This window comes from Medicago sativa, chromosome 6 (genome assembly GCF_051527215.1).
Source record: "Medicago sativa cultivar Bolivia chromosome 6, Bolivia_mono, whole genome shotgun sequence".
In the NCBI taxonomy this organism is placed as follows: domain Eukaryota; kingdom Viridiplantae; phylum Streptophyta; class Magnoliopsida; order Fabales; family Fabaceae; genus Medicago; species Medicago sativa.
In genome coordinates this window covers 18,575,139-18,719,317 of record NC_140754.1, presented here as the reverse complement: position 1 = coordinate 18,719,317, position 144,179 = coordinate 18,575,139, and the positions used below count along the sequence as shown (strand labels likewise).

Genomic DNA, 144,179 nt, shown 5'->3' with positions numbered 1-144,179 from the left:
CTCGTGCATACTAGGGCCGTCATAGTCTTATCTCACTGTTATAGGCTTCACTTCCTATACGTGTCATGGCGGTCGAGGGGAAACTAAAACCGCATTGCCAAGAATACGCTCTACGCATTAAGGCCTAAGTCTAACATAATCATGACACGATTCTAACCCGGACGATTAGGGAAAACCTAATATCGTCAACGGTATATCTTTCTCTATACTTGCTCTATGCATAACTATGTTGTATCTAGCAACATATTCCATCCTGCTATCATGCTAGTTTGACGATCTACGTCTATGTTCTACTATTCTTGACGATCTACGTCAAGGCTCTACTAATTCTTGACGACCTACGTCAAGGCTCTATGACATAACATAAATATATCTAACAAATATGCATAGTCAAGTTCATTCATAACGTTAGCGTTTAACAAACAAATATTATCTGAGTTCATTTTACGGAAAGCCCCGAGTGGAGTAACCCCGAGCGCAATCCCTATCTATCCGATGGAAACCTATCTAAGGTATAACCAACGGCACTCCTGCAGTGACGTGCGGGATCCTTACGGCTAACCCCGTTTCACCTAATGGAAACCCCTTGAACCAACCTAGTGTGGACACAAGAGACACGACCACTACATCTTGCTAAAGCTTCTAGGTGAAGAGATATCTAATCGCCTCACAGCTTCATTAAAATCTTGTTCTAAATATATGCATGAGTATTAAATCTATACTAACTATCTCTTTTACCTCGGATGTCTATGCGATCCGACTAGAGGTAAACTATGTGCTTGCTTAACTTACTACGTGAGGAGATATCTAATCAATTCACGTCTTGCCATACTCGTATGGCACTCTAGTTTCTATTCGAAGAGATTACTCTATGCCACTTCGCAACTAGACAAGCTTACTACTCATGCCTAACATTCTATTCTCTACTAACTATTCTAGTTCTTGACAAGCTATGTCAAGGCTCTACTTCCATCCCATGCCTAGTTCTTTGCTACCCGAATAATTCGGCTAAAACTCTCTTGAGCCATCCCTGTAATACATGCTAAGATTGCCATGATTAATGGTGCAAGGATCAATTGACGATGTGTGCAAATTTTCAATACTTTCTGAAGACCGAAAATGCCATAAACCCAAGTTACGAGCCGTTTATAAATTTCATGATTTGATAAAGCCAAGCTTGTACCAGTAGAAAGATAAGTAAAAACAGTACAAGAATACACCGAAACGATCGCTACGGACCCCCACGCGACTGCCCCCAAGCACCCGAGCGCAGAACAACGCGAACGTTGTCCTGTCTGGGGCGCCTGGCGCCAGAGGGAGGGCGCCTAGCGCTGGCTCCCTGACTTGTGGGCGCCTAGCGCCCTTGTACAGGCGCAGCGCTGCGAATTTTTGCGTTTTCGGTGCTTTCGGCTACGGGTTTTCGCCATTTTCGACCCAAAACTCGACCAATTGGACCCTGTAATGCACCAATACATCCAACAACATATATAGCTTCATTTAAACATATCTCATGGCAATTTTTAGCATGTAAACAACAAGAATTACCTTGGGGTTACTTAAATTTCATAAAAGCAAAACTAACATAAAACATGATTTTTCTACAAGATTACACAAACCCAAAGGTGGGTATTCTATCTATGGAACTCACCTAGGTTGTTTCTTGTGTTTGCCTCAAGCTTCAAGCTTCTCAAAGTTCAAATCCTAACTTGAATCCAAGCTTCTACTCATTCCCTTTGTTGTTCCTTGCCCACAAGCTTCTTTGATTCATGCTTGCCTATCCCTTGATGATCTTGGAAGAGTTTGAGGGGCTAGAGAGGAGGAAAGGGGGCGGCCTCTAGAGAGAAGGAAGAGAGAATTCTTCACCCAAAAACCTAGAGAGAGAAGGAAGTTGGACAAATGAGATATTTTTGGGCCAACAACATATAAATATCTCTCCCGTGTGCAAATACCATTATACCCTTGCCTCAAGCGTGTTAAATCCGACACTGATGCTTAAGTCCACTCTTGACTAATATTACTCATTAATATCTTTCGTCGCACTTGACGTTCTGTAACACTTAATCTCTGATATCTAACTCATACCTGACTTATGCCATTAATAGACATTTCCATGATCATTTGTCCTCTGACACATTCATCAGACGAACTTTTGATTAGCTGACAAGCGGGATGTTACACTCTACCCCCCTAAAAAAAATTTCGTCCTCGAAATTTAGAAATCATCTGCAATCATTGCAACTAAAATCTGTCTCATTTGGTTCCTGTTATACTGCATCTGATTAAAATCACTTCAAGGAGTTTGAAATATACTTTCCTTATCAACACGTAACTCTGCCTCTTCTCAGTCCGCATAAACGAACATGATCTTTTCTATCTTAACGTCTTCCTCAATCACAGAACTATCTAAGAACATAGTGATTAAAACTAACTTTTGATATATGAGGATTGCTTGTCTCGGATATATTCCTTCTCTGCTTAGCATGAACTCTGCATCTAAGTAATTTTTCTCTATCTGAAACACTCAGGATTTGCCTTTAAACTGGAGTTCTACTGATATCCAGGTTTGCTCTGCAGTGCTTACTTGTATCTAACACATCTTTTCATGCTTACATCTTATCACGCATACATAATCTTCATAGTCTCCCTGAACTGCAATTCATGCGTAGCTCGTTTAACTTGGCATAAAGAAGTGAGCTCAACTACACTGATTCATCTGACAATCTATTAACCTGTCTGGTGATTCACATGCTCTTGAAACTTTCTACTAAGTCCATTTGCACTTGCATTGGACACTCAAAGCACAAATCTGTGCATCTCGTACGACGTGAGTATCACATGGGTATTGTCATTCATAAAATTCTATCTTCTAGTATTGGCATACTTTCTAGCGCCATTGCTTGTTATTTAATAACGATACTCATTCTAGCTTTTGTTTCTAAGAGTTTCTAAACTTTGGTACATAGGCACTTGGGACGAATAGATGCATGACTAGAAAATATCATTTTAAAACTGAGTCTATACTAGTACTGCAGACCCACAGGACGAGTCTCTATATCTGAAAAAAAAAAGGTTTTATGACTCTCCTTCACACTTGTCTCTAACAAGCTGGTTCTGAAGTCTGTACGTCTTAAGTGAGCTTACCCGCTTACGACGTATCTCATCAGTTTTAACAATGTGAAATTTCATGTTTTTTTTTTAAAATAAACATCGTTCCCAAGTTCCTCAATACCAATCTTATCCTTAAAAGTTATAAAATCATGGCTTGACACCATTCTAGAAGGTATCGTTATCATTTAACAAGCATGGTATAAGAGGGTATGTACTTCGTCAGGCATAACTCATCAATCGTACTCCATTAACATAGCATATACTCTTTCTGACTAACCAACAGCTCTTCTACGAATTAGACATCACCAAAAGGCAACTCGATTAATTCATCTGTGTTAACTCTAGTCTTTCTCATCTTACCTGAGTGAAGATGCTTTCTTTAAACTTTTACTTTAATCATTACTGGCTGCATAAGCATCTATACTTACTTAACATAACGAGAACTCCTCGCTTTCCACATAATACTTCTCACTGAAATGGTATCTCTATTTCGAACATTTTTTTTCCACAAGGATTCTTACTACAAAATTCCATGTTCCATGGCTACTGTTCGCAACTTAATTAATTAATTAACTTCCGTTGCGCTACTCTGATTCCCATCGGTTGCCATCAACCATTACTCTGATCCGTCGAGACGAATAACCTTTATTCTTCTTCTATTATTACATTAATGTCTGCTTGAACTCTACTCAATACTTCTATGTTGCATGCTACTCTGCAACCTCGCTCTACTCTTTGTTGGTAAGATTGAACCTCAAGGAAACTTACCTCTGGACATATCAATGTCATACGTACTCTTATTCCTGAGCAACTTAACTCAAGGAGCACATCTTCGCTATTACATAACTACTATTCCATGAAACGCGCTTACAACATCTCATGGTAGACTCATCTTGCACTCAGACATACTTCCTTATGCATCTAACATTGTAGCTTCGTATCTCGCATACTATGTTTTGCTCAATCCTTCCTATGCTTGCTCGTTAAAATTTTTTTTTTTTCTAATAAAATTTCGTAAATTAGCACACGGGTCATTGACGTTGATGATTTACAACTATATATAAAACATATACTGAGTCTAGGTCCCAGTCGTTACTCTAAAATCCCAGGACGAGTTGATAACACGTATGTGTCATCAAATCTTAGTCCTAGTGAGTTTAGCCCAAACTACACGAGTCGTAACAAACCAGTACCTACAAAATTTCATTTTGAATTTCAAAAAAAAATATCAACTTCAATCACCCATATGCGTATGTCTTTCTAAAATCATGTAAACTTTACAACTTAGCATCCTAACGAGCCTTCGCAAGTTCATCAAGCAAAACATAGATTCGAGGAGTACTCTTAACTCTGCGAAATCCAAATCCTCGTGATTTCATATGACTGCACCACTTTAACTCCTTACTTTATGCCTTCACATCGGTAACTCCCATTCTAGATATTGGTGCCTCTAAACTCTTGGTCTAAACTCATTCTTATTTCTTGACACATTAACTTCCAAAGTCACGTTAAACCGGATCGATTTTCGTTGATGGTTGCCCATGTTTTTTTCCCTTTTGAAACTTTAGGGGGTGATATGCATTCGTCACTCGATATATAAAAAAAAAACAATTTCTCATTGCATAAAAGATGGTGAAGACAACTCTCCAATAGTCACTGCATTCCCTAGAGACGAACTGAAAAATTTTGCTCTGGGTTCGCTATTGATGAGTTTCTTCAGCTCAAATTTTTTTTTCAAAACATAGTTTGCATAAATTTTTATTTCACAAGTAATTTAATGCACATCAGTCATTCCCAACATCTAAAATATCCTACTACATATGCATGGCAAGCATCAACCTAATTCGATACAACTCTCGGCACTTCGGAAACTAATGCTTCATTCCTGTTAACATAAAACTTTCACTGAATCCTTTTTCTACTACGAGTAGCTTACTTCTTTGCGTTACTGCTTAACGTAGCTTCCCGAACACTAGAACCTCGTTCACTTTGAACATTCAAGTCCATAATCTCAATAACATAACGCTAATCCTGAGAGTCTATTAATCCCGTCAACCTACGTCGACTGCTCTCTATCTTGGAGCCTTGCGCTTACTTTCTGGAATACAATTCCGTTCTAACTACGACCCTTACTGAAGCTTCAGGTCCTGCTAAGATATTTTTGTATTCTCCACTTACGGGTATACGAAGTATCATCAACAACTTACCCAACGCTGTCTAAGCGCCCCTTCTTAACATTGCCTTACATTCCCGAAGGATTCATACTTATACTTGCTTAATTCACCGGCCACCTACTGGCACGATCAACTTTTTACTAATACTCATTCCGAGTTCTTACTTTCTGGTGCATCTTAATCACATACTTCGTTCCTCCAGGGTCCTATTCAGCTCTCAGGCATCCATTCTAATCGTCGAATGCTAAATTGAGTTGATCAGGCTCAACTAACAACAACAACTAGAACATTCACCCGGAACCCAATGGTCCCACTACCTTTGTTGTAACTTAATGACCCAAGGCACGGTCTGAATCCACCAGCTCTGATACCAAATGTAACACCCATACTAGACGTATCTAGAATGTCTAGCACGTGCGTTAAGTATAGTATTGGATACATTAAAATTCTACAACAAAACAACTACGAATGAATATATATATACAACCAAATGCGTTCGTACATAATAATACAACTCAACTTTTCTAAAGATATTATGAATGCATCCTTGATTATCCATCTCATCCTGCAGCGGGTACGAACGAACACTTGTCGTAACATCCATTCAGCTACTAGCTTGCTAATCCAACCTGTTTATCTGAAACAAATAAGGATTGGGATGAGACATAATGTCTCAGTGAGTTCCCCTAAATCCTAGGCTATAGGCAACCTCAGGGGAAACCTACGGTCACCACGTGTCTAAAATACAACCTGACGGTTGATTATACGTGTGTGGGGACTTGCATTCTTAGACGCTCGTGCATACTAGGGCCGTCATAGTCTTATCTCACTGTTATAGGCTTCACTTCCTATACGTGTCATGGCGGTCGAGGGGAAACTAAAACCGCATTGCCAAGAATACGCTCTACGCATTAAGGCCTAAGTCTAACATAATCATGACACGATTCTAACCCGGACGATTAGGGAAAACCTAATATCGTCAACGGTATATCTTTCTCTATACTTGCTCTATGCATAACTATGTTGTATCTAGCAACATATTCCATCCTGCTATCATGCTAGTTTGACGATCTACGTCTATGTTCTACTATTCTTGACGATCTACGTCAAGGCTCTACTAATTCTTGACGACCTACGTCAAGGCTCTATGACATAACATAAATATATCTAACAAATATGCATAGTCAAGTTCATTCATAACGTTAGCGTTTAACAAACAAATATTATCTGAGTTCATTTTACGGAAAGCCCCGAGTGGAGTAACCCCGAGCGCAATCCCTATCTATCCGATGGAAACCTATCTAAGGTATAACCAACGGCACTCCTGCAGTGACGTGCGGGATCCTTACGGCTAACCCCGTTTCACCTAATGGAAACCCCTTGAACCAACCTAGTGTGGACACAAGAGACACGACCACTACATCTTGCTAAAGCTTCTAGGTGAAGAGATATCTAATCGCCTCACAGCTTCATTAAAATCTTGTTCTAAATATATGCATGAGTATTAAATCTATACTAACTATCTCTTTTACCTCGGATGTCTATGCGATCCGACTAGAGGTAAACTATGTGCTTGCTTAACTTACTACGTGAGGAGATATCTAATCAATTCACGTCTTGCCATACTCGTATGGCACTCTAGTTTCTATTCGAAGAGATTACTCTATGCCACTTCGCAACTAGACAAGCTTACTACTCATGCCTAACATTCTATTCTCTACTAACTATTCTAGTTCTTGACAAGCTATGTCAAGGCTCTACTTCCATCCCATGCCTAGTTCTTTGCTACCCGAATAATTCGGCTAAAACTCTCTTGAGCCATCCCTGTAATACATGCTAAGATTGCCATGATTAATGGTGCAAGGATCAATTGACGATGTGTGCAAATTTTCAATACTTTCTGAAGACCGAAAATGCCATAAACCCAAGTTACGAGCCGTTTATAAATTTCATGATTTGATAAAGCCAAGCTTGTACCAGTAGAAAGATAAGTAAAAACAGTACAAGAATACACCGAAACGATCGCTACGGACCCCCACGCGACTGCCCCCAAGCACCCGAGCGCAGAACAACGCGAACGTTGTCCTGTCTGGGGCGCCTGGCGCCAGAGGGAGGGCGCCTAGCGCTGGCTCCCTGACTTGTGGGCGCCTAGCGCCCTTGTACAGGCGCAGCGCTGCGAATTTTTGCGTTTTCGGTGCTTTCGGCTACGGGTTTTCGCCATTTTCGACCCAAAACTCGACCAATTGGACCCTGTAATGCACCAATACATCCAACAACATATATAGCTTCATTTAAACATATCTCATGGCAATTTTTAGCATGTAAACAACAAGAATTACCTTGGGGTTACTTAAATTTCATAAAAGCAAAACTAACATAAAACATGATTTTTCTACAAGATTACACAAACCCAAAGGTGGGTATTCTATCTATGGAACTCACCTAGGTTGTTTCTTGTGTTTGCCTCAAGCTTCAAGCTTCTCAAAGTTCAAATCCTAACTTGAATCCAAGCTTCTACTCATTCCCTTTGTTGTTCCTTGCCCACAAGCTTCTTTGATTCATGCTTGCCTATCCCTTGATGATCTTGGAAGAGTTTGAGGGGCTAGAGAGGAGGAAAGGGGGCGGCCTCTAGAGAGAAGGAAGAGAGAATTCTTCACCCAAAAACCTAGAGAGAGAAGGAAGTTGGACAAATGAGATATTTTTGGGCCAACAACATATAAATATCTCTCCCGTGTGCAAATACCATTATACCCTTGCCTCAAGCGTGTTAAATCCGACACTGATGCTTAAGTCCACTCTTGACTAATATTACTCATTAATATCTTTCGTCGCACTTGACGTTCTGTAACACTTAATCTCTGATATCTAACTCATACCTGACTTATGCCATTAATAGACATTTCCATGATCATTTGTCCTCTGACACATTCATCAGACGAACTTTTGATTAGCTGACAAGCGGGATGTTACAATCCCCATCAAATTGGAGAAGATGTTTTAATAGTAAAAAATGGATACTTTGGTAAACAAATTCAAAATTTCATAATAGAGAAATCATCTATTAAAATTGTAAATAAGATAAAAAAAAATAAGCATCCAAACTAATAACATCAAATATAAAAAATTTGGGCTCCTAAAATCTAAGATTTATATATTTTTAACATCCCTAAACGACATGTTGTTTATTTGGTCTGTTGGGTTACATTAACCAATTTCTAAACGACGTGATGCTTTAATATTTTGAAAAGAAAATAAAATTGTGTTGTTTGAAAATAAAATTTGATCTAATATGTTGAACCTGACGAATTTCAAATGAGATATCCCCTTAAAGTAACATAAATCTATTTAAAATGTTGTTATCTCCCAACAAATATTTTCCATACACACCCGTCAATGATCGAACCCAGAACCCAAATTGATAGGTTAAGTATATAAAACTTGTACCATACTATGTTTTTTTTTTTTGAAAAATTTGTACCATACTATGTTAATTTTAACATTGTGTTTAATTGAGGTGGTTATTAATCTATTTTTTTTGACAATATTTTTGTGTGAAATATCCACTAACTTTCACTGATTATTAATCTCATGAGACCTTGGCTTGCCACTTATATTGAGTATTTCCATTCAACAACATTTTTTTTTTATCCAAAATACCCGAAACGAGTGCATTGTTTAAAGAATTCAAGTCCAATTATACTCCGATCAATGTATTGTTGGTGAAAAAGTATCAATCAAATAGTTAATACCAATTATTTAATTGGTTTAGAATAAAAGTAAATTTCTTTTTAAGTTTTGGAAATCGGTTAAGAGAAATTTTTTTTATAAATAAAATGGCCATTGTAGCCATTTTACAAGACTATTCTCACTGAGTTATCACCTCATAAACAAAAGTAGAATACATAGAAACAACTCTAAATAAAATAACTATGAAACAATCAAAATTATTACCCCTTCTTATGAAACCAATTTACATTCCAAGATTTAAATATTTTGTTATAATTTGAAGAACTTGAGCACCTTGTCGAAGATCATCAACATACTTTGCAAGTAAAGTGCTGGTATCATGTTTACGCAGATCACGAATACAATCAAGAAGGTATTGAATAATATCAGCTGACTCTTTAGCCATTTCTGGATACTTACCAGTGTGTAAATATAATTCTGCATCCCTAAGACTAATATCGATACTGTCAGTATCCAAAAAATCTGTATCACAACGATAATAATAGCTTGCTACCGTATCATTTTCAGCAATATCCATCATGTTCTTTATTAGGTCATATGCGCGGGACGAATTGTCATTAAGCACATCAATTGTGTATTGTGCAAGGTGGACAAGATCTACACCTTTTGCTCCTCCTGGCTTTGAGTTGAGAAGATTTGAGCAATATGATGGATTGGATGCTTCTTTACAAATGACATCTACATCAACAACTTTGGCTGAAATTGAATTGGAGGAAGCAACACATAAAATAAAAAGCACCAACAAGAGAGAGAAGTATTGACTCATTTTGTGGTTTTGTTTCTTGTGTTTTCCCTGTTGATTTTACACTTAGTTTTATAGTCATCATGGACAAGTAGTATCATACTTGTATGTGAATATAATTGAATTCTGGTCAATAAATTAAATGCAATTCTAATTGTATTCTTGTCAACTACAATGACTTATAATTTTTTAAATGAATTCATTAAATATAATTCTAATTGTATTTTGGTCAATTGCAATAAATTATAATTTTTTCCTCAAATAGAAACAAAAGAATTATACTTAATGCATATATTTTTGTATATAAGTCAACTTTTTGTTTTACTAGAATGGATTTAAGTAGTCAAATTTTTTTTTATGAAGTTTAGGAAGTCAAATTAATGTTTTTGTTCAAACTGTGCACAAATTTGATAAATTAGAATAAGTTAGTAAGTTTACTCTCGCTTGTTTTTTACTCCGGACCTCACTTATTCATTTTAAATGTGAATTTCTAGTCAATAGACTAGAAATTCCAGAACCGCCTATATAGAATAGTCTAGCAACTATCGGTGTAGAAAAATCCATAATCGTCATTTACAGCCTATAAAAGGCATATCATGTACCATAACCTTGTATCGTATCAAAGTTTCGGCAACAAAAATTAGTGTGTATTCAAAGAAATTCTCCATTGTTCTCTTTGTTAGTTTACTTGTGAGTTTGTTTGTTATATGTCCCACTGATATCATTTATTATTATTATTGGAAGTTAGATTTACATTTGGAACCCCCTAGAGTTAAGAATAGACTGTGAGATTTTTTTCTATTTGTGAGTGATAACACCGTCGGGTAGGATGGGCTAGACTACCATCATGGTTGCTTGTTGGCTGTTTGCAAATTGAGGGACTGATCCCCCTTAATCTATTGTTGATAGTAGATGAAATCAAAATTTGTGGAACTAATTAAAGTTGAGGGATTTTGAAATTTGAAATTTAGATAAGGATTTTCTTTCTTCAGAACATGTTTTTTAGGAAGTAAGATGTGTGATTATAAATTTTTAGAGTTAGAAGCTTAAGGAATTTATGAAAATCCCAAAAATAAATATAGTCTCATTTTTATAAAGAATGAATATTTTTAAGTAATGTTTTGGATTAAAAATTTGGGACATTACAATATGGTATCAATCAGGATTGTCACGACACTACCAAAAACAAAATCAAGATTGTCATGCTCCATATTACCAGTTTTCTCCCTTTGATTCTATGCAAGGTTAACTAGTTAGCCTTTCCACCAGCTCTTCCCTACATCTCCTTCTATCGCATTCGATCTATATTTCGTTTTATGATTATTGTGCTTACGTTTCAACCTCGAAAGAAGGTGTACTTTTACTCTCTCTCTCTCTCTCTCTCTCTCTCTCTCTCTCTCTCTCTCTCTCTCTCTCTCTCTCTCTCTCCTCCCTCCCCCCCCCGCCCCCATCATCACTTTTTACATTCACATTCACATTCTATATCTATACCGTTGTGTTCATGAATTCCTTCAATTAAAGTTACTGGCGATAAAATAATAGCAAATCTACTAGTGTTTCGATCGATATTTGTAAAATGTTCATCTCCACAAGGATTGTGAAATTTCTGTTCAAGAGTATAAATTATTAGGTCAATTTGATTCCCTTCTTTGAATTGTTCGTTAAATACAAACAGTGAACATAGTTTTGAATGATTACAAGATTTTATTTTAGTACATTTGATAAAAAATAGTTAGGCCAATGTCTTGGTCACTAACTCTCTTCAACCATTATTTCCCTATGGTATCTCGGTGAAGCCCATAACCCTCAAAAGTTTAAGAACATCAAACTAAGTAAGAACTATCATTAGTTTATGTCTAAATATAATCAATAGTAGAATGATTAAATAAGTCTAGACAATAAAGTTAGGGTTAGAACTCATTGTGATATAGATCAATTTATGGACATCCATAGATGTATAAAAGGTATTAAGAACTATATTAACCTAATAAAATAGCAAAGCAATCAGCATAAATTCATAAGATAATTTAAAATTGCATGATCGAACAATTACCGAGATGACATTCTAATTAACCTAATCAAAGATAAATTAGCTAGACATAGAGAGAAGATTAATTAACACAACCATGATGCTATTGCTCCTTGATTATTCATCATCTCCTTGTTGTGGCTGCCTCCTCTTGAGGTTTCTCAAAAATATTAATTTGTGTTTCTTCTATTCTCTTCTGATGGATACCATATTGTGTTGCTTGCCTCTTTTATTATTTATAGGAGTATTCTGACTTATTTTTTAAGAAACCTAATGCTATATTTAGATCAACCAAATAAACCCAGTAACTGAAATTTTATTCATATTTTTTTTTGACAAAAATAAAATGATATTCATTCATTCAAATCGAGAGATTACATCATTCAACACCGCTAAAAACGTAAAGGATGAATCTGTGAACAAACTCACAGCATCCAAGTTAATAGCATATAACGACATAATGCCTACAAAAATATATGATAAAATTAAAGTGACCGGAATATCCATGGACTCCGGATCTGCAACGTTGACGCCCAAATCTTTGATTGAATAATCGATCTTTCAAGATGAATCAAATGAACACCGCAAGAAGACGAAAATCAAACAGCGCCGCACAAGACGACGAACAACAAACCACCACACTTAGATGATGAAATCACAAAGAAAAAACCTAGATCTATGTGAAAATCACTTATTTAGATTGAAATAGAGAGGAAAAGATGAAGAGGGGGTGATTTCGGGTCAAAAATTGACCCAAAACCACCCCCTCAATGAAGAAACTTGAAGAGAAAACCTGGAGAGAAAGAGAAAACTAGGGCTCACTTGTTGGAGAGGGAGGAGAAGAGTAAGTAACTTCCACAATGCACGAATCTTCAAAATTTTAACAGTTCTCACAATGCGATCTTATTATCTGTGATGCAACTTAAACAGTAACGAACCACTTCTGAATTTTTATATATCTCTGATGAGTCATAGATTAGTCTAATTTAATGCATTATTTAGTTTAGTTTTATTAAAGATTTAGTTTTATTTTATTGCATTTTATTTTCTTTTAGAATATTTTACTTTAAATTGCTTTTTATTTTATTTTAGGAATGAATATATGGTGGAAGGTGCCTTGGAGCGAAAGAAAGAGGACTGGAGCAAATACAGCGCAAGAATACGAAGATACGGGGCAAAAATACAAATCCCCCTTACCAGAAGCTTGGCACGGCCCGTGCCAACATGTGGCACGGCCGTGCCCGTCCCCAGAGTCCACTTTTGCTGCTTTTCTTCAAGCCCAAGTTACCCTGTTGCAGCTTTACCGTTTTATCCTTTTAGTTGCTTAGTTTCTAAGTCAATTGTAAAGCTATAAATAGAGTAGCTCTCCACCATAAACATTGACCTTACTTTTGCTTAGAATATTTCTATTTTCAATAAAAGTCTTTATTTCTTTACTTTCTTTCTCGCAATTTTACTTTACTGTTATTTTCTCTCTTCTTCCCCCATGTCTACGATGAACATGAGTGAGTAGACTTCTTCGTCTTAGGATTGTTGGGGAGTCTAAATGACATAATCCTAAACAAACCAAGCTTAAACCCTAATTTTATGTAACCCTAATTTCTAATCTAGATTCACCGTGTTAACGTGGATTAACAATTATCAAACTGTGGAAGCGAAAGCGGAGGGTTTGATAATCGTTAATCCATCATCCCAAACATCAATTCGTAATGCGAGAGCGGAGTTTTGATGTTGGAACAAGTGAATCTAGACAATAATTGCAAAACAGTGAAATAGTTTTTGCAATTATTGAGACAAGAGTAGTTTCAATCCTCTATGCATCTTCTAGTAATCAAGTCAGCGAAATAGGCTTGGTTGCTAGAAGTAAACTCTCACCGGACTTTCATCGGAAAAATGAGGGGCTAAGGGAAACCGGTCTTTAGAAATTAGTGTGTAAACCATGAAATTAGATGTTTAAGTCTTGTCTAGTGAAGGGTTTGTTATTATGACAAACCAATAATCCTAAGGCTCTTTATTATTATTGTTAATTACTTTCAGCAATCAAACCTCCTTTTACAAACTTTCTCCTCTTCTAATCATTCTTTAAAAAGTTAATTAAGTTGATCAACTCCCTAGCGGAATGATACTCTACTTACTACTATTACTTCGATAGGCCGTGCACTTGCGGTTTGGCCCTATCAAGTTTTTGGCACCGTTGCCGGGGAGTTAACTAATTTGATTAACTTTTTCTTAGTGATTAGAATTCTCTCTTCTTCTTCTTTTTCTTTTTATTTTTAACGTTTTGTTTTTCCTTCATCATTAACTTCTTGGAAAGCATAAAGATAATACCAACATGGCTGAAAGACGTGCTCTTAAAGAATACGTGACTCCTTCAACGGAAGAGCCATATGCTATTATTGTGTATCCAACGGTTGAAAATGAAGACTTTGAAATTAAGCCTGCCCAACTTAAGATGGTGCAGCAAAATTATTTTTCGGGATCCCTCGATGAGGATCCCAATCTCCATATCTCAACTTTTTGGCGGCTCACCGTAACATATAAGAAAAACCAAGAAACTTTAAGACTGCATCTCTTCCCTTTTTCTCTAAAAAACAAGGCTTTTAATTGGTTCCATTCCCTAAGAGTTGGTTCCATCACCTCATGGGACCAATTGAAGCGTGAATTTCTCATCTGTTTCCTTCCCCCATCAAAAATCGGCCAACTAAGGGGAAAGCTTTTCCAATTCACTCAAAAAGAGGGGGAATCTCTTCATGATTCATGGGGACGTTTTAAGGATATGCTTAAACTTTGCCCCCTCCATGGACCAGAGGAATGGTTGATCATCCACACTTTTTACAATGGTTTATCTCATGCTACTAAAATCTTTGTTGATACAGCTGCAGGTGGTGCTCTAATGAACAAGGACTTCGAAACAGCTTATGCCTTGATTGAAGACATGGCTCGAAATCTCTTTCTATGGACTGATGAAGAATTCACTACAAAGTCTTCACCCTCCAAAAAGAGGGCCGGTATGTACGAAGTCTCTAACTATGACCACCTTGCTTCTAGGATTGATGCACTAACCCACAAATTTGAAAAACTTAATGTTAGTGATACTACTTCTACTTCTACATCTCCTTGTAAAACATGTAGTGAATGCAAACTAGGTAGTGTTAAGCAAATAAACTTTATTCAAAATGACCAAGGGGTAAGTTTTGACCAAAGCCCTAATGAAAATCCCTTGGTTCAAGGAACAACACCGCCAAGTTATGCTAATGATCAAAAGGTTATTCAAAAGTCTAATCTTGAACTTTTAATGGAAAATTATCTTCTTAACCAATCCGAGCAGCTCAAGGAGCTTGCAAATCAAACTAGACTTTTGAATGACTCTTTCGTTACACTTACATCAAAAGTAGACTCTATTTCCTCTCACAACAAAGTCTTAGAAGCTCAGCTCTCTCTAGTTGTTCAATTTTGCCAACCTAGAATGAACGCCGTTACACTTAGGAGTGGTAAGCAATTAGAAGACCCCTTAAGAGTCAAGCCTAGTGAGGAAGAGACTAGTGAACCACAAGGTGAGATGACTAAAGAAGAGAGTGAGAAACCACAAAGTGAGGAAGTTACACCACCTCCCTTCAAACCAAAAATTCCTTTCCCTCAAAGATTTTCCAAGTTTAATCTTGATGAGCAATTTAAAAAGTTCATTGAAATGATGAATAAAATCTACATTGATGTCCCCTTCACCGATGTCCTAACTCAAATGCCTACCTATGCTAAATTTTTAAAAGAAATTCTTTCAAAAAAGAGAAAAATTGAGGAAAGTGAAACGGTGAACCTTACGGAGGAATGTAGTGCCATCATCCAAAATAAGTTGCCACCCAAGCTTAAGGATCCAGGAAGTTTCTCTATACCTTGTGTCATAGGGTCTGAAATAGTAAAGAGGGCAATGTGTGACTTAGGAGCTAGTGTCAGTTTGATGCCTTTATCTCTTTACGAAAGATTGGGGTTGGGGGAACTTAAGTCAACTAGGATGACCCTATAATTAGCGGACCGTTCCCTTAAGTATCCAGCTGGAATCATAGAGGATGTCCCTGTCAAGGTAGGAGAAATCTATGTCCCTACGGACTTTGTTGTGATGGAAATAGAGGAGGATAACCAAGTACCAATACTTTTGGGAAGGCCCTTCCTTGCTACCGCTGGGGCTATAATTGATGTTAAACATGGGAAGTTGGAATTTAATGTTGGTGAAGATACTGTTGAATTTGAACTTGCTAAACTAATGAAAAATCCCTCCCTTAAAGATTCTTGTTGCATGTTAGATATAATTGACCGTTGTGTGAAAGAGTGCTCCTGAGCATCAACTACACATGATGGTTTGGAGGTGTACTTGGTTAGTGATGCAGGTACAAAACTAGAAGGAGATGCCAAGGCCTACGAGGAGTTATTGAATGAAAACCCTCCCATGCAAGGTTTGGGAATGGAAGAATTAAAAAGGGAAGAAGCAGCCCCTCTACCGAAAGAGGCACCAAAGGTGGAGCTCAAGCCACTCCCACCAAGCTTGAGGTACTAATTCTTGGGCCCTAACTCAACCTACCCTGTTATTGTGAATGCAAGCTTGAATAAGGTAGAAACTGAAAAATTGCTTTATGTTCTCAAGAAATACCCTAAAGCCATAGGTTATACCATTGATGACATTAAAGGAATAAACCCCTCATTGTGTACACATAGGATATTGCTTGAGGAGGACTATAAGCCCTCCGTTGAACACCAAAGAATATTAAATCCTAACATGAAAGAAGTTGTGAAAAAAGAAGTCTTAAAGCTCCTAGATGCAGGTGTTATCTATCCAATTTCTGATTCTAAATGGGTTAGCCCGGTTCAAGTAGTACCTAAAAAGGTGGTCTCACAGTTATTAAAAATGATAAAAATGAATCCATTGCAACTAGAACCGTCACCGGTTGGAGGATGTGCATTGACTATAGGAAGCTTAATAAAGCAACCCGTAAAGATCACTTCCCACTCCCCTTTATAGACTAAATGTTAGAAAGGTTAGCTAAGCATTCACACTTTTGTTACTTAGATGGCTATTTTGGATTCTTCCAAATACCTATTCACCCTAATGACCAAGAGAAAACTACTTTCACATGTCCCTTTGGTACCTTTGCCTATAGGAGAATGCCCTTTGGTCTTTGCAACGCCCCCGCTACCTTTCAAAGATGCATGATGTCTATTTTTTCTGATTTTGTTGAAGATATAATGGAAGTTTTTATGGATGATTTTTCTGTGCATGGATCTAGTTTTGATAATTGTTTGACTAACCTGGAAAAAGTTTTGGAAAGATGTGAACAAGTGAACTTAGTGTTGAATTGGGAAAAATGTCACTTCATGGTAAGAGAAGGAATTGTCCTAGGACACTTAGTCTCTGAACGAGGTATAGAGGTAGATAAAGCAAAAATTGAAATTATTGAAAAAATGTCTCCTCCTACCTCGGTCAAAGAAGTTAGAAGCTTCCTAGGACATGCAGGATTTTACCGCCGTTTCATTAAAGATTTTTCTTCAATCACTAAGCCACTAACAAGCTTGCTCCTTAAGGATGCAGATTTTGTGTTTGATGATGCATGCCTAAAAGCATTTTGCAGATTACAAGAAGCCTTGGTCACTGCCCCAATCATACAACCACCGGATTGGAACTTACCTTTCGAAATAATGTGTGATGCAAGTGACTATGCAGTTGGGGCTGTGTTGGGACAAAGAAAAGACAAGAAGATGCATGCCATTTATCATGCAAGTAAGACCCTTGATGGGGAACAGGTAAATTATGCTACAACTGAGAAGGAACTGTTAGCAGTAGTCTATGCTATTGACAAGTTCAGGCCATACTTGGTAGGATCAAAAATCATTATTTACACAGATCACTCGGCAATAAAATATTTGTTAAACAAAAAAGATGCCAAACCGAGGTTGATCCGATGGATTTTGCTCCTCCAAGAATTCGATATTGAAATAAAAGATAAAAAGGGCACTGAAAATGTTGTGGCTGATCACCTGTCCCGCCTAAGGGAACCTAATGAGGACGAGTTGTCTTTGGATGATTCTTTTCCGGATGACCAACTCTTCTTATTGGCGCAAACTAACGCACCATGGTATGCAGATTTTGTTAATTTTCTTGCAGCAGGAGTACTACCGCCTAACTTGAACTACCAGCAAAAGAAAAAATTCTTCCATGATCTCAAGCACTACTATTGGGATGAGCCTTACCTCTTCAAAAGAGGTTCGGATGGGGTTTTTCGAAGATGCATCCCTGAAAGCGAGGTAAGTAGTATTCTTCACCATTGTCACTCCTCCTCCTATGGTGGCCACGCCAGTAGTCAAAAAACTTCTTTCAAAATTCTTCAATCTGGTTTCTGGTGGCCATCATTCTTTAAGGACGTGCATCTCTTTGTTTCTAAATGTGACAATTGTCAACGCACCGGTAATATTACTAAAAGGAATGAAATGCCCTTGAACAATATCCTTGAAGTGGAAATTTTCGATGTATGGGGTATTGATTTCATGGGGCCATTTCCTTCCTCTTTTGGTAATCAATACATATTAGTGGCTGTTGACTATGTGTCCAAATGGGTTGAGGCCATTGCTTCCCCCACCAATGATGCACATGTAGTTATGAAATTGTTCAAAAAAGTTATCTTTCCAATGTTTGGGGTGCCAAGGGTTGTCATAAGCGATGGAGAGTCTCACTTCATTTCTAAACATTTTGAAAAACTTTTACAAAAATATGGAGTGAAACATAAAGTTGCAACACCCTATCACCCGCAAACTAGTGGACAAGTTGAGGTCTCAAATAGACAAATAAAGGCCATTCTTGAAAAGACAGTTTCTATCTCTAGGAAAGATTGGTCAAGTAAGCTTGATGATGCTCTTTGGGCCTATCGAACGGCTTACAAAACTCCCATTGGAATGACTCCTTTTAAGCTAATTTATGGGAAATCTTGTCACCTCCCGGTTGAACTCGAGCACAAGGCTTATTGGGCAATTAGGAACCTTAACTTGGACCCAAATTTAGCCGGTCAAAAAAGGAAACTTCAACTAAGTGAGTTAGAAGAACTTAGGATAGATGCCTATGAGAATGCTCGCATTTATAAAGAAAGAACTAAAAAATGGCATGATAAGCATATCCTCAAAAAGGACTTCAATATTGGTGACCTTGTGCTGCTCTTTAACTCTATGATGAAGCTCTTTCCGGGAAAACTAAGGTCTAGGTGGTCTGGTCCGTTTCAAGTCCGCAAGGTCTATCCCTATGGGGCTATTGAAATCTTTTCTGAAAAAACCGGACCATTCAAAGTTAACGGACAAAGGCTAAAAGTTTACAATGTAGGAGAAGGGACTGAAGTAGTGACTCACCACAAGAAAGCACTGAAATTTCGAGGCACAAAATTCCTCGGAAATCGTCCAAATCTCCTCGGAATACCAACTTTTTCCGAGGAACTCATGTCCTGGAAAAATAGTTGGTTGCAATCCAAATACCGAGGAAATTTCCGAGGAACTTTTGTTTCCGAGGAAATATGTCCTCGGAATTAAGATGTGACGGCTGACACCAGACTGACGCTCCTGTTGTGGCTGACATAGAAGTGACTAGCATTTCCGAGGAACTTTGTCCTCGGAATGTATTATATTTTAAAAAAAAATTATAATTATTTTCCTGTTTCAAAATTTTAAATTTCAAAAAGTGCCTGTTTTTAAATTTCAAATTTCTAAAGAAGCGCCAAATATTTTAAAATTCCAAATTTCAAAAAAGCGCCAAATTTTAAATTTCGAATTTCAAAATAGCAGTAGCACACATATGCATTTCGAAATAAATAGTAATCCTAGAAAAAAGGCTAAATGAGAGTACAAGTTACATTAAAGCTCAATTCAACAATACATATAGTGATAAAAAAAAAGCAAGTTAATCACAACTTCAATTTCAATATTGAATCAAGTGTATGAAGCTAATTACAATAACATTGCGAACAAAAGCTTGGCTTATACTCCAAATAGCTAGTTTGTATTTATTTTTATTTTATTTTTTTGAAAATTAGCTAGTTTGTATGTGAAAATATTTTCTTCACGTCAAATTTAATTCTTTAATAAATTAAAAATTAACATTATATAAACAGAAAGAAAGAATAGTGAGCCAAAGATAGACATGATCTGGTTAACTTTTTCATGAGTTTTCATTCATTCTTCTTAAACAGAAAGAAAGAATAGTGAGCCAAATATAGACATGAGTTTTCATTCTTCTTAATTAGACGTTTCAAAAGAGAATTGATGCCTACAAATACAAAATCCAAAGTACAGAATAATCCTGCAACAAAACAACATACAGCCGAACCAGAAAAAGTATAACCTATAAAAACCTGCTAAAAAGCCAAAGGAACCACTGTCACTCAAACAAGCGAACCAATAGCCACAAGAAAACAGTCCAGCAAGAACAAGCAAAGGAAACTGTCCAAAAACAGTCCAGCAACTCAGCTTGATTCTTTTTAGCTTCTATTGAAAGATTTGAGAAGAATCACTAAAAATATTTCAAAGATTATAAACCCTAATCACCAAATCATACAACAAAAGGATGAGAATACCTTTGAATATTTGATTGAGTTCTTCAATGGTTGTGTGACCCAGCTTTGGTTACTGTAAAGGAGGATTTGGTGAGAGTTCTTCAATTGTGAGAAGGAAAATTGCCGAGTTTGGTTCTGTGAGTGAGTGAGAAGCGCTAGATCTAACCTTGAGAGAGAGAGAGAGAGAGAGAGAGAGAGAGAGTGAGACAGAGAGGAATGTGCTCCCAAATATATCAAAATCCTTGTTACACGCTTTGAAAAGAATTTGATAATGACAACATGTTTTCCGAGGAACATTTTCCTCGGTATTTAACTTGGAAAAGCGCGCCACACTGACTTTGCAGGTAGGAGGAGTAGAGATTCTGACATGGACATACGGAGGAAAAAGTTCCTCGGAAATCCTTAATTTCAGCGAGAAACCATTGTTCCTCGGAAATTTTTGGTCGGAATACTCAAGCTTTTTTGTAGTGACTGCTTGGAGACTTATTGACCCGCCTTACAGTTGTTTTTCTTTTCGTCAAGCTAATGACGGTAAAAGAGCGCTTCGTGGGAGGCAACCCACGCATTTAACTGCTTTTGTTTTGTTTTTCTTTGTTTTAAGTTGTTTTGTAGGTAATTGTCCAAGTGTGATTCGACAAGAAATCAAGAAATTGAAAATTTTTGAAGCCTCCTTACCAGAATGTTGGCACGGCCCGTGCTGAGGATGGCACGGCCGTGCCATGATTTTTAAGCAAAAAAAAAAAAGGAGGTCATCCACAGAATGTTGGCACGGCCCGTGCTGAGGTTGGCACTGATAGATCTCTGGCAAGTGCACCAAATACTATCGAAGTAGTAAAAATATCGATCCCACGAGGACTGTTTTTAATCTCAATAATTCAACTACGTTGTATTTTAGGATGTATAAAGGTTATTTTGATTTGCCACTAGGCAGTAGATTGGTTTGATTGCATAAAAGTAACTGCTAAAAATAAATTGGTTTTCAAGAATAAGAGAGAGATGAGTTTAGGTCTTTCGAATCATCTATGTTCCCCTAATTGTTATGTTGCACCTATTCGTATGAATGATCTTCTAATCCCACGATAGTTAACAAAATAGTCCTAATCAATCCCTTGAGTTAGGACCCTCTTCTTAAACTACAGCCCCTAATCCCTTAGGTGGTCTAATAATCTTTGAAGGTTTAAAGCACGTTAACCTAATATCACTAATAAACGATTATCCATTCCTAGACTAACCATGTTTATTAGAACAATTCAATAGGTCAAAGTAGAAAGCTATGGTCAGTAGTCATTCATTCTCACAAAATCATATTTATATTTGATCAGGATATAAAAAGCATTAAGAACAATTGAATTGAATAAAGACTAGAATATCATTCACAATAAATAGAGTTTCACAACATAATATCTCAATTAGGGTTACAACGAATCATCTCAGACCTAACCTCTAATGAATTTAGCTACTCATAATAGTGTTTACAAATAACATAATCATTAGAGGTAATAAAACATACACAAAGTGGTTGGAAGATGAAGAAATCGTCCTCCTGGTCTTCCTTGCAGTTGCAAAATCGCACTTGGCTCTCTAGAATTCGTAACCCTTGTTTTTGGAATAGACTTCAGCATAAATAGGCACAGAAAATCGCCCAAATCGTGTCACGTTTTAAGTGAATCGTGACACGTTTTTACCTTCTGGAGCAAGAAACTGAATTAGGGTTTCACCAAATCGTGTCACGTTTTACCAATCGTGACACATTTTCATAATGTCGAACCAAACCTTTCTGAAGCTCTTAAATCGTGTCACGTTTCTGATAAATCGTGACACGTTTTCTTTCTTTGTATTTTCTTCAGTTTTTCTGCTCTTTTGCTGCATAAGTCTCCTTGTGAACTCCATTTTTGTGCTAAAATACATATAAAATTACGTAATGACAAGATGTCATCACAACCCCAAACTTAAACCATTCCTTGTCCTCAAGGAATTTGCTTGCAAAGCTGACAATCGACAGTGAAATAACAATTACCTGATCAAGCGATAGTACCCAAAAGTTCAACTCCTTACTAGCTAAAGATGAGCTAGTTTGACTTGTTTGTATCCACCAATTCACAACTCCACGCATCAATATGAAATAGGGTTCTACCAGTCGACATGCAGGTCTACATATTACCATACGCTTGAAAAGTTTCTAAATATCAATCAAAGTCAATATCATTACACACTTTTGAGGTCTTTAGGGTTATAACGGGGCTTAGGTGAAAGGTGGGACATATTTGGATAAGTAGGCTACACAAAATTTGAGTTAGGCATTCCTACGGAAGTTAAAGAACAAATTCAATCCTACGATCATTCACCTTGTGGAATAACAATCAATGCAAAGGTACTAGAGAATAATTATAACTTTTAGGGACAATCGAGTTTGAAGTTACTCGCATGTTTCAAAGTTTGGTCCCTTTTTCATCATTCATTTCATATTTTTTTTTTTTTTTTCATACATCAATTTTTGAATGTATTTTTGCATTTTGCATGACAATTCTTTTTCTTTTTGTTCTCTTATTCTCTAGTACCCCCACCCCAAACTTAATTGGTTGCAAATTCCAATAGCAACCCCAAACTTAATTTTAAGCAACATTCTACAATGCCTAACTCAGAAAAACAATAAGGCACAAGTCCTAAAAGTCTCTAAGTTTGTAATGTAGTTTGTCACCGAACAAAAAGTTCTAATCCTACCGGCTCAAAGTGGCTAAGAAAAGGATAAAGTTTAACAATTATAATCAGGGTAGGCTTCAAAAGGCTCACAGGACCAAGCACTTTTGCCTCAGTGTGTAATTAACAAAGACCAATCAATAATAGAGAAACAATGCAAGTTCTAGAAATGTAGTTGCATGGAAAACTAAGCTAAATATAAGTAAATTGAAAAACAAAATATGGCAATGAACCTTATGGCTGAGATTTCTGGGAGTATGTGACTACCTAGCAACGCCGTACACTTCGCCTTTGAAAACCAAGTCACTCCTCCTTTTGAACTTTTGGAATACCACTTGAACAACTATTTGTTATCAAACTGTAAAAAGTCAACTAAACAAACAAATTCATCAATAATAAACAAGTGCAGGAATAATTACATAAACGGGGAGTAAAACCGAGTTAAACTTAATGAAAGCAAATAAAATTGTTCGAACATAAAATTAAAGTTACATAACCAAAGTGCTGAAACAAAAACAGAAAAAGAATAAAAGGTGGGCCATCAGTAGCCCACTCAATCCTGCATCTGGTCCGTCGGAATCCAAGTGTTGGGGTCCTCCTCTGCATAGGTATCCTCCCCAAAGTGCTGCCTAGACTGAGCTCCACCAGCCGCAAAGTCAGCTCGGATCTCCTGCTCTCTATCCTGAGCTCGACCTCTGGTGACATCAAAGTAGTGGTCCATAGCCTCCTCGGACCCATCAAAGCGCTCGAAAGACCCAGTCATCTTCCTCCTGTTGAGGCAGACCGCCTCAGTGAACTCCTGACCAAACCTCGGACGGTTCCAATACTCCTGATCTGACACCTCATTCATCCAGTTGGCATGGCCGAACATGTAGTCCAGCATCATCAGATGAATGGGTGCATAGGTACCCTGCTGACTGCTCCCCTCTCCAGCAAAAGTCTGACTCTGAGGTGGTGGCTGTGGCTGTTGTGGTGGTGGCGGCTGTGGCTGTCCTGCTGCTGCTGCCTCGGCACCCATGATAGTCTGCATGCGGTCATGATAATCCTTGACAAAGCCATCCATGTAAGTGTCGGTGATGGGCTTCATCATTGCTGCACTCAAATCATTAGCAAACAAATCGCACTCCTCCTCCTCACAAAGCCAATTGATAAGGCTCAAATGAGGGAGTGCTTTCTTGGTACCTGAAGCAAACATATAGATATTGTCGGCAATTAACTCACCAACATTGATGGGTGCACCATCAATAATAGCAGACAGCGTCAACAAGCGGGGCAGCGGAATCTCTGAAGTACAAGAGGTGCCCTCAATAGTTTGCACCACAAAAGATGCCCACGCCTTTGCATGGGGCTTGAAGTCAGCCCTCAACAGCATATGTGACCCTCCATGCCACTTAGCACCTTCAACACAAATCTGCAATAGCAACTCCTCCCACCTTTCATCATCCCAATTCTTGCACTCCTCCATCCTCCTCTTCACATCACAAATCTCCGGTGGCACAATCTCCAGCAACTGATTAATCCTCTCCGGGCTATAGTCTATCTCCTTCCCCCTCACATAGGACACATACTTCCTCCCCATATACCTAGCATTGGAATAAAATTCTATCCCAATCGTTTTGTTGGCCTGCTCAAATATCATACTCACAAGAGACTCCCACCCTCTCTCAGTGATCACTTGATGGAATTCGGGGTTGGAGATGAGTTTGGTGAAATCAAAACCTCTCTCCGGGATCACCCTATAGCCTCGGATGTCCTTGAAACGGTCACGGGCAGCAGTATTATAAAACCGGTGGTTGATGGACGGTGGGGGTGCGGTGTTAGGGCTAGGTTTGACAGGTTGTTTGCGTTTGGGGGCTATTTTGGCCTTTTTGGCTGGTTGGGATGTGGCTTGGGACTTGCCTTTGTTGCGGGTCTCAACCATGGTTAGGGTTAGGGTTTGGAGAAAAATGGATATTAGGGTTAGGGTTAAGATGGAGATAATGGGTTTGGTTGTTTGTTGGTGATGATGAAGGTGTATGGTAATGGTTTGTTGATTAGAAGATGAAAAGATGAAGATTTTTGGTAGAAAAGGGTTAGAAAATCGTAGGTTAGGGTTCTGGGAAAATTTTGGCAGAGTTTGGCTACTTTTGGAATTGAATGGAATGAAAATCGTGTTGGATATATTTATAGGCTGGGAAAATCGTGCCACGTTTGGCCAAAAACGTGTCACGATTTTGTTTTGTAACGGTTAAATTTTTGAAACTGCTAAAATCGTGTCACGTTTGGGCTAAACGTGTCACAATTGCTCTTTTTGAAAATTTTTCTTGCCCAGAAATCGTGTCACGTTTTGGCCAACGTGTCACGATTTCCAATTGTCGAATTGCACCAGTTTGAGACTTAGAAAAAATTTTAGGTGCCAAAAATCGTGTCACGATTTCAGTATCGTGCCACGTTTTTGAAAATGTCGAATGGCACCTTTTTTAACTTAGAAAAATTTCTGAGAGGAGCTTCAGAGGGGGGGGGGGCAAATCGTGTCACGTTTGGCCCAAAACGTGTCACGATTTGCATAGTATTGGAAAACAAAAATTTTCTTTCCTCTGTCTGTTTCAGCAAAAATCTTTTTGTATTTTTGAATATTTGAAAGCAATAAAAAGGAAATAAGAAATACTACCTGAAATCTAAATGTGGGTTGCCTCCCACCAAGCGCTTCTTTACCGTCACTAGCTTGACTCATGACGACCCCTAAGGATCATTCAAAATAAGTCCTACCCTTGCCTTCGGTAGGTCGCCACCCAGATATGGCTTAACTCTTTGCCCATTTACCTTGAAACTTCGGTCACCTTCAGGTGTCATCAACTCGACAGCTCCATGAGGTGACACACTTTTCACCAAGAACGGTCCAGACCACTTTGACTTGAGCTTTCCAGGAAACAGTTTCAACCTGGAATTATACAACAAAACTAATTGCCCACAGTTAATATCCCTAGACACTAAGTTTTTGTCATGATACCTTTTAGTCCTGGCTTTATAAATGAGCGCATTTTCATATGCTCTAAGCCTCATCTCCTCCAGTTCATTAAGTTTCAAGAGTCTTTTCTTACCAGCGGCTTCTTGATCAAAGTTTAAGGTCTTAATGGCCCAGTATGCCTTATGTTCTAGCTCAACTGGTAGATGACATGCCTTTCCATAGACTAACTGATAGGGTGAGAGCCCGAGGTGAGTCTTAAAGGCAGTCCTATATGCCCATAGTGCATCATCTAATTTTTTAGACCAGTCCTTCCTATTTGACGCAACTGTTTTCTCTAAGATTTGTTTCAGCTGACGGTTTGAAACCTCTGCTTGACCACTTGTTTGTGGGTGGTAGGGAGTTGCAACTTTGTGCCTTATGTTATACTTTTTGAGCAAATTTTCAAGAAAATTATTGCAAAAGTGCTTCCCTCCATCACTGATCAAGACTCTAGGTGTTCCAAACCTAGTGAAAATGTTTTTATGCAGGAAGTTAACAACTGTCTTAGCATCATTAGCAACACAAGGTATCGCTTCAACCCATTTAGTGACATAATCAACACAGACAAGAATATGAAGAAAAGAGTAAGAGGAAGGGAAAGGTCCCATAAAGTCGATGCCCCAACAATCAAATGGTTCAACTTCGATGATTCCTGATAGGGGCGTCTCATTCCTCTTAGAGATGTTACCTGTCCTTTGGCATTTGTCACAATGTGCAACAAAGTCGTGGCAATCTTTGAAAAGGGTGGGCCACCAGAATCCACTTTGCAAAATTTTTGCCGCGGTTCTTTCTCCACTATGGTGGCCCCCATAAGCGGAGCTATGGCAGTGCCACATGATACTATGAGCTTCCCTACCTGCAACACAACGTCTTATCAAACCGTCAGTTCCTATCTTAAACAGATACGGGTCATCCCACAAGTAGTGGTTTGCATCCTTGAAGAATTTTTTTCTCTGAGGATAGGTCATATCATCAGGAACTATGTTACCGGTTCAATAGCAAACAGTTGTTCATCAGGAAATTCGGCCTTGATGGCCTTCTCTTTGTTTGTCACCTCATCATTTTCCAGCCTTGATAGATGATCAGCTACTACGTTCTCTACTCCTTTCTTGTCACGAATCTCAAGATCGAATTCTTGTAGCAAAAGGATCCACCTCAACAGCCGAGGCTTTGAATCCCCTTTGGTCAAGAGATATTTAAGAGCTGCATGATCTGTAAAAACAATGACTTTGGAGCCTATTAGATAAGAACGAAACTTTTCCAATGCAAAAATTACCGCAAGCAACTCTTTTTCAGTTGTGGAATAGTTAATTTGATTCTCATTTAAAACCTTGCTTGCATAGTAAATTGCATGGAAAAACTTGTTCTTGCGTTGGCCTAGAACTGCACCAACAGCATAATCACTTGCATCACACATAAGTTCAAATGGTACATCCCAATCGGGTGCAATGATTATTGGTGCAGTTACCAACTTGTTTTTAATCAAAGAAAAAGCATTCAAACATTCATCATCAAAATTAAATTCAGTTTCTTTGACCAAGAGGTTACAGAGGGGCTTGGAAATTTTTGAAAAATCTTTTATAAAACGCCGATAGAAACCAGCATGCCCCAAGAAACTTCTTATTCCCTTAACATTAACAGGTGGAGGGAGCTTCTCTATAACCTCTATTTTAGCTTGGTCCACCTCTATGCCCTTCGCACTTATTTTATGCCCCAAAACTATACCTTCGGTCACCATAAAGTGACATTTTTCCCAGTTTAAAACAAGGTTAGTTTCGGTGCATCGTTTAAGGACAGCATCTAGGTGAAATAAGCATTGATCAAAAGACTTACCAAACACAGAAAAGTCGTCCATAAATACCTCAATATTCTTCTCTATCATGTCAGAGAAGATGGAGAGCATACACCTTTGAAAGGTCGCCGGCGCATTACACAGCCCAAAGGGCATCCTCCTATAAGCAAATATACCAAATGGACAAGTGAAGGTTGTCTTCTCTTGATCTTCTGGAGCTACCGCAATCTGATTGTACCCCGAATACCCATCCAAAAAGCAATAAAAAGGCTTGGCCAGCCAACCTCTCAATCATTTGGTCCATGAATGGTAAAGGGAAATGATCCTTCCTTGTTGCGGTGTTCAACCTCCGGTAGTCTATACACATCCTCCAACCAGTAACGGTACGGGTGGGTATTAATTCATTTTTTTCATTAGCCACCACCGTCATTCCACCTTTCTTTGGTACCACGTGGACCGGACTTACCCATGAACTATCAGAGATAGGGTAGATCATACCTGCATCTAGTAACTTCAGCACCTCTTTCTTTACCACTTCCTTCATTGTTGGGTTAAGTCTCCTTTGAGGTTGAACCACCAGTTTGTATTCAGCCTCCATGTGTATTTTATGCATGCAATAAGCTGGACTAATACTCTTCAAATCAGAAATGTTCCACCCCAAAGCTCCTTGATTGTCTCTTAACACCCTCATTAATTTTTCTTCTTCCAAAGGTGTCAAGGTATTGCTGATGATTACTGGTTTAGAGGCATCCTTAGTGAGAAAAACATATTTCAAGTGAGAAGGGAGTTCTTTTAATTCTGGATTTTTCTCTCCTTCTCCACTCAAAATAGGAGCATCCATAGAGTGCTTACCCATTAATTCTTCTATTTTTACCGGACCCAACTCTTGCTTGCTTGCTGCTAGTTGCTTCACACAATCACTTACTTCAAGATCTTCATCATGCTCACAACTCTCTATAGAATTTACAATTGCTCTTTCAAGAGGTTGTGGTGGTTGAGGTTCACGAGAGTTGTCTTCCACTATTTCTTCAACAACATCAATCCGGTAACACTTGGGGTTTTCCTCTCGGTGTTTCATTGCTTCAAAGATATTGAACACCACTTGCTCATTATGGAACCTCAACATTAGCTCTCCCATCTCAACATCAATCAAAGCACGACCAGTTGCAAGGAAAGGTCTTCCTAAAATGAGTGGCATATCTTCATCTTCAGCCATGTCTAAGATCACAAAGTCTGCTGGAAACACAAGATCATTAACTTTGACTAGCACATCTTCAAGTATACCGAAAGGATAAGAGATTGACCGATCAGCTAAAGTAATGGTCATTCTTGTTGGTTTTGGCTCCCCACACTTAAGCTTCTTCATCATTGAAAGAGGCATCAAGTTGATACTTGCTCCTAGATCACATAAAGCTCTTCCAATGTCTACCGGTCCAATGGAACAAGGGATAGTAAAAGCACCAGATCTTTCAGCTTAGGTGGTAGCTTCTTTTGAAGAATAGCGCTACAATTCTCGGAAAGAGAAATATTTTCATCATCTTTAGGCTTTCTTCTTCCCGTTAGCAAATCTTTCATGAACTTGGCATACAAAGGCATTTGATCAAGAGCCTCACTGAAAGGAATATTCACTTGAAGTTGTGAGACAAGTTGCATGAACTTCTTGAATTGTCCTTCCTCCTTCTTTTTCTTCTTCTCTAGATGAGGGTAAGGAAGCTTCACATATGATGGAATAATTTGTGGCTTGTCTCCATCTTTCAAGATTTGACTCTTTGACTTCCTCAAGATTGAGTCTTCATCTATCAATTTCTCACTTTTATCTCCCTCTATTTTTTTCTTCTTTTCATTTTCAACTACATCGTTCTCCTCCACCTCAACTACTTCATCAACCTTCTTTGGAGCTTTTGGAACTAAAGGTGTCAAAACCTTTTTGCTCCTCAATTCAATAGCATTACAAGACTCATTCTTAGGGTTATCTTTAGTGTTACCTGAGAATCCACCTTTACTTTGTTCAGCCAATTGCTTAGCTAATTGCCCCAGTTGAGTTTCAAGCATCTTCCTAGAAGCTTCATTGTTCTTTCTTTCAGCTTCTTGACTCTTCTTCATCTCTTCAAAGTTGCCTTGAGTCATCTTCATGAAGTTCATCATAGTTTCTTCAAGAGCTGATGGCTTCCTTTGTTGTTGTTGAGGAGGAGTAAGCATCTGAGAGTTCAAAGCATTGTTATTTGAGTAGCTTAGATTTGGATGCTTATTAATGCCTGAATTGTAGTATTGATTCTGCCTTTGATAACCTCCCATGAAGTTAGCTTCTTCATTTGATCCTTCCGGAACGCATTCACCGTTGGGATGTTCTTCACCACATAAGTCACATTTGATTGCAGCCACTTGTTGTTGCTTATGAGCCAAAGTGAAGCCTTGAAACTCCTTAGTTAGAGCTTCGATTTGTTTATTCATAGCTGCTTGGTTGGCAAGAATAGCAGTTTGTTCACTCACCCCAAACACTGTAACACCCCAAATTTTATTTATCTAATTTAATAGAGTTAACCAAATAATGTCTTGATTTATTATTGTGGAGAAAATAAGGTGTTTAATAATTATTGATATTGTGTGTGAAATAAAATAATGAAGGGAGGAATAATATAATAAATAGTAGTGTTGAGAGGTGAAAATAGAAGTAATAAGATAAGTGGGGGAGATGAAAGTAAAATTAGGTTAAGAGGAGGCGAGAAAACAATGACAGGTGGATTAGCCCGATTAGCCCAATTCCCTATTATAAATAACATAATATAAAGTCATAAACATTATTGTTGCTGCACTGGAGAAAGAGAAGAGGAGAGGAAAGGAGGCAAACCCTAGCTCAGGAGTGTTGAACCAAAAGCGGTGTTTTTTGGAAAATTCGAGGTAAGGGCGGAAACTTTCATCTTAGGGTGTTCTAATTATGAATTGATGAGTTGTTTATAATTCTATAGACCTTGGTGCTCTAATCATGGTGAATGATCAGTGTAAAATTTACTGAAGAGAGTCGTGAATGATAGACTAAAATTGTGAAACTAGGATTAGATAAGTTGAATAGAGAGTTTTGATCATGTGAGGAAAAATCGAAATAGGGGTTTTCAGCCATTACGGCTCTGAATATGTTCATTAAATTGAGAGAATAGAAAATTGAGTGTATTATTCTATAAGAACATTAGAAGCTTCATGGCGTGCAACAGGAAATGTTTCTAGTGCACTTTGCAAATATCGAACGAATATGATTCAATAGGGTTAATACTAATTCTTCTGTCACAAATAAAGAAAAAAGGTTAATATTAATTCCAAATTATATATGATGCACCTGTTCCTTATTCATCAAACAAATAGGCTATTGTTTTGGAATTGTGAAGAGAATTTGCATAAGTCATATCTGAGTGAGTGGGATTCGTTTCTAAAAATCACACACAGTACTCTTCCTATAAGAATACACCTATTTGCTAAATGAATATTATGCTTTACTATGGGAGAATATAACCTAATTATAATTGATTTATCAAAACATATTATAATATTTTTTATAAGTTAATTTTATAAGTATGTATGATGTAACCCTCTATGTATAAAAAGTCTATTTTTTTTTGTATTCACATTATTAAGGAGATACGAATGGTATATTTTTATAGCATAATGAATTTAAAAAAAAAAAACAAAAAATATATCAATTAATTATAGTAGTTATAGTTTCTAGAGTTAGAAGATGAATGAATAGTGGTTTATAATGATCAACGATAATATTAATGATCAATAATAGGAAGATAGGAAATTAAAATAGAAAGGAGTTTCGATTGTAAAAGTGGAAGATATTGTAAATGACTACAATGGTGGGGTAAATCTTTAAACTAGAAACGAGGTATATGGTGTTGCCGTGAGATTGAAGTGCATAGTAAATAAGGGAAGCCAATGTTGAGTATAGGTTTTAAATGACAATGTTGAGTAATGATGATGTTGAGAAATGAAAAGACCATGATGTTGAATAATGTTGATTAATGATGACGTAAATGATGAGTCTTACAAAGGAAATTATGTTGTAATTGTGAATTGTTGATGATGTGCTATATGTATTATTTAGAGAGTCTCACCTCATGCATCATATCATATTTAGGACCATGTTGAATGACGAATGTTGTATGTATGTTCAGTAACACAACTCTGACATACAAATGTTGATTAGGATGTATGTATGCTCAGTAACACAACTCTGACATACAAATGTTGATTAGAAACCGGTACCGGCATGCATATAGGTCTAGGGGTGAGTTGCATCTTCTCATACACATGTTAGTATGTTGATCCTGATGTTGATGTGAATACTATGTGTACTCATGTGGGTAGTGAAGGGTAGTTAATTTTCGTTGTTCCCTTACTCCTATGATGAATCTATGATTAAATTCATGTTCTTCTTGTTGCTATAATAATTTGTTTGATTTTTGTTTCTGAATTGTGATGTTTTAATGATAGGAATATGGTCATGTTTATATAGTTAGGTTTATTATTATAACCTTGAGAACTTCTATTTTTTTTTTTATTATTATTGATTCAATTCCAATTGTTATTATTTTTAACGGCTGTATTATTTTCTATTGCCATATTTCAATTCAAATTATCTTCATTCCTTGTGGCTGCTATTAACAAGAGCTTTTCTGGCATTTTAAATTGAAATTGAACTTCCAGCTATAGAAATTAAGTTTATGTCGTTCCAGTCCCTTATATTTGTTGTGCACACACACTGCCGTAGCTGTTCTATTTTTTTTATTCAGCACAAGTAATAAATGATTGACAAATTGATAGATGCTGATATATATATGGTTTCATATCCCTTCAAAAATAAGATATATGAATTTGGATATAGATTTTTATCATTGTAGATAACTGAATTTGAGTACCTACAGTATTGAACCTTTGCTTCCTTGAACTATAATAAAGTTTTTTTTTTTAAGTTGCTAAGTGGAATGGAAATATACTGTTTTGGATATACATTTGTTTTCAGTTATTTCATTTTATTTTTTTTTAGAAGAAAAAGTAAAATAAGAATTAGAATAACAATGAGTTATTAAAGATGTGTAATTGATGAATTATTTGACTAAGTATAATTTTGTGAGTTATATGTAGAGATGTGTAAATAGTGATGTATAAAATGATGAGAAACTACGATGATGCTTGTAAATGATGATGATTGCATTTGATTTATGTTTTTATGTTATCCATGAGTTCTAATTATACCTTATGAAATGTATTCTCACCCTTCTTATTGTTGTGTGTTGTGATGTCTGTACTCGTGGGGTACAGGCACTCAGGCGAGGAGCTCTAGCTGCGGGACGCTTCAAAGGTGGTGACGGGAGTCCTCCTCCGTCATTATTTTTATTAGTGATAATTATGTAGTCGAAAAACACGTGCTCTGATCTGTAACACTAGGGTCGGGGGTTTATTATTAGAACTATGTTTCTGAAATTTTAAGTCTTTGGAGTTGTGTTACTTTTACCATGATGTCGAGAATTTACATCGTTTTATTATGATGGTTGAACATTTCCGCTGCCGAATTATGATTAATGTTATATGACACCTTTGAATTAAGATTATTGTTTCATGAGATTGTATAGTGACGATTCTGCGTAACACCTAAATTAGAATTTTTATAATTTTATTTACTAATTCAAAGTTGGGGTTTTTAGGGTGTTACATAGTTGGTATCAGAGCAGGTCGGTCCATCTGACCTAGGTTTTCTATTTGATATTTTACCCTGTAGGCGACAAGTGTATATCACACTGTAGATGCCTAAATTCTAATTGTTGACGAATGCAGATAAGAAATGGCTGGGAGAAATGATCAAGCAATTGCAAACGCTATGACTGCGGTAGCGCAAGCCTTGAACAATGCACTACAAGGACAGCAGAACCAACAGGGAGCAGCTGATGAGCTTCGCTTGGATAGGTTTATGAGAAACAACCCGCCTACCTTCAAGGGAAGTTACGATCCTGATGGTGCACAGAATTGGCTACAAGGGATTGAAAGGATTTTCAGGGCAATGGTGAGCACTAATGAACAGAAGGTTAGACTAGCGACACACATGTTGGCGGAAGAGGCTGAATTCTGGTGGGGAAATGCCCGTCAAAGGCTCGAAGGGGCAGGCACTGTAGTTACATGGGAAGTGTTTAGAGAAGAATTTTTGGGAAAGTACTTTCCTGCTGATGTGCGTAACAAGAAGGAGATTGAATTCCTTGAGTTAAAGCAAGGGAATATGTCAGTGTCAGAGTATGCTGCAAAATTTGAAGAATTGTCCAGGTTTTGTCCCTATATCAATGCAGCGGACGCAGAGGTTTCTAAATGCTTGAAGTTTGAGAATGGGTTACGTCTCGAGATCAAGCAGTTTATTGGGTATCAGCAGATTCGCCAATTTTCCTCATTGGTAACTGCTTGCAGAATCTATGAGGACGACAGCAAAAAAAAAGGGCTAGTCATTACAAGGCGGTTAGTGAGAAGAAAGGAAGAGACCAGAGTCGAGGTAAGCCGTATAGCCTTCATACTGATAAAGAGAAGCAGGAGAAGGGTACTGGTGAGAAAGAAGCTAGTGGGGAAGATGTCCGTCCTCCGCCGAGATGTTATAATTGTGGTGATACGGGTCATCGTGTGTCAGAGTGTAAGAAAGGTGTTAAATGCTTCAACTGTAATGAGCTAGGTCACATCAGCACCCACTGCCAAAAGCCGAAGAAGGAGAAGTATGGGGGAAAGGTGTTTGCCTTGAGTGGAACGGATGGAGCAGATTTCTCGGACCCAAATAATTGATGCGAGGTACATGTTCCATTCTTTTGACTGTTTGTGTTGGTTGGAAATATGTTGGTGTCTTTATATATACGAATGTGAGGTGAAGGGCTAGAATTGAATGTTTCGAAATAAATTTATGGTGCTTAAGTTATGAGTTAGACAGGTAAATTGTGGTTTATCGTCTTGGATGTTTGTTTAGAAAGGAATTGTGCCAAAAAAAAAAAAAAATTAAGCGAGGAATATAATATGTAACAATAGTTTGAGGAAGAAGAGTATATCGTAAAACTGGGGAGTTAGGCAAGAGAGTCTTGTATGGGGCTGCTATCTTCAAGTAATTTTCGAGGGCGAAAATTCATTAAGTGGAGGAGAGTTGTAACACCCCAAATTTTATTTATCTAATTTAATAGAGTTAACCAAATAATGTCTTGATTTATTATTGTGGAGAAAATAAGGTGTTTAATAATTATTGATATTGTGTGTGAAATAAAATAATGAAGGGAGGAATAATATAATAAATAGTAGTGTTGAGAGGTGAAAATAGAAGTAATAAGATAAGTGGGGGAGATGAAAGTAAAATTAGGTTAAGAGGAGGCGAGAAAACAATGACAGGTGGATTAGCCCGATTAGCCCAATTCCCTATTATAAATAACATAATATAAAGTCATAAACATTATTGTTGCTGCACTGGAGAAAGAGAAGAGGAGAGGAAAGGAGGCAAACCCTAGCTCAGGAGTGTTGAACCAAAAGCGGTGTTTTTTGGAAAATTCGAGGTAAGGGCGGAAACTTTCATCTTAGGGTGTTCTAATTATGAATTGATGAGTTGTTTATAATTCTATAGACCTTGGTGCTCTAATCATGGTGAATGATCAGTGTAAAATTTACTGAAGAGAGTCGTGAATGATAGACTAAAATTGTGAAACTAGGATTAGATAAGTTGAATAGAGAGTTTTGATCATGTGAGGAAAAATCGAAATAGGGGTTTTCAGCCATTACGGCTCTGAATATGTTCATTAAATTGAGAGAATAGAAAATTGAGTGTATTATTCTATAAGAACATTAGAAGCTTCATGGCGTGCAACAGGAAATGTTTCTAGTGCACTTTGCAAATATCGAACGAATATGATTCAATAGGGTTAATACTAATTCTTCTGTCACAAATAAAGAAAAAAGGTTAATATTAATTCCAAATTATATATGATGCACCTGTTCCTTATTCATCAAACAAATAGGCTATTGTTTTGGAATTGTGAAGAGAATTTGCATAAGTCATATCTGAGTGAGTGGGATTCGTTTCTAAAAATCACACACAGTACTCTTCCTATAAGAATACACCTATTTGCTAAATGAATATTATGCTTTACTATGGGAGAATATAACCTAATTATAATTGATTTATCAAAACATATTATAATATTTTTTATAAGTTAATTTTATAAGTATGTATGATGTAACCCTCTATGTATAAAAAGTCTATTTTTTTTTGTATTCACATTATTAAGGAGATACGAATGGTATATTTTTATAGCATAATGAATTTAAAAAAAAAAAACAAAAAATATATCAATTAATTATAGTAGTTATAGTTTCTAGAGTTAGAAGATGAATGAATAGTGGTTTATAATGATCAACGATAATATTAATGATCAATAATAGGAAGATAGGAAATTAAAATAGAAAGGAGTTTCGATTGTAAAAGTGGAAGATATTGTAAATGACTACAATGGTGGGGTAAATCTTTAAACTAGAAACGAGGTATATGGTGTTGCCGTGAGATTGAAGTGCATAGTAAATAAGGGAAGCCAATGTTGAGTATAGGTTTTAAATGACAATGTTGAGTAATGATGATGTTGAGAAATGAAAAGACCATGATGTTGAATAATGTTGATTAATGATGACGTAAATGATGAGTCTTACAAAGGAAATTATGTTCTAATTGTGAATTGTTGATGATGTGCTATATGTATTATTTAGAGAGTCTCACCTCATGCATCATATCATATTTAGGACCATGTTGAATGACGAATGTTGTATGTATGTTCAGTAACACAACTCTGACATACAAATGTTGATTAGGATGTATGTATGCTCAGTAACACAACTCTGACATACAAATGTTGATTAGAAACCGGTACCGGCATGCATATAGGTCTAGGGGTGAGTTGCATCTTCTCATACACATGTTAGTATGTTGATCCTGATGTTGATGTGAATACTATGTCTACTCATGTGGGTAGTGAAGGGTAGTTAATTTTCGTTGTTCCCTTACTCCTATGATGAATCTATGATTAAATTCATGTTCTTCTTGTTGCTATAATAATTTGTTTGATTTTTGTTTCTGAATTGTGATGTTTTAATGATAGGAATATGGTCATGTTTATATAGTTAGGTTTATTATTATAACCTTGAGAACTTCTATTTTTTTTTTTATTATTATTGATTCAATTCCAATTGTTATTATTTTTAACGGCTGTATTATTTTCTATTGCCATATTTCAATTCAAATTATCTTCATTCCTTGTGGCTGCTATTAACAAGAGCTTTTCTGGCATTTTAAATTGAAATTGAACTTCCAGCTATAGAAATTAAGTTTATGTCGTTCCAGTCCCTTATATTTGTTGTGCACACACACTGCCGTAGCTGTTCTATTTTTTTTATTCAGCACAAGTAATAAATGATTGACAAATTGATAGATGCTGATATATATATATGGTTTCATATCCCTTCAAAAATAAGATATATGAATTTGGATATAGATTTTTATCATTGTAGATAACTGAATTTGAGTACCTACAGTATTGAACCTTTGCTTCCTTGAACTATAATAAAGTTTTTTTTTTTAAGTTGCTAAGTGGAATGGAAATATACTGTTTTGGATATACATTTGTTTTCAGTTATTTCATTTTATTTTTTTTTAGAAGAAAAAGTAAAATAAGAATTAGAATAACAATGAGTTATTAAAGATGTGTAATTGATGAATTATTTGACTAAGTATAATTTTGTGAGTTATATGTAGAGATGTGTAAATAGTGATGTATAAAATGATGAGAAACTACGATGATGCTTGTAAATGATGATGATTGCATTTGATTTATGTTTTTATGTTATCCATGAGTTCTAATTATACCTTATGAAATGTATTCTCACCCTTCTTATTGTTGTGTGTTGTGATGTCTGTACTCGTGGGGTACAGGCACTCAGGCGAGGAGCTCTAGCTGCGGGACGCTTCAAAGGTGGTGACGGGAGTCCTCCTCCGTCATTATTTTTATTAGTGATAATTATGTAGTCGAAAAACACGTGCTCTGATCTGTAACACTAGGGTCGGGGGTTTATTATTAGAACTATGTTTCTGAAATTTTAAGTCTTTGGAGTTGTGTTACTTTTACCATGATGTCGAGAATTTACATCGTTTTATTATGATGGTTGAACATTTCCGCTGCCGAATTATGATTAATGTTATATGACACCTTTGAATTAAGATTATTGTTTCATGAGATTGTATAGTGACGATTCTGCGTAACACCTAAATTAGAATTTTTATAATTTTATTTACTAATTCAAAGTTGGGGTTTTTAGGGTGTTACAAACACTCCTCTTTCTTTCTTTTTAGCTTGATCACGATACTCATTTCCAACCATGTTTTCTATCAAAGCTTGCACTTCATGATCAGTTTTGCTCTTGAGACTACCTCCCGCGGAAGCATCTAAGAACATTCTAGTGTTTGGTGTTACCCCCTCAGTGAAGATTTGGAGGTATTGCTTCTCGGTGAACTCATGATTAGGGCATCTCTTAAGAAGCAAATTGTATCGCTCCCAAGCATCATACAATGATTCACTTTCTCCTTGCTTGAAGTTAGAGATCTCCATCTTCTTTTCCCAATATTTAGACATAGGGAAATATTTCTCCAAGAACTTTAGCTCTAACTCTTCCCATGTTTGGACAGTCCCGTTCGGTATTGTTAGCAACCAATCTTTTGCTCTTCCCGTCAAGGTGAAAGGAAACAGCCTTAGCTTCTTTTGTGCTTCAGTTACGGTGGCTGGTTGCACACAAAACTCGCAGGTTTCAGCAAAGCGGCTCAAGTGTTCATGAGGACTCATAGCTTCAGTCCCATCGAATTGCTTGTCCCTCAAACCGTTGAGGACAGTTGTCTTGATGTCGAAAGCTACGGGGTTAGCTGGTTGAAAAGTGTGGGTCAGTTGACCGCGATGAGTGGCTAACCCGTAGTCTCCTAGCTTAGGTCTTGGTGGTACAACACCTTCTCCTTCCATAGTTGCAGATTTAGGAGAAGAGATCGTTTCAGATTCAGTTGAGAGTGGCTCCGGTATTTGTTCTCGAACACCCGGTGGAACGGACTGAGCTAACCTTTGCGATCGGACAGCTTTCCGAAGTGCTCTAGCAGTCCTTTCAATTTCCGGATCCTACTCTAAGTCGTCTGAGCTCTGTTTACCTCGCATAAACAGCAAAATACCTTAGTAGCACTGCACAACGCAAAGTAATCAAGTGAATATGAAAACAGAAAAAAAAAATTAAAAACAGAAAAGTAAATTGCAAAGACCCTAAAATTATAACGTAATTGCCTTGTTGAAATAATTCAACAGTCCCCGGCAACGGCGCCAAAAACTTGATAGATCTCTGGCAAGTGCACCAAATACTATCGAAGTAGTAAAAATATCGATCCCACGAGGACTGTTTTTAATCTCAATAATTCAACTACGTTGTATTTTAGGATGTATAAAGGTTATTTTGATTTGCCACTAGGCAGTAGATTGGTTTGATTGCATAAAAGTAACTCCTAAAAATAAATTGGTTTTCAAGAATAAGAGAGAGATGAGTTTAGGTCTTTCGAATCATCTATGTTCCCCTAATTGTTATGTTGCACCTATTCGTATGAATGATCTTCTAATCCCACGATAGTTAACAAAATAGTCCTAATCAATCCCTTGAGTTAGGACCCTCTTCTTAAACTACAGCCCCTAATCCCTTAGGTGGTCTAATAATCTTTGAAGGTTTAAAGCACGTTAACCTAATATCACTAATAAACGATTATCCATTCCTAGACTAACCATGTTTATTCGAACAATTCAATAGGTCAAAGTAGAAAGCTATGGTCAGTAGTCATTCATTCTCACAAAATCATATTTATATTTGATCAGGATATAAAAAGCATTAAGAACAATTGAATTGAATAAAGACTAGAATATCATTCACAATAAATAGAGTTTCACAACATAATATCTCAATTAGGGTTACAACGAATCATCTCAGACCTAACCTCTAATGAATTTAGCTACTCATAATAGTGTTTACAAATAACATAATCATTAGAGGTAATAAAACATACACAAAGTGGTTGGAAGATGAAGAAATCGTCCTCCTGGTCTTCCTTGCAGTTGCAAAATCGCACTTGGCTCTCTAGAATTCGTAACCCTTGTTTTTGGAATAGACTTCAGCATAAATAGGCACAGAAAATCGCCCAAATCGTGTCACGTTTTAAGTGAATCGTGACACGTTTTTACCTTCTGGAGCAAGAAACTGAATTAGGGTTTCACCAAATCGTGTCACGTTTTACCAATCGTGACACGTTTTCATAATGTCGAACCAAACCTTTCTGAAGCTCTTAAATCGTGTCACGTTTCTGATAAATCGTGACACGTTTTCTTTCTTTGTATTTTCTCCAGTTTTTCTGCTCTTTTGCTGCATAAGTCTCCTTGTGAACTCCATTTTTGTGCTAAAATACTTATAAAATTACGTAATGACAAGATGTAATCAGGCACGGCCGTGCCAGCTTGCAGATTCCAAAATTCAACATTTTTTGCTATTTATAGCACATTGTGAGCTTTCTGCACCCTTTTCTTGTTCTTCTACTTCTTCTTCTTCTCTTTTAATTTCTTTTTCTTTTGAATCATTGAGGACAATGCTTCCCCTAAGTGTGGGGGGGCCTAATAAAGTGTCTGGAGTCGTAGTGTTCCCAAACTCCCTTGAACTTTATTCTTTTTGTTTTGTTTTTATAGTGAAAGGCATGACTAGTAGCTTGTTTTTAATTTAAAAAATGGCATGAAAATTTTTGTTTTGTCTCTTCTTTAGGTTGCTTCTTGTACATGAAAGTAGTTTCTTGTGTTTCTTATGTTCTTGCTATACCCATGTCTTGTTTTATTGTGAAAATTCTCCAATGAGAAAAGCACCTGGTTGCAATCCTTGAGCAAGTGTATGAATAGGTATTTTAAGGAGCACGTTCTATCTTTAGTGTTAACTTAGACCCTTTAAAGTCTTAAGAGTAAAAGTAGTATAAGTTTGTGTGGGAAATTAATCAATGTTCTTAATTGCTATATTCTTAAATTGTTAAAGTTAAATGGGGCGGGAGAATGGCACCAACATGTGGGGGAAAGGACAATCCCTAACTTCCTAATTGTGGTGGTGACTCCCTAAATTTGAACTTAAAGTGAAACAAATTCATCAATGCTAGGGGGAAAGGACAATTACATCCAAAAAGACTTCCTACGCGGAGATGAAACAAATAATTTTGCAGCACTGCTTAGGGTGATTTTGAATCTAGGGGGAAAGGACAATTATATCCAAAAAGACTTCCTATGAGGATAGATAGCCCCTAAGCATCTGCAGCCCCTTGTGCTTAATTGTTAAATCTAAATTTAATTTTAATTTAAATTCCCATCACTCTTATATGAAATGAAGAAAGGACTTTTCTCGGTTACTTTAGCACTAAGGATAGAACATGTTCCTCATAATATCTGTCTTGTACAGGAGCAAGAAAAGGGTTGGACTGCACACACACACTCACTTGAGACTTGATGTTGGGTAGAATAGGTTCATGAGAAGTATTTGAAATTGTAACTAGTGTACTTGAAGCAAAACCTTTCTTTTGAGACATGTGTTCTTAATATTGCCATGAATAATCTTTTGTTGCTGCTATGTCTGTTGCCTTTTGCTTGAGGACAAGCAAAGATTCAAGTGTGGGGGAGTTTGATGAGTCATAGATTAGTCTAATTTAATGCATTATTTAGTTTAGTTTTATTAAAGATTTAGTTTTATTTTATTGAATTTTATTTTCTTTTAGAATATTTTACTTTAAATTGCTTTTTATTTTATTTTAGGAATGAATATATGGTGGAAGGTGCCTTGGAGCGAAAGAAAGAGGACTGGAGCAAATACAGTGCAAGAATACGAAGATACGGGGCAAAAATACAAATCCCCCTTACCAGAAGCTTGGAACGGCCCGTGGCAACATGTGGCACGGCCGTGCCCATCCCCAGAGTCCACTTTTGCTGCTTTTCTTCAAGCCCAAGTTACCCTGTCGCAGCTTTACCGTTTTATCCTTTTAGTTGCTTAGTTTCTAAGTCGATTGTAAAGCTATAAATAGAGTAGCTCTCCACCATAAACATTGACCTTACTTTTGCTTAGAATATTTCTATTTTCAATAAAAGTCTTTATTTCTTTACTTTCTTTCTCTCTCGCAATTTTACTTTACTGTTATTTTCTCTCTTCTTCCCCCATGTCTACGATGAACATGAGTGAGTAGACTTCTTCGTCTTAGGATTGTTGGTGAGTCTAAATGACATAATCCTAAACAAACCAAGCTTAAACCCTAATTTTATGTAACCCTAATTTCTAATCTAGATTCACCGTGTTAACGTGGATTAACAATTATCAAATTGTGGAAGCGAAAGCGGAGGGTTTGATAATCGTTAATCCATCATCCCAAACATCAATTCATAAAACGAGAGCGGAGTTTTGATGTTGGAACAAGTGAATCTAGACAATAATTGCAAAACAGTGAAATAGTCTTTGCAATTATTGAGACAAGAGTAGTTTCAATCCTCTATGCATCTTCTAGTAATCAAGTCAGCGAAATAGGCTTGGTTGCTAGAAGTAAACTCTCACCGGACTTTCATCGGAAAAGTGAGGGGCTAAGGGAAACCGGTCTTTAGAAATTAGTGTGTAAACCATGAAATTAGATGTTTAAGTCTTGTCTAGTGAAGGGTTTGTTATTATGACAAACCAATAATCCTAAGGCTCTTTATTATTATTGTTAATTACTTTCAGCAATCAAACCTCCTTTTACAAACTTTCTCCTCTTCTAATCATTCTTTAAAAAGTTAATTAAGTTGAACAACTCCCTAGCGGAACGATACTCTACTTACTACTATTACTTCGATAGGCCGTGCACTTGCGGTTTGGCCCTATCAATCTCGCGACACGAAGCTTGTGGTACGTGACACGAGTGAGGAAATAGCGAAACACTTTTGAAATTCCTTCAATGTCATGATGCGTGGCTCGTGCCATGCGACACAAGTTAGGTAAAAGTTAATCCTTCCGATTTTCTTCATTCCATATCCTATTTCTACTCACCAAAACGCCCGTAACAACAATGATCCAGGAATTAACATGATAAAACATGTAATAAGCAAAGTACGGTCACACAGTTGTCTGGTTTGGGTGATTTTCTTTCATGATTTTTGAAAGTTTTCTCTATAAAACTCAACTAAAACACACATAAATAACTACTTTTAATCTAAAACGGCACTAAAAGTGGAATAAAAACTCATGATTTCTTGTCATCAGTTACATAGCCTAACTTTCTGTGTATGCATTTTTTAATTCAAGGCTTTGTAGACTTATATCTAAAGAAGCACGTGGATTTAATTGTTGTACACATATCCATTGGTTTCTATATCAAAATAAATAACAGTTATGGTCTAGATTTTCACAAATAATAGTAGCATAAGAAAATCAAATTGAATAAGTATTCATTTTGTTTTTCTTAACCTTCTATTGTTTGTCAAATAAGAAAGAATGTAATACTTATCCAATTTGATTTGCTTATTCGACCAAAAAAAGCCTACTATTGCTTGTCAAAATATAGGATATTGTCAATATAACAATTTGATTTTTTTTGTTTTATTAGTTCAATATATCCAACAAAAAAAAAATTGTTGATTTTATTAGTTCAATATCCTTTTTTTTTTTTCTAGTTGTGCTGCTGCAACCTCAGATGTACTTACTAGCATGCTAACTAGTGTTAGGAATGGTTGTATATGCATGAAGATCCTCTCAATGATGGACTACCATCAGAGCCCCCTTGGAGCGATTTGAAGGAATGGGGTTTGCATCAATTGGAGACGCAAAAATTCACTACACAAGGTACGCTAGGAACAAAGGTTTTCGCTTTTGCATGAGCCATGTTACTAAATCAAGGACAAACGGAATGACAATCGGTCAAGAGTTTCTTTGTTCAAACTTCAAAGGATGGATTTCATACGACAAAAAACTTGAAACAAGAGAATAGTAGTCGTACCGTACATGATGAAACGAGGCTAAGATAAAAGGCACTGTTATATTTGAGAGAGAGAGAGAGAGAGAGAGAGATGGGTTGTTTCAAGATTTTTAAGGGACCATAATGATGAACTATTCTCTTCTAGAAGTTCACAGTTTCTTTGAGTACATAGGAGAACTAAATTGAAAAAAAAAAAAAAAAAAACTTATTGATGTGTAATGTGTTGTACCTTATGTATTGAAAGTGGCGGTATTGATAATTTTGATTTATGTTATCAATTATTTATTTGAAAAGAGACAAAGGCAATTAGAAAATGGAGATGAACAAATGATGTTATCTTAATTTAAAAATTGTCAACCGAAGAATCCCGGATTTTTTCATGCATTTCAAATGGATGCCAAAGGAAAATTATAATTATTGCTTATGGGTTTTTTTTTTGACAAAATTATTGCTTATGGGTTGTTTCAAGTTCTAAAATAGGTTACAAATATTTTGGTGATTAATGACTTTTGATCTGAAGTACTTGATAAATAAATACAAAATGTCTTTTGTTACCTTTACTTGAGTTAATCATCAGTCACCAACAATCTATTCGTTTTGGTTGTGCTTTGTTATGGGATGAAGCGGTAGATTTTTTTTTTTTTTGCTAAGTACTTGGTCAGAAGCAACGGCCGGAGTTTATCAAGATGTTGCTATCACTAATGTTGTCGTGAGGGTTTTTCGGAGGTTAATCATCATTATCGTATGTGGGCATATTTTTCATAAAAAGTTCATGAGTACCACTGTCAAAGAATTTAATTCTGACTGGGAAGCACTGATAAATAAATGTGTTAAAATATACTCAATGGGTAAAGAAGATATACTCCATTCAAGCAAAATGGATATCTGCACGTATGTCACAGTTTTTGTGTTGGAATGTCTACCACATAAAGAAGTGAAAGTATGAAGAAGATTTTTAAGGATTTTTGAATTCAAGTACTCCATTCAGAATGTCTGTGACACAATATAAAGAGAGTCTTGATGCACGCTACAACCAGGATCAAGAAAAGACTTTCAAGACAAGAAACTCAAAGCCACTTTTCTGAAATTTATATCCAATGGAAGAAGAAGCGTCAAAAGTTTATACAAGAAAAATGTTTAGAATATTTCAGGAAGAGTTAGTTCGCTCTCAAATATTTGTCGCAAAAAAGGTTAAAGACTCTAGTGAAATGTTGATAAACAAGGTGCATTAAATTTATAAAGATATGCCTAGCTTATGTGAGTTTTTATTTCACTTCAAAAGAAACAATGTTTCTATATAGTTGCTAATTTTAGAATATGTTCTACATGCCCAACTCTTCTCACCCATAGTTAAGATGAAGCGTTATCTGACCTTATGGGATAGTCGGTATATATAAGCACTAGTAGGGAGAGGTCTCAGCATGCTTACTATGAAAAACGGTCTAACTCACCACGGTCCGTTTGTAATTACAACAATTAATAAATATCCTTTTATTCAATATAATATTATAATTAGAATTAATAGTTGATATAACAGTATATTATTTTAAGAGCAATGCTATTTATCAAGAAAGATTTTATCAAGAATTTGTCCCGAAATTAATGTTAGCCAATAAAATCTCAGCCTGGTCGGAAATCATGGGGTGGTGGGTGTTATATATATTTTTTTATGAAACTTTAATAAATAAGATTAAAATCTAAGGGTGATTATTCTGCCATGTCATTCTTGAATTCATCAAGAAAATCTATTCTTGATATCTAGCATTTTCCTTATTTTAATTACTCCCTCCGATCCTCGTTATAAGTGAAACTTGAGTCAACAATATTTGGTTAAAAATTCAATCTAGATACATTGAGTTTTGTTGACCCAACTTTCTCCTATAAATAGGACCAGAGGGAGTATTAATTAAGGTTAATCCAAAAAATCCAACAAAAGAAACAAAACATTGTTTCTGAAAACATTACAAAAGTCAAATTACAATAGTACACATTCATTAAAGTAGTGTTTATTAATGGCGCAACTACATTTGACTTCTTTAATCGATTTAAGTAAAAAAAAAACATTTGACTTCTTTAAAAAACTATATACATTAATTATAATTCTTTTTCTTTTAGGGAAAAATTATAATTCATTGTAATTGACTATTATATTAATTAGTTAATTGACCAGAATACATATAAAAATTATAATTTATTGCGATTGACCAAAATACAATTAGAATTACATTTAATTAATTGACCAGAATACAATCAGAATTATATTCACATACTACTTGTCCATGATGACTATAAAACAAGCCTAAAATCAATAGGAAAACACAAGAAACAAAAGGAGAAAAACCACAAAATGATGAGACAAAACTTCTCTCTCTTGTTGGTGCTTTTTATTCTATGTGTTGCTTCCTTCAATTCAATTTCAGCCAAAGTTGTTGATGTGGATATCATTTGCAAAGAAGCATCCAATCCATCATATTGCTCAAATCTTCTCAACTCAAAGCCAGGAGGTGCAAAAGGTGTAGATCTTGTTCACCTTGCACAATACACAATTGATGTGCTTAATAACAATTGGACTCACACATATGACCTAATCAGGGACATGACTGAAATTGCTGAGAATGATACCGTAGCAGGCTATTACGATCGTTGTTCAGATGATTTTATGGATTATAGTATCGATACTAGGCTTAGGGATGCAGAATTAAATTTACACATTGGTAAGTATCCAGCCATGGCTAAAGAGTCAGTTGATATTATTCAATACGTTCTTGATTGTATTAGTAATCTGCGTCAACATGATACCAGCCCTTTACTCAGAAAGTATGTTGAAAATTTTCAACAAGGTGCTCAAGTTTTTCAAATTATAACAAAATATTTAAATCTTGGAAAATAACTTAGTTCTTTTAGAAGGGATAATGATTTCGATTGTTTCATAGTTTATTTCATTTTAGGGTTTGTTTCTTTGTATTCTATAATATTGTAAAATGGCTACTAGTACCAATTTATTTAATAAATATATTCTCCCTTCTCGAATTTTCTAAACTGATAGTTTTTTACTTTGATTGTAAAGGAAATAAAAAAATAGTATTATCTATTTCATTATATACTTTGTCACCAACCTTACATTGATTTGGGAATAAATAGAGTTGGATTGTTTTAACAATGTCTCAAGTTTGAGTACTGTTGATGGAAAAAAATATGGTTGGAATGAAAGACTCAATAGTGGCAAGCCAAGTTCTCAGACCCAGTAAAAATGGCAAGTTAATTCTCGTATATGAAGATTAGTAACCAACATAATGTAGTACAAATGATAAATATTTGTACATTTTAACCGTTTAGTCCTGGATTTGATCTCTAACCGGTGTATATATATGGGAAAACATTATTTTGGAAGAGGTCAACGTTATAAATTGATATCATAAATTGATATCAGTTATCTTAAGGGGATCAGTCTCCAAAGTCCGCGCAGAGAATACCTTTGCTATACCCAAAAAACACAATGTCAAACATTAAAAATGGACACTCTCAACTAGATTTGGTTTACCTTATTACTTAAACGTAAAGTTGGTTCTTTCCATTTTTGACAAATAACAAGGTGTCAAATGGATTTCTGCTTATGTACGTCACAATTTTTGTCCTAGAATGTCTACCACATAAAGGAGTGAAAGTAAGTTTTTTAAGGATTTTTTTAATTCAAGTACTCATTGAGAAAGTTAACATAGTATGAAAAGGCTCTTGATGCACGTTAAAATATGGAAAGATGAAAAAAAACTTTAAAGACAAGAAATTCAAAGCCACTTTTGCCAACTTTATATCCATCCAATGGAAGAAGAAGCATCAAAAGTTTATACAAGAAAAATGTTTAGAACAGTTCAGGAAGAGTTGGTTGGCTCTCAAATATTTGTCGCAAAAAAAGTTAAAGATTCTAATAAAGTTAAGGTTCACTCCCTTGAACTATCTAAAAGAGGTTCACGATCCGAAAAACATCATGATATTGCAAGATTCAATATTTGCAAAGTGCGGTTGCAAAACTTGATTTATTGGATCTTGAAGAATCTGATGAGGAGTTTGTTAATTCAACATCTAAAATTAATGAGGATGTCCATGAACTTTGCGAATGAAAATTAGTTTGGAGTTGCGCAGAAAAGGTTCATCTACTTGTAGTTATTATAAGAATAAGGATCAAACCAAAAGTAAATGACCAAGTTTAAATAAAACAAGGTAGCTTAAAAATGTACATATCATATCAATTTTATTTTTAATTTTAATCATGTTAATTTGATTCTAACACCCTGCATTTTAGGTCTGATATTTCCAACAATCAATTTTCCAAATCTATTTGTTGAATCTTCTAGTTTGGTTGAATAATAGGTAATAAAAAATTTATTTACTGTTACTACTTTTTCTAATGTACATATCCTTTCAATGGTCTTGCAATCTCTTGATTATATTTTGTGGAATACATTGATCACATTTGGATAATTTGTAGCTAACTAGCTAGCTTAATGTATTGACTTGTGCTTCATTTTTTACTTCGTAAGTTATGGATTTATGACAATGCGTAATTTATTTGTATGAGTATCGAAGGGCCCTGTTAGTATTGAAATATATAAGAGTATTGTGACGAGTCCTTTATATTTCAAAGATATTTATCTCTCCAAATGGATGAAATGGAGAGAATACCAAATGGAGAGGATCTTAACTCCATTGCATAAGTGTAAGTTGGCTTGAGAGCTATTTTATAATCACTACAATCTGGTGTATGGACTTGGTATGGTTCTTGGTTATAACTTACAAGGGTTGTCTCACTATCTTTGAATTTGAACCTTTAATTGGTGTAATTTCAATTGATAGGAGGGTGTAAATATCAATATGTTTCCTAAAGAGGGTATATATGGCAAAACAAATGCAAAGAGGGTCCAACCTTTTATCAGACTTCAGCCCAGTAGCCCTTCACCCTTTTTATTTTATTACTCAGCAGCATTTCATTTTCACACCCCCTGCCCAGCATTTTCATTCTCACACACCCTAGCATTTCATTGGCCAAAACGCAAAACTTAGAAATAAAACGTAAAATACAGATGCAACACGTAAAATGCAAAATATCTACTCTTCCCATAGACTAGATTTATTTTTTTATTTGAGGATGGTTTTTGGTGTTTCAAATTGAAGCGAACTCGAATTTGTATTTAGATTTCATAATATACTAATATGACTTTCATCATGAAAGTTTCATGCTAAGGATATCAAATTTAGTCTTGTGTATTTTTTTTAAGTAACATCAAATGATAAAGAGTTTTCATGCTACTAGGTATGAGGGAAATGTATTTTACTTAAATTTGTAGGGTTTGGTTTGGCCCACCAACACTTTTTTTGGTTTGTTATTCTTTTTTATTAATAATATATATATATATATATATATATATATATATATATATATATATATATATATATCTTAATCTTAATCTTATCTTAATAATATACAAACATGAAACATGTTATAGACCACCAATCCAATGTGTCAACCTCTCAACCCCTTAATGCCACATCATCATTAAAAACTAATTTTATTTTTGCCATTTTAAGCATTCACACACTACAAACAATAAAATATAATAATCTCACATTTTCCCTCTTCAATTCAAAATTCAAATTTCAAAATTTTTGGAATCTTTATTTCCCACCTCCTACTTTTTATCTCTATCTCAACCAACATCACTTTCTACTCTTCTTTATCTTTTGCCATTTTAAACATTCACACAATCCAAACATTAAAATATCATTTATCTTATTTTCCCTCTTCAATTCAAAATTCAAATCTTCATTTTCCTCATACTTTTTCTCACATCTTAATCAACACCATTTTCTATTTTCTTTCTCTCTCATTAATTTCAAACTTCTTTCCCTTTTCTCCTCATTTTTTATCTCACACTCAAACCTACCACCAGCCACTCCCTCTTCCCTCACACTCTCTCTCTCTCTCACACGTAAAACAGAAAGAAAGAAAAACACAACCCATTTTTCCTCTACCTTCTTTCTTCATTTCCGTTCAATTTCGGCCTCATCCCGCTAAAAGTAAGTCATCATCATCTTCATCTCTTCATCCTCTACAAAACCACCTCATTCATTTATCCATTCTACCAAGTTGAATTTTGAGACCACCGCATCGGAATTTGAGACCACCGCGTCGGAATTCGCTCTCCTACTTTCCGGAGTATAACCAGGTTCTCTCCTACTAGATACACTTCAGTAAGCTTTTTTTATATCAATAAATCAATACACCCTAGATATTGATTCTTGATTATAAATTTGAAATGCAACCTTTTTATTGTATGCTCTAAATCATGAATTGATGAAATTGTTGTAATTAGTATTTTGTTGATTTTATCAAATTTTGATGAAATGCAAATTTTGCTGTTTTGGTCCTTTTGTGTTGAATTTATCTTATTTTTGTGTTTAGATAAACAAAATTGTTTGCATTTCATTTGATTTTTTTTATTTGACTTGATGTTTTTTATTGTGAAATTGAGAACTCACTAGGTGTTTGGGGAAATGTCTCAAATAAGAAAACCAATGATATTGTTAGAGTTTATTCAAGCAAGATTGTTGTTAACAAGATTATTTTTATGCTTTTCATAAATTGTTGAATTGGTTATGAATTTGTCTTAGTTTTGTGTTTAGATTAACAAGAGTATTTATGTTTTATTCAATTTGTCTTATTTTGAGCACTCACAAAATGTTTGAGAAAATGTCTCAATAAGAAAATTGATGATAATGTTAGTTTTGATATTGATATAGAACAATTTTTGTTGTATTTATTTTTTTGCAGTAAAAGATGAACAAATTTTGAATATCTCAAGAGTTGGAGCAGTTCTTTGCATCATAAATTGTTGTTGATTAGTTTGAGGATATAGGTATGGCATTTAATAGTTTCAGATTCAGTTTACCATTTGATGGTATTTGACGAAATAAATTTTAATGTTTTTGGAGCCTACATTTTATAATGTTTTTGTTTGAAATTGTTTATTTTTTATGGGACTTCAAATTCAGGGGATGACAATGTAATCTAAAATTTTAACAAAATTATAATGCAGTCATTTTTTGAAAACGTAAGTCTCTTTTTGAGGGTTACTTCTTTCTTTATTTTTTTGAATGTGCCCGAATTTGCATTTTGATTTTTCATAACAATGATCTAACACTATGTTGATTTTTTTTTTGTTACAGGTTCATTACTTCTTTTCAATTGTAATGGAAAGGTAATATATTTTATATGTTGCTACTGTGTGTAAATTAAGATTGAATTGTGTTCTGAATTTTGCTAAGTTGGCTTTTCTAAATTTGTTTTATTGTTTCTATTGTATCCTTACTACTATTTCATTACCAAGTATCATATTTATTAGTTGCTTCATCTCTACAACTTGATTTGAGGTTGAAAAGGGATTTCATGTCAAAGTACTTTATTTGAAAAATGGTACTCCATGTATTTTTTTTCTCTTTGTTACATGCTCAAATATTTGTTTACTTATGCGCCACATTGTCAAATTGTGTTTAATGTGTTTAAGATAGACTGGTGCACGAAGCTATGAAGCATATATTTGACATTACAAAATATTATTAGTGTGTAATTTTTTGTAATTGAAAATGCTTTTTTTTTTTTTTAGTTTTAATACTACTATAGCTGCTAGGTTTTGTTTGACATCTGACAGATCTATGCATAGTAGTTTTAATACTACTAATTCAAAAGATTGAGTAATAAAGCTCCTATATAATTTTACTTCATTTCTATAAGTTTACTTGGTTGGGCTCCTACATAACTATTGATGTTTTTTTGTTTGTGTAGAGATTAAGATGAGTGAACAAGAACATGCGAGACAATTTACACCTTGGATGTTGATTCATGTCTCGAGAAGATCACATGAGTTTAAGAAATTGCATTTTGCAACAGGTAGTGTTCCATGTCTCAATTTTCATTTTTTCATTTTATTTCAGAATTAACCTTTTGATTAATAAAACCATTTCTGTTCAGTTCATTTGTTCCTGGTTTTTTGGGTTTCTCTTCATGAATATAATGCTAGATACACAAAACAAGTAATTAGAGGCATCAATCTTAATTAACCTTTGAGTACTGATTAGAGGCATTAAACAAGTAATTAGAGGCATCAATCTTAATTAGAGGCATTAGACAAGTAATTAACCTTTGACTACTGATTGCTTCCTGCATTTTTACAATAGATTCGATGGAAAACAGGATCATTCTTAATTACATTCCGTTATGTTTTTCTTTTTCCTTTATGTTTGCAAAAAAATCAATTTTGGTGATGTAGATGACTTCTCATTATCAAAATTAAAATTAAAAATTATGTAATAGTGTTTTGGGACAAATACCTCAATCTCATTATCACCCTTATCTTAGGATCTTCATTTAAAATTGATTCAGTAAGAATTTGGACATAGCTAGATGACTGATGGGTGTGTGAAAGGTATTTATGTAGCTTGGTTGTGATATGCGCTAATCCCTTTGAAGTAAGCATTCATAATTCAAGTCGCTTGGATCTCTTTGCATTTGAGTTTTTCCTAATAGTTAGATCCTTTTTTCCCCGTCTCTATGTATGTATGCTTTTTCTTTAATAATAGTTTTTTATTTTGAATTTGTGATAATATTGTCTAGCATAGGCGTTGAATTTGTAATTTGAATTTCCTCACTTAAGTTTCAACATTGAAAACAATTGAAAATTAAGAAACATTTTATTAGGAGAAAATCTTTTCTCAAGAATCGCTCACAACTTTGTTGTTTTACTTCACATGTAGTTTTCACCGGGTATAGTTTCTAAAATTGGTAGTTATTATACTTTTTGTTGGATTTGTTCTTTGTTGGAAGATAAGAATGATAAATTATAGTGAATTACTAAATTTATTGCTTCTTTTTCCATGGATAATACGTGGGTGCAGTTCTGGGCTATGATTGTTTTGATGATTAGTTTTAAGTTATTTATGATGGATTATACTTTGAATGTGTTTCAATATGTTGTTCATTAGTTGAATTAGTGGAATTGGTTGAATCTGAAATACTCTCACCTTAATCCTTACAAGGCTTTGAGAAGTATGCCAATATTTTATCAATTATATATTAGATTATTAGACTAGACTTTGTCAATTATCTATAAGACTAGATTTGTCAATTTCTTTTTGGTCAATGAAGTCAATTATCTTTGAGACTAGATTTTGTCATTTTCTTTTTGGTCAATGAAGTCAATTATCTTTGAGACTAGATTTTGTCATTTTCTTTTTGGTCCTTATATTTCTCTCTTTGGCAAAGGATGAGTTTTCTCACCCGATTAGCTTCTTTTGTGAAGTGCGCCAAGGGAAAAATCAGCTTCTTATAAGCACTATGAAGTTACTTTTAGGGTTCAAAGTTTTTTTTATAATAAAGCATATTAGTATATTTAAGTACTATTTCTTTGGGATCAATTTCATATGCAACATATGACTGAATAAATATTACCACTATTAGTTATGATTTTACCATTTCAATGACAGGATATAAAGGCTTGAAAATATATCCATAGCCACAAAAAGAAATAGGTATTTGATTCAAACACTATGATTCGAACACGGGAGGCTATAGGTATTTGATTTAACGTCAAAGCTTTATATTCCTCAAACATGGGGCTACAAATATTTAATTTATGTTTCTATTTATAATGAAGGTATAATCATATTTTTATTAACATTTGTATTTAATATATTGGCCAAAGTTATGTAATTGCTTTAAATTAAATGAACTATATGTCTTTGGTTGACATCTTTATTTTTATGATGACAATAGCATTTGATTTATCTAAGAATTGCATTATATATTTTTAATTTTGTGATAATTTCAGAGTAAACTTTTGTTTTGTTATACTATGCATTGCTAATTCATACCTGATTTGCTAAAACCTTAAATCTATTTTGGATGAAGATGGCAATCCATGTACCTCTACAATCAATGTTGTTTTCCGGAGGTTTTTGATAATTTGTAGGAATTAGCATATCAGGTATGAATATTTTTAGAATTAAGTTTCATGTTTATTTTTTATTATACAACACACATTAATAAAATGAAAAAACCTTTGTTTGTTGTTGTAGTTTACTTTTGGAGCGGTATACCATCGATGCACCGTTGTGGGATAAAAGTTTTTTGCGAGTTAATTGGTGTTTCCAACAGTTGAAAAGAGTTTGGTGTTACTTTTGATTTATTTAGTTATTTGAACATTATTGTTCAGGGTTATGTAATCTCTTTAAATTAAATCGAACTATTTGTCAAATGTTGGAATATTTATTTTGGTTATGACAACATGTTATTTGTCTAAGAAGTCCAATATGTGTTTATTTTGGTCGTAATTTTAGTCTTATTTTCTAAACATATGTCAGATGATGAAATGCAAATTTTGATGATGAAAACACCTTATTTAGCATAATAGTGCATTATATGATGAAAACACCTTATTTTTGTAATGTCACTATAGAGCTATTTCCCCGTGCGTTGCACGGGTGGAAATCCTAGTATATATATGTGTGTGTGTGTGTGTGTGTGTGTGTGTGTGTGTGTGTGATGTGTATTTGATACACAGTGTTTTGGGGTGTCAACATAGTTGAGATTTCAAAATATTGTATTATGGTGACTTGAGATGACAGCATAGCTGAGATGTCAATCGTCGTGATTATTGCATGTCTCATTCATCATTTATCAACAAAAAAAAATTATGATATATTATATAAGGGGTCATTTTCTCAAACTTGACTTAAAGCCCATAAAATGCTAAAAAAGGTGTTGAGCAGGTGTTGGTTTTAGTGTTTTTGTGCTAATGTATTACTGTTTTGTCTACTATAAGAGGTTAGAAAGGATCTTGCTTAGTTTTATAATAGACATACCAATTAAAAATGAATCAATAAAAGATGGGTAAACATCTATCCACCTTTTTTAATGGTAATATAGTTGTCACCTTCTATTATTGATAAACTCAAGCATTATTTGAAATTATACTTTGTGATATACATATAAGGAATCCGCTGAAAAAATGGTTAATCTAATGATGAACTCATTTTTGTGCAAAATCTTTTGCACTTAATTACAAATGTCTACTACATTTAATCACTAATAACAAAGATAAGTTTGTAGTTGAGTTAACAATAAACTGAATTTTTTAACTCAAAAGCAGTTGATATTTTAATTTAAGTATTATACGTCTCATTAGCACAATTACAATGCAATAATAGCACGTCTAAACCAATGAAGTAAAAAACCACTCTCATAAGGCTTCGACCCTCTATGTAATAAAAAAAATTACTCATTTTAGATATTACTTCACTTATTATAAAAACGTATTATGTTAGACAATTGTTTAACCCAAATACCTCAAGATTTTCCCTCTCAAGCTATCATTAAAAGCGTGGTTAACATGCTATTTTCCACCCACTCTCTATTAGATACGTTTTTGAATTTTGAATTGTCATTTTCCTCCCATCTAACTCCAATAAATTCCCCCTTTATTTCCCTTGTAATCACCCTTATTTCCCTTGATAAATTCGTCTTTTTCTTGAATTTTGAATTGGCTTTGATAATATTACAATTAAAATTTGTATCAATTTGATGTTAAAAAAATGTACAATGGAGAAGATCCAAATTTGATGTTAAAAAATATATGATGTGTATCTGTTTCTTTGGGAGAGAGATGATATGATATTAATTTTTTTGAATAAAATGATATGATATTACTATTATTGTGTAAATAATATATTTAACAATGATTTCCTTACTTTGTCAAAATAAAAAAAAAATTATCCACTTAAATAATGATGTCCTGATCCAAAACCCCACTACCCTTGTAAAAACCCAGAAATCACAATGTCTCGCCTCCCACTACCCTTGTAATTGGTGATATTTTGTTCAATCAATCACAATAATGCCTTCTTATTGCCTCCTCTCCCAGAATGAAAGGAGGAACGATCGACCACGCTCAGCCGCCATCTCCGCGGCCTCAAACGAATCAGCTGAGACAGTTTTTAATTTCACCGCCTTTACTTTCTCAACAATTACTCTTACTTTCTCAATTTTATCCGATAAACCCCGGAAGGAATATGAGGATATTCCCTTCGTTCTGTTCGGGTTTCTCTTTGTTCGGCTCAACATCGGTCCAACTGAAATATTCTTTAGCATGGGTGTTACCAAATTCCGTAATTATCCCTTCACAATGGTTCTCTTCCTAATTTTGAACACTGTGCTGAATTCCTTTGCTGGAGGGTTGATTTCATTGTTCACATCTTTGCTTGTCTGTGGTTGTTGGATTATGGGCTTTGTCTTGGTATTGATGATTGTTAGCAGAAAGAAGAACATGCATGAAGATGACATACTCCACAGAGCTAGGTCAAAATTCCTTTTGTTTGCAGGTGCCGTAAGTTACATCGGCGTCAAAGCCGTTTATTCCATTATCACAACCACCTTACTCGAAGAATACGAAACAGCTATCAAGAATATGCCATTTTTTTGTACCACAGTGTCTATCATCTTTATTCTCTTTGTGGCTGTGGTGATTATGATTTCAAAATGGGCTAAAAGGTTCGAGGAGGCTATAGTAGTACAATGACTAACTTTTTTTGTTACAAACATGATTAACTCATTACATTAGTGATGTATAAGGATTGGTATTAGAGATATAAAATTTGGTTACATATTCATTACATTAGTGATGAGTTAGTTGTTTTAATAATTTTGTTTATTAATAACAAATGATAATAATTTAATAGTTATGTTAGTATTTTTCTTATCTATCAGGTTTTGAACACTAGACTTTTAACTCTTTTAAGCGATGCTAATACAAAGGTAAAAAAATTATCATTTTATTTTAAATGTAATTAGTATGCTCTATCAGTAATGTATAATTATTTTATACATACATCTAAAGATGTGTTGCCATATCAATTAATGAATATGACAACTCGTGTGTTTTTCGTATTTATTAATTTATATGAGAACACATTATTAAATATATATGTAAAATAATTATACTATGAGTTGATATGGCAATCATTAAATTGTTTATTTTAAATCGTATTAATTTAGTATAATTATGAAATCATGGTAGAATAATAACTAGTTTAGTAGATGTTATTTTTGGTATTAATGTTGACTTGTCTTTATTATATTTAGATAAATTAAATTTATATCCACTCTTCTATTTAACTATATGCAAATCAAAATAGTATTAGTTTTTTTTTTGAAAGGAAAATAGTAGTAGTTGAATTCATTCTATCTTTTACTAATGTAAAAAGTTAGATAAAGTAGCTAGTTCTATGTTATAAATAAATTGAGTCAATTTGAACCCGGTTAAGTTTTTTGATTGAAGTCGATGAATATTGATTCATCAAAAAACATAATCGGCAGTCAAAACAAACATTTTTCTAGCTCGATTCAGCTTGTTTTAAGTTCAGGAGCAACTCGATTAGGCTTTTCTGCTTAAATCATATAATTTAAAAATCATTTTTTAATCAAAACAGTAAAAAAATAAATTATATGTTTAATCTTTTAATTTTTTTTTAAATATGCATAGATTGAATTAAAATAAAATCTATCACAAGTATATATTTTTTTAAATTTTTGTTTTATTTGTCAAAAAAAAAAGTATACATTGTTTAAAAGATAGATATAGATCAATATGCAGACGATATTGAAAACTAAATACATAACAAACTACAAAAAAAACCTAAAACAATAATACAAAAAATCATACTAAAATTAGTACATGTAATATAGACAAAATCCAAGGTAATTGCACAATTAGAATTAGATTGTTTTAAAAACAAAAACTCTTCCAACAAAAAAAACTCTTCTATTTATATATATATGTATATATATTATGAGTGTGTTTTGCAGTGCATTCATAATTGGTGATAAGCTTTTGCTATAGTTTTAAAGTGAACGTAACCTACATATGTCTTTTTATGGTTGCATAGTAAACTCCATAACCAAAGGCGTGTCCTTATCACAGCTCAACAGTGCTCCGATACGTTATCGAGAAGTGGATTTTCGTTCGTAAATAGCACGGTAATAGGGAGTGGACTTGTTTATTTTGGAAGACCATGGACAGAGTATTTAAGAGTTGTGTACTCTATGCCAAAAATGTTTTCCCCTTAGGATGGGATGATCATTTTGGCTTGAAGGATTAACACAATAAATCAAACACTTTGATTGATTGTCTTTATACATATTACTTCCTGCGGTTCTAGATACAAGGAAGTTAAGTCAACAAAATTTGATTTATTTCGTGTCCAATTGATCCAAATACATCAATGTTTATTGACCAAAATGCAGTGAACCGGAGAGAGTAAAATCTAAATGCAGTGAAGGGCTAATTGTATAGATTTGTTTGTGTAAATGCAGGACATAATTATATTATGGTGAATACAAGTGCTTTGGACCTGGATCCAACTTCACTAAAAGAGCTCCATGGGTACGGAGTTTGAAAGACGAAGATGCCCAATAATTCATCAACATACAATTCATCAAAGGAGATACTTGGCTCATTAGCCCTCCTTATCAACACAATTAGGCCCTGAGGAATATCTTTAATGCTTTAAGACTTGATAGGATATAAAAATGTGAAGTACCAACGACTTATGACCTTAGCACTTATTTGCAAAATGTTAGTTCATATTTAATAGAATTCAGGTTATAATATTATATTGGAGAAGACAGATATCACCCCTCCTTTTAGGCTTTTTATTGTTTGCAAACTCTCATGTAGTCAACAAACAATGTACTTAAATTAAATGTTAGATAATATATTATAGAAGACAAATATCATCATGAGTAATAGTGAACTATCTAATATATATGATTCAAAAACTACAATGATATAGAACACAAACACCATTATTATACACAAACAAGACACAAGACCAAATAACTTATAATGTGTAAAAATGTATTATGTTGTGGGTTGAAAGACACAAGAGTTTATCAGTAATTAAGCCATTTACAAAGTTCAAGATTTACCAAGTATTTGAGTTATTATTATTATTATTATTATTATTATTATTATTATTATTATTTGAATTGTTATTAATTAGTGCGTGCGTGTGTAAATGGAAATGTTTTTTTTTTGACATATTCATATTCTAATTGTGGAGTTACCTTGGGTTTTGTCTATATTACATGCATTGGTTTTACTGTGGCTTTTTGTATTATTGTTTTTGGTTGTTTGTAATTTGTTATGTATTTAGTGTTTTTATATTTATCTACTTATTTATCGAGGTATGAACTTTGTATTTGTGTCTACCATTTAAACAATATATGTTTGTGATAGATTTTATTTTATTTCAATCTTTGACTTTTTAAGAAAAATTTAAAAGTGAAACATATAATTTTTTTTTTACCTTTTTGATTTAAAAAATGATTTTTAAATTATATGATACAAGCCGACGAGCCTAATGGAATTTTTCGTAAACTTAAAACGAGCTGAATTCGAGCTATAAAATGTTTGTTTCAAAGTCCAGTTATGTTTTTTGCTTAATCAATTTTTATCGATTCGAGTCAATCTTAAACGACATCTAATCGACTCAATTTATTTCAACTTGAGACTAACTACTTTGTTTGACTTTTTACATTATTAAAAGATAAAATAAATTCAACTACTACTACTTTGATTTCCATATAGTGGAATAGAAGAGTGAATACAAATATTACATCACTCTGTTCCTTTTTTAATTGTCACATTTAGACTTTTTACGCAAACCAAGACAACAAATAATTTTATTACTTTTGATACAACAATTTTTTTCTATCAGCCTTAATCATTTAATATCTTATTTTATATATTTATCTATCTGCAATAAATATCTAAGGATAATATAGGTAAACTAATATTTAATAATGTATTGGACTTTGAAAATGACAGTTAATTAAAAACAAAAGTTTTATGCAAAAGTGACAATTATAAAGGAACATATGGATTATTTATCTAAACTCTAAAGATAATAAAGACAAGTCAACATTAATACCAACAATAACATCAACTCAACTTGTTATTATTCTACCATAAATATGATTTAAAATAAACAATTTAATTAGTATACATGAGTTGTAATATAAATTAATCTATGCAAACACATGACTTGTCATATTTGTTAATTGATATGACAACGCGTCATTGATACATACGTAAAATAAATGTATAGTACTGACAAATCATAGTACTAATACTAATTAAATTTAAAATAAAATGATAATATTTTTACCTTTGTATTAGCAAGGATTAAAATAGTTAAAAGTCTAATCTGATATATGAGAACAATATTAACATATCAATTAAACATTTTTTTAAGGAAACATATAATTAACTTATTATCATTTGTTATAAAAAACTTATTAGAACAACTAACTCACAACTAGTGTAATGAATATGTAACTAAATTTTACGTCTCTAATACCTATCCGTAGTAGATAATGTTAACCTAACACTCAAAATGTGTTTTTTAATGAACACTCAAGATGTTGAATAGTTCATTTTCATAATTATATTATCAAGAATGAGTTAATCATGTTTGTCAAAAAAATAATAGTTAATCATTGTACTATGGTAGCCTCCTCGATCCTTTTAGCCCTTTTTACTTGAGTTGTTTTCATTTTCAATCTCCAGAATTAATATACATCATTCACTTTTATTTTTTTTATTTGAATTTATTTTTTCTCACATATTTAAAGGTTAAGATTCCCTTGGAAAAAAATAAAAGAATTTTCAATGGAGAGATTATGTGACCAACAACCATGCAACTATGTAAATGCACCTTCATGCACTCTTGTTGATGTGGTAGTTCTTTCTCAAAGTACCAATAAATCTTTAATGAGTTAGTTGTTGTATCGAATTCTCTTATTAATTTACTTTTTTTCACCAAAACATGGGTTAGGTTACAAGAATAAACATTTATCTATCGAATATAAATTGTTCGATTCACACCAAAACATCACAACAAACCTTTTTTTTCATAAAAATTTAAACAATTAAAAAATGGGTTAGGTTACAAAAATAAAAACCCGAAATACACAAAAATATTATATCTATATTATATATAAAGAAAATTGAAATGTTAACTTGTGCCTTTAAGACACAAGTTTAGAAGCCAAATGTAGAAATTTAATTTTGAAAATCGTGCATTCAATATCTTGAAAGATTAACACCTTAATTTTTTCAATACAAAACTTGTGTTTTAATTCTTCTTTTAGATCCTTAACTTGTGTCCTTGGGACACAAGTTAACATGACCCATAAAGAAATAACATTTTTTTGTTCTATTGAGCTGGTTTTTTCTCCTTTCAAAATTACCGTCAATTTTCAATACAAATGCAACATATAACAAATAGATAAGAGTAAATTCAAATATTAAAAAATTGTAACAAACTTTTCACGAAAACATCACGGACAATAACTAAGAACCTCAAATAATTTATTAAAAAAGTGGAACAATCATGATTGTTTTTGTTACGACACAAAATATATCGTGTACAAACACGATATGAATATATGTATATTTGTTTTTTCCTTCATCCTTAATAAAATGTAACAAACTAGATCAAATATATATCTCTATAAATATAATCAATCATAAAAGAAAAATTATCATCGGTACACTTAGATAAAATATTATCAAAGAGCAATCAGAGAGTAAAACACCGACTATTAACTCATCCATTCTCTCAAAGGTAAGTCTTTTTAATATATCTATATTCTATACTATATATAAAGATAATAGCCCCCTTTGGGCTGACTTTTTCTCATTCCCAAATTACCCTCAACTTTAAATACAAATAGCACATATAACAAATAGATAATAATAAATTCAAATATTAAAAAAAAATGTAACAAACTCAATCCTTATTGTGCCCAATATAACAATTTTTTTTCTTATCCTTTATCCCTTAAAAAAATAATGGGTGGAAGTGTAACAAAATAAAAATAAAAAAAAGTAACAAACACAATATGATTATATGTCCACTTTTTTTTTCCTTTATACTTTAAAAAATGTAACAAAATGTTTCAAAAAAAAAGGTAACAAACTAGATCGAGTATATCTATACTATATATAAACAAAGGGAAATGTTAACTTGTGCCCTAAGGGCACAAGTTAATGATTCAAATATAGAAATTATTTATTGGAATGTGTGCATTGTATTTAATCTTTAACTTTTTAATGAATTCAATGCACAAAATTTTAAAGAATATTTCTTCTTTTAAGTTTCTTAACATGTGCCCTAAGGACACAAGTTAACACTACCCATAAACAAAATATAATTTTTTGTGCTGACTTTTTAATTATCTCAATTATACCCTAAAACAACTTTTTCTATAATAATGATTGTTTTGTTGGTGTAAATGTAATTAAAAAGATAAGAATTCATATTATATTATTTTGTTATATTGTTGGTGTCATTTCAATAGGTAAACACGTTATTTTTGTTGTTATGGTTTGAAAACAACGATCGTATATATTTATACTTTCAATCAAAATCAAAATTTTATAGAAAAATATCGTTCATAATTTTCAAACGTGCAATAAAAAAAGCGGAAAGACAGACACATGAGTACTCATTTTTTCGCTAGCTATTATAATATTTATGTATGAGAAAGTCAATAACTTTTTTTGTTGGGTCTACATATTAGAATAAAACACACACAAAGTGGTGAGACATACAATGATTTCATCCAATAAAAAAGTGAGTGCTAGAGAGAGTGTTCAAGAGTGAGTGTTGCTAACATTCCTCTTACTCGCAATACAATAATGAGAAAAATTTAAATATCGTACTCATACATATCCGGTATAGATACTTCACAGTAAATCACAAGTACAATTGCTTTGGAATTTGCTGTAACACCCATACTAGACGTATCTAGAATGTCTAGCACGTGCGTTAAGTTTAGTATTGGATACATTAAAATTTTACAACAAAACAACTACGAATGAATATATATACAACCAAATGTGTTCGTACATAATAATACAACTCATCTTTTCTAAAGATATTATGAATGCATCCTTGATTAACCATCTCGTCCTGCAGCGGGTACGAACGAACACTTGTCGTAACATCCATTCAGCTACTAGCTTGCTAATCCAACCTGTTTATCTGAAACAAATAAGGATTGGGATGAGACATAATGTCTCAGTGAGTTCCCCTAAATCCTAGGCTATAGGCAACCTCAGGGGGAACCTACGGTCACCACGTGTCTACATTACAACCTGACGGTTGATTATACGTGTGTGGGAACTTGCATACTTAGACGGTCGTGCATACTAGGGCCGTCATAGTCTTATCTCACGTGTTATAGGCTTCACTTCCTATACGTGTCATGGCGGTCAAGGGGAATCTAAAACCGCAATGCCAAGAATACGCTCTACGTATCAAGGCCTAAACATACTATAATCATGACACAATTTCTAAACCGGACGGTTAGGGGAAACCTAAGACCGTCATCGGCATATCTTTCTCTATTTGCTCTAATGCATAATACGATGTTTCTAACAACGTATCTTATCTTGCTATCATACTAGTTTCTACGATCTACGTCTATGTTCTACTATTCTTGACGATCTACATCAAGGCTCTACTAATTCTTGACGATCTACGTCAAGGCTCTATGACATGACATAATATATCTAATAAATATGCACAGTCAGATTCATTCATAAAGTTAGCGTTTAACAATCAAACATTATCTGAGTTCATTTTACGGAAAGCCCCGAGTGGAGTAACCTCGAGCGCAATCCCTATCTATCCGATGGAAACCTATCTAAGGTATAACCAACGGCACTCCTGCAGTGACGTGCGGGATCCTTACGGCTAACCCCGTTTCACCTAATGGAAACCTCTTGAACCAACCTAGTGTGGACACAAGAGACACGACCACTACCTCTTACTTACTAAGTGACATGCGGGTTCCTTACGGCTAACCCCGTTTCACCTAATGGAAACCTCTTGAACCAACCTAGTGTGGTCACAAGAGACATGGCACCGTAACTTAAAAGTCTTGGTCTAAATATATGCATGAGTATTAAATCTATACTAGCTATCTCTTTTACCCCGGATGTCTATACGATCCGACTAGAGGTAAACTATGTGCTTGCTTAACCTTCTATGTGAGGTGATATCTAATCAATTCACGTCTTGCCATACTCGTATGACACTTAGCTCTTATGCGAAGATAATATTCTATATCACTTCGCGTCTATTCAAACATACTACTCATGTCTAGCATTCTATTCTCTTCTAACTATTCTAGTTCTTGACAAGCTATGTCAAGGCTCTACTTTCATCCCATGCCTAGTTCTTTGCTACCCGAATAATTCGGCTAAAACTCTCTTGAGCCATCCTTGTAATACATGCTAAGATTGCCATGATTAATGATGCAAGGATCAATTGACGATGCGTGCAAAGTTTCATTAATTACTAGAGACCGAAAATGCCATAAACCCAAGTTTCAAGCCGTTTATAAATTCTATTATTTGATAAAGCCAAACTTGTTCCAGTAGAAAAATAAGTGAAAACAGTGAAAGAACACTTCGAAACGATCGCTACGGACCCCCACACGACTGCCCCCAAGCACCCGAACGCAGAACAACGCGGAGGTTGTCCTGTCTGGGGCGCCTGGCGCCAGGAGTGGGGCGCCTAGCGCTGGCTCCCTGTGTGTGGGCGCCTAGCGCCCTTGTACAGGCGCAGCGCTGCGATTGTTGCGTTTTCGGTGTTTTCGGCTACGGGTTTTCGCCATTTTCGACCCAAAACTCGTCCAATTCGACCCTGTAATGCATCAAACTCATACAACAACATGTATAGCATCATTTAAACATAACTCATGGCAATTTTTAACATATAATCAACTAGAATTGGCTTGGGGTACTAAAGTTTCATAAAAAACTAAACTTAACATAAATCATTATCCTTCACAAGATTAAACAATCCCCAAAGGTGGGTAATCTATCTATGGAACTCACCTAGATAGGATTGCACTTGATTTCCAAAGCCTCCAAGTCCTAAGCTTCAAGAATGCCAAAACCCTTGCTCTTGGTTCAACACAAATCCATGGCTTTAGCTCATCAATCCCACTTCCTCCATCTTTCTCTTTGTTTCTTGATCATAAAGAACCACATCATGCACAAAATCATGCTTCTACTTCCATCATAACCAATACCCTAACCTCTTGAGGTTCTCTTGGACAAAAGAAAGAGTAGTGGTAACAATCCAAACCAAGCTTCCATTCTTCACTATGATCTTGAAGAATCCTAGCTCAAGTATGTATAAAGATGGAATCAAATTCTTGGATGGCAAGGAGAAGAGAGGAGGGCGTGAAAGAGGAGAGAAGGAGGAGAAGAATTTCTTGCCAAAACCTAGAGAGAGAATGAAGAGTGGAAAGTGAGATATTTTGAGCCAAAATCAAATAAATATCTCTTAAACGTGCAATTACTAAATTGCCCTTGCTCCAAGCGTGTTTAATACGACACTGATACTTAACTCGTATTAAGCTGACATCCCATAAAATATTTCCATCACACTTATTTTCCATGAACTTAATTCCTCTGGCACGATCGACTGGTAATATTCTGATACTGACAGGCGGGATATTACACTCTACCCCCCTTAAAGAAATTTCGTCCTCGAAATTTAGAAATCATCTACCAATCGCTGCGACTAAAACCTGCCTTCTTTGGTTTAAGTTATACTAAATCTGATCAAACTCGGTTCGAAGAGTTTTGAAGCATACTTTCCTTATCAATACATGTAATTCTTCCTCTTTCTTATTCTGCATATGATTGAATCTGGTCTCTTCAATCTTACCATCTTTATCAAAATCACAGAACTGTCTGAGAACATAGTGATTAAAACTAACCTTTGTTATAGGAGGATTGCTTGTCTCGGATCTATTCCTTCTCTGCGTAGCATGAACTCTGCATCTAAGTAAGTTTTCTCTATCTGAATCACTCAGGATTTGCCTTTAAACTGGAGTTCTACTGATATCCAGGTTTGCCCTGCAGTGCTTACGTGTATCTAACACATCTTGTCATGCATACATTTTATCACACGTAGATAACCTTTCTTGCCGCACTTTGCGACTTTTGCCTCTTACTTTGTTACTCATCTTGATGATTCGGCAAATCTATCATCTCTTTTCGGAGTCTTAAAAAATCTTTCTATCTTTCATGTACTGCAATTCATGGGTAACTTGTCTAGCTTGGCATGAAGAAGTGAAATCAACTACGCTGATTCATCTGACAATCTATTAACCTGTCTGGTGGTTCACATGCTCTTGAAACTTTCTACTAAGTCCATTTGCACTTGCATTGGACACTCAAAGCACAAATCCGTGCATCCCGTATGACTTGAGTATCACATGGGTATTGTCATTCATTCATAAAACTTTACCTTCTAGTATTGGCATACTTTCTAGCGCCATTGCTGGTTAGTAATTAACGATACTCACTCTAGCTTTTGTTTCTAAGAGTTTCTAAACTTTGGTACATAGGTTCTTGGAACGAATAGATACATGACTAGAAAAATATCATTTTAAAACTGAGTCTGTACTAGTACTGCAGAACCACAGGACAAGTCTCTATATCTGAAAAAGGTTTTATGACTCTCCTTCACACTTGTCTCTAACAAGCTGGTCCTGAAGTCTGTACGTCTTAAGTGAGCTTACTCGCTTACGACGTATCTCATCAGTCTTAACAATGTGAAATTTCATGTTTTTTTTTTAACATCGTTCCCAAGTTCCTTAATACCAACCTTATCTTTAAAAGTTATAAAATCGTGGCTTGACACCATTCTAGAAAGTATCGTTATCAACTAACAAGTATGGTATAAGAGGGTATGCACTTCGTCAGGCATAACTCATCAATCGTACTCCATCAATATAACATATACTCCTTCTGACTAACCAACAGCTCATCTACGAATTAGACATCACCAAAAGGCAACTTGATTAATTCATCTGTGTTAACTCTAGTCTTTCTCATCTTACTTGAGTGAAGATACTTTCTTTAAACATTTACTTTAATCATTACTGGCTGCATAAGCATCTATACTTACTTAGCATAACGAGAACTCCTCGCTTTCCACATAATACTTCTCACTGAAATGGTATCTCTATTTCGAACATTTTTTTTTCCACAAGGATTCTTACTACAAAATTCCATGTTCCATGGCTACTGTTCGCAACTTAATTAATTAATTAACTTCCGTTGCGCTACTCTGATTCCCATCGGTTGCCATCAACCATTACTCTGATCCGTCGAGACGAATAACCTTTATTCTTCTTCTATTATTACATTATTGTCTACTTGAACTCTGCTCAATACTTCTATGTTGCATGCTACTCTGCAACCTCGCTCTACTCTTTGCTGGTAAGATTGAATCTCAAGGAAACTTACCTCTGGACATATCAATGTCACACTTACTCTTATTCCTGAGCAACTTAACTCAAGGAGCACACCTTTGCTATTACATAACTACTATTCCATGAAACGCTCTTACAACCTCTCATGGTAGACTAATCTTGCATTCAGACATACTTCCTTATGCATCTAACATTGTAGCTTCGTATCTCGCATACTATGTTTTGCTCAATCCTTCCTATGCTTGCTCGTTAATTTTTCTTTCTAATAAAATTTCGTAAATTAGCACACGGGTCATTGACGTTGATGATTTATAACTATATATAAAACATATACTGAATCTAGGTCCCAGTCGTTACTCTAAAATCCCAGGACGAGTTGATAACACGTATGTGTCATCAAATCTTAGTCCTAGTGAGTTTGGCCCAAACTACGCGAGTCGTAACAAACCGGTACCTACAAAATTTCATTTTGAATTTCAAAAATGTCAACTTCAATCACCCATATGCGTATGTCTTTCTAAAATCATGTAAACTTTACAACTTAGCATCCTAACGAGCCTTCGCAAGTTCATCAAGCAAAACATAGATTCGAGGGGTACTCTTAACTCTGCGAAATTCAAAATCCTCGTGATTTCACATCTGCGACTTTCATTCTAGATACTGGTGCCTCTAAACTCTTGGTCGAAACTCATTCTTATCTCTTGACACATTAACTTCCAAAGTCACAAACCGAATCGATTTTCGTTGATGGTTGCCCATGCCTTTTCCTCTTTTGAATCTTTAGGGGGTGATATGCATTTGTCACTCGATATATAAAAAAAACAATTTCTCATTGCATAAAAGATGGTGAAGACAACTCTCCAATAGTCACTGCATTCCCTAGAGACGAACTGAAAAATTTCGCTCCGGGTTCGCTATTGATGAGTTTCTTCAGCTCAATTTTTTCAAAACATACTTTGCATAAATTTTTATTTCTCAAGTAAATCAATGCACATCAGTCATTCCCAACATCTAAAATATCCTACTACATATGCATGGCAAGCATCAACCTAATTCGATACAATTCTCGGCACTTTAGAAATTAATGCCTCATTCCTGATAACATAAAACTTTCACTGAATCCTTTTCTACTACGAGTAGCTTACTTCCCTGCGTTACCGCTTAACGTAGCTTCCCGAACACTAGAACCTTGTTCACTTTGAACATTCAAGTCCATAATCTCAATAACATAACGCTAATCCTGAGTCTACTAATCTCGTCAACCTACGTCGACTGCTATCTGTCTTGTAGCCTTGCGCTTACGTTCTGGAGTACAATTCCGTACTAACTACGACCCTTAATGAAGCTTCAGGTCCTGCTAAGATATTTCTGTATTCTTCACTTACGGGTATACGAAGTATCATTAACAACTTACCCAACGCTGTCTAAACGTCCTTTCTTAACATTTCCTTACATTCCTGGAGGATTCATACTTTTACTTGCTTAGTTCACCGACCACCTACTGGCACGATTAACTTCTTACTAATACTCATTATGAGTTCTTGCTTCTAAGTTCACACTTTCCGGTGCATCTTCTTCACATACTTCGTCCCCCCAGGGTCCTATTCAGCTCTCAGGCATCCATTCTAATCGTCGATTGCTAAATTGAGTTGATCAAGCTCAACTAACAACAACAACTAGAACATTTACCTGGAACCCACTGTTCCCACTACTTTTGTTGTAACTTAATGACCCAAGGCACGATCTGAATCGACCTGCTCTGATACCAAATGTAACACCCATACTAGACGTATCTAGAATGTCTAGCACGTGCGTTAAGTTTAGTATTGGATACATTAAAATTTTACAACAAAACAACTACGAATGAATATATATACAACCAAATGTGTTCGTACATAATAATACAACTCATCTTTTCTAAAGATATTATGAATGCATCCTTGATTAACCATCTCGTCCTGCAGCGGGTACGAACGAACACTTGTCGTAACATCCATTCAGCTACTAGCTTGCTAATCCAACCTGTTTATCTGAAACAAATAAGGATTGGGATGAGACATAATGTCTCAGTGAGTTCCCCTAAATCCTAGGCTATAGGCAACCTCAGGGGGAACCTACGGTCACCACGTGTCTACATTACAACCTGACGGTTGATTATACGTGTGTGGGAACTTGCATACTTAGACGGTCGTGCATACTAGGGCCGTCATAGTCTTATCTCACGTGTTATAGGCTTCACTTCCTATACGTGTCATGGCGGTCAAGGGGAATCTAAAACCGCAATGCCAAGAATACGCTCTACGTATCAAGGCCTAAACATACTATAATCATGACACAATTTCTAAACCGGACGGTTAGGGGAAACCTAAGACCGTCATCGGCATATCTTTCTCTATTTGCTCTAATGCATAATACGATGTTTCTAACAACGTATCTTATCTTGCTATCATACTAGTTTCTACGATCTACGTCTATGTTCTACTATTCTTGACGATCTACATCAAGGCTCTACTAATTCTTGACGATCTACGTCAAGGCTCTATGACATGACATAATATATCTAATAAATATGCACAGTCAGATTCATTCATAAAGTTAGCGTTTAACAATCAAACATTATCTGAGTTCATTTTACGGAAAGCCCCGAGTGGAGTAACCTCGAGCGCAATCCCTATCTATCCGATGGAAACCTATCTAAGGTATAACCAACGGCACTCCTGCAGTGACGTGCGGGATCCTTACGGCTAACCCCGTTTCACCTAATGGAAACCTCTTGAACCAACCTAGTGTGGACACAAGAGACACGACCACTACCTCTTACTTACTAAGTGACATGCGGGTTCCTTACGGCTAACCCCGTTTCACCTAATGGAAACCTCTTGAACCAACCTAGTGTGGTCACAAGAGACATGGCACCGTAACTTAAAAGTCTTGGTCTAAATATATGCATGAGTATTAAATCTATACTAGCTATCTCTTTTACCCCGGATGTCTATACGATCCGACTAGAGGTAAACTATGTGCTTGCTTAACCTTCTATGTGAGGTGATATCTAATCAATTCACGTCTTGCCATACTCGTATGACACTTAGCTCTTATGCGAAGATAATATTCTATATCACTTCGCGTCTATTCAAACATACTACTCATGTCTAGCATTCTATTCTCTTCTAACTATTCTAGTTCTTGACAAGCTATGTCAAGGCTCTACTTTCATCCCATGCCTAGTTCTTTGCTACCCGAATAATTCGGCTAAAACTCTCTTGAGCCATCCTTGTAATACATGCTAAGATTGCCATGATTAATGATGCAAGGATCAATTGACGATGCGTGCAAAGTTTCATTAATTACTAGAGACCGAAAATGCCATAAACCCAAGTTTCAAGCCGTTTATAAATTCTATTATTTGATAAAGCCAAACTTGTTCCAGTAGAAAAATAAGTGAAAACAGTGAAAGAACACTTCGAAACGATCGCTACGGACCCCCACACGACTGCCCCCAAGCACCCGAACGCAGAACAACGCGGAGGTTGTCCTGTCTGGGGCGCCTGGCGCCAGGAGTGGGGCGCCTAGCGCTGGCTCCCTGTGTGTGGGCGCCTAGCGCCCTTGTACAGGCGCAGCGCTGCGATTGTTGCGTTTTCAGTGTTTTCGGCTACGGGGTTTCGCCATTTTCGACCCAAAACTCGTCCAATTCGACCCTGTAATGCATCAAACTCATACAACAACATGTATAGCATCATTTAAACATAACTCATGGCAATTTTTAACATATAATCAACTAGAATTGGCTTGGGGTACTAAAGTTTCATAAAAAACTAAACTTAACATAAATCATTATCCTTCACAAGATTAAACAATCCCCAAAGGTGGGTAATCTATCTATGGAACTCACCTAGATAGGATTGCACTTGATTTCCAAAGCCTCCAAGTCCTAAGCTTCAAGAATGCCAAAACCCTTGCTCTTGGTTCAACACAAATCCATGGCTTTAGCTCATCAATCCCACTTCCTCCATCTTTCTCTTTGTTTCTTGATCATAAAGAACCACATCATGCACAAAATCATGCTTCTACTTCCATCATAACCAATACCCTAACCTCTTGAGGTTCTCTTGGACAAAAGAAAGAGTAGTGGTAACAATCCAAACCAAGCTTCCATTCTTCACTATGATCTTGAAGAATCCTAGCTCAAGTATGTATAAAGATGGAATCAAATTCTTGGATGGCAAGGAGAAGAGAGGAGGGCGTGAAAGAGGAGAGAAGGAGGAGAAGAATTTCTTGCCAAAACCTAGAGAGAGAATGAAGAGTGGAAAGTGAGATATTTTGAGCCAAAATCAAATAAATATCTCTTAAACGTGCAATTACTAAATTGCCCTTGCTCCAAGCGTGTTTAATACGACACTGATACTTAACTCGTATTAAGCTGACATCCCATAAAATATTTCCATCACACTTATTTTCCATGAACTTAATTCCTCTGGCACGATCGACTGGTAATATTCTGATACTGACAGGCGGGATATTACATTTGCACCCAAAATTAATTTAGCAAACTAGAAATATACTTTTCTATCATAATATTGTTAAAATTAAATTTGGATTACAAAATAATAGCTTGGTATGCTCTTAAATTTTGATCGGTCAATGACTTGAAAGATACTGAATCAATGAGTCGTTGGTTAAATTGATTTATGCTGAAATTTAAAAAGAAAATTTTGAACGGTTAATCCATTTTGAAATGACAGGAACACTCTTTTTTAAACATGTATTTTATTGGATGAAATTCATATAGATTTCATCCAAAAAGATAGTGAGTGTTAGAGAACGTGTTGAAGAGTGTTTCTAGCCGTCCTTGTTAAAGAAAATTCAAAAAGAAAATCTTGAATTATTATTTTGAAATATAAGTTCTATAATTGAAAGAAAATTCGAGGGTGGATAAGTATTTTTGTATGGCTAAAACTCATAACCATTTTGTTTGATGTGCCTCATGGTATAATTGTTAAAATAGTTGGAAGATAAGTCAAGTTAGTTAGATAGTTCAGTTAGTTATTCACTCTAGTTAGTTAGTTAGTTAACCATACTAGTTAGTATAATTGAGGTCTATAAATAAGACCAAATCCAATGTACTCATTTCTTATCTTTTATCAAAATATATTAATTAAATATGAATTTTTATGAGTATTCTTCTCATGAATACACATATGCTCTCTATCTTACTTACATCTATGATCTTCATCCCTACGACTCTATAATTCTCAACAATAATGAAATCTGTGTACAAGATGCAGTGATCATAGAAGCAAGAAAGGTTTTAGCTGGAATAAAGCAATCATAATCTTAGTGGTTATTTGAGGCAGTGATGCAAAGGTTATGTAGTTGAATACCTTCATGTAATGTTGTCAATAACCCCAATTGCTATATTGGCTTTTATTGTTGGTAATTATTCAAATTTCCATTGAAACAAAACCTCCTAATTCAAATATATTTGTGAAAATTAACTTACCAAAATACAAGACCTTTGTTTAAAGAATGGTGCATGAATATCACATTATGCCTTAGTATGTTTTCTGATGGAACTATTGAAGCGAACAATTCATGCATCATATCTCGTCAATTATTGCAAAGATCCCAAAACTATGATAAATGGCTATAAGTTGAAACCTAATGCTTCCAGTCCCATGTATGAAAAATGGAAATGATGTGTAGAGCAAGAGAAAATTAAGATTATACGGAGTATTTGGTTTCATAAAACATTTGCTCAAACCCAATGTGGTCGTAATGGTGTCAAAAAGCGGCGAGGACAGATAGAATTCAACACTAAATGAATTGTTGAGGGCAACAGAATTCAAGAAGGTCATTCAATCCTTGAGAAACAAACAAAAAATCCAACTTTTGAAGCCTATGAATTTTCCATATGGATGTTCCCAATGCTCAATTATAAGTTACTATGTTACGAAGTAGAATATATTGAATTGAGAATCTTAAAAATATGATTAATTAGAGTCATAATTGGAAGAAGAAAAAAAAAGTATATTGTATTGAAAAGTGAGATGAATCAATTATTTTGAGATAATATTTTTTTGCAAATGACTCTTTTATTATGAATCGGAGGGAGTATATTTTTAGTCATTCACACTTAATTGGATAGAACTAAGTAACATGTTCATTTGGTGCATTTTTTATGTCGCATGTATGGTCAAAGCTGACATCGTATTCCAGTCCAAACACAACAACTGTTTGTTTCCTTTTCTATTTCTCTTTCTTTTGTGTGTGCACTTTTACAGATCAATTGGGGATTTGGATTCATGCAGTCACATAGTCTCTTCAAGTTGCTTTTTTTTCTTTCTTTCAAATTAAGATAAATTGTTTTTTCAAGTATAAAAATCTGATGGAAAGATCAAAATTTGGTGATTTTAAAATGGGAGAATCAATTTTGTAAATGAGTGAAAATAGGGAGACCAAAATTATGATTAAGTCTATAAATTATAAATTTGCTAATTTTTTTCAATAATTTAAACTTATTAGTCCAAAGTAATTATTCACATATTTAAATATATTATAGATGTCGCAAAAAAATATTAAAGGACAGTAGTATGCCTAATTTTTGGTTTTTTCTTTAATTATATTTAAGGCTAATTATCTAAAAAGAAATCAAATGGCCATATATAATCCCAAATAAACCAAAAGGAAATATTTTCTTGTGTCCTTAAAACACAAGTTAAGATACTAAATATATATTTTTTTAAGAAATTATGTAGAAGTTTAAACTTTTATCTTTTCAATATAAAATAATCTTAAATTCATTTTTAGATCTTTAACTTGTACAAATAGACACAAGTTAGTACGTATGATTCTAAACTAAACAATATCGATAAGAAGTGTACTTGTTAATTTTGTGGTATTTTCTAAAAATTAAGAATAGAAGGGACACATTTCATACAAGTTCAGATAACTCAACAATCTCTTCAATGAAGATTTACAAAAAAAAAATAAAAAAAATGCAATGCATCCTATCAATTATATTGTGAAATTTCATGCTCAAACCAATTGAAGTTAGTACGAGCACTAGGTCATATGTCAACAACGACTGGTGCTAACTTTAAGTAAGGGACAATCACTATAGTCACAACATCTATGATTTGTTAGATGTGTTTTCTTTCTTTAATGCACTTGATTTAATTGTTTTAATTTGAAGAAAAATTATTGTTAGTTGGAGGAGAGAGACGATTGCATAGAGTAATCCCAAAGTGAAATGATAACCAGAATTATAGATAGATAGATAAGCCTTGCTATATGGTGTGAATGGTACAAGGCACGACGGGATACTATACATTGGTGGACTGTTTTAATTTATAGATGTAGGAAGCAAGAGTATTGGTACATCTAAATTTACGAGTGTGCTATAGAAGATTCCTTCTAAAATAAACAAAAAGCAACACATGGTTAAAATAAAGATTGAATCCAATGGCTGATATCCATTAGTTTCTTTTCGTTGCCCTTTTTCTCGTAACATTAAGCTTTTCCCAAGATAAATACTCCCTCCGTTTTTTTTTTATCTTTTGATGTTTTATCTCTTGGCACAAGTCTTAAGGAGTAATTAAAGTATGCAAATATTTGTATGTTTTGGACTAAAATATTCTTATTTATAATTAAATTCGCATGTGATAAGTCAAATGTCACAACTCCTTTAATAATTTTATGGTGTGTTTTTCAATAAAAGTAAACTTGAGAAAAAATATTAAATATACTAAAACATCAAATATTTTATAATAAAGTTAAAGTTCTAAAACATTAAAAAAAAATTGAGGAAGTAACAATTTTCTTTAATCCCACTAAAATTTTCTTTAAATTTTTAGTCTATAAAAGTCTTTCAACACAACTTTTTATCACTCATTTTAAGTCAACTTCATACAAAGTCAGACAGTGACTCACGACCTTTTAGATTCGAAACAGTTAAAGTGAGTATGAGCACTAAGTCATGTGTAAAATAATTAGTGCTATGTATAATTTATAAGGGTCTTGGTAACGTGTGCCTTAACGACACAAGATAAGAAAATAAATGTAAAAATTCGATATTAGAAATTGTACATTCATAATCTTAAAAATTTAAAAACTTATTTTTTCAATGCAACATTTATTTTTAAATTCTATTTTTAGATCCTTATCTTGTGCCCTTAGAGTACAAGTTAACATTTTCCTGCTTATAATTGTGTCACACCACTTTTTCATTTCGTCTATACAATCTCGCTTGCAAGACCCTAATGAGGGACAATCACTATAGTCACACCATCCATGAATTGTTGAATGTGTTCTCTCTCTTTAATGCCAAAGTGAAGAAAAAAAATGTTAGTTGGTGGAGAGAGACGATTGCATGGAATACAAATCCTAAAGTGAGATGATACCTCCATAAAGTCAAGTGAACCCTAGTAGTAGTATCTATCTGAAAAAATATCTATAATCTTGACAAAGCAAAACCCTAAATCCCAACTGTTTTTCTCACATTTTGATGTTTTCTGATTTTCTACAAATTTTCAATTATTTTTTTCAAGGGTGCCGTATAAAACAAAAACATCCTTATCCAAGCAAACATTTGCACGTGGGGTTGCAAAGAAAATCATTTGCTCACATGGCAGACATCCCAAAAACAAGGGATGAGACAGATTTTATGACAATGTTTTTTTATAAAGTCAAAAAGCCTATGTGCCTACAAATCACATTTCAATTTAAATTTATTATACATATTTTTTGATTTGGATCCATCCTATTCTCTATAAATACATCAAGCATTTTGATCATTGGCACCAACACATCCCGTTCCTTCCTTCCTTCCTTCCTTTCTTTCTTCACTTCCTTCTCAATCCCCACCATCTTCATCAACAAGCTTCTGATTTTCAACCTACAATTAATCCTTGCTGAAACGATCCCCACCATCTTCATCAACAAGCTATTGATTTTCAACCTACACTTAATCCATGCTGAAATTCTCTAAAAAATAGAAATGATGCTACAATTGATCCTTGCTGAAACAATCCCCACCATCTTCATCAACAAAGAAATGAAAATAAAAAATAGTGACATGCAGCATATAATTTCTCTTTATACTTCCGTTTTCCCCTTCTTATGATACAAGCAAAATATATTGGTTATTTTCAGTTTCTTTTAAATGTCTCCAACTAGCAATGATGTCTAATGTTCTTTTTACAATTTATTTTCACTACACAGGTATAATCCGTCAGAGATGTTAATAAGATTGTAATGAAAATGCCTAAAAGGGATCTTGATGAGGAGGTAATGGCAATTTCAACAACATAAACAGATAAATTTAGTGACATGGAGCATATAGTTTTTGTTCACTTTTCTGTTTTCCCCCTTTTTTTCTGTCTTTCCCCTTCTTATGAAACAAGCAAGATAGCTAAGTTATTTTCAGTTTATATTAAATGTGTTTAACTAGCAGTTAATTTTAATGTACTTCTTACATTTGACTTATACCTGCACAAGTATAATACGTTCAGATGAAGAGCAATTTTATTTAACTTCTCACTGCACAGGTATAATATGTTCAGATGAAGAGCAATTTCATTTAACCTCTCACTGCACAGGTATAATACTTCTAACTGCACGATTATATTAGATAGAAAAGGAAAACTTACATGCTTTTGTTTCATTAATTCTACTCTTAACTCTTTGCAGAACTTCTGCTTCTTCTAGCTCCAAAAAATTAATACAAGATCCTTCTCTTTTGCTGCAGAGGTAATGGGAGTTTTCAAAGAGAATAGTGTTGGGTTCAACAAAATGCTTCAGAATCTCAGCCTACAATGAATCCAGACAGAAATTTAGCCAAATAATGAAAATAAAAAATAGTAGTGAAATGCAGCATTTTATTGTTAAATCACTTGCAAATTGCAATGATGCTCCAAAATTATTTCTTACTTTCTTGTGTAAATAGTTGCTTTAGTTTGTTTCTAAAGTTCCAATCTTGTGCATAACTGAAAACAGTTTATACTCAAGTAATAATACATCTATTTCTTTATTTTTAACATGTTCTTGAATAAAATTTATGATGAGTTGTACAGTACATACTTGAGTAATAATGCATCGTTACTTTATCTCCTTTTTCTTCTTATCATGCTATTGAATAAATTTTATGATATGTGTTGTGCAGTGCAATGAAATTCAAGGTAAATGGAGCTTCCAAGACAGGAAAACCCAACATAAAATTTGGCCAATGGGGATCAGACGCACAACAACGATAAACAACTACCAATAGAATACATCAATTACAGGAAAAAAAGTTGCAAAGTTTAGAATTTGTTTTCCCATTTCTATTACCTTAGAATCATTTTATTTATTTTAAAAGTTGAGAAGTTAGGGTTTGGCCAAGAGTTGAGAAAAAAGCATTAAATCAACAATGATTGTAATGTTGTATCTCTTCATCACCTACTCAAAATTTCCACATTCTATTTCATTCAGTGATTCATACTCATATTCTTCAATAACAAATCATGCAGTCAAAGCATATTTCAGATTCACAAATTTCATTTGGGTTCTGCTAATAAAATTTCAAGAATTATGTAGAAAAGAGTGCAAGTACGGTAAGAAATTTCATTTGGTGTCCACGTGTATGCCTTGCCAACTAGGGAGGCTTTCCATAAATTTCATGCAAGTACGGTAAAGTTAAAAAATGGTTGGACAAGATCCAAATTTGGGGGGATTTTAAAAGTACATTCGGTTGAAAAATGCAGCTCCAATACATGGTAAAAACCTTGAATTGTGGAGTTCAAAATAAAGCCAAAAAAGTCAAAAATCCTACTAACCTACAAAATACATATCAATTTCATTGTTGCTCTATAAGGGCTGTTTGAATTAGAATTTCTATTTAACAAATGATTTTTTCAATTAACTACTTTTGTGATTAGTTTAAGGTTGAACTTTTTGTGATAAGAAATAAAGAAGAAATGAGTGTATACTAAGGATCATCACAAAGTATGAAAGAAATTTCCCTCAGATAATAATGCATGTTAATTTTTATCTTTTCAAATTAGCAGAGTTTAAAATGTGGATCATACACTACTGTATTATCCAGATTCAGACAGAGGAATAAAAGAAAAAAAAATACATGTGAGAAACCATAGCATGGAAAATGTTGCAGCTTTTAGATTATGTTTCTCATGTCTATTACATTCGAATCATTATTGGAAGTGGTATAACCACTATGCATTCTTTAAACAAATTCAAACCAACTATTAGAAGGAGTTATATGCTTATCTTACAAGCAGAAAAAGATGTGTTAGATAGGAAAGGAAAACTTACATAATTTGTTTTACCCATCATTTCTACACTTATCACCTTCCTTGCATAACTATTGCTTCTTCTAACACCTTTCAACAGACTCTTGAAAGCTACTCCTTGAAGAATAGGAAGAACCTTTTCCCTTCCATCTCATTTCATGAGTGTTCAAAATGTCAACAGAAAATAGTGTTAGTAACCCATTTCAAATCTAGGTAGAGAGTTGCATGGAAATTCATATCAGTTTAAAGAAAAGAATACGACATAATAAGACATGATGAGGGTTATGGGGATTACATGACTCACTTTACACCATCTCAAGAGCTATTTATATGTATGTCCCATTTTGAAATAATTTAATATTGTTGACTTATTTATTTGATAAATAAATAGTATAAAAGACATTGAACTGAAAGCTTTTGAACAAAAGCCATTGGTTTATTTATAATTTTTCTATCAATACATAAATATAAAATTCCCAAAAGTCAACAGCTAGCATTGACAAATGATGAAAAATATCGTTCCTCAATATGGTTCCTCAATATGGAACATGATTTCATCGAGTTCAGAAACATTTATAATTTAGAATTGAAGCTCCAAGGAAAGTACTAATAATCGATGCTTATAATTTAGAATTAAGCAAATAAAAATATTGCATTCTGATGAAATATTTTGTTTTATACAATCATTTTGTTTCTAAACATTTTTCAAGTCAGATCAAATATTGACTTGGTCATAAAAATAAATAAAATCTGAGATACAAGTAAAAGTACCTGCACAGCTGCTATAAGGCAATCTAACCTAATCTTTTTGAATTTCTTCCAAAAAATGAAGTACAATATGTTCTCTGTTAGTTCTTCTTTAGGATCTCCCAAATGCATGCCCATCTATTCTATTACTCTAAGAATAGAGTTGAAACAAGCAATTGCCGTGTTACTTCTCTCTTGGACATCCTGTTCATTGCCAGCAGATGCTGCAAACATGAAACCATCAGCAAAATTTGAGTATTGGGTGTGTGTAGGAAGATACTTTTCTTAAACCATAGTTCAGTGACTAATTAAAACACTACACTAATACTTTATTAATGTGTATAAAGTACTCAAAATAAGGACAACTAACATTTATTAGAGAATGTTTGGAATATATTAGAGGTTATCACTTTAGAATTCAGATTTTGCTACACATTTTACAAGTAATTCAATAAACATACTCTAAGGTATAGATTTAACTACCTTTGTTCACATGCTTCTGTAATTATTTGAGATTATGTCAAATTTATTTTGGATTGTATTCAATGTACTAATTAATGTATAAAGAATTTCCAGTCACAAAATGACATTTGAAAGGAAGTCAAGGAACAAAAACTGAATTTGAGTATAAGGAATAAAAAAAATCAATAAAAAAGGTGAATGAATCAGTAAAAATTGGGAGAAAACCTTTCCTTCCAACGCAAACGAATGACCATGGTAATATCTTATATGCATAAAAATGGTAATTTCTCAAACAAACAGATATATAAATAGAGAAAAAAAAACTTTAAGAATAATTATAAAAATTGTTGACAAATTTAATGCATTGTAAGCATAAAAGGGGTCATTTCTCAAGCAACCACTCATGAAAATCAAATAAAAATATCAATTTTTTGTGAAAAAATAAATTCCAAATCTGGCCCAATTTATCAATATGTCACAAATTTATCAATTTCGGAGTTTAACAGCCTATGAGTTCATCTAACAGTGATTTTAATGAATAAAAACAAGAAAATAAAGGAAAAGAGATATTTTTTATATGAGATTGAAATTGAGAAGGGGTTATTGACCTGAGAGATGAAAGGAGCAAGGATTGAGCATTGAAGAGAAACCTTTGAGAAGAAAGAAGCAGAGAACCCTGATTTAACTTGGCCGTATAGTGCCATCACCACGATTCGTAACCCTAATTAATCTTTTGTGAAGATTCTGCGTTTTCTGTTTGGGAGAGTGGGGAGTGAAGTGTTTGATTGATGAAATATGCTGTCGTGAAACTGACCTATTATTCAATCTACTTTTTTTGTGATTCTGTTTAAATAGAGAGATAGACAAGGTTGAGATGATACAGAAAAAATAGTTATTTACCAGTTCGAGATCGACTATGGTGGTGGTGGGCGACAATATGCTGGGGGTGGTGGCGGCGGCTGTTGAGGAGAAAGATGAAGCGCAACTCTTAGGGTTTCAGAATAGGAGAAATGATTGGGAGTGGATAGAGGCTGCAATTTGATTTGGGAGATTGGGCTTGACCCAATTCTGGATTGTAAGAGGGAGAGTATGCCTAAAACGGTGGTGTGAATAACAATATGTTCAAAATTGTATTTAAGTTGAATTTAATAAAATAATTTCAAACATGGAATTTATATTATTTAATTTAATTTTAAAATTACTTACACTCTCAAACATATCTCAAAATATTTATTCAAAATATTTTCAAATACAAAAATAGTAAAAATATTTAATGGTAAAGACTACTAAAACTCACACGCACACTGTAAAGTCCCGAGTTCGAATCCAGATGAAGGCACTCAATCTAACAATTTCGACATTATCAGTTGATACTAATTGTTATAGTTAAACTATAATTTGTTTTTTAAGGGAACTTCAGTTGATGCTAACAATTTTGAACTTCAATTTGATTTTGGACTAAAATGTTTGATTTTAATTTATAAGGATCATTTACTTAATCAACCTTACAATTTTTGATTTTATTATGTAATTGAAGAGTGATTTAGGTACCAAAAAGGTATAAGGAATTTAATATATTCTGAATATGGATAACTGTCGACCTCAATCGCCAATTTCATGTACGAAGAAGTCTTTAAATAAAATTAGTTATTTGTTATGGGTTTTAGTACTAGAATGTTTGTTTTGTTTGGTAAGGATGTAATAAAAAATTTGTTTCAGTTTTATTGGGTATTTTTGCTCATGGGGGATCACTTTTGTTTTTGTTGTATTATGGTTTGAAAGTGTTTACCTCCACATTTTACTATGGTGGAACCTCTACTATTTAGTTCAGTTTGTCTTAAAGATTAATTTCAATGGTTATTTCTCCAAAGATTTTTATTTTAAAAGTCGAAAACCATGGATTATCAATTAGTTTTCAAAGAAACATATTTAACCAACGTACCAATGATCGGATAATTGTTTTGAAGTTAAGGTAATTTTTAAATCCTGCATTTCAAAATGGTTAATTTGCTGGGTTATGGCTTATCCGAAAATCATGGTGAAAATGTTATTTGTCAGTACACGCGTTGTCAATCATTGTGGTACTATTGTTTTTTTGAGTTACATTGCGTATGCCGAAGATAAATTTACCCGTGCGTCCGCGCACGGGTCGCACACTAGTACACACAACAAATAGAAATAGAAAAGGAAACAACTAGTATGTGTTTTGTTTGAACTAGGATATGAAGTCAACTGTGAGCGTGCATGCACGCAAAGAAACCAAATTAACATGTTGACTAACCAATCACGTGTGAACGAACCAAGACGAGAATAAATATACTGTACACCCTCCGGTTACTAATATAAGCAAAAATTCATTTTTTAGGTTCATTCAATTAATGATGTATATAGTTTTTATTATAGACTACATACTACAGTTTCTCTTTTCTGATCTAGAGATCTTGACACCAAGTATTACTTCAAGATTGTCTAGGTCTTTCTTATCAATGTTGATAAACAATGATTTCACATAATTTACAACATGAGTCTTTGAACCAAATGTGAGCAAGTCGTCTACATATAAACATATGATCGGGCAAATGTTATTTCCATTTGTGTAGTAATTACATTTGTCACTTTCATTCACTTTATACTCATTCAATAGGATTAGAATGCCAAATTTTTCAAGTCATTCCTCAGGAGTTTATTTTAGACCATACAAAAAATTATCTAACTTACTGACCTTGTTTTCCTGTCCATGAATTACAAAACCTTCAGGTTATTCTATATAGATTTCTTATTCTAGTTCAGCATAAAAAAGGAAACTTTCACATCCATTTAGAGTACTATCGAGCTATGAACAGTGGCGGAGCCATAAAATTTATGGAGTCTGGGCAAAAAATTTATCGCAAATTCACATGTGACATAATATATAAACGGTCATAAATCGAAATAATAGAGGTTCCTCATTTTGTCAACAAAAGTACAATTTAAAATAGGGTTATTAATTGAAATTGACCATGTAATATACGCGAAGTCTGAAAAATTGACCCTGTAATTAAATAACGTGTAATTCGAGATTTTTATTATTTATAACCCTGTAATATACGTGAAGTCCAAAAAAGCAACCAAGAGAATGAATTTTTCATGACTTTTTAGAGACGAGTTAAGAACGTTAAAATATGGCTTTACACGGAAAAAATTATAAATTTTCGACAAACGACAAATTAATTATGAATTTTTAAAGTGTCAAAAACTCAAAAAAAAATCAATGAAAATCTCGACCTAGCTATAAATCGAATTTTGAGCTCATTATTTGCAGAGACATATATAAAAATACATAAAAAGGATCTGTAAAGTTTCATAGCATTTCAAAGTCGTTTAAATTTATTTTGATTTTTCAACCAAAAGGTGCAAAATTGAAATTTTGTTCCGCGAAATCGTATACTCACAAGTCAAATTTAGTTCCCTAATTTTGTAGGCATGACTAGAACATGATAAGAACCTTCACAATGAAATTTTGTAGTTTTTAAACGAGATACCAATTAATTATAAATTGTTTAAGAAATGCATAATTATGTGGGAATAAAAGTTCATAATTAATTTATCCTTGGTCGAAGAAATTTAATTTTGTGTAAAGCTATATTTTAACGTGCTAAACATGTATGAAAAAAATAGTGAAAAAATTCAACATGTAGGTCACATTTTTAGACTACGTGTATAATATAGGGTGGTCAAAATAAGAAGAAATTCAAGTTACAATGCTAGAATATATGTTTTGTATTTTACAAGGTCATTTTTTAGACATAATGTATATTACAGGGTCAATTTGAACAATTAACCCGTTAAAATAAGAGAGATGAACCCGTCAATAGTGTGCTAAATAAAATTAGGAGGTAAATGTCTTTTCCGAGCCTATTTGCGTGTGAGAATTTTCAGATTTTGCCCAAATTTTTCTTTTTGTAAGTGTGTTAATGGGCTTTTGGGTTGGGTCTAATGTGAAAAAATTATCGATCGAGCCCGGCCGACCGCCTGAGGTCGCCGGGCGGTGAAACCGCCCCTGGCTATGAATAGCAGCTAAAGGTACTAGTACCCTTATGGATATGATTCTAGAGACTAGTGAATGAGTATCGAAGAAGTCTATATTTTTCTCTTTGTAGAAAACCTTTCCCTACAAGGAGAGCCTTGTATTCATCAATCGTACCACCAGGTTTTAGTTCCTTTTTTTTCAAAATCCAAATACATCTGATTGATTTGCAACCATGAGCCAAGTCAACTAATGAGCCAAGTCAACTAAGTGTCATGTTTCGTTAGACTCTAGAAAATTCATTTCATCGTTTATTGCTTGCCATAATTCAACATCCAATGAGAATGTACCTTTTTTAAGGCTTAATGGATCTTCTTCCAATGTATAAAGCATATAATCAGGTCCAAACTCTTTAGCAATATTTCTTGTAAAAATAACAAGCTTTAATATTTAATATGATTGTGATAATATTTGTGTCGTTTGAAATTTGAAGTTTCACGAAATCATGAGTTAGTTGCTATGAGCTACTATCTAATTTATATAAACAATCTTCTTTGGGATTCCTAGCTAGACATCCAATAAATTGCTGACGATTTATTTATTTTTTTGACAATTATGAACCATTTTCTTTTACACTAGTGGGGATTAACAAGTGTTCTATATTTAATATATTTGAATTTATACGTGACATTGTTATAATTGCTAGTAATTTTTATTTTATTTTGAAAGGCTAGTAATTTTTTTAAGAGGTGATGATATGTCTGTTTAATGTACTTTTGATCAATTAAGAGGTAATAGTTTCAACTCCTCTCACTACCAAAATAACAACAAAGACTTTTCTATAAAAAATAAAAAAAAAAAAAAAAAAAAAAGAGGAAAATTGAAACCGTATAGTAGAAAATTGAACCATGATCAGAGTGGACTTTCTTTCCAGATCAATAGTTAAAAGGACATTTTGTCAAAAAAAAAAAAAAAAGAGAGAGAAAAGGACATTTTCACATAAATAACAAACACATGAAATGTAAAATTAAATAAAAAGTAACGAATAATTTTATAACTAAAACCAAAAATAATAATGAAAAAATCAAGCAAATCCCATTATGTAAATGGTATATTTTTTTTTAATAGTACAAATCCCAATACAGTTAAAACTCTATAAATTAATAATGTCAGGACCGGAGAAATTTATTAATTTAGAGAGTTATTAATTTATCGATAAATTAATAATTATTAATTTAAAGAGTTTTTAAGTAATTATACTGTACATACCAAACAAAAAGGCAAATTAGTCTATGCCTCTTAGAATTACGTTGCAGTGAACCTTGAGACTTAACGTAAATTAGTAACTACCGTGTTCATATGCATTGGAAATCAATAATGACTTTTGAAGTACAAAAAATGTAAACAAGAGGAACAAACGTGTTCAATGTATTCTTAATATATATTTTTTTTCAGTTTCTATGAATTATTAATTTATGATTTTTTTGGGACCAAAAATTATAAAGGGATCTCCCGAAAAATTATTATCTTATTATTTTATCGAGTTTTTCAATTTTTTACATTGGCCCAAGTCGGGACCAGACAAATTTATTATTTTAGAGAGTTTATTAATTTACCGAGTATTAAATTAAAGAGTTTCTACTGTATTCAAGTCTTGGGTAGTTCAATTTCAATAACATACAAATTCATATAACATAAGGGTATAAAATCATGTATTGTAGAAGAGGGACCACAATGCATATTTCTAGTTAATTTGTGTTGTGTGTTGACAAAACATATTTCTTTTTTGCTCAATGCATAAAACACATTCGTTTCTTTGGTATGCATTATTTATGTTGCATGCGCTGACATTTGACCTCATATATACCCTCATTGATATAGTGCGACTGCAATGAGCCAATGACTAATGGGGTGACGTTTAGCCTGGGTAAGGCAACTTGTTTCCCACCATGGGAAACTTTGCTTTTTACCTACAGCTGACAGTCATGACCTGTTGCAATAATAAAAAAATAATAATTAATTAAAACATATTAAAATGCCAATAATCCCAATCCAATTGCATTCCTGAGAACAAATTACTCCTCTGTTGCCATAATCCCAATCCAATTGCACACTATTGAAACAAAAAATTAAAAGAAAACGGTTCTAATGAAAGCGATATATTTAACGGTTCAATGTTTGCATCCTTCTTATCTCCTCTTCTCTGCTTCTTCCTCCACCATATTTCACTCATCAGAATTTGGATCCGGCGGTTGTTGTTTCAGTCACAATAAAATTGGGATTCTGATTTTTTTGACACAAATTGATTCTGATACAAAAAGAATAGTGAAATCAAAACGGAGAAAAATAGAAAAATGCTTATGGGTACCTTTGTTATTTCTCAGTGAGTGTTGATGTTTCTCAACAGGACATTGCTTAATTTTTTTTCAGCATGCAGAAAATTGTTGAATCAGAAATTTTAATGGTGGACTATTTTTAACATTCTTAAATACAAATTGAAGTTGGCTTTCAATATTTACAGATTTGGGTTCAATATTTTGGATCTTTAAATCAGCTTCTGCATCTTCTTTACCAAACTTCTTCACCGTTTTGGTTCTTGATGCAGAGTTATTTTCTTCTTCATCATTTTGAGTTTTAGAGTTGTATGGTTTGTTTTGTGAATGGGAGAATAAGAGGAAGAGGAGGAAGCTGGTTTTCCTGGGTTTGAGATGATGAATTATAATGAATTGGTGGGGTCGGTTTTTTTTACACAATAACCATCAAAAAGTTACAACAATTACCAAGTAAAAGATCTCAGCCATCTAAATAAAAAACTATTAAATCTACGGTCCAGGTTAAACTTTCCCATGATGGGAAAGAACTTTCCTTTCCCATACTAAACCTCACCGACTAATGGTCCCTCATTTATATGTGTGGCAAAAGGGATGAGATCACAAACGAAATTGAAAAGGAAAGCAAAGCACAAACTTAGGAGAGTTTATCCTCTTAGTTTTGACATCAAATATACTAGTGTGTTAACCCGTGCAATGCACGGGTGATAGACTATATTTTCTTAATCTTAAATTGTTTTATTTTTTTTAATTATCAATGAAAATTATTTATCCCGTGAATTTTTAAATATTCCCGTATTTTTTGTTAAAAATAATGTTAGTATTTTTTTGCCGCAATGATGACAAATATGTGTCACATGTATTTATGTTTATCAGTGGTAAATATATGGCCCGTGTTTTTACGTATAAATGAAAAATATATTTATGGGTTTCAGTTCATCGTCGATGAAGCGCCACAACGGCTGTCCTTTTAGAGTCTTGGTGTGTGTTGATTCTATTGTGGTCATTGGTTTCGTTCAACAATGTCGTTGTCTTGTAGAGCTATGGTGTTGACGCGATTATGAGTTAGTCTCGGTCTGGTTTTTGCTATTTTTTTCATTTTTGTTTATTTGTGTTTGTTTTTGTTTTGTTTCGTGGAAATGAAGATGGTTAGTGACTTTGTTTCGGCTCTGTGATTTTGTCTGAAAATCATGAATCTCGTTTTCTGGATTGAAGGTATGGGTTCTTTAGTTTTGACGTTGTTCTGTTGGATGCATGTTTGGATTCAACATAACTGGTTTTATCCTGATGTTGGTCGAAATGGCTAGGTGCGTAGATGCTCCGTGTTGACGGTAGTACTCGTTCATCATACCTAAAATATTGTATCCGTCGTGGTTGCTTCTTGCATCGTTGGTGGACAGTGGTCGATTTATGTCGTTTGTTCATCCCTTGATCTGGACTGCGACTGAAGTTTCAAGACCACTGCGACTTTGTGGATTCGGTTCGTAATTGATTGTTTTGACTCAAAAGGGCATTTATGGTCTTCTGATACTTTGAAGATAATTGTTGGAACTTGGGTCGTTTCTGTGTTGGCAGACAATCGTTGGATTGTCGCGCCCCTACGGAGGTTCGCTAATTTGTACGTGGTAATGGTTGTTTAGGTCTGTTCTTTTTTATTACCATTTTTGTACTGAATAGTTGGGTTCTGCTTTTGTGGTTTACTGGGTCAGGTCGTTGGCCCCCAACCCAAGTCTTATATTTCCTTCTCTTGATAAAAACTTGTCCTGTATATTTTTCTATTTATCTGGTTTTTGGTAAACACAATGACAAACATATAGTTTTATTGAAAAATAATAGTAGTCTCTTGTTTATTTCAAAGATATTTATTATAATAGAAAAATGCTTTCCCTCGATGTTTTTTTTTTATTTTTTATATTTAACAGTAATGATATTTATCTCTTATTTTTTAGTTTCTTATTTTGACAAAAAAAATTCATATGCAAGAAGCAATGTAGTCATTTGAGATTGTAATTTTTCAATCAATGCAAAATATATCTTATAAATAAAAAAAATCTATTTTTGCAGATTTGAAATTTTATAATTCTAGTTTTTTAATTTTGAAATTATGTCATTTTATATAATTATTTATTTAGATTATTTTTCAAAATTTTGTTGTTGAAGATTTTTGTTTGATTGTTGGTTATAATTTGTTACTTTAGTATGTCATAAATGGTGTCATTAAAAAAAATGTTTGTCTTAAATGGTGTAATTGGACTATGACTTTTATGCTTCAACCTTACATTGCCACATGTAACTTTTCTTTTAAATTTGATTTGGATATGCCATGTGTATTGTTCATTTTAAACATTCTCAAATGTATGTATAGAGGATACCCCTTCTCATGTCATGTTCCTCTCATCGTCGTAGGTCCCCCAATATCGAAGATATGTGTCGTCGGGTCCCTTAGCGACGGGTTTAATCAACTATCGTATAGAATTACGACGGTTTCTTTAAAATCGATGAACTCTTAGTTCTTTTCTATTTCTCTTTAAAATTGAAGATTGACAAACAGTTTGTTTTGTTGTTCATTTGTTAACAACCATTTATTTGGTTCATATTTTTACTTCAACTCCAAACAAGTTCAACTCGGTGATGAGCGGTTGATTTTGGCTGGATAATACGGTCTATGAGAAATAAGTCAATGACATTAACAAAATTGCTAAAAAAAATACAAATAAATAATATTTTTGCTAAGTTCCATTGTGCCCGAAATCTCACTACTACCCTTACAAGTGAATAATACTCAGCTAGAACAACGTTAAGAATATAGTTTTACAACATCAATAGACAGAGTGCAATGGCTGTAAATTATGTCAATTTATTTTAATAAAACTCATCTTCTCCAATAATCAAAACAGAAATTATTTTATTTTTATTTCTTTTAAAAAAATAAAAAAATATAGTATTAACTGCTTTATTAGATATTTTATCACCGACATTACATTTGTCCGAGTATAATTGTACTTGGCCCCTAAACAAACAAGGTCTTGAATTCAAGCATGATGGATGAAAACAATATGATTCAGAGGGAAGACCTATTAATAGTGGCCAACCAAGTCTCATATGAAGACTAGTCATTTATAAAAGTCAATGGATACCTCACACCAAAAATATTGTAACAAAAATATATATATAATTTGTCCTTTCGCCTTTATTGACAATGTCAATTTGAATTTCTCTCAGCTGGTATTCTTAGTTCGATACATTATGAGAGTCCAGCTCCATATGCATTAGACCCAACCTACATTAATTTTGAACAACCTAACTATACTTGCTTTTGTACAAATCAATTTTAAGGAAATGCTAACAGTTACTCTTAAAACATCGATCAATGAATTAAAAGAGATAATTTTTACATAAATATAATGATGAATTTATTAATTGTCAAATTTCGACTATTTTCTAAGGCAATATTTATTTTTATGAGTTCATTAAACATAGCATTTTTTTTAGCAATCATTAAACATAGCATGACACTTATATTGTGTTTGGAACAAAGAAATTGGTCATTATATTTCTCCTGATTGAATATGCCAAAAAAGGTTAGAGGGAGATATATAAAACTCATGGATCCAATTACAACCATGACTTTTCTATAAAGAAAATAGAAGAAAATTGAAGCAACATAGTAGTAAATTTAAGAATAGCATAAACCATGATCAGAGTGGACCTTCTTTCCAGTTCAATAGTGAAAAATATATTTTCACATAAATAACAAAATATGAATATAAAATTAAATAATAAGTAACAAATAATTTTATAACTTCAACCAAAAATAATAATGAATAGATCAAGCAAATCCCATTATGTATTTTAATAGTACAAGTCCATATTTCTAGTTAATTTTTGGTGTGTGCTGCATCAAATGTACAAAACATTATTATTTTTTTGCTCATGGATAAAACACATCTTAATCTTTATGTTATTATATTATGTTCTACTATTTATGTTTGGAAGCAAAGCAAAGCAAACACACAAGGATGTTGGAAAGTATAGTTCATACTTTGTTGTTTTTTTATGAACTTGTTCATATGTCTCTCAATGGGTTTCTCATTAGTACTACTCCCTCAGTTTCAAAATACATGTCCAAGTCAACCACTTCACACATGCCAATGCACAATTTTGACCGTTAATATCTTTAATTATCTAAAGTAAAAAATTATAAAAATTTAATATTTTAAAAATATTTGTCGAGACAAATCAAACAACATCTTACATGTTATAATATTTGTATTTATACATTAGTTAAAAATTATGGTCAAAGTAAGTCAAGTGAATAGTGCACATTGCAAAAATTGGACATGTATTTTGAAACGGAGGGAGTACTAAACTAGTACGTACAGTATTTATTCGACCATTATGAATGAGAAAAATATGATTGAAAGAAAAGACCTATTAATAATGGCCAATCAAGGTATAGATAAAGGGAATTGTATAAACCTTGTTAACCATTGTAACCGGAAATGTCACAAATTAAACACTTTTCCCATTGTCTACCATTGCATAATAGTTGAAAAATCTAAATGTTACATAACACAAACATTTTTCTTTGATCTAAATTGTAAATTGTTTCAATTCCAATCAAATTATCATCATTGAACATATATATAACTGTGGACAACATGCCAATTATGTGTTCTCAACTAGTGTTGTCAACCTCGTAAAAAATAGCATTTTTCTTTTAATTCCATTACACTATAGTGTTATGGTGCATGGAATGAATAGCTCTCTTGGTTAAGCTAAGCGATCAAATAAGTTAAGGAGTAGAGTAGAAGGAAGGGTGATTTTGCATATTGGTAAGGATAATAGGACAGGTACTTACTGGTTTTTCAGCTCATTGTCCCACAGAATATGTCAACTCTATCAGACTTGGGAAGGAAAGCTCCATTTACATGTCTTCTATCTAATAATTTTAAGAAGGTCTCTCATGTATTATGGAAGCCTTGTTCTCTGTTCACGGAGGTTCCTCGGTTTGTCAGGCAGGTGTCTAAAATTCATACATGAACCCTTATGGCTGTGGTTTTTTTTCTTTTGCAAGATATATATTTTTGTTTGAGGGGTTCTTATGCAAGATATTGTTATCCCTGTCATCTGCTTTTTATGTTGGTGATGAAGAATATGTTATAATTACTACCAGGTAAAAACTTGAAATAAGAGTATGGCAAGATTTTGTATAAAGCAATCATAGTATAAACACTTGTTTTTGTGTTAACAAAGAAAGTGATAGCTATGAGGAAATACTTCAATGGCAAGCAACCAACGTCTAAATTCTAAACTATAATAAAAATAGAACTGGTAACTAAGGTATTTGACTCAAGTATCAGGTTTTGAATTGTCGTCCTTATGACGTGTTTTTCAGCAGGCCTTCTGGCCTGTTCAGCTATCATAGACGTCCGCCTTCCACTGACCTCCGAGCCTGAGGTCATTTGATTCAGTCCTTGCAGACTTCCCTGAGGAAAGAACCCACTTTGCTGCCCTATCTTCCTTCTCTTAGTCTTTCTTAGATGTAAAACCAGTCTGTTCAAATACAAATTAAAATGTCTCAAGTTTACGTATATTCTCAATACAAGAAACCCTAATGCAATGTAGTTATCGAATGCAAAAATGATCCATATCTTCATTTCATTTCCATCTTTCCACCATTCATTTTCTAGGAAGAAGGAAAGAACAACACAATAGAATCAAATCAAACTAACTAGTTCTTATCGTTCACATTACCGTTCCGATGCTATGTATGGATCAAATTCACTCTTGCATGTGTGGGTGTCATACTCGGTGGTTATGACAGAGGTGCACCACAGCTGTATTTTGGAAACAAGTTTCTTGTATTTTGGAAATTTCTTTCATAAATAACCAACTTTAACCGTGAACATCTTTGATAGGTGGCTCACAAGGGATCAGTACATGAAAATTGTTCGAAATTTCAATGATATTAGACAAAGTCTTCCATTGGTAAAACCCTCTTTTCTTGTTTTTTTCCTTGTTTCTCTAGAACCGATACTGATTGGGTCGTTAGTAGTTGAAAGAACAAAGAGAACTATGGATTTCTATATTCGAGGATGTCGTTGATAACTGTTAAGAGTTTCAAGTGTGATCATTAAGTACTATTCTAGTCGGTCTACCATGAACCAGAGTGGTCCATCGTAGACCACTCATCAAGATGGTCAAGCAATATAACCCACCAAAAGCATGTCGGTAGACAGTTTTTGTTCCTCAAGCATGATAAAAGAGTTACTAACACAATGGTAAACCAGCAACAAAAAGATCATAAACTAGCATTCTGGAGATGTAACTTTTATCACCACTTTTATGTTATGCACAAATCACTATTGTTAAATGTTAAAAAATCACAAAATAGCTTTGTGTTTCTCTAACACTCTGATCTTATATAATATATTTGTAATATTTGAATTATTTTTCAAACATTATGATATGGATTGTATGAATTAAGTGATAATACTACTAGAAAAATTCAAATTAGAGACAGGCTCAATCAGTTTCTAAAATGCAAAAGACCCTTCTCTAAACACATTAGAGACGGGTATTAGAGACGGAAGTAGTTCTATGATTGTTTGGCTCGTCGCTAAGTTATTAGAGACGGATTTACTGATTCCGTTTCTAATTGGAGACGGAAAAAGCTTGTCGCAGCATTATATACTCCTCTACAATTGGACTATGAGAAACTAATACATAAATATGGAATTTCAGTCAGAAGATATGCCAAATTACACTAATTCAGATGGATCAGTATGTATCATTTTTAAGTTCTCATTGAGAATGGAGAAGACAAGAGAAAATTGTTTTTTTTTTATTTGGTTCATTATCATATTTTTTTTTCTTTCCTTTATATGTTATTGGCATTAACCAATTGGTCTTTTGCAGGTTAAGATTTAAAAAGATAGTGAAGTCGGACAGAAAATAATTGGTACTCGAGTGGATACTATTGAAATTGTATGCATGTACATTTATATTTACATATTGTAATTAGTTTTAAGAATATTGCTAAGTTTCGCCAGCTTTGTCGATCGTAAAAAATAGCAGTTTGTTCAAGTATGCTACACTACATCGCTATAGTGCCACAATACCTACTATTTTGCAACATTTTGTACTAACTTGCTTATCGCCGAACAATAGCAATTTGTTCAAATACCGCTACACTATACAATGCTATTTCACAATACAGATCAACTTTATAGCAGTATAGAGTAGTGTGATTTGAACAAACCGTAAATGATAGGGATAACTCTCTAGCTATTAAATTACTTTGCCTTTGGTCTTTGAATATGGAGTATTTATAGGGCTTTAGATTCCAATCTCTTCTAGATATATAACGTTGTAGAGTGGTATAATTTAAACAAACTGGTATTTTCCGCAATCCAAGATTGACAACACTTAGCATGATAGGTGCGATTCTTGATTTATTCAGAGGTATAGTTTGTAGCTTCTGATATTTCACAGTGAGACGAGGCAAAATCGTGAATTTAAGTAAATAGAGCAGTTCTAAGAAGATGCTAAATTCAATTGACTGGACAAGTTTTAGGTCATCGCATGACGAGAAGAATGACACTGGAGGAGGGGGTGGGGCCAGAGAGAGAGAGGAGCTATAAGACGACAAAAACTGTCAACTGACTTGCTTGGTATGTTCCATGGGAGGCTCTACATTCGTAGACAAGGATTCTAGAGGTATAAGTGTGCTTCTTTCAATGGTAGAAATCAAATTATTCAAAACTTCCGTAACAAACAAAAGGTATGAAAACATACTATATTTAGAAAGTTACATACTAGAGAAGAGGATAGCAATAAAGTAGTGATGGTCTAGTAGCATTCCAATGATAAATTTCATAAAGTTTTCTAGGGAGGATCTATATTCATACACTTGCTTATCAGTAGTGTTGTAAGTCGCAAATCTTATCAGTAATGTTGTTAATCGCAAATCACATAAAATTTAAAAATAGAGATTTACTCAAAGTACACCATGCCTTACCTTTTCATGTTGACGGTTTGATTCCTCACACACCCAGCTCATTTCATGTTGGAAATTTTTATCCTTTGCCTCATCATGAACTCCATATATACGGTTTGGCAACTGTCATATTGACTTATATAAAGAGTAGTGTGCATGGGAAAAAGATTCCGTCTTTTTTATATTTTCTTATATTCTACGAGTTATCAAATATGCCCTAATCACAAATTGTAACGAATTGGTACATACAATAAACACATGAACTTGTCCAAATACAAAGTTGGCCAAGTTTCACATTCACATTAAAAACATAAAAATTACGACAAACACTGGAAATAATCAGGCTACTTACATCTTATCTACTTCAATAACTCCTTGTAAGCAAGTCATATCCGCAAGCTTCAACTTTTCAATCTCTCTACCAAGACATTAGCAAGATAACATTGTAAGACAAAATTCTGATGTCGAAACTGATGCAATACAGCATAAGACAGAATCAAATAAACGTTAATCAAATTTGTGCACATACTTATACCAAATTCTTGCATTTTAGGTTTATACCCTCCCTAGACCAGCGGCGACAACCTTGTACTAAAGAAAACTTGCATTTCGAAAGAAAACCATAATAGGTTTCAAAATACACATGTAGATTTTGGCATGAACAGCGGGAATCAGAAAAAAATTTGCACTATACAAAAGAAGGGATTGGAGCAGTAATATATCGCACGGTTTTCGATTTCAAACATCCAATCTCAAATTAACTGTTGAGGTCATTCAACCCAATATTGTTATTGTGTAATCTAAAACATCCAATTTCAGATTAATTGAGTTAAAGCCGAGATTGTTTACTGCGTGAAAATGCGTGCTTTTCGCACTGCAGGGAATTCGGATCCTCAATTTAGTATTGAATAACATAACTGTATTACAGATTACATATGCCGCACCAAAAATACCTCTAAAACAAATACCAATACAAAGAAATCAGTAAAAAAATATCACATGGAATTTCAGCAACAAAATTTAATAGCCAAGGCAACTAACTATGAAAGTCTTAGACATTGCAATGAAATAAAGTAAACTCGACACCAGAATGTTTCGCCAAGTGCAACTGTGGTCCATCTCTGTCATAGTCACCTAGTATGACACCACATCCAAGTGGTCTGCAGCACCATTATAGTTCGGTTATTAATATGAAGGATGTGGAGATACGATACAAGACGGTCAGTTTCGTGTTACCTGAGTCACCGGTATACTGTGCAAAGGTGCACATAACTAGCCACATGATCAGCAAGTTCCTTGACAGGAATTGGATCACCGTACAAGCTGAAAAGTAATTTATGCCAGAATAAACATTCTTTCTTTTCAAAATTTACACGCAAACATCTACGAAAACCTCGGAATTATGAGATCTATCATTATAGGCCCCCTTCCGTTTTTAGGAATACTAGGATGCAAGGAACTGGGAAAACGTGGACTCTCACACCAGCGTGAACATTGTCAGGCTACAGGTAATTGGTTTCTCTCGAACCTCATGCAACTATAATAATCATAACGCGGTTAATAAGAGCTTATAATAACCTAAAACGATTCGATGTTTTCTTTACAATAAAGTTGAGTACAAAGGAAAAAAAAAACAGTTGAATCATTACTTAGGGTTTCAATTAGTCGCCCTAAAATATAATTTACAAGCTGCACTTTGATTTGCACTCCATATGTCTCTTTGCAAGGCAACTTTTTAGATCTTCTGACTAAGGGGAAAAACAACAATAACTTTGAAAGAATTGTTTCCAAGATGGGAATGCTAGATTCTACCCCCGTAAACCTAACCTTACTTGACAGTACTTTCATCAAATGGAAAAAGTTAACAAGTAATATTTGTGGTAAATGTAAACTCCAAGCCAGTGGAAATGATAACCCTCCTTAATAGGGCTGCAATGATTCGAGTCGATTCAAATTCTTCTAAGCTTGAGTCGATAAGAATTAGTTCAGCTCGAAACTCGACTCGAGTTCTAAGCAAACATTTTTTACTCGTTTTAAGTTCACAAGCAACTCGATTCAGCTCGTCGACTCAAATCATATAATTCAAAAATCATTTTTTAATCAATAAAGTATATAATCATTTTTCTATATCTTTGATCTTTTAATTTTCCTTTTTAAAATGAAAAATTGAATTAAATAAAAAGTTATCACAGGCATATATTGTTTAAAGGACAGACACAAATACAAAGTTCATACCTGCATAAATATACAAATAAATATAGAAAACTAAAAATATAGCAAGATACAAACAAACAAAAAAAATTAATTCAAATAAGCACACTAAAACTAGTACACATAACATAGACAAAACTCAAGGTAATTCCACAATTAGAATTGACAGTACCTAAAAAAAAAACTCTCCCATTTCCACACACATAAACGCATGCACGCACGCATGCGCGCACACAGATATACATACATATAATCGAGTCAAATCATGAACCAATTGAGTTAAACTATATATATATAGTTCAAATTCAACTCATTTAGTTAATGAACAAAATTTTCCGTTCATTTAGTTCATGAACCAAGTTCGACGAGTTAATTATCGAGTCGAGTTTCGAACTATATTCGAGTTGATTAATTGATTCATTAGTGTAGTGTACTATATTTTTAAGAGGTCAAATGAATTCTGGACGAGTTAATTGTCGAGTCAAGTTCCAAACTATAATACATCAGGTTCCATTGTTCCAACAACCATGACTTATCCAACAACTACTCTCAAAATCAGGAAATTCTGATCAAATTCTATATAAAAAAATAACTTCTAACCACACTGCATTACTCAAATATAAATTTAGCTTCATATTAATATATATATATATATATATATATATATATATATATATATATATTATTTGAATGTTAGGGTAACAAAGTACCTGTAATATCCCGGGCCAATGGATATGACAACCCTCCTAGCATTCGGCTGTGGAATGCTCCAAAGCGCATCACTAATCGTCCTGTATTGTCTGCTTCCCCCCTTGGCTAACGGTTAGAGTTATTTTCCGGGATTTTCCATCCCTCAAAATGGGATCAATACCCTGACCCCCAACAATTACCTGTTAAACACACTAAAAGGCTCAGTTTAAAGGAAATTACAAATGCTAGGAATTGGATTTGGAGCTTCTTTGTTAAAATAAGAGTGTAGTTGAATTTTTATCCTAAGGCTTGGCTTAAAGTAAGAGATATATAAGAGAAGAAGACTTCCAAACTAAAATTTCTAAGTGTTTGTTTGTTTGATAAATAGAAGAGAACAAATGACTGCTAAATCAGGAAATCAATTTTGTAGAGCAGCAAACACTAAAATGATAATGACTGCAAACACTAACTAAATCATGAACTTAATTACCTATAAACTCCAGCAACAATTGAAACAATGACTCTCCTATTGTTCGGTGGTGGAATGCTATTCAGGGCCTCTTGATCAGTCTTGAACTTTGATGATGCATCTTTACTTACATTGACTCTCAAAGGATTAGCTTCAGCTAGTTGAAGCTTCAAATCAAGGCCGTTTGAGTTGTTAGTGAGATCAGATGATGAGAAAGATGAGGAAGATGATATCAAAATAACAATGCAGAAAAACTGAAGAAAGAATATCTTCAGAACCATATTGAAGAAATAAGGATATAGAACTGAACAAACTTTTTAACTTCCTCAAACTCATTTTCTAAGGGTTTGTTTGATTCATATAGAACAGAACAAATGACTGCTAAACTAGGAAATCAAATTAGTCTTAGTCTAGTTCTATAAATGGTTTAACTAGTCAGTAATTAATAATAATCTATCTACAAAATGAGATAAAGTTGTTGATTAAGCAGCAAGAAATGAGCTTTTTAACAAGTAAATCAAGGAACTTACTCCATATCAGGAAATGGAATGGAAACTACATCATATCATAGATAATTCTAATTCTGGAAAGGAAGATGGACACAGATTAACCCTTAGTAGTAGTTGAATTTATTTTATCTTTTAATACCTTCGTCTCTAATTATAGGATCCTTTTGGCCAAATCACAGGAATTAAGAAAGTTGTTAGTAATATTAAATTTGTTTGTATCTTTACAGTTTTATCGTTAAGAGAGTTAGTTTATATTTTCAACGTAATATTTATTGTTGATTGAAGAAAAAGATGTAAAATAAATAGGGATATACACACACGCACACACGCACGCGCACTCACAAACACACACACATGTAACCAAACAAGCCAAAGTATATATAGTTAAAATTTAACTAATTTAGTTAACGAACAAAATTTTCACCTTATTTAGTTCATGAACCAAGTCCAACGAAATGATTGTTGAGTTGAGTTCCAAACTATGTTCAAGTTGATTAATTGTCCAAGTTCAACAAAAAGTCCAACTTTTGAAGCCTATGAATTTTCTATGGATGTTTCCATTGCTCTATTACAAGTTATGAAATACATCTTTTGGGGTGAATATTTTTAACCAGAACCTATTTCTTCAAGTGCTGCATTGGCTATGGCTGCTGCCTCAGCTTCTTCTAGAAACTCCTATGGGACCTGCACATGATTTAGTAGCACATGTATAGATTAGTACGACCAGCAAGCAAAAACAAAGAAAAACTACAACTCATGCAAACACTTGGATGCATTTTTTTCCTTACAAAAGCAAGTTTTTACTGATATTCATTGAGTAGATGTTTTTTACCAAGTTCGACTAAGGGTTAGATGCACATCCAATTCAAATCTATCGTTTGTAGCTTCTGATATTTTATGGTGAGAAGAGTAGAAGACACAAAATCGCGTGTTTGAAGTAATTTGACATAGATGCTAAGTTCAGTTGACTGGACGAGTTTTAGGTTATGGCATTAGAAGAATGACATGGGAGGAGGGGTAGGGTTAGAGCAAGAGGAGCTATTAGAAGAAGAAAAGTAATTGTCGAGTGACAGGCTTGCTATGTTCCATGAAAAGATCTACATTTGTGAACAAGGACGCAAATTAACAGAAAAGATTATAGCACTGATGGTTCAGAAATATTCCATAGATAATTTTTATAAAGGTTCCATGAGGTTGAAATGCAATTGTAAAACAATTTTCACGTGCATGTGCTAGGTTATCAATAGTGTTGTCAATCGCAAATCGCATAAAATAGCGATTTGTTCAAATTCCACTTTAGTGCTATAGAATTCCCTTCGAAGAATTACATGGTCTTATTGTCTTATTCAAGGTTTTGTTTAATAACTCTTACATGCAAATGCTAATCATGTTTTCAATACGATACTAGGGATTGTGGCAATAATCTAGAAACCTATAAATCTGATTCAACAAAATAAGAGTTATGGATGCTACACTATGTAAATTCCATATATAATCCTTGATTTAAAGTAATTGATAGGAAAATATGTCATTGAATATAAAAGTACACCCTGCCTTATCTTTTCACGTTGGCGCTTTGATTCCTCACAGCGCCAGCTCATTTCGAGTTTGAAATCTTTATCCTTTGCCTCGGCATGAACTCCATATATACTGCTAGTGCTTGGTACAGATAATTGCAGAAAGACTTGTAAGTTTCACATTAAGAATATTAGAAGTAACAACAAACATTGTCGATAATTATGCTACTTGCATCTTGGCTACTTCAATAAATCCTCGTCGTCAGGTATCATATCCACAAGCTTTAGCTTTTCAAGCTCTTTGCCAATACATATTAACAAGATAACATATAAAACGGTAAAACGAAATGCGGATATGAAAACTGATGCAATGCAGAATAAGACGGAAATCACTACCGAGGAGCTAGTTTAACAGAAAAGGAAAAGTACACCATTCACAAAACCAAATTATAACTGTATCTGAGCATCTGTGGCCGAGAAATGCATGTAATATGTGATTTTTAATAAAACAACCAACCTTTTTCTCGCTTATGTTGGAAGCCCTAATTCCACCAAACGATGTGATAATTTCTTATCATGGATTATATCCAACAATAGTCCAATCACCTCTGAATCTTTCTTAATGACTTGACATACAATTTTCTTAATCTATCTCTAGTTCTCTACTTATCCAACTATCCTCCCTCTGTTCAACCCTTATTACTAGTATTTTTTATATTTATCAAAATATAATAATCAATTTTATACCATACTACTGCACAACGAAATGGAGATGGTGCTGAGTTACACAAATAAACCTTAGTTTCTGCACATAGTCGCATACGAAAACCAATTTTTTGCATTTTAAGTGTATAACCTCCCCAGACCACAATGGCAGCATCGCAGAAGCCTCGTACATTGAGCCACAATTTTAGTTGTCAGAAAAGAGATTTAGTTGACGAAAACCAAAAGAATAGTGCAAGTTGAGTTTGAAAGATAAAATGCAACATAGATACCAAGACAGGTGTATATCTATAAAACTTCTCGAACCACTTGAAAACATGTTTATATCTATAATTCCTACCATGGAGTTTGGCTAAAGCCTAATCTCTAAAACCTATGATCAGGCAACAAAAGTCAAGACATTGCTATGAAATGAAGTATACTCGCATAAGAGACACGAGAAGGTTCGAGCACGTACAACTGTGGTCCGCCTTTGTCGTAACCACCTAGTATGGCATCACATCCCAAAGGTCTGCAGCACCATTACAGATAAGTTATTATTATGAGGAAATACAACTTTAAAATGACTACAAGACGGTAGCTTTCACTGTACCTGAGCCACTAGTATAATGTACAAAGGTGTACATAGCTAGCCACACGGTCAGCAAGTTCCTAGACAAGTATTGGGTCACCGTACACACTGAAAAGAAATTTACACCAGAATAAACTTTTTTTTTCTTGTCAAAACTTGTTCAAGGTATGTATTGCCTTATTCAAGGTTTGCTCAATTACTCTTACTTCAAAATGATAATCATGTTTTTAATATGATACCATCGATTGAGGTAATAACCAGAAACCTAATATTTTAATCAACAGAATAAGAATTGATTTTTGATAATTTCAGAATGGCTGTGACCAATAAAAATCAAATACATGAAACAAAAAAAAATGTGGATGCTATGATATACAATCATTATTTTAAAGTAATTGAAATAAAAATTTGTCATTTTACAAAAGTAACTCAAAGTACACCCTGCCTTACCTTTGCATGTTGACGGTTTGATTCCTCGCACACGCAGCTCATTTCAAGTTCGAAATCTTTATCCTTTGCCTCGTCATGAACTCCATATATACTGCTGATAATCATGCTCTTTACATCTTAGCTACTTCAATAACTCCTTGTCCGCAGGTAATATCCGCAAGCTTCAACTTTTCGATCTCCCTACCAAGACATTAACAAGATAACATTGTATATCAAAATTCTGATGTGGAAACTGATGCAATACAACATAAGACAGAAATCACTACAGAAGAATTACTTTAACCAAAAATAAAAACATCATCCAAAGCAAAATATAATAACTATGTGGAAGCTTTTGTGGCTGAGAGATGCATGCAATATGTGACTTCATACAACAAGTAAACTTTTTATCACTAGGTTGGATCAACTAAATGCACCAAACGACGCCGTAATTTCTTATCATGGAGTATGTCGAAAGATAGTCCGCTCACCATCATAGGTAGGAAACTAGGAAAATATGATAATATGATAATTTAACCATTGTAGCAAGGTCCCCTTCTGTTTTTACTTTTCAGGAATACTAAGATGCAAGAAACTAGGAAAATGTGGACTCACACCAATTTGAACAATGCTAGGCTACAGGTAATTGGTTTATCTAGAACCTCATGCAACTATAATAATCATAACACAGTTAATATTCGGTTATAATAACCTGAAACGATTTGATATTTTCTTTACAATAAGATCGAGTACAAAGGAAAAAATACAGTTGAATCATTACAGAGGGTTTCAATTAGTCTCCTTAAAATATAACTGGTCTAATTTCCCAGCTACTACTGTTTTTCCTTCCATCTGCAGCTAATCCTGCTACAGCCTAAGAATGGAAAAAGATTCATACATACATTAAGAGAAGTTTAAACTATATCATAACAACTAGAACGTGACACGTAACATTATCTGCTAAAGAAAACTAATAATCAAAAAAGTATCACCAATGCAATGTTTTCAACTCAGTTATAGTACATTGTCACACAAGAGTAAGAATTTCATGCTAACTGCATTAAATTGGTCATTCTATGCAATAATCTAAGATTTCTTATGCTTATCTCATAGGAACTACCAAAAGAAATAAACATGGTAGAACACAGACGCACAATAAAAGCAAAGCATTAGAACAAATACCATCATAACATTTGGATTAACTTATCAACACAACCTCATCTTTGCATTCGAAAATGTGGGGTGGAATAGGCAAAGAGTGGTCTATTTTAGGAAAGTGAAACAATGAAGTCAACTTTGACCTTTTACATGCGACAAAAAAAGTAGACACAAAAAGAAAGAGAAATGAAAAAAGAAACAACAAATAGGTGTGTTTGTGTGTTTGAGGTGGGGCAGGGGTGGGACATAAGGTCAACTTTGACCTTACTTGCCACAAAAAAAATGTACATGATGACTGAGCAAATCAATGAAGTTGATGATTGTATGTACGAACTAGAACATGTCTTCTGCAATGAATTTTGCAAGCTAAAATTCCATCGTGGCCAAGAAGTAGCTCTATTGTTAATTATTGAGACCAAATTCCCACCATGTGAACATTTCCAAATGTTAAATGTGACCATGATGGGGCCACTCTCAACCCACACTTTACAATTTACGATTTTGAACCTTCACTGTTGCGTGTGATTTTTGTTGGCGAGTCCGAGGAGCTCCGGAGCGACAATGAGTTAAACGTCCATGATCATAAGAGACTTAAACACCGCATCTCCACCCAAAACCTTAAAGCATCAGGTATATGGGTCCCCTCTTGTATATTCAACGTTTCCTCCATTTCTAGTCACTTACACTTGAAACCCAACAATTTTGATCATATAATTTTCTCTGAGTAAACCACTAAATTGATCATTGTGTTTGTAAGTCACTCTCATTAGTCTCTGACTATGTTAATATTTCAAATAGTCATTGTCTTTGTCAAAAGTTTTTCAATTAAGTTCATCGTCATGTGACAAAAACATAGAGACAGAGATCTAATCGAGAAACTTTTGATAATATTTCAAAATAGTCCATGTCTTTGTCAAAAGTTTTTCAATTAAGTGTCTCGTCATTTGACAAAAACACAGAGACATAATCTAATCGAGAATCTTTTGACAAAGATAGAGACTATTTTTAAATATTAATTGAGTCAGAACTAATTTGAGAGTGATTTACAAAGACATGGACTAAATTGTTGGTTTACTCATTTTTCTCCTTTGTAATTTTATAGTCCTCTTCTTAATTTTCTTCAAAATATATATCGAGGTAACACTATTTATTAAAGTGACACTCAATAAGGGAATTTAACACGGCTATCACAGGTAAATGGTGTTGGAGGTTGAAGGAGGAGCGAAGTAGTTTATGATACAAAGTTCTTTCAGACAAATTTGGAGAGGATGGTTGTATGTTGCTCGTGGAGGGGCGGGGGGGATCAGTTTGGTGCATTAATTTAATCAATACTAGTTAGGGTGTTGTAGCATGAGCGGGGAGGTTGGATAGCTGATAATTCTGTGTGCGAGGTAGGCGATGGAACTTCGATTTTATTTTGGTGAGATCCTTGGTTGAGAATTGAGATGAGGGGTTTTGAAGGTTATGTTTAGCTGCATTTTTTAGCTTTCTGATAATAAAATGACAATTGTGCTTGAGATGAGGCATCTAGGATGAGGTGAGGGTGGTATGGCTTGGAATTAGCGTAGGAGGTTATGGGCTAGGGAGGAGGATCAACTGAGGGAGTGTAGTGCTCAGTTGAACTGTATTTTTTTGCAGGATGATGTTAATGACAGGTGGGTGTGAAGTTTACATACTTCAGAAAAATATACAGTCAATAATGCTTACAGTTTTTTAATTAATATCAGCAAATCAACCATACATTGCAGATGATATTCATGTATTTTGGCATCGTGGTGTTCCTTTGAAAATCAACTTTTGTGTGTGGCGTCTTCTTCGCAATCGCTTTCCAACAAAAGTAAATTTAACCCAGAGTGGGTGATTCTGTTGACTGCTCAATCTTGCATGGGAAATTATGGTAATATGAAGGATGTGACCCATCTTTTTATTCATTGCAACTTTTTTCATCAAGTTTGGATCGCTGGTTTATGATTGGTTAGGCCTCGTCGAGGTAGTTCCATACAGGATCTAGAAACACATGACACAATTTAGTGTTTTGGGTGGTTTATCGAAATCCAAACGCGGGCTTACTCTTTTGATCTAGTTTTCCTCTCTTTAGATTATTTGCAAAGAACGAAACACAATAAAATCCTCAAGAATAAATGTTTTTCATATGTAATATCGAAACAATAAGATTATTTTAGTTACCACATGTGGTGGATCGATCCTCTATTATGCTTGTAATTGTTTTTCATTATTTTATATTTTAAGATTCGTTATTTATGTGTATTGAATATTTTATATTTCATTATTTATGAAATTAAGTTTCTTCTAGTAAATGTAATTATGAAATTAAGTTTCTTCTAGTAGTAAATGTAATTATGAAATTAAGTTTCTTCTAGTAAGTGTAAAAAAGATAAGTTTCTTATTGTAGAAGAAAAACCATAATTTTTTTGTTATGGTAGAAAAATTTACTCCATCCGTTTTAAAATGAGTGTCGCTTTAGGAAATTGCACACAGATTAAGGAATGGAATAATGTTGTCCTAAGATGTGATACTTTTACTAAAATAGTCTCGCTAGTTATTGGTGCATTTGTCATCATTATAAATTAAAGTACAAAATGATACTTTGGAAGTTGTGTGGATAATAATAATTAAGGGTACTATTGGAAAAAAGTAATTAATAGTATATTGAAAACTGAGAATGACATTCATTTTGAAACAAATTATTTTTGCTAAAGCGACACTCATTTTAAAACGGAGGGAGTACTATAAATCTTTCCTTAAAACAATTAAGACACTATTGATTGAAATCTATGAAACATTACAACACAAGAATATATCGACATCGATAACAATTTAAGAAAATCACGTATTTCAATGTAATCATATGTGTCGTTGGCGTGTCGATGTTGAACACCAACGCATGCTTGACATCGAGACACGCCTAATCCAAAGAGTATTAGGGATACTATGAATATGATAGTAATGAATGACACAACTCTCATTCGAACCCAACTTTTTTGATTAATAATAAAAAGGGTTAATATGTCTTTACCCCCCTGTAATATAGGCGAGTTCCGGTTTTCCCCCTGTAAAAAAGATTCTTTCGATTTCAACCCTGTAATATAAAGATTCCGTCGAAAACCCCCCTGAGCACATTTGAGACCCCCCAGCTGATGACGTGGCGTGACGTGGCGCGCTGAGTCACCCTTGTATGCTGACGTGGCTTGCTGACTGTATAATTAATTTTATTTTTTATTTTTTTATAGGGTACACGTGGCATTTGTAATTTTTTTATGTCTTTACCCCCCTGTAATTTAGGCGAGTTCCAGTTTTACCCCCTGTAAAAATTTTAAAAATAAAAAATAAAATCTGGAAAATTTTTAAAAAAATTTATTTTTTTAAAAAAATTCTGGAAAATTAATAAAAATTGAAAATAATGAAAAAAATTCCAAAAAAATTTAAAAATTAATAAAATGAAAAAATAGATTTTTTTCGAAATTTTAAAAATTATAAAAAAGTTTGGATTTTTTTTGAAATTTAGAAGATATTTAAAAATACTGGAATTTAATTTTCAAAATAAAAAAGTTTAGATTTTTTTGGGAAGTGTAAAAGACATTGGAAGAGCAACTTGAGGTACTCACTTTTTAAATTTTAATGTCTCTTAAATAAGACACTTTTTAAATTTTTTTTAAGTAAAAAGAAAAATACATTAAAAGAAAAAGAGAGAGATACAGAGACTGGGGGGACATAAAACCTAACCCAGGTAAAACCCAAAACGGGCATACATCATTATAAATCAGACCAAGCGAAACAGTCCTAAAATATCCTAACAAAAATTCACTAATCATGAGCATAACATAGCAAACCCGCGTGCGGGGACGAAAATTAAATTTTGAAAATATATAATCTGAAGAAAAAAATTGATTTTAGTTTAATTAAAAATTTAGGTAAAAAATCAGAGAAGCTTGAATTACATAGGAATATTTTTGTAAAAAGAATTATTAATGCGTGTAAAATTTTAAAAAGTGTTCGTTTACACTCAGGTTCATCGAGCTCAAAAGAGCTTTATGCTTGCTGCTTGAGCAGGGAGTTGTTGGCACTTGGGTTTGTTATTGTGTTGGCAGTCAATCCATTCGCTAAAATTAAATCCTAATTGTTTTTGACAAATGTTCACTATTCATATTTTTTTTGTAATCTGGTTTCGTCCCCGCACGCGGGTTTGCTATGTTATGCTCATGATTAGTGAATTTTTGTTAGGATATTTTAGGACTGTTTCGCTTGGTCTGATTTATAATGATGTATGCCCGTAGATTTTTTTAAGAAGTTCAAATGACAATGGAAGAGCAACTTGAGGTACTCACTTTTTAAATTTTAATGTCTCTTAAATAAGACACTTTTTAAATTTTTTTTAAGTAAAAAGAAAAATACATTAAAAAAAAAAGAGAGAGATACAGAGACTGGGGGGACATAAAACCTAACCCAGTTAAAACCCAAAACGGGCATACATCATTATAAATCAGACCAAGCGAAACAGTCCTAAAATATCCTAACAAAAATTCACTAATCATGAGCATAACATAGCGAACCCGCGTACGGGGACGAAACCAGATTACAAAAAAAAATATGAATAGTGAACATTTGCCAAAAACAATTAGGATTTAATTTTAGCGAATGGATTGATTGTAATTGTATTTTAAAAAAATATATATCCAGATTTTTAAAATTTTAAATATTTTCTAGTTTTTTTATTTCGCAAAAAATCTAAACTTTTTTATTTTGAAAATTAAATTTCAGTACTTTTAAATATCTTCTAAATTTAAAAAAAATCCAAACTTTTTTACAATTTTTTAAATTTCGAAAAAAATCTAAATGTCTTTTCTGCTTTTTTATTTTATTTTTCGAAAAAAATAATCTGATTTTTTGTTATTTTTAAAATTTAAAATAAAATCAATCTTTTATTTTTTTAAAAAAAATCTTATTTTTTGTTATTTTTAAAAGATTTTCAGTTTTTAATTTATATTATTAAAATGATTTAATGATGTGGTATGTATATACACACATGTCATGGGAAATTTTTTTTCCAGATTTTTAATTTTTTTAATTTTTTTTGTATTTTTTAATTATTTTCAATTTTTATTAATTTTTCAGAATTTTTTTAAAAAAATAATTTTTTTTTGAAAATTTTCCAGATTTTATTTTTTATTTTTAAAATTTTTACAGGGGGTAAAACTGGAACTCGCTTAAATTACAGGGGGGTAAAGAAATAAAAATATTACAAATGCCACGTGTACCCTTTAAAAAAAATAAAAAATAAAATTAATTATACAGTCAGCAAGCCACGTCAGCAGACAAGGGTGACTCAGCGCGCCACGTCATGCCACGTCATCAGCTGGGGGGTCTCAAATGTGCTCAGGGGGGTTTTCGACGGAATCTTTATATTACAGGGTTGGAATCGAAAGAATCTTTTTTACAGGGGGGAAAACCGGAACTCGCCTATATTACAGGGGGGTAAAGACATATTAACCCTAATAAAAATAAGGAGAATGCTAACCGTTGCCCTTGAGACATTTGATAAAGGGATAAAAATATAAATATAGTATTGGAAAATGGTGAAAAATGATAAATTTAACTTTTTAGAAGTTAAAATGTTGAAACCGATACAAACATGCTACTTTTGACTTCCTTAACCATTGTCACGAGGGCAATGGTTAGTAAGACCCTAAAAATAAAAAAAAAAGTTTCTTGTGGTAAAAGAAAAAACATTAATCATGAGTTAAAAATAATAAAGACACATAAATTTGATTTTCAATTTCTCACTATATACTACTCATTAGTCTCTTACATCACGCAAAACCCAAAACCCTAGAAACTCAGATTCCATGGATTTGCAACAGAACGAATTCGATCGTATCTTGTTCTTCGAGCACGCACGCAAAACCGCTGAAGCTGAATACACCAAGAACCCTCTCGATGCTGATGTCAGTCTCCAATTTTTCCCTTTTTTTTTCAATTTTTTTTTTTAATTTTTCTTGATTTTTTTTGTGTGAAACTAAGAAAGATTTCAACTTTCTTATGATGGGTCGAATCATGATTTTTTTGATTGATTTTGTGTCTATGGGTGTTTTGTTGTTAGGTAATTTTCCTGAAAAAATCTGATTTTTTGTTGATTTTGTATAGATATAGATGAATTTTTGTGTTGGAAGTTTTGTTTGTAATTTTTGGAATTCTTTTTGGTGTATATGAATGAGTTTGTTGTGTTGGAAATTTTGTGTATAATTTTTGGTACACAAAGGATGAATTGTGTTGTTGCAAAATTTGTGTATAGTTTTTGGTGTTGTATTGGAAATTTTGTGCATAATGTTTGGTAGTTGTATTGGAAATTTTGTGTATAATGTTTGGTTCATATGATTATGTTGGAAATTGTGTGTATAATTTTTGATTAGTTGTTGTGCTGGAAATTGTGTATAATTTTTAGTACATATAACCTAGTTGTGTAGATATTGTGTATAATTTTTCGTATATATGGATGAGTTGTTGTGTTGAAAATTTATTGTATAATCTTTGGTATATATGGATGTATTGTTGTGTTGCAAATCTGTGTATAATTCTTGGAACATATGGAGGTATATTTGTGTTGCAAATTTTTGGTACATATGGACATGTATTGTTGTGCTGCAGATTTGTGTATAATTTTGGGAATTTTTTTTGGTACGTATGGATAAGTTGTTGTGTTACATATTCTGTGTATACTTTTCTGAGATGTTTTTGGTACACATGAATGAGTTGTTGTGTTGGAAATGGTGTATAATTTCTGGAAATTTTCTTGGTACATATGGTTGAGTTGTGGTGTTGGAAATTGCGTATAGTTTTTGGTACATATGGATGTTCTTGGGTTGGAGATTTGGAAATTTTTTGGTACATACAAAGGAGTTGTTGAGCAGTAGGTTGTGTGTGATTTTTGGAATTTGTTTCTGGTACATATAAATGAGTTGTTGTGTTGGAATTTTTGGAAATTCATTTAGACATATGGTGAGTTGTTATTTTGGAAATTGTGTGTATAACTTTTGGTTTTTGTTATTTTGAATCTCTGCAGAATTTGACAAGATGGGGTGGAGCTCTGTTAGAGTTGTCTCAGTTTCAGACTTTGCCCGAGTCAAAGAAGATGACCCTTGGTACTTATTCTCTATATGACCTAGTCTCTTTGTTTTTACAATTTTGTTGAAGTTTTTTACCTGTGTTTTTATTAAATGGTTTTTATATTATGTTTGGACTGACCTTGTCCCTTTGTTGTTACAATTCTGTTGAAATTTTTTACATGTGTTTTTATTAAACGGTTTTTGTGCTGTGTTTGGACTTGTGTTTAGAGGGGTTTTTTTTTGAGTTATTAAACTCCTATAGAAGAAGCGCGAAGAATGCTTAGGGGCCATATAATGATACGGGGAAAAAGATCTTGTATGAAAATTTTCATATATATCATGTGAAATTTCTATTGGCTGTAACACATCTCTTTTGATTTAGTAAGCCTGCAGCTGTACCTATTTAATGGCTAATGAGAGAGATACTTAATTTTCACTTGCCTGCAGTATATCATCTTAAGTTTCGCAATTTTGACTTGAAAAAATCTATCTGAATCCAAAAACACTGTTATTTCTGTTGATAAATTGAAACGTTCATAGTTTGAGTTTGTATTTTGAGTCAGAATCACTAAGGTTAGAAATTGAGTCGTTTGATTGTATCTAATGGTTCTGATTTACTTACTGCATTGACTCATCATATTCTGACTGCAGCAAATCAGGGGGGGTTATTCTTGAACTTCTGATTTTGAACATTCGTTTGTTTTTTGTGGATTTCTCACTTGAAATTTGGTTTTCAGATGCTATTTCAAAGCTGGAGGAGGCTCTTTCTGTGAATCCCAACAAGCATGACGCTCTTTGGTGCCTGGGAAATGCTCTCACTTCACAGGCATTTTTAAACCCAGATGTGGACGAGGCTAAAGTTTACTTTGACAAGGCAGCTGTGTACTTTCAACAAGCTGTTGATGAGGTACAGTTTTAGTTCAGCATTGATGAATGTATCATTGAAGTGTGGGAAGTATTTTACTTGTTGACTTGTAAACATAAGTAAACATAATTTGTAACATAGTGTTTTTTGTTTTATATAGGATCCTTCAAACGAACTCTACCGCAAATCATTGGAAGTGGCTGCTAAGGTATATTTGGTGATTTAATGGTTTTGTATCATATTGTCATGCAGTTTTAATTACATTTTTCCATCGTTTTATTTATGGAAGTTCTAATACCTCACTGTAATATAGAAATGACAATCGTAATTTGTTTGGTTTTGTTTTGAAACCTAACATCTTTTTGGGTCGAGTTATTTGGTGTTCCCTTATTGAGGAGTTCACTGGTGTTCCGTTTAAGATGACCAGTGTATAAGGATAATCAATAAGTGTTCCTTCAAAATAAGGACTTGTCTTAAACAATTTTTTTACTATTATAAATCTATGGTCGTAGAAAAGGAACAACTGGTGTTTCCTTTTCAACGAGGTACATGTTCGATTAGATCGGGTTTTGATTTTTGAATTTTCAGTTCCATGCTTTACAAAGCTGGATATGTCACCCTATTGTGCTGTGGTTTGCAAAGTAGTTATGATATCTGCAGATATGTATGAAAGTAAGACACTGAGTTGTGTAACAAGTAACTGCCATGTAGTTGTAATTGCGTTATTATGTTTCTTTTTAAATGGAAACTGTTCTGCCAGAATCACATTTTATCAGCAATTTGCACAGTTCTTGTGCAACAGGGTTTTGCTTCCTAGTTCCTACCCATGCTGGATGAAAAACCCCTGTTTTTATGTCTTTGTTTTTTTTTCCTTGCTACGCTGAAGAAAAATCAGCAAGCAATTAAGATTAAATCGGTCTTCCTGTTAAAGAGGTCCAACCTTGAAAACCTTATTTCTTTTAAGTGGAGGGAATGCATCAGATTTGCACCTTTTGATCTGCCTTCCTGTTAAGAAACTGAACCCTTATTACTTTGTTCCCTTACTCTACTTTGTTGATCGTCTCTCGTGTTCCCTTTTGTATTTGTCGACTACTTTTAGGAGTTGCCATCTTTCTTTTATGCTGAACTGGTCTTTCTCTGTATGTGTTTTGGTTTTTGTAGTTTGGTCTCTCTTCACTCTCCATTCTCATGCATCCTTTAGTTCTATTGTGAATCTTGCTTTTACATTAACAACATACTAACTTATTCTTAAACTAGTTACTGAATCATTTCCTTTATACCTTTTTTTTTAGGCTCCTGAGCTACATGTAGAAATACATAAGCATGGATTAGGTCAGCAAGCTGTAGAGGCAGCTGGTCCATCTTCTTCTGCTGGTACAAAGGTAATAACTAATAAGACATTGAAGCTTCAGTTGTTTGTCTTTACTTTGCTATCGTTTTCTATTGGTTTTTTGCAGTAATTTCAATGCAAGTCACAAATTTCTCTTGATTTCTTTCATCCCCTCATAGTATATGTTTTTATTGTTGATGAATTGTTTTTCACTGAGACTTAGTAACAGAAGTTCAAATGTTATCTTTGTGTGCCAAGACCTCTGATTGCATACACATTTAAGAAATGTTCTTGCAATGTTCATTTTTTCTGCCTTAATATTGTCAAGATAGAGTAATTAGGTGACTTTGTTGTTTTGGACACGTTTTATGGGATGAGTTTGTAGGTTCTAGTTCTACCAACATTGATAGATCTTGATTCCATAATTAGTGTATCTGTGTGTTTTAGATTTTCATTCCCTATAAATGCATTTTTTTCGTAGAAAAAATAAAACGGAGAACTATTCGTAAGTTTTGTCAGATCTTGAGATCAACGGTTCTGTCTGGTTTCTTGTTGGATCTTGGTCTGTTCTTTTTTATAAATACAGATGGAAACTCACCTAATTTATTTGGTTATTTCCAGACTCAAAAGAAAAAGAAAAACAGTGATATGAAGTATGACATACTTGGATGGGTAATCCTGGCTGTTGGCATTGTTACATGGGTGGGATTTGCAAAAGCGAACCTACAACCACCACCTCCTCCAGCTCCACGATAAGCGAAGCTATTTGATTTGATACATTGCTGGTTACTGAGAATCACATATGATTTGCGCCGCCACTTAATATTTTGTTTTTGACTGTTGTAATGTTTTTCAAGGTGTAACCATTTACCCTATTCATCGTATGGAAGTTTATCGTATATTACTATAATTGAGTTGAGTAGTTATCAATGGTGCTTCGATGTAGAAGGGGATAGTCCTCCCAATGAAATTTCTGATTCACTTAACTAAAAATATTTGTTTTCTACAGTGAAAATAAAAGTGATACTTTTTCCCTAGCTCATGTGTTTGTAAATATTGAGGAAACCAAAATTACTAATCAAGTATTGAACATGATAATTTGTTGCCAAGGTTTATGTTTAAGCCTAAATTTTGGCTTTGTTGAGAGCATTATTATTCTAATGAAAGTTTCAACTCTTCTATTGCTCTACATTAATATTATTATTTTTTTTTTTTTAAGAATAATGAAGTTTAGATTTTTCATTGTGCCTTTTTACATGAAGAAAATGTGCTGCCAAATTAACTTTTGGTTACATGATGAAAATGTGCTTCCAAATCACAAAACTGTTTTTGTAAACATTATAAGCAAGAACGATTTTGTTCAGGTCAAGACTATTAGTAAGAAACAAGGAAGAACACGATGTGGTCTACATAGTAATAAGAAATTATAATTTTGTTAATTTTATACTGTTGTTAATTTTGACACTGTAATAGAGATACTAATCTGTTTGATTTTAAAATATAGTCAATTAAAAATGCAAACTGAGCAATTCTACTTTTATTTTTGGGGATAAACTTCCAATGTCAGATAAATAACAAGTCTCTTGCAATGTCATAAACTTCCACTGCCTCACGTAGTTTTTTTTGTTTTGTTTTGAAAGACTCCCTCACTTAGTTAACTTCATTCAGTTAGATGATTCAAATCAAACCCTGCATTTCTTCAAAGAAAGTTATATCACGTTAAAATAGGAACAGCACATTGGACACTATTAGAAAAGGATGACTTAATAATCCGGAGTTTGGTAAGGAGGTAATTAAAGTCTATTTGAGAATTGTTCCAACCGATAATCAAAATCAAATTCTTCTGAACAATTGTCAAAAATATTTGATCATATATACTGAAATTGATATCTATTTCTACATACAATTTTGGTATGCATTGTCCATACCAGTTGAGTTAAGCTCATCACATTTCTATATACAGTTAAGCACAATAGAAATTGTGCAAAAATGTCTAAATGTTAAAATTTTCGAAAAATAGAATATAATAGAATTATTATATATTCTTATTGTGGTTTTTTTATAACGATCCGTGGATCCAATCCAAATTAACTCGCTTATCATCGGATTCAATTTAATTCAAATTTAACATTAAAAAATAGATTCAAATGTTGTATTAAGTTAGTTTTTTTAATTTCAAATAGATCCTTTTTTAAGTTTGTAAATCTTTACATCATTACCGCTTTAGTAAGTGTTCATTAAAAAAAGCTGATATGGCATGCCAGCTCAGCAGATATATTTTTTAATCACTTTTATTGGAAAAAAAAAAGGCTTAATTAATGATTTGGTCCCTTAAGTTATTTGTTGGTTACATTTTGGTCCCATAAGTTATTAACGTTACAATTTGGTCCCTTAAGTTATTTGTTGGTTACATTTTGGTCCCATAAGTTATTAACGTTACAATTTGGTCCCTTAACTTATTTTTTGGTTTCGTTTTGGTCCCTTAACTTATTTGTTGGTTTCGTTTTGGTCCCAAACTACTCCCTTAACTCTAATAACTTATGGGACCAAAACGAAACCAACAAATAAGTTAAGGGACCAAAACGAAACCAAAAAATAAGTTAAGGGACCAAATTGTAACGTTAATAACTTATGGGACCAAAATGTAACCAACAAATAACTTAAGGGACCAAATTGTAACGTTAATAACTTATGGGACCAAAATGTAACCAACAAATAACTTAAGGGACCAAATCATTAATTAAGCCAAAAAAAAACTATACCCAAAGAGGAAGAAACTATCCATATTAACAACCCATCCCCATGTTAGATCCAAACCCGATCCGACCCAACTTGCATCTTAAACTCTTGAACAAGCAAACTCTTTATATTTTCCTTTTTCTTTTTCTTTTTCTTCTCACAACTTCTTCACTCAAAATCAATCGAAATCGAAGAAATCAAATTCAGCAATCATGAGCAGCATTGGAACAGGCTACGATCTATCAGTCACTACCTTCTCTCCTGATGGTCGCGTTTTCCAGATCGAATACGCTGCCAAAGCTGTCGACAATAGTGGGTAGGGTTTATATTTACAACTTTTCGAATCAAGTTTTGGTTTTTCAGTCGATTTTTTGTGATGTTAATAATGGGTTTTGGTTGTTTTTGGATTTGGAATTATGGGTTTTGAAGCAATTGAATTTTTATTTTTAGGTTTTTGTTTTGAGCTAGTGTTGTTCGATTTTGAGTTCATGTTTTGTCGATTTTTTTAGATATTAATAATGGGTTTTGTTTCTTTTAGGAATTGGAATCAAGGGTTTTGAAAAAAAAATTGTTTTTATATATTATTATTATTTTTTTTATTGTTGTTTTGAGCTAGTGATTTTTGATAGATAGTGGAAAATATGCTTAGGGGGTTTGGACATGTAGAGGGAAGACGTATATATTGTGTAGTAAGGAGAGTAAATCAGATGGAGGATAGTAGATAACTAGAGGCAGAGGAAAACCTAGAAAATCTATAAGATAAACTGTTAGGAAAGATTTGGAAATTAATGTGTTGGACCGAAATTTGGTGAATGATAGAACATTATGGCATAATTTGATACATGTAGCCGATTCCACATAGTAGGAAAAGGCTTGGTTGTTGGTGTTGACTGTTGAGCTAGTGATTTTCAATGTTCTGTAATATGCATTATAGGTTTTGTTATTTTAAGATTTGGTAACCTGCAGTTTTTTATTTTAGGTTTGAGGTAGTGAACTTCGATTTTTTATTCATATTTTTTAAACTTTTTTAGATACTAGTTTTGGGTTTTCGTTCGTTTGAGATTTGAAAGTAAGGGGTTTGATGAAATGTAGTTTTATTTTAAGGTTTTTGTTTGGTTTTGTTTTGAGCTAGTGATCTTTGATTTTTAATTCAGATTTTTTGATTTTTTTAAATTATTAATTAAAGGTTTTAGTTATTTTAAGAATTGGAATTAAGGGTTTTGATGAAATGTAGTTTTTATTTTAAGAATTGGAATTGAGGGTTTTTGTTTGGTTTTGTTTTGAGCTAGTGATCTTAGATTTGAAACTTTGTTGCAGGACTGTTATTGGGATCAGATGCAAGGATGGAATTGTTTTGGTAAGTTAATCTAGATTGTTATTCTGATAATTTGGGGGTTTCGTGTTTAATTTTTGATTTTTTTGTTAATTTTTGTGCAAATTTGGTTGATTTTAGGGTGTCGAGAAGCTTATCCCTTCAAAAATGATGCTTTCGGGTTCCAATAGAAGAATTCACGCCGTTCATCGCCACTCTGGAATGGTACTTTGTTATTTACATTTTGCTCACTCATCTTGTTACTGTCTTTCATTTGGTTGTTTTTGCTATTTGCTGTTATTTTCGTCTTGACCAGAAAGAAACGTGATAGACTTGCATTTGTTTATTAATTGCTAATGTTGAAGTGGTGTGAGTAATCTATGTCTAAGAGTGAAAGATTGTGAAGGAGTATGAGTCTTGCGAAGCGTACACATAGGCTTCATGTAGTCTATCACTGAATGATCTTTTCGATCAGTAGCATTAAGTAGAAGCAGGGTTCTAAGGTTTTTGTTCTGTACCAGTGTGTTTATTTGTATTTTACCTTGGTAGTTCTATGGGATAAGCATGAGCAATCTTAGTTCTATTGTATAATACCTACATATTATATAGAACGACCCAATTTGAAAACGATTCATGGCCGGGCTCTTTGTTCTATGTTCAATGTCAATATCAGCATTGTCACTGAAATAATCGCGGTTCTATGACCAATATAATATAACGCAGTTAAGTTCTGTGAGCACCTGGGGAATTGCATTAAGCAGCCAATGTACTGTAGTTTAAGAATTGCATTGTTGATACATTTTGCATAAGTAGTTTTCTTTAGATTACATTGTCACATGTCACATTCTAGTTTTTTTTATTTGACGATGTGTGACATTCTAGTTGTTACGATACTTCAACGTATTTTAATGTATATACGTATCTTTTTTCAATTCTAGGCTGTAGCAGGATTAGCTGCAGATGGAAGGCAAATTGTTGCTAGGGCTAAGTCTGAAGCAACCAACTACGACAGGTTTGCTCCATTTGCTTGCAACTACTTTTGCAGATCCTCCTTTATTTGACCTAAACATGTACATTATTTTATCATATTTACTGATTAAATACACCATCTTTGTGATTGAATTTGATGCTGCTATAAAAGTTAGATGGACTAATAGAAACCATATAGTTGAAAATAACTTAACCTTGTTTTGATTACGAAGTTAACTAAATTATGAGTATTTTTCCCATCATTTACCGATGTATTCCTCAAGGAAAAAAACGGTAGTTGCTAGGAATTAGACCTATTATATCGGTATTGATTCAACCTTCTGGCCACTCTTGAACAACCTTATTATTTAAAAAATATGAAATAAAGAACATGTCAAATTATTTTAGGTTAGTATAAGCCCCTTTTAACTCTAAAGATTATCATAGTTTCCCTTTTTTATTACTTATTATTGCCAAACACGATTGCTATCTAAAGGCTTGACATGACTCACTTCGTGATAAAAATTTACCAAATGTTATTTGTCCAAACTAAGACAACATGTTTGAGGTGATAAAAATTTGATAACTTGAAATAGAGGTGAAGGTTTCGTGAAACTTGAAATACGTGTATTATTTAATGAGCATGCTAAATTTTTCTGTTAATCGTAAAACACTGCTTGATGATTGATGGCCAAAGCAAGAGACAACAAAGTAATTAAGTAATTTCTGAAGTTCATGATATACACAGTGTTTGCAGTCATTATCATGTTGACACTGTTTTGTGTAACTTGAAGTATAATGATCTCATTATTCTGAGGTTCTTGTAATTGTTTTGAGAAGACGAATGTTTATTCCGGTTATGTTTCTTTTCAGCGTGTACGGTGATCCTATTCCTGTCAAGGAACTTGCTGATCGTGTGGCTAGTTACGTGCACCTCTGCACATTATACTGGTGGCTCAGGTACAGTTGTTGTATTTGTATGTAATAAGTGTTCTATCCTAACACGTGTGGGATACTTCATATTAATAACCGATTTATAATGGTGCTGCAGACCTTTTGGATGTGGTGTCATACTAGGGGGTTACGACAGAGATGGACCACAATTGTACATGGTCGAGCCTTCTGGTGTCTCCTATGTAAGTTTACATTATTTCATAGCAATCTCTAGACTTTTAATTGTGTCTTGAGCTACAGGTTTTTTTTTTTTAAGTTCCATGTGAATTTATTTGTACTGATTTGTTTGTATTGGCATTTTTTTCAGAGGTATTTTGGTGCTGCAATCGGGAAGGGCAGACAGGCTGCGAAAACGTAAGTGGATATATAATACAGCTATGAACAATAATTGTGGTTTCCTTTTAATTACTGTCTATGTTAGGGACAATATGTTCTCATCGCTGTACTTTATCCTTTGCTTTCTGTAAATAATATTCATTTTCTATATAAAAATGTTCCATGTTATCAAATAACTACTGAGTTCCGGTTACATGGGGATCTCCGTTTATAAATTTTGAGAATCAGCTGCTGAAGGCTAACTTTTGAGACTACTTCGAGTGTTACTATGTCTATGCACCTTATATGTAAGATACTTATTAGAATGGTTGATAATATGTTCCTCAGCCCTTCTCTGGTACAGTCCATGTTCTTTGTTCATGCCTCAACCTACTTGTGCGCTTTGAAACCTTAGATGCTCTTCTTTTGAAGTGCAAGTTTTGTCTCATATGCGGCTGCTGCCATTGTGTTTTAGGGAGCGTACAAACTTAAAACGCAATATTTTGGTTCCAGTATGTGCACAACTTTGAATAATTTTATTTGTTTAACTCAGCACCATCATTTCTTTGTGCAGTAGTATGGTATAAAATTGATTTTTTATATATTGATAAATATAAAAAATACTGGTAATAAGTGTTGTCAGAGGGAGGGTAGTTCAATAAGTAGGGAGAGATTAAGAAAAAACTGCAGGTTATCTTGTTAAGCGAGATTGAGAGTTGATTTGGACTATCTTTGGACATAAGCCATGACAAGGAACTATGGCGTCGTTTGGTAAATGGTGCATTTAATTGATCCTACCTAGCGAGAAAAGGTTCAATTGTTGTATGAAACGTCACATTACATTCATCTCTCAGCAACAGTAGCTCGAATACAGTTATTATATTATTGTTCAGTGGATGGTGTACTTTTCATTTTTTGTTAATTAAATGTAACTCTTCTGAGGTGATTTCTTTCTTAGCACTGCACTTTATCAGCGTCCATATCAGAATTTTGTTTTACAATGTTATCTTATGAATGTCTTTGCAGGGAGATTGAAAAGTTGAAGCTTGCGGATATGACCTGCCGACAAGGAGTTATTGAAGTAGCTAAGATGTCAGTAGCATGATTCTTGCCGGTGTTTGTTGTTACTTATTATATTCTTAATGTGAAACTTACTATATTTTTTACAATTATCTGTTGTGCGAATGCAGTATATATGGAGTTCATGACGAGGCAAAGGATAAAGATTTCGAACTCGAAATGAGCTGGGTGTGCGATGAATCAAACCGTCAACATGAAAAGGTAAGGCAGGGTGTAATTTGAGTTACTTTTATGCAAGGACATACTTTTCTTTTAATTACTTATATATGGAATTTACACAGCATAGCATCCACATTTGTTTCATTACATATCATAACATCCACATTTGTTTCATCTGTTTGATTTGCATTGGTTTCAGTCATTCTGAAATTATCAAAAAGCGACTCTTAATTCTGTCAGTTCATATTTTTATGTTTATGGTTATTACCATAATCCCTGTCGAAATGCATTCAAGTTTTTGCATAGAATTGTAGTTTTTGGTTATTTTTGCTGCTTGTTAATCTATCTATGTGCTATGAAATTGATTGTGTGCAGGTTCCAGAGGAGCTTCTAGAAGAAGCCAAGACAGCAGCTAAATTAGCTCTCGAAGAAATGGATGCAGATTAAGATATTAAAAATATTCATCCCAAAGATGCATTTCATAACTTGTAATAGAGAGCATTGGGAACATCTATAGAAATCTCATAGGCTTCAAAATTTGGATTTTGTATGCTTCTTGATGATTCAATGCCTTTGTTGATTTCTGTTGTTGCTGTGGAGAATTGTTTCAAAGTGCTTTAAATACTGCTCTTATCAATTGATTTAGCGTTTCATTTTATCGGTCTTCTCCACTTGTCCATGCCAGTATGGCTACGATTGGTTTGAGTAAATGTTTTATGAAACAAAACATGTCTTTATTTTATCTTATTCTGCACATCATTGTCATTTTTCATACACAGGATTAGAAGCATTACGTCTAAACTTATTTCCACAAGTCCATTTATCTTAGTATTGAGATTTTTTTGCAATAATTGAAGAGATGCAAGAATTGTTCGATCTTTTATGTTCACCATAACAACCATCACTTGGAAGCATTTGGTCCGTCGTTTTGTAAATGTTTCAAAGTGCATAAGCTTATTTATATGTATAAACTTTTTTTCATAAGCTGGCAATGGGGCGGAGCGGGGACGGTTTTTACCTACCCCATCCCCAAACCCAATTCCCTGATAAAGCCCCGTTCCCCGCCCCGTACCCCAACGGGGATGAATAATTGAACCCAAACCCCATCCCAAATGGGTTCGGGTATCCCCGCCCCGCCCCCATACCCGCAGTGGATTCAGATTTTTAATAAACATAATCCCTTGGCCCAAACTAGAACATATATCATGAACCCAAAATTCGTTCGAACATACAAAAAAATTATTTCAAATAAAGTGCAGCAACCATACAACTCGTAATCCAAATTATCAAAACCAATATCAAATTTATCAAAACGACATAATATTGTACTAGTAGATAAGAGTATTCCAAACTACCATCAAAACAACGACATAACCAAACCAATATTCCAAAACTGCCATCAAAACAACCACATAACCAAAAATATTCTACATCATTGTTCATTGAAATTGCTAACTAAGTAGATAAAAATCATTGTTCATTGAAATTGCTAACAAAAGTACCTAGATAAGCTGCCACCACCAATGTAGTCTTCTTTCTTTCTCTTTTCTCAAAATACTATTGACCATCTTCAAAGAGGGAAGTAACGCCACTAGCTAATATTTCACCTATATAAAATATACAAGTTAAAATAGGGGTAATTATGTAATTTAATATAATCGGGGCGGGTTCGGGGACGGGTTCGGGGTGGGTACATGTTTCCCCATTACCCGCCCCACCCCCATCCTTTAAAATCGGGGAAAACCCAAACCCAAACCCAAACCCAGTCAAAGCGGATTTTCCCCGTCAAAATCGGGGCGGGTTCGGGTGGGTACCCGCGGGTACGGGTTCTGTTGCCATGCCTAGCTGGCATCGCCTGGTCTGTATGGTAATTGTGTGAAAACATTACCTGCATGTCACGGTGGCATTTAGGGTGGGTGAGGGAAAGAGTTTCCCACCATAGGAAAATAGATTTTGACCATTAGATTTTAGATCTTACCATAGACTCTCCACACTATATTTTTTTTCCATTGTCTTCAACCTCACAACTTGCAAACAACCCAGAGAAAATTCCCAATAATTCATAGCACTTTTAACAGTTTCACAAAAACTATTCATAACTTCCATGATTCAAAATTATACTCCACGTCAAAATCATTCACAACAGTTAAATCTCAACAAAAACAACTGACAGTTAATTTGAAAGAAAAAAAAGGGTAGAAGAAAATCGAAAACCTTGAACAAAAAACATATTGAGTTCACGAAGAGGAATAAGAAGAATGGTGTGAGAGAGATCAGCATGAGGAGAGAAATAAAGAGAAGCGGCATGGTGATTGATTCTAGCGATACGATATTCAAACGGAACACCGGAGATGTCGTATTGGATATAAGGCGGTAAACTTCGACGACGGAGGCGCCGTTGCAGAGGTCGAAACAGGCGACGAGGATGAAGACGAGAGCGATGACGTAGTCGAAGAGGATTTCACCGTTGTGAGGTTGCCATGGTGACATGGACATGTAAAGAACGCTGTTTCGGATCTAGTTTCGATCATCAAACCAAAAAAGCAAGTTTTAAAACACATTAGTTTTCCACTTTACCTTCAACAACAACAACGAATTGTTAAATTTATCACAGTTTTTGTCACCGGTTGAAAGTTTAAATTGAATTCAATTTTTGTGTCCATTAATGATTTCTATAATTTAATTTGATTGATATAACAAAGGAAGGAGATGAAATTGAAAAGCCATAATTTATAGTTATGCCATGAAGACGTCAAATACTTTCAGCCAAAGGGAAAAATAGACTGTTCATGTGTAGAGCTTATGGTTTGTTGGAACCATGGTTTCTGGGAAAAGGCGTGATACATAGACAGGATAATGGTGGCAGAAGACAGTGAAAAAAAATCTAGTGTGAGAAGACTATTATAAGATCAATGTTCCTCTTAAATCTAATGACCAGAATATACTTTCCTATGGTGGGAAATTCTTTCCCTCACCCATCCTAAATGCCACCGCATGTCACAGGTTCGAATGCTGGCAAGGGTTCGAATGCTGGCAAGGCAAAATGGAGAGTTGTTGTTGACATTGATGATGATGATGATGATGAGAGTTGTTGTTGACAAATGAGAGTTGTTGTTGACATTGATGATGATGATGATTGTTCTCATATATGAGGTATTATAAAATACCTCTCTTTTGCTTTACTGTACTTACAACTAAAATGATAGATTAAATGTTTTATTTTTTATTTGAATATAATTAAAGAAAATGAATTATTAAGGATGTTTGAATAATATTTATTGATGAGTGCTATGAAACTCTTTTTAAAATTTGTTTTTTATTGAATGAAATTATCGTGAAGCCTATACACTTTAATAATGTGTTCCGCATAAAGTGATCAAGTTCATATAAATTGTATCGAATAAAAAAGTGAGTGTTAAGCAAAAAAAGATAAGATTTTTAACACTCCTAATTTTGATTCTCTCAATAGTTAGTGTTTAGATTTTTTTTATGATTATGATTAAATCAATTTTATAATTGTCTTAGTGTTTCATTTGGTCCATCTTAATTGAAAACTGGTTCAAAGTGCTTTAACTACTGCCCTTATCAATTGATTTAGTGTTTCATTTTATTAGTCTTCTCCACTTGTCCATGCCATTATGGCAACATTATAACCGTCACTTGAAAGCATATGATCCATGGTGGACTAGGAAATTAATAATTGTTTGATGAAGTCTTTCTATTACCAAAGCAATTGTGATTATTGACATTACATCATGACCTTGTATCATTGCCTTGAACGACCATTTTGCTTCATTTCTTCTATGATCATAGTGTCTTGTAGACGTTATACACTGATTCCATTGTGTACGTGACATTGCTTCACCCCTTTAAATATTACTGTTGACAAATACATTTCATAGAAACTAAGACACCAGACAATGATACTATATGATAGCACATTTCAATACAAGAAACCAATATATGATATCTCTATTATCTCATGGGACTGGTTGGTTAGAGTCGGGTTTTAACGGCAGTTAAAGTGTAAAATTTGACATAATTGAGTCTCACTTTTGAAATAAAGTTTCCTTATTCACTCTAACAGTGTTTTGTCGCGTCCGTTTCTGTAATTCTTGTTGACTATGTTAAAACGGAGAAAAACGGTAACGGCCACAACCTAAACCTTAATGTTGCTGTCGTTTTTGCGGAAACGGACCTGTATATATAAAACCATGCGTGTCAGTATCGTATCGATGTTGCACATTGACACGCGTCGGATCCCGACACATCTTTCATCACAAACGTCAGTGCTACATAGGTGAAAAATGATATGAACTTTGCTTCTTTTTCCTAATTTGTTTAATATTTAGGTATTCTGACGTTACTTAGGTTTATATTATAGTTGATCTTGTTTTTAAAGAAAGAAAGAACGAATTAACTAAGGTGAAATGATGTATGAAAACTACGAAGCACGAACACAGGCACATACGTCAAATACGACACTGACACGCATGTCGATACTAAGGATGGAATTGTTTTGGTAAGTTTTGATGAAATGTTCCTTAATAATTTGGGGTTTCCTTTTTAGTTTTTGAATTTTTTGTTAACTTTTGTGCAATTTTCGTTGATTTTAGGGTGTCGAGAAGCTTATCCATTCGAAAATGATGCTTTCGGGTTCCAATAGAAGAATTCACGCCGTTCATCGCCACTCTGGAATGGTACTTTGTTATTTACATTTTGCTCACTCATCTTGTTACTGTCTTTCGTTTGGTTGTTTTAGCTATTTGCTGTTATTTTCGTCATGACCAGAAAGAGATGTGATATACTTGCATTTGTTTTTTAATTGCTAGTGTTGAAGTGGTGTGAGTAATCTATGTCTAAGTGAAAGATTGTGAAGGAGTATGAGTCTTGCGAAGCGAACACATAGACTTCATGTACTCTATCACTGAATGATCTTTTCGATAAGTAGCATTTAGTAGAAGCAGGGTTCTAAGGTTTTTGGTCTGTACCAGCGTGTGTTTATATGTTTTGGACCTTAGTAGTTCTATGGGATTAGCGTAAGGATACTTAGTTCTATTGTAAGATACCTACATATTATATAGAATGACCAAATTTTAAACGATTCACGGCTGTGCTCTTTGCTCTATGGATTAATAAGAACCATATAGTGGAAAGTAACCAAATTATCAGTATTTTTCCCATTGTTTACTGATGTATTCCTCGAGGAAAAAAACGGTAGTAGCTAGGAAATTAGAACTATTATATTATATTGAAACCCTGTGTGTTGATTCAGCCTTCTGGCCACCCTTGAACAATCTTATTATTTCAAAAATATGAAATAAAGAACATGTCAAATTATTTTAGGTTAGTATAAGCCCCTTTTAACTCTAAAGATTATCATAGTTTCCCTTTTTTATTACTTATTATTGCCAAACACGATTGCTATCTAAAGGCTTGACATGACTCACTTCGTGATAAAAATTTACCAAATGTTATTTGTCCAAACTAAGACAACATGTTTGAGGTGATAAAAATTTGATAACTTGAAATAGAGGTGAAGGTTTCGTGAAACTTGAAATAGGTGTATTATTTAATGAGCATGCTAAATTTTTCTGTTAATCGTAAAACACTGCTTGATGATTGATGGCCAAAGCAAGAGACAACAAAGTAATTAAGTAATTTCTGAAGTTCATGATATACACAGTGTTTGCAGTCATTATCATGTTGACACTGTTTTGTGTAACTTGAAGTATAATGATCTCATTATTCTGAGGTTCTTGTAATTGTTTTGAGAAGACGAATGTTTATTCCGGTTATGTTTCTTTTCAGCGTGTACGGTGATCCTATTCCTGTCAAGGAACTTGCTGATCGTGTGGCTAGTTACGTGCACCTCTGCACATTATACTGGTGGCTCAGGTACAGTTGTTGTATTTGTATGTAATAAGTGTTCTATCCTAACACGTGTGGGATACTTCATATTAATAAACGATTTATAATGGTGCTGCAGACCTTTTGGATGTGGTGTCATACTAGGTGGTTACGACAGAGATGGACCACAATTGTACATGGTCGAGCCTTCTGGTGTCTCCTATGTAAGTTTACATTATTTCATAGCAATCTCTAGACTTTTAATTGTGTCTTGAGCTACAGTGGTTTTTTTTTTTTAAGTTCCATGTGAATTTATTTGTACTGATTTGTTTGTATTGGCATTTTTTTCAGAGGTATTTTGGTGCTGCAATCGGGAAGGGCAGACAGGCTGCGAAAACGTAAGTGGATATATAATACAGCTATGAACAATAATTGTGGTTTCCTTTTAATTACTGTCTATGTTAGGGACAATATGTTCTCATCGCTGTACTTTATCCTTTGCTTTCTGTAAATAATATTCATTTTCTATATAAAAATGTTCCATGTTATCAAATAACTACTGAGTTCCGGTTACATGGGGATCTCTGTTTATAAATTTTGAGAATCAGCTGCTGAAGGCTAACTTTTGAGACTACTTCGAGTGTTACTATGTCTATGCACCTTATATGTAAGATACTTATTAGAATGGTTGATAATATGTTCCTCAGCCCTTCTCTGGTACAGTCCATGTTCTTTGTTCATGCCTCAACCTACTTGTGCGCTTTGAAACCTTAGAGGCTCTTCTTTTGAAGTGCAAGTTTTGTCCCGTATGAGGCTGCTGCCGTTGTGTTTTAGGGAGGGTACAAACTTAAAACACAATATTTTGGTTTAAGTATGTGCACAACTTTGAATAATTTTATTTGTTTAACTCGGCCCCATCATTTTTTTGGGCAGTAGTATGGTATAAAATTGAATTTTTATATATCGATAAATATAAAAAATACTGGTAATAAGTGTTGAACAAAGGGAGGGTAGTTCAATAAGTAGGGAGAGATTAAGAAAAACTGCAGGTTATCTTGTTAAGCGAGATTGAGAGTTGATTTGGACATTCTTTGGACATAAGCCATGACAAGGAACTATGGCGTCGTTTGGTAAATGGTGCATTTAATTGATCCTACCTAGCGAGAAAAGGTTCAATTGTTGTATGAAACGTCACATTACATTCATCTCTCTCGAATACAGTTATTATATTATTGTTCAGTGGATGGTGTACTTTTCCTTTTTTTTTGTTAATTAAATATAACTCTTCTGTGGTGATTTCTTTCTTAGCACTGCACTTTATCAGCGTCCATATCAGAATTTTGTTTTACAATGTTATCTTGTGAATGTCTTTGCAGGGAGATTGAAAAGTTGAAGCTTGCGGATATGACCTGCCGACAAGGTGTTATTGAAGTAGCTAAGATGTAAGTAGCATGATCATAGTCACAGAATTCGTTACCCTAACAAGGAACCGCGAATTGGTTCGTACGTACCGGTTCGCGGTACTTTTGCGAACTGGTTCGTCCAAATTCGTGTGGAATTCGCGGAAAACAGCGTACCAGCAAGATTGAAGAGAGATCCCGTAAAAAATCTCAGTTTTTTCATTTTGCAGATTTGAACCCCAAATTAGGGTGAAGGAAAGGGTGAATTTGATGCTCAGTTTCTACCATTATGTGATTAATTGCAAGTTGGTAGTGAAAATTAGTGGAGAAAGAAAAACTGAAAAGAGATGAAACAAGAAGATGAACAGGGCAATTCTTTTTTTACAGAGAAGAAGATAAACGGGTTAAGAAAGAGAAAGATTTATCTTCTTTTTTATTTAAAAATAAATAAAAAATTGGGTTCAATTAAGTATCATTACTATTCACCTAACAAAGACCACGTTTACACCTTTTCAGTTTACAAGGAAGCCTTTCACTATTCACAAGAAGTCAAGAACTATTTATTATTTAATTTAACTACATTTCTTAAAAAAAAAATTAATTTAACTACATGTGGATTGGTAAAAAAAAAAAAATTTTGTATGGTTCTTTAATTTTTATTAATGAAATTAATATTTTCTAATATATTTTTAAAACTAATTAGTTTTATTAATTTACCATATTCAATGTTGTACGCTAACGTACCAAATAGCGAACCGGCTCTGTATACCCCCGCGTACCGAATTCTTTGACAGTTGGCGTACCGCGTACCCGAATTCGTACCACGTACCAAAAGAACCGCGAATTGTGTGACTATGAGCATGATTCTTGCCAGTGTTTGTTGTTACTTATTATATTCTTAATGTGAAACTTACTATACTTTTTACAATTATCTGTTGTGCAAATGCAGTATATATGGAGTTCATGACGAGGCAAAGGATAAAGATTTCGAACTCGAAATGAGCTGGGTGTGCGATGAATCAAACCGTCAACATGAAAAGGTAAGGCAGGGTGTAATTTGAGTTACTTTTATGCAATGACATACTTTTCTTTTAATTACTTATATAAGGAATTTACACAGCATAGCATCCACATTTGTTTCATCTGTTTGATTTGTATTGGTTTCAGTCATTCTGAAATTATCAAAAAGCGACTCTTAATTCTGTCGGTTCATATTTTTATGTTTATGGTTATTACCACAATCCCTGTCGAAATGCATTCAAGTTTTTGCATAGAATTGTAGTTTTTGGTTATTTTTGCTGCTTGTTAATCTATCTATGTGCTACGAAATTAATCGTGTGCAGGTTCCAGAGGAGCTTCTAGAAGAAGCCAAGACAGCAGCTAAATTAGCTCTCGAAGAAATGGATGCAGATTAAGATATTAAAAATATTCATCCCAAAGATGCATTTCATAATTTGTAATAGAGAGCATTGGGAACATCTATAGAAATTTCATAGGCTTCAAAATTTGGATTTTGTATGCTTCTTGATGATTCAATGCCCTTGTTGATTTCTGTTGCTGTGGAGAACTGTTTCAAAGTGCTTTAACTACTTCCCTCATCAATTTGATTTAGTGTTTCATTTTATCGGTCTTCTCCACTTGTCCGCGGCATTATGGCAACATTTGGTTTAAGTAAATGTGTTATGAATCCAAACATGTCTTTATTTTATCTTGCTCTACACATCATTTTTATTTTTCAAACATAGGATTTGAAGCATTAGGCCTCAACTCATTTCCACAATTCCATTTATCTTAGTATTGAGATTTTTTTTGCAATAATTGAAGAGATGCATGAATTGTTGGTAAACAAGGTTCTTGTATTTCTGATAGCACTTTTCACAAATAAGCAACTTCTACTGTGGACAACTTTGATAGACACTAGTAGTTGCAAGGACAAAGAGAACCGTGGACTTCAATTTTCGATTATGTATATGTTTGAGTTACATCTTTTATGGTAGATAATGAAAGCATGGTGAATTTAAAAGATTTGACCATAATTGCGAAGTTAAAAAATAATCATTGATTTATTAAGAGACAAATACAACGGTCAATACTTTATATGAGGGTCCTATTAATCAAGTACATTGACAAGAAACATAATTATGTTTCAACTCTCTTTTTATTTAATTTTCTTTTATACTAAAAGAAGTATTTACAAATCATCAACTAAAGAGATCGAACAATAAAAGAGATCGAACAATAAAAGTTGAACCAACTATTTTATGAACCAATTGACTTTTTATCAATTAAGTTAACCATAATTGCCTCCTTTTTTGTTAGTGTGTCTTTGTTTTTGGTCGGTATCAATACATTTTATGCTTGTTTTTTTTTTATGAAATAAACCTTTAGCTGAAATGTAATAAGATAATAATAATTCTGATGAATATCAATAGAACGTTCTAATTGGTTAACTGTTGTTTGGTCTAAGTTTTTTTACACAATTTAAAAGTAAACTATGCAGAATCAACTGCTGGCATCGCCTGGTCTGTATGGTAATTGTGTGAAAACATTACCTTCATGTCACAGGTTCGAATGCTGGCAAATGGAGAGTTGTTGTTGACATTGATTGATGATTGAATTGATGATGATTTGATTGATGATGATTATGATTATGATTGTTCTCTATGAGGTATTATAAAATAATTGATGATTGAATTGATGATGATTTGATTGAATGATTTGATTGATGATGATTATGATTATGATTGTTCTCTATGAGGTATTATAAAATAATTGATGATTGAATTGATGATGATTTGATTGATGATGATTATGATTATGATTGTTCTCTATGAGGTATTATAAAATACCTCTCTTTTGCTTTAACTTTTATTGATGAGTGCTATGAAACTCTTTTTCTAACTTTTTAAAATTTGTTTTTTATTGAATGAAATTATCGTGAACACTACACTTTAAAAATGTGTTCCACATAAAGTGATCAAGTTCATATATAAATTGTATTGAATAAAAAAGTGAGTATTATGTAAAATAAGATAAGATTTTCAACACTCTTAATTTTGATTCTCTCAATAGTATTTAGATTTTTTTTTTTAACGATTATGATTAAATCAATTTTATAATTGCCGTTCTGAAAAAGGTTCGGTAGCAAAGCAATTTGTGATTATTGACATTACATCACCAACTTGTATCATTGTCTTGAATAACCATTTTGCTTCATTTCTTCTATGATCATAGTGTCTTGTAGACGTTATACACTGATTCCATTGTGTACGTGACATTGCTTCACCCCTATAAATATTACTGTTGACAAATACATTTCATAGAAACTAAGACACCAGACAATGATACTATTTTTCCACTGTGTAGCACACGATATTATCAAAGGGAGAATTGAAGATAAACAATATATGATATATGTATTTATAGTCTAAACTATTGCATTTTAATTCGTATTTCAAAATGGAGTCTGGGGGTATCATATCTAACATTATTTAATCATTTTCTCTTATAATTTTTTATTTGCAAATATGACTAAGTAATAATTTCTTATATAAGAGAAGAAACAAGATTGGTGATACAACATATAAGACAAACATGATAATAAGTAATATTGTAAGTTAAGTGAATGATTTCATTTTATCTTATTCCATGAACCCAAACATAGCACAAAGACACATTTGTTCTAGAAGAAAAAAAGACGTGAGGTGGAGAGAATAAGGACCCGTTTGTTATTGATTAGAATATAAGTGATTTTGATATAAATAATCTAGAGATTTTTCATTAGGTTTTTAAGAAAAGTATAAACTATGGTTAAAAATCATTCAAGTTGAAAAACTATACATATCATAATAGTTTTTCATTTATGTTGGAAAATGACTCAAAAATGATGCATCCTGGAACTGTCAAAATCGGCGCCCGAACACTGTGCAATCGGGGCCCGATTTTGAGCTAATTCTGAAGGCCTGTGATACTGTAAAAATCGGCGCCCGAATGGTATAAATCGGGGCCCGATTTGTTGCGCTGCAGAAGTTAAAAAAACGGTTTTTTCATGGGCCGGTTCTGTTCCGTTTGGTTTTTTGAGGGATGCTTTCCACTATAAATATAAACCTTGTATCAGATGATTATGGGGTGTAGAAAAACAAGGTTTAGAAGCCAACAAACAAACTAGGGTTTATAGAGAAATTCTCTTGGCAACAACACTAGGGTTGGGATTGTTTTTGATTCACCTTGAACAAAGCACTATTAGGATTGAGTCTCTGGGTCACGGGAAGAGGCTGGGACTGAGGGTAGAGTTAGGTTTGAAGACTAATTCTTGTAACCTTCAAAATCTCTTTGTAAAGAAACTCATATCATTATAGTGGAACGGAGAGCTGCTCTCTCCCCCAGAGTAGGTCATCATTAGACCGAACTGGGTAAACAGATTCTTGTGTTCTTCTTCTTTCTTTATCTCTTGCTGTTTATTTTTGTTTGAATTATTTTTTTGCCATCCACTTCAATTGATTGCTTGGTATTAATTTGCTCCACGCATCAGTTTTATTATTGGTGTGGTTTTCACAACGAATTCACAACAATTGGCGCCCACCGTGGGGCAAAGGTCAAATCAATAACCAGGTATCATGGGTTCGAAGTGGGATATTGAAAAGTTTACCGGTAGTAACGACTTCGGGTTGTGGAAGGTAAAGATGAGGGCAATTCTAATTCAACAAAAGTGTGTTGAAGCATTGAAGCGAGAAGCACAGATGCCTGCGCATCTGACACCTGTTGAGAAGATGGAGATGAATGATAAAGCGGTCAGTGCTATCATTCTGTGTCTTGGTGATAAGGTGTTGAGAGAAGTATCAAGGGAGACTACTGCTGTGTCTATGTGGAATAAACTTGATTCATTGTACATGACCAAGTCCTTGGCACATAGACAATGTCTGAAACAACAACTCTACTTTTACCGGATGGTGGAGTCAAAACCTATAATGGAGCAACTGACGGAGTTCAATAAGATTATTGATGATTTGGCGAACATAGATGTAAATCTGGAAGATGAGGATAAAGCCTTACACCTACTGTGTGCTTTACCTAGGTCCTTTGAGAATTTCAAGGATACTATGCTTTATGGCAAAGAGGGCACTATCACTTTGGAGGAAGTTCAAGCAGCTTTGAGAACCAAAGAGTTGACCAAGTTCAAAGAGTTGAAGGTTGATGATAGTGGAGAAGGCTTGAATGTCTCAAGGGGGAGAAGTGAAAACAGAGGAAAGGGGAAAGGCAAGAATTCCAGGTCAAAGTCTAGGCCAAAGGGTGGTGATAATAAAACAAAGTACAAATGTTTTCTTTGTCACAACTATGGTCACTTCAAGAAGGATTGTCCGGAGAGAAAGGGCAATGGAAGTGGTAATCCATCCGTTCAGATTGCAAGTGAAGAGGAAGGTTATGAGAGTGCTGGAGCACTAACTGTGACAAGTTGGGAACCTGAAAAGGGTTGGGTCTTGGACTCTGGGTGCTCTTATCACATCTGTCCGAGAAAGGAGTACTTTGAAACTTTGGAGCTGAAAGAAGGTGGAGTTGTTCGCCTTGGTAACAATAAGGCTTGCAAAATTCAAGGTATGGGTACTATCCGTCTCAAAATGTTTGATGACCGTGATTTCCTTTTGAAGGATGTGAGGTATATTCCTGAACTTAAGAGAAATTTAATATCTATAAGCATGTTTGATGGTCTAGGATATTGTACTAGAATTGAACGTGGTATGATGAGAATTTCTCATGGTGCATTAGTTATAGCTAAAGGGTCTAAAATACATGGTTTATATATTTTAGATGGTTCCACTGTTATAGGTCATGCATCGGTTGCTAGTGTAGACACTCTGGACATAACTAAACTGTGGCATTTGAGGTTAGGTCATGTCAGTGAGAGGGGTTTAGTTGAGCTAGCTAAACAAGGTTTGCTAGGGAATGAAAAATTGAACAAACTAGATTTCTGTGATAATTGCACATTAGGCAAACAACACAAGGTGAAGTTTGGGGTGGGTGTGCATAAATCTAGTAGGCCTTTTGAGTATGTTCATTCGGATCTTTGGGGTCCAGCATCAGTTAAAACTCATGGGGGAGGTTCATATTTCATGTCTATTATTGATGATTTTTCTAGAAGGGTATGGGTATACATTCTGAAGAATAAAAGTGACGCTTTTGAAAAATTTAAAGAATGGCATACACTTATAGAAAATCAGATTGGAACTAAACTGAAAGTGTTGAGAACTGACAATGGCCTGGAGTTTGTTTCAGAGCAGTTTAATGAGTTTTGCAGGAAACGGGGTATAAAGAGGCATAGAACCGTGGCATACACACCTCAACAGAATGGTCTTGCTGAAAGAATGAACATGACCTTGTTGGAGCGTGTGAGGTGTATGTTGTTGGGAGCTGGACTGTCCAAGAGTTTCTGGGGAGAAGCTGTTAGTACTGCAGCATATTTGATTAACAGATGTCCATCAACAGGGATAGATCTTAAGACATCTATGGAGGTTTGGAGTGGGAGACCGGCAGACTACTCTAATTTGAAAATTTTGGGAGCTTTAGCATTTGCTCATGTGAGACAGGACAAACTTGATGCTAGAGCTGTGAAGTGTATTTTCATGGGTTATCCTGAAGGTGTGAAAGGTTACAGACTGTGGAAGATGGAACCTGGAGGATCAAAATTTATTATAAGCAGGGATGTTACTTTTGATGAGACTCGTATGGGGATGAAGTGCAAAGACCTGGATACAAGTTCAGAAACGGGGGTAGAGAAAATTCAGTTTGAGGTGGAGCCTACCACTGATGAAAGGGAAGAGGAGGATCAGACTCCAGTACCTGATGAGAGTGAAGGCCAAGAAACAATTGATCCTGACTATCAGCTAGCAAGAGATAGGATAAGGAGACAAATTAATCCACCTGTTAGATACGGTTATGCTGACCTCATTTGTTATGCTTTGAATGCAGCTGAAGAATTGCAAGACTCGGAACCAAAGAACTTCAGGGAAGCATTAGAAAGCAACGAAAGCAAGGATTGGTTGAAGGCAATGAATGAGGAAATGCTTTCATTGGAAAAGAACCAGACTTGGAAACTTGTTTCATTACCTAAGAATCAAAGGGTAGTGGGAAGCAAGTGGGTGTTTAAGAAGAAAGAAGGTATACCAAGGGTCGAAGCACCAAGGTTTAAGGCAAGACTTGTAGCAAAGGGTTTTACTCAGGTGGAAGGGATTGATTACAATGAAATCTTTTCACCGGTGGTAAAACATTGTTCTATAAGGGTACTTATGGCAATTGTTAACATGTATGATCTTGAGTTAGAACAAATGGATGTGAAGACCGCATTTCTACATGGAGAGTTGGAAGAAACTATCTATATGCAACAACCAGAAGGTTTCGTGGAAGATAATACAAAAGTGTGTTTGTTGAAGAAATCTTTGTATGGGTTGAAGCAAAGTCCAAGGCAGTGGTATCGTCGGTTTGATGAGTTCCTAGTAAAGGCTGGTTTTGTGAGAAGCAACTATGATAGTTGTGTTTACATGATGAGGAGGAATGAGAAAGTCATTCTCTACCTTCTCCTTTATGTAGATGATATTCTTATGGCAAGTTCTGACATGCAAGAGATTCAGAAGCTCAAGGAAAGATTGAATGATGAATTTGAGATGAAGGATCTTGGTAATGCAAAGAGGATACTTGGTATGGATATCATAAGGGACCGAAACAAAGGTGAGCTGTTCTTATCTCAGCAAGGTTACTTGAGGAAAGTGGTGGAGCGGTTCAGAATGAGAGATTCTAAGGTCGTTGGCACTCCTCTTGGTCATCACACAAAGTTGTCAATAAAGCAGTGTCCTCAATCCGATGAAGAGAAAAGCAAGATGGAGGGTACTCCCTATGCAAGTGGGGTTGGAAGCATCATGTATGGTATGGTTTGTAGTAGACCGGACTTATCCTATGCAATAAGTGTGATAAGTCGGTTTATGGCAAATCCGGGTCAAGTGCACTGGCAAGCTTTGAAGTGGGTTCTGAGATATTTGAATGGGACTTTGAAAGGTGGTCTGAAGTATACAAGGTCACAACCAGGAAGGGATGCTTTGGAGGGATATGTGGATGCGGACTATGCAGGTAATGTAGACACTAGAAAATCTTTATCAGGATTTGTGTTTACTTTGTTCGGTACAGCAGTAACTTGGAAGGCAAATCAACAATCAGTTGTAGCTCTTTCAACAACTCAAGCAGAGTACATAGCCCTTGTTGAAGGGGTCAAGGAAGCCATATGGTTGAAAGGTATGATTGGAGAAATGGGGATTAGTCAAGAGTGTGTGAAGATACATTGTGATAGCCAAAGTGCCATTCATTTGGCAAATCATCAGGTCTATCATGAAAGAACAAAGCACATTGACATTCGTTTGCACTTTGTTAGAGACATGATTGAGACAAAGGAGATCATGGTGGAGAAAGTGGCATCGGAAGAAAATCCAGCAGACATGTTCACCAAATCATTACCGAGATCAAGGTTCAAGCATTGCTTGGACTTGATTAACTTCATTGAAGCATAGATGAAGGTTGGAGAGAGCAGCAAGGTGATTGATGGTTAAATTGGCATCATCACCATTTTGGAGTCAAGGTGGATAATTGTTGGAAAATGACTCAAAAATGATGCATCCTGGAACTGTCAAAATCGGCGCCCGAACGGCCCGATTTTGAGCTAATTCTGAAGGCCTGTGATACTGTAAAAATCGGCGCCCGAATGGTATAAATCGGGGCCCGATTTGTTGCGCTGCAGAAGTTAAAAAAACGGTTTTTTCATGGGCCGGTTCTGTTCCGTTTGGTTTTTTGAGGGATGCTTTCCACTATAAATATAAACCTTGTATCAGATGATTATGGGGTGTAGAAAAACAAGGTTTAGAAGCCAACAAACAATCTAGGGTTTATAGAGAAATTCTCTTGGCAACAACACTAGGGTTGGGATTGTTTTTGATTCACCTTGAACAAAGCACTATTAGGATTGAGTCTCTGGGTCACGGGAAGAGGCTGGGACTGAGGGTAGAGTTAGGTTTGAAGACTAATTCTTGTAACCTTCAAAATCTCTTTGTAAAGAAACTCATATCATTATAGTGGAACGGAGAGCTGCTCTCTCCCCCAGAGTAGGTCATCATTAGACCGAACTGGGTAAACAGATTCTTGTGTTCTTCTTCTTTCTTTATCTCTTGCTGTTTATTTTTGTTTGAATTATTTTTTTGCCATCCACTTCAATTGATTGCTTGGTATTAATTTGCTCCACGCATCAGTTTTATTATTGGTGTGGTTTTCACAACGAATTCACAACAATTTATATGGTTGAAAAATTATATACATCATAATTTAATGATATTCTTTCTCTTATGTTAAAAATGATTTTCAATTTCTCGTGAGCTTAGCTTTTAATTGGTAGGGACAATGCGTAATATATGCAAGGTCCTGGTTCAAACTTCGGTAAGAAAAAAAAAAATGATTTTCAAGTTCTTAAAAAATACGAGGAGTTGGTTAATTTTCCCTCTCTTTTGAACGCTTGAGAATCATTTCTCTCATTTGTCTCACATTTTCCTTCCCGTCTCTCTCAAATATCTTAGGTATCTCTCATTTTCCTGATCATCTATTTCTTCCATTGCTTCTATAGATGATTTTGATGTAATTTCATAGTTTGTTACATTAATATCGATTTTGAATTTAGACGCATAAAGTAGGGTTACTGTGATGATGATGATGCAGTTTTGAGTTTATTTTGATTTTGTTTTCAAAGAAAGATAGAGTGAATCAACCAATTTGATATGGTGTTTGAATCCAGAATGTTCTTTCGAACTGAAACCAGAAAATTTGCAATCCATTTTCCCTAAACAGGCTATAGTTGAATGGGAATCTGCAATTTACGAGTCTTCAATATCTTTGAAGCAAAAAATTTATTGTCCTTATAAGAATTGTTCTCTTTTATTGGTGAATGACAAAAGAGGCAGAGAATGTTACAACTTACAAGTTGTGAATGCCCTTCTTGTCATGGGCTATTTTGTGCTCACTGTCAAGTTCCATGGCACGCAGATATGGATTGTCTGGTAATAATATGAGCTTTTACGTTAAAAACTATCTGCTATAAAGCTCGTGAAAGAACCTTGCAAAATATACCATAAGACCATTAAAAAAAATAGTCGAAGAAACAACTCTCCGCAAAAAAACCTTAATTGTACATTTAGTCTCCTAAGTTTCGCGATTGTGCAATTTTAACACCTTATGTTTTTGCTCCTTTGTCACGTAATCTCCCTCCCAATTCCCTAAAAGCTTTACATTGGGGTGATGCCGTTTAATGACGTAACTAAGTCTCTTAAATATATTAACATGTATTCCTTTAATATTAAAATAAAAAAAATGCTAAACATCAACTCGTACAAGAAAGAGTAAATGAAATCCTTAGGGTTTCAAACCCATTCATATTTTTTTGACGTTTTTAAAATTTAAAGAAAATTTACACAAGCTATGAGAGTTAGTGTCACATCAATAGTTGATGTCATCTTAGAAGAAGTACAAACAAGAGAGAGGTGTCTTGAGTCATTTTGTTTTGTTTCTCTTCTAACTTATATGTGTGTTTTCCTTAGAGTTTATCAATTGGAGAGTATGTGGATAATATTTTGATATTACACCCCTCTCTAAATATAAACCCATTAAATTATAAAAATTAAGATAATTCATTATGATATTAATTTTTTTACTAATTGTCTCTTTTTAGTTTTTTTGACAAATTATCTATTAAATTGTAGAGTATTAATTACTTTTTTTGACTAATTGTAGAGTTTTAATAAAATTATTAATTTAAATAGAATTGACTAATTGTAGATTATTAATAAATTATAAAACAACTATTTTTTATGATTAAACTTTTAAATTGTTGATTGATTTTTATTAAGCTTTTTTTAACTTGTAAATTGCAAACTAGTCAGTTTTCTTGTAAAAAAATACCAAAAAAAAGGATTAAACAAGATAAATTACACTTAAAGTAATTTTGCCTAGATGTAGTAATATTTGTTTTTTTTTTTTTTTTACAAAAATAAACGATATTCATTTATTCAAATTGATCTTTTGTTTTTGCCTAGATGTAGCAATATTTGCTCTTTTATGTCTCATCATTTTGTGTTGTTTTTCTTCTTTTTCTTGTCTTTTCCATTTTGATTTTATGCTTTGTTTTATAGTTTTCATTGAATTAAAAGTATGTGAGTGAATTTATTAGTATTAGATATGAATCTATTATTTTAATTGCATTCTACAGTCAATTACGATCAATAAGGATTAGTGCTAATGATTAGTGCAAATAATTGTTTGTAAAGAAGTCAAATGGTGTTGTTCTAACAGTGCTTAGTATTAAACTTGCAAGAATCAAGACAAATATTAGTGTCTCAACTGAAAATAAAGAATAGGTGAAGAAATTTTTTTTTTCAAGTTTTTTTAACAAGATAAATATAGTTTGTTACAATATAAAAATGGTTTAATTAAAAAATGCTTTATGTATGTTCATGAGAAAATTAAACTAATACAAAAACAACTATATTTTAATGATATGAGCTTATGCAATGGAAACTATCTGCAATAAACTCGTGAAAGGACCTTGCAAAGCAGACCGTAAGACCATGGAATAAAAGAGTCGAAGAAACAACTCTATGTAAAAAATCTTTACTGTTAAGTTTCGCCATTGTATGATTTTCACCCTTTATGTTTCTTCCTTCCTCTTTGTAATTTGGTACAAAGTCTCCCTCACAACTCCCTAAAAACTTTATACATGAGATGATGCCATTTATTGACATGACATCCAAGTCTCTTAAATATTAACATGTAACCCTTCAATGTTATAATAAAAAACGCTAAACATCAACTCGCACGGGAGAGTAAATGAAATCCTTAATCACGGTTTCAAACCCTTTGACGTTTTTAAGATTTAAAGAAATTTTTCACAAGCTATGAGAGTTAGTGTCACATCAATAGTTGATGTCATCTTAGCATAATTTGGAGTGAAAAATCGAGAGGGCTACCAATAAAAAATAAAAAATAGGCGAAACATAAGAGACCAAAATCTCTCAAAAAAATAGAGGGAGACTATAATTGCACAATCATGATACTTAGACTTAGAGGGACAAAAGTGAAATTAAACCAAAAAAAAAACTAAGAAACAACTTCAATAAACAAACCAATTTATTTTTGGTACAAAACAAACCAATTTATTTTACCTTAAAAAAACTAATTTATCATCCAAGATTTAAGTATTTTGATATAATTTCAAGAACTTGACCAACTTGTCGAGTATCTTTAACATAATTTGAGACTAAAGAGTTATCATGATATTGCTTTCTATCATCATTAATACAATTAAGAATATCTTGCATTATACCAGCCGCAAATCCAGCCACATGTGTATACCTAGGGGTGTTCAAATCCAAACCGAACCAAAATAAAACCGCAAACCGATCCAAAAAAACCGAAAACCGCAAAAAACCGAATATTTTTGGATTTGTTTGGATGTTGTTTTGTAAAAACCGCTAGGATTGGATCGGATTTCGGATCACTTTTGCAAAACCGAACCAAACCGAACCGAACCGCAAAAGTGAATATTAATACTTATTTATTCTTTTATTAGTATTACATATTGCATTATTATGTTCCTTGTTGGTTTTTAATCTTATATATTGCACTAATTTAATCTATATTATTATTACTTCATATGTTTCAAAAATAATCGACAATTTTCATAATATAATTTTTATTTTTTAATAGATTTTACATCAAACCTATTATTTTATTGTACTCGTGTAATATTAATATTAATAAAAAAATTACATTCTTTAAAAAATGTAAATAAAAAAATTTATATTTTGCATTTCGGATATCCAAAAACCGATCCAAATTAAACTGCATCTATTTGGATCGGATCGGTTTGGATTTTTTTAGAAAAGTCATCTAAACCGAACCGAACCGCATGTGATTTTTATTTTAGATCGGATGACGTTTTGCCTCAAAACCGATCCAAACCGAACCGCGAACACCCCTATGTATACCCACCTCTCTTCAAATAAAATTCTGCATCACGAAGCATTGCTAGGGCACCATGACCATAGGGACCCAAATCTTGCACACAATTATAATAGTGGTTTTTTGTCTTATTATTACTTGTGTGTCGAATCAATTCTTCGAACATGTTCACTGAGTTTGTCAAATTGGCATGAAGTACATCCATTGTGTATTGTGCAAGATCAACAAGATTTACACCTTTTGCTCCACCAGGCTTTGAGTTGAGAAGTTGTGAACAAAATGAAGGTTTGAGTGGTTCTTTGCAAATGACATCTACTTCCACAACTTTGGCTGAATTGGATGAGGCAATACATAGAATAAGTAGTACAAACAAGAGAGAGGTGTATTGAGTCATTTTGTTTTGTTTCTCTTCTAACTTTTATTTTATGTGTTTCCTTGATTGGTTTTCATGGTTTTATAGAGTTTATCAATTGGAGAGTATGGGGGATAATATTGTAATATTACACCCCTCTCTAAATATAAAACCCATTAATTAATTAAAAAAAATTAAGATAATTGATTATGATATTAATTTTTTTGACTAATTGGCCCTTTTTAATTTTTTTGACTAATTATATCTATTACTACCTCCATCCCTAATTATAAGATCATTTTGAAAAAATAACGGGAAATAAGAAAATTGATATTAGTAATAAATTTGTTTGTAATCACTATTATTTTTACAATTTTATCCTTGCAGAGAGTTAGTTAGTTTATGTTTTCAACATAGTATTTAATGATGATTGAAGAAAAAGATATAAAATAAATAGGGGTATGTTGGTAAAGAATTAATTAATGTACTTGAAAAATACCAAAGAAGTCTTATAAAAAGAGACAAAAAATCTCTCAAAAGGGTCTTATATTTATGGACGGAGGTAATAAATTGTAGAGTATTAATTACTTTTTTGATTAATTGTAGAGTTTTAATAAAATTATTAATTTGAAGAGAAGTGACTAATTGTTGAGTATTACTCCCTCCGTTTCAAAATGGATGTCGTTTAAGGTTTTTATACACATATTAAGAAATTCATTAATTAAAAGAAAGAAAGATATTATTTACCAAATTATCCTAATCAACCATTGGTTTGTTTTTTATTAAAGAAAAATAAATCTTTGAAAGTAGTGTATATAGTATTAATTGAATGGTACAATTGAAAAGAAAAAATTATTATTGCATTGAAAACTAAAAGTGACATTCATTTTGGCTAAAAGTCCACCTGAATTCATTTTTTGCCAATATGAATTATAAAACAATTAATTTTTTTAAAAATAAAGTTTTAAATTGTCTATTAATTTTTATTAAACTTTTTTTTAACTTTTAAATTGCAATCTAGTCAGTTTTCTTGTAAATAAATACTCCCTCCGTTCCTATATCTAAACACCCATTTGTCTTTATTTTTGTCCCTAAATGTAAACTCCTTTTCAAATTACTAGATGCATTTATTAATTTTTCCCTAAACATACCCCTAATTAATACTATTAACGTATCTTGAAATATGAAAAGTCAAATTCTATACATATACAAACAAAGGACAATTTGGTAATATTAACACACAAAACAAACACATTAATTACACCGACAACTTTTTTTATGAAATGTGAAAAGGTAATGGGTGTCTACATTAAGGGACGGAGGGAGTAAAAAAAATAAAATAAAAATTAAACAAGATAAATTACTCTTAAAGTAATTTTGCCCAGATGTAGCAATAGTTATTTATTTTTACAAAAATAAACGATATTCATTCATTCAAACTAATATTTTGTTTTTGTTTTTTTTTTTTTTTGCCTAGATGTAGGAAAATGTTGCATTTAGGTGGACTTTTTTTATATTTAATGGGGAACTAGATGTAGGAATATTTGTTTTTTTTTTTTGACAAAAATAAACGATAATCATTCATTTAAATTGATAGAGTATATCGATGTAATACAAATTCAAAATTGATGTAGCAATATTTGTTGCGAACTTTTATAAAAATAGGCAAAATTACACTATCGGTTCTTTATCTTATTTAGTTATAACACATTAGTCCTTTATCTTTTTAATGTTCCCTTAATTCCTTTGTCAATCAAATTGTGCATATGTTAGTTCTTTTTTCATTTTTATTATAGAAAAATTTCAAAAATAATAATTTTATTTGTCAAAATATTTTAATTTGTTAAAAAAAAAAAAGAAATTCATAAATCATATGAACAACATCATCTTCTTCCTTAAATAAAAAAAAAATGTCTACATGAATGCACATTCAAATTACATGAAAAATATGCATCCAGTAAAACGATATTGAGCGGTGTAACATTGGTGGAACAAGAGTAATTCATACAATTCCTCTAGGATTTTGATGATAATAAAGTATCAAAGAACAATTGGAATACCAATATATGTTCAAGTGTGAAGAATCAAAGAAGGAATCTATCATTGAAGGATGAACATATAAAGAGCATCAGAAGGATCAAGGAAAGCCTAGAAGACTATGGTAGAAGATCTGAACAAAGGTCAACCAAAAGTCAACGTCCTTAGAAGAAGGACGCCTCACAGAAGTTGGAGAGTTTCCTCATCAGATTATGTGAAGGTCATCAGAATCAGAAGCTGACGACAGACTTGGATGACCCCTCAGATAAGAGAAAATTTCGAGGGACCCAGAATCCACGTAGATTTTGTCTTCTTCTGTGAACTGTCGCTATTAGGGTTGGGAATAGGCCAGACCGGCCTTCAGGGGCCTACATCCTGGCTTGTTTTGGCTTGGCCCGGCCTGTTTAGTAGATAGGCCTAGGCTTAGGCTTTTTAGAAAACCTGTTTAGTTAAATAGGTCAGGCTTAGGCTTTCAGAAAAGCCTGTTAAGCCTAGTAGGCCGGCCTATTAATACTTATTTATTAAAAAATGTTTTTTTATATTAAAATAATTGTGTTGGATATTTGTATATTGGCTTCACTTTTGCCTAAAACAAATATTCACCTCAGATGTAGAACACAATGTTCCAACATCCAGGCTTGGTCTGTACGTTCTGTGCCTTGCCCATGTTCACGCACGCGTTCGCTTGATTGAAGGAATCCACGCCAGCATGTGTTGGTCAAAACCTTGTGCAGTTATGAGAAGATCAGAACGATGTGATTTCCTAAGGAAATGGTAATGACTTAGGAAATTATTTTTAAGGTGATCATAATGTGTCTTTTAATGTGCCTACTTTCTAGGAGTTTCCTTATCCGGCCATGTTGATTGAGTAATGGATCACCGGTTTGTTCTGAAGCCCGATTGAGTTGATGACGTGCTTTGCTTCAGTATATAAAGAAGGCTGCAAGACCTGAATAATTATTCAAGAAATCATTTTCAGAAATAGAGTTTATCTAGGTTTTAAGTCACTTGTTTGTGAGCCTTTCGTGTATCATCTTGATGCATGTTTAGAACTGTATTTTGAGTTGTAAATTGTGCACTACTATGAAGCTTTTGAGCAAGGAGTTAGGTAGTCTGTGAACTGCATCTAAGCTTTTAAGCATGGTTGCATGTTGTTATGTTTTGAAGGTAACTTCATTTTGACTGAGTCTGTAATTCGAGAATCACAGGGGTTTGTGATCAGTTGTAAGGGAGTGAGATCGGATCTCATATCTAGGAGTTCCTAGGTTGAAATCTTGTTGGGGTAGGTCCTAGGTCATAAGTGCAAACGTGGTTTGCTGAGAGCTTTTGAATACGGACTGCATTAGTGGATTTCCTTCCTGGCTTGGTAGCCCCCAGAGTAAGTGACGTTGCACCGAACTGAGTTAACAATTTTTCTGTGCCTCTTTTTCTTTCTTGTCTGTTATTTTGTATTATTATGTTGGTTAGCTTAATGTTGTAAACATTGTATACAACATCTGTTTTCTGTGTTTCGTGTTGAAACATCTCTTAGAACATCTTAAGTCTAAGAGGAGATCTAGAGGAGATCTATTCTGGCAATATGGAGAAGGAATGAGGTTTTGTTAACAGACCACCGTTACTGGATGAAACAAATTATGACTACTGGAAGGCACGTATGAGTGCCTATCTCAAGTCTATTGACAGCAAGACTTGGAAGGCTGTGATGAAAGGTTGGGAACATCCAGTTGTTCTTGACAAAGATGGAACAAAACCACGGTTTTGAAGCCAGAAGATGAGTGGACCTTACCTGAAGATAAACTGTCTCTTGCCAACTCTAAAGCTCTAAATGCTCTTTTCAATGGAGTGGACAAGAATATGTTCAGACTTATAAAAAAATGTGATGCTGCCAAAGATGCTTGGGACATCCTTAAAACAGCTCATGAAGGTACCTCCAAGGTAAAAAGCTCAATGATTCAACTCCTGACAACCAAATTTGAAAGTCTGAGAATGCAAGAGGATGAGACTATACAGGACTACTACATGAATGTTCTTGACATTGCCAATTCGTTTGATTCTCTTGGAGAAAAATTGTTAGATGAAAAATTGGTAAGAAAAATTCTCAGATCTCTGCCAAAGAGATTTGACATGAAGGTCACAGCTATTGAGGAAGCTCAAGACGTGTCCAACATGCAGGTGGAAGAACTCATAGGTTCTCTTCAAAACTTTGAACTTGT

General features: G+C 33.8%; 4 protein-coding genes, 7 long non-coding RNA genes, 1 other non-coding gene and 2 pseudogenes across 18 annotated transcripts in view; 7 read left to right on the top strand and 7 right to left on the bottom strand.

Annotated features, from left to right (window-relative positions):
* The window catches only part of LOC146913444 (uncharacterized), an 8,453-nt gene extending 483 nt beyond the window's left edge, over positions 1–7,970 (bottom strand). The window contains exons 1-2 of the long non-coding RNA XR_015013563.1: positions 7,725–7,970; positions 1,649–5,919 (exon numbers count right to left, since the gene is read on the bottom strand). This is a non-coding gene — a long non-coding RNA (uncharacterized LOC146913444). The remainder of the gene's footprint in view (positions 1–1,648; positions 5,920–7,724) is intronic.
* A 1,161-nt stretch (positions 7,971–9,131) lies between these two features.
* LOC146913443 (uncharacterized) lies at positions 9,132–9,795 on the bottom strand. The gene has a single exon (XM_085719931.1). It carries the CDS (start codon positions 9,793–9,795, stop codon positions 9,253–9,255), a length of 543 nt encoding a protein of 180 aa, XP_085576057.1. The 3' UTR covers positions 9,132–9,252.
* A 4,703-nt stretch (positions 9,796–14,498) lies between these two features.
* LOC146913442 (small nucleolar RNA R71) lies at positions 14,499–14,605 on the bottom strand. Its single transcript, XR_015017211.1, has one exon. It is a non-coding gene; the product is annotated as a small nucleolar RNA R71 (small nucleolar RNA).
* Positions 14,606–33,684: 19,079 nt separating this feature from the next.
* On the top strand, positions 33,685–38,109 carry LOC146913441 (uncharacterized; annotated as a pseudogene). The gene is made up of 2 exons (XR_015015936.1): positions 33,685–34,667; positions 37,831–38,109. The product of XR_015015936.1 is annotated as an uncharacterized LOC146913441 (transcript).
* Positions 36,361–46,816, top strand: LOC146913440 (protein FAR1-RELATED SEQUENCE 5-like; annotated as a pseudogene).
* Positions 46,817–49,793: 2,977 nt separating this feature from the next.
* LOC146913439 (uncharacterized) lies at positions 49,794–54,278 on the top strand. 3 transcript variants are annotated; one of them, XR_015013560.1, is made up of 7 exons: positions 49,794–50,147; positions 50,753–50,837; positions 51,148–51,179; positions 51,764–51,868; positions 53,461–53,548; positions 53,885–53,960; positions 54,052–54,278. It is a non-coding gene; the product is annotated as an uncharacterized LOC146913439 (long non-coding RNA). The 3 variants fall into 3 exon arrangements; XR_015013559.1 differs by lacking the exon at positions 53,885–53,960 and having other exon boundaries at positions 49,796–50,147; positions 53,461–53,630; XR_015013558.1 differs by lacking the exon at positions 53,885–53,960 and having other exon boundaries at positions 49,806–50,147.
* Positions 54,279–62,841: 8,563 nt separating this feature from the next.
* LOC146913438 (uncharacterized) lies at positions 62,842–65,641 on the bottom strand. The gene is made up of 2 exons (XR_015013562.1): positions 64,944–65,641; positions 62,842–63,081 (listed from the first exon to the last, which is right to left on the bottom strand). It is a non-coding gene; the product is annotated as an uncharacterized LOC146913438 (long non-coding RNA).
* A 3,466-nt stretch (positions 65,642–69,107) lies between these two features.
* LOC146913437 (uncharacterized) lies at positions 69,108–71,853 on the bottom strand. The gene is made up of 2 exons (XR_015013561.1): positions 71,232–71,853; positions 69,108–69,369 (listed from the first exon to the last, which is right to left on the bottom strand). It is a non-coding gene; the product is annotated as an uncharacterized LOC146913437 (long non-coding RNA).
* Positions 71,854–75,997: 4,144 nt separating this feature from the next.
* On the bottom strand, positions 75,998–80,836 carry LOC146913435 (uncharacterized). Of its 4 annotated transcripts, none has more exons than XR_015013555.1 (5): positions 80,734–80,836; positions 80,442–80,659; positions 78,647–79,595; positions 76,987–77,146; positions 75,998–76,375 (listed from the first exon to the last, which is right to left on the bottom strand). It is a non-coding gene; the product is annotated as an uncharacterized LOC146913435 (long non-coding RNA). The 4 variants fall into 4 exon arrangements; XR_015013554.1 differs by having other exon boundaries at positions 80,442–80,647; XR_015013553.1 differs by having other exon boundaries at positions 80,442–80,836.
* LOC146913436 (uncharacterized) lies at positions 76,370–77,801 on the top strand. Its single transcript, XR_015013557.1, has 4 exons — positions 76,370–76,624; positions 76,885–76,935; positions 77,027–77,086; positions 77,499–77,801. It is a non-coding gene; the product is annotated as an uncharacterized LOC146913436 (long non-coding RNA).
* Positions 80,837–108,222: 27,386 nt separating the features above from the next.
* On the top strand, positions 108,223–112,801 carry LOC146913434 (mitochondrial import receptor subunit TOM20-like). Its single transcript, XM_085716682.1, has 6 exons — positions 108,223–108,411; positions 109,527–109,605; positions 110,307–110,476; positions 110,595–110,642; positions 111,727–111,816; positions 112,386–112,801. Exons 1-6 carry the CDS (start codon positions 108,313–108,315, stop codon positions 112,518–112,520), a joined length of 621 nt encoding a protein of 206 aa, XP_085572808.1. The 5' UTR covers positions 108,223–108,312; the 3' UTR covers positions 112,521–112,801.
* A 1,872-nt stretch (positions 112,802–114,673) lies between these two features.
* Positions 114,674–119,950, top strand: LOC146913433 (proteasome subunit alpha type-3). Its single transcript, XM_085716681.1, has 10 exons — positions 114,674–114,819; positions 115,821–115,860; positions 115,957–116,040; positions 116,754–116,827; positions 117,658–117,744; positions 117,836–117,920; positions 118,046–118,092; positions 119,080–119,145; positions 119,244–119,334; positions 119,668–119,950. The coding sequence occupies exons 1-10, from the start codon at positions 114,716–114,718 to the stop codon at positions 119,737–119,739; spliced, it is 750 nt and encodes a 249-aa protein (XP_085572807.1). The 5' UTR covers positions 114,674–114,715; the 3' UTR covers positions 119,740–119,950.
* A 5,074-nt stretch (positions 119,951–125,024) lies between these two features.
* On the top strand, positions 125,025–128,166 carry LOC146913432 (proteasome subunit alpha type-3-like). Its single transcript, XM_085716680.1, has 6 exons — positions 125,025–125,190; positions 125,282–125,366; positions 125,494–125,540; positions 126,519–126,584; positions 127,492–127,582; positions 127,886–128,166. The coding sequence occupies exons 1-6, from the start codon at positions 125,075–125,077 to the stop codon at positions 127,955–127,957; spliced, it is 477 nt and encodes a 158-aa protein (XP_085572806.1). The 5' UTR covers positions 125,025–125,074; the 3' UTR covers positions 127,958–128,166.
* Positions 128,167–138,741: 10,575 nt separating this feature from the next.
* On the bottom strand, positions 138,742–139,986 carry LOC146913431 (uncharacterized). The gene is made up of 2 exons (XR_015015926.1): positions 139,604–139,986; positions 138,742–138,968 (listed from the first exon to the last, which is right to left on the bottom strand). It is a non-coding gene; the product is annotated as an uncharacterized LOC146913431 (long non-coding RNA).
* Between the last annotated feature and the right edge of the window lie 4,193 nt (positions 139,987–144,179).

Excerpts from the sequence above, each read along its gene's own strand:
- LOC146913434 (XM_085716682.1), top strand. The coding sequence starts at position 108,313 with ATGGATTTGCAACAGAACGAATTCGATCGTATCTTGTTCTTCGAGCAC. Across the intron at positions 108,412-109,526 it reads AGAACCCTCTCGATGCTGAT|AATTTGACAAGATGGGGTGG; the intron begins GTCAGTCTCCAA and ends GAATCTCTGCAG. Across the intron at positions 111,817-112,385 it reads CTTCTTCTGCTGGTACAAAG|ACTCAAAAGAAAAAGAAAAA; the intron begins GTAATAACTAAT and ends GGTTATTTCCAG.
- LOC146913443 (XM_085719931.1), bottom strand. The coding sequence starts at position 9,795 with ATGAGTCAATACTTCTCTCTCTTGTTGGTGCTTTTTATTTTATGTGTT.
- LOC146913433 (XM_085716681.1), top strand. The coding sequence starts at position 114,716 with ATGAGCAGCATTGGAACAGGCTACGATCTATCAGTCACTACCTTCTCT. Across the intron at positions 115,861-115,956 it reads GCAAGGATGGAATTGTTTTG|GGTGTCGAGAAGCTTATCCC; the intron begins GTAAGTTAATCT and ends GGTTGATTTTAG. Across the intron at positions 117,921-118,045 it reads AGCCTTCTGGTGTCTCCTAT|AGGTATTTTGGTGCTGCAAT; the intron begins GTAAGTTTACAT and ends CATTTTTTTCAG.
- LOC146913432 (XM_085716680.1), top strand. The coding sequence starts at position 125,075 with ATGTTTATTCCGGTTATGTTTCTTTTCAGCGTGTACGGTGATCCTATT. Across the intron at positions 125,191-125,281 it reads ACATTATACTGGTGGCTCAG|ACCTTTTGGATGTGGTGTCA; the intron begins GTACAGTTGTTG and ends ATGGTGCTGCAG. Across the intron at positions 125,541-126,518 it reads GGCAGACAGGCTGCGAAAAC|GGAGATTGAAAAGTTGAAGC; the intron begins GTAAGTGGATAT and ends ATGTCTTTGCAG.